Here is a 144,179-nt window from a genome sequence, read left to right on the forward strand (position 1 = left end):
CATGGGTCAAAATCCAAACACAAGAGGTGCAAGCGTTTACCAAACACATCGACTCAGTGGACAAGAACATTAAGTTCACAAGGGAAGACGTAAAGAACAACAGTTTGCCCTTCTTGGACTGTGACGTTCACATTGGGGAAGACAGGAGCCTCCACGTTGGGGTTTGTAGGAAACCTACACACACAGACCTCTACTAGTACTTTCGGCTGCTCCCGTTAGGGATCGCCACAGCGGATCATCCGTTTCCATTTCTTCCTGTCTTCTGCGTCTTCCTCTGTCACACCAGCCACCTGCATGTCTTCCCTTACCACATCCATAAACCTCCTCTTTGGCCTTCCTCTTCTCCTCTTCCCTGGCAGCTCCACATTCAGCATCCTTCTCCCAATATACTCAGCATCTCTCCTCCACATATGTCCAAGCCATCTCAATCTTGCTTCTCTTGCTTTGTCTCCAAACCGTCCAACCTGAGCGGTCCCTCTAATATAATCGTTCCTAATCCTGTCCTTCTTCGTTACTCCCAGTGAAAATCTTAGCATCTTCAACTCTGCCACCTCCAGCTCCGCCTCCTGTCTTTTCGTCAGTGCCACTGTCTCCAAACCATATAACATAGCTGGTCTCACAACCATCTTGTAAACTTTCCCTTTAACTCTTGCTGGTACCCTTCTGTCGCAAATCACTCCTGACACTCTTCTCCACCCACTCCAACCTGCCTGCACTCTCTTTTTCACCTCTCTACTGCACTCCCCGTTACTTTGGACAGTTGACCCCAAGTATTTAAACTCAAATGCCTTTGTCACCTCCACTCCTTGCATCCTGACCATTCCACTGTCCTCTCTCTCATTCACGCATAGGTATTCCGTCTTGCTCCTACTGACTTTCATTCCTCTTCTCTCCAGTGCATACCTCCACCTCTCCAGGCTCTCCTCAAGCTGCACCCTACTCTCGCTACAGATCACAATGTCATCCGCGAACATCATCGTCCATGGAGACTCCTGCCTGGTCTTGTCCGTCAACCTGTCCATCACCATTGCAAACAAGAAAGGGCTAAGAGCCGATCCTTGATGTAATCCCACCTCCACCTTGAACCCATCTGTCATTCCAACCGCACACCTCACCATTGTCACACTTCCCTCATACGTATCCTGCACCACTCCAACATACTTCTCTGCAACTCCTGACTTCCTCATACAATACCACACCTCCTCTCTCGGCACTCTGTCATAAGCTTTCTCTAAATCTACAAAGACACAATGCAACTCTTTCTGGCCTTCTCTATACTTCTCAATCAACATTCTCAAAGCAAACATCGCATCTGTGGTGCTCTTTTGTGGCATGAAACCATACTGCTGCTCGCTGATCGTCACCTCTCCTCTTAACCTAGCTTCTATTACTCTTTCCCAAATCGTCATGCTGTGGCTGATCAACTTTATACCTCTGTAGTTGTTACAGTTCTGCACATCGCCCTTGTTCTTGAAAATCGGTACCAGTATGCTTCTTCTCCAATCCTCAGGCATCCTCTCACTTTCCAGGATTGTGTTAAACAATCTAGTTAAAAACTCCACTGCCGTCTCTCCTAAACATCTCCATGCCTCCACAGGTATGTCATCAGGACCAACTGCCTTTCCACTCTTAATCCTCTTCATAGCTGCCCTCACTTCCTCCTTGCTAATCCGCTGAACTTCCTGATTCACTATCCCTACATCATCCAACCTTCTCTCTCTCTCATTTTCTTCATTCATCAGCCTCTCAAAGTATTCCTTCCACCTTCTTAGTACACTCTCCTCGCTTGTCAGCACATTTCCATCTCTATCCTTGATCGCCCTAACTTGCTGCACATCCTTTGCAGCTTGGTCCCTCTGTCTAGCCAATCGGTACAAGTCCTTTTCTCCTTCCTTAGTGTCTAATCTGTCATACAACTCACCATACGCCTTTTCCTTTGCCTTTGCCACCTCTCTCTTTGCTTTACGCTGCATCTCCTTGTACTCCTGTCTACTTTCTTCATCTCTCTTACTATCCCACTTCTTCTTTGCCAACCTTTTCCTCTGTATAATTTGCTGTACTTCCTCATTCCACCACCAAGTCTCCTTGTCTTCTCCTGAGTTTCTCGGAGACCCCAGAAACATAAGTGATGACTATGTTATTCCTTCTGTTCCTTTTCTCCTCATCGCTCACCCGGATGGTGTTTTTGGAACGTGTTGCAGTTTTCACAAAGGTCCAACTGGGGTAGCCGCATGTTTTTAAAGCTCCCTTCAGGTGTTTGTGTTCTTCCCGTTGGGCCTGAGTGCTGCTGGGCACATTGTCAGCTCTGTGTTGCAGAGTTCTGATGACACTCAGTTTGTGTTCCAGAGGGTGGTGTGAGTCGAAAAGTAGATATTGGTCTGTGTGTGTAGGTTTAACCCAGCCACTGAGGATGCACAAGCCAGTGCATCCTTAGTGCCGGTCCCAAGCCCGGACAAATGGGGAGGGTTGCGTCAGGAAGGGCATCCGGCGTAAAATCTTTGCCAAATCAAATATGCGGATCATAAATAAGACTTACATACCGGATCGGTCGAGACCCGGGTTACCAACGACCACCACCGGTACTGTTGTCCAGCAGGGTGTCGGTGGAAACTATGCTACTGTTGGGCGAAGGAGAAGGAGAGGGGGAAAGCATGTACAGAGGCAGCTAGAGAGGAGGAAGGGTAGGCATGTGGAGGTGAGAGTTGGAACTTTGAATGTTGGCACTATGACTGGTAAAGGGAGAGAGCTGGCTGACATGATGGAAAGAAGAAAGGTAGGCATACTGTGTGTGCAAGAGACCAGGTGAAAGGGGAGTAAGGCCAGGAGTATCGGAGGTGGGTTCAAACTCTTCTACCATGGTGTGAATGGGAGGAGTAATGGGGTAGGGGTCATTCTGAAGGAATAGTATGTCAAGAGCGTGCTGGAGGTGAAGAGAGTGTCAGACAGAGTGATGAGTATGAAGCTGGAAATTGAAGGTTTATTGCTGAATGTTATCAGCGCATATGCCCCACAAGTTGGGTGTGAGATGGATGAAAAAGAAGAATTCTGGAGTGAGTTGGATGACATGGTGGAGAGGGTACCCAAGGAGGAGAGAGTGGTGATTGGAGCGGACTTCAATGGACATGTTGGTGAAGGGAACAGAGGTGATGAGGAGGTGATGGGAAGGTATGGAGTCAAGAAGAGAAATGTGGAAGGACAGATGGTGGTCGATTTTGCGAAAAGGATGGAAATGGCTGTGGTGAATACATATTTCAAGAAGAGGGAGGAACACAGGGTGACGTACAAGAGTGGAGGAAAGTGCACACAGGTGGACTATATCTTATGTAGAAGGCGCCATCTAAAAGGGATTGGAGACTGCAAGATGGTGACAGGGGAGAACGTAGCTAGGCAGCATCGGATGGTGGTCTGTAGGATGACTTTGGAGACCAAGAAGAGGAAGCGAGTGAAGACACAGCCGAAGATCAAATGGTGGAAGTTGAAGAAGGAAGACTGTTGTGTGGAGTTCAGGCAGGAGTTAAGACAGGCACTGGGTGGTAGTGAAGAGTTGCCAGATGGCTGGAAAACCACTGCAGAAATAGTGAGGGAGACAGCTAGGAAGGTACTTGGTGTGTCATCAGGACAGAGGAGGGAAGACAAGGAGACTTGGTGGTGGAATGAGGAAGCAAATTATACAGAGGAAAAGGTTGACAAAGAAGAAGTGGGATAGCAAGAGAGATGAAGAAAGTAGACAGGAGTACAAGGAGATGCAGCGTAAAGCAAAGAGAGAGGTGGCAAAGGCAAAGGAAAAGGCGTATGGTGAGTTGTATGACAGGTTAGACACTAAGGAAGGAGAAAAGGACTTGTACCGATTGGCTAGACAGAGGGACCAAGCTGCAAAGGATGTGCAGCAAGTTAGGGCGATCAAGGATAGAGATGGAAATGTGCTGACAAGCGAGGAGAGTGTGCTAAGAAGGTGAAAGGAGTACTTTGAGGGGCTGATGAATGAAGAAAATGAGAGAGAGAGAAGGTTGGATGATGTAGGGATAGTGAATCAGGAAGTTCAGTGGATTAACAAAGAGGAAGTGAGGGCAGCTATGAAGAGGATGAAGAGTGGAAAGGCAGTTGGTCCTGATGACATACCTGTGGAGGCATGGAGATGTTTAGGAGAGATGGCAGTGGAGTTTTTAACTAGATTGTTTAACACAATCCTGGAAAGTGAGAGGATGCCTGAGGAGTGGAGAAGAAGCATACTGGTACCGATTTTCAAGAACAAGGGCGATGTGCAGAACTGTAACAACTTCAGAGGTATAAAGTTGATCAGCCACAGCATGAAGATTTGGGAAAGAGTAATAGAAGCTAGGTTAAGAGGAGAGGTGATGATCAGCGAGCAGCAGTATGGTTTCATGCCACGAAAGAGCACCACAGATGCGATGTTTGCTTTGAGAATGTTGTTTGAGAAGTATAGAGAAGGCCAGAAAGAGTTGCATTGTGTCTTTGTAGATTTAGAGAAAGCTTATGACAGAGTGCCGAGAGAGGAGGTGTGGTATTGTATGAGGAAGTCAGGAGTTGCAGAGAAGTATGTAGGAGTGGTGCAGGATACGTATGAGGGAAGTGTGACAATGGTGAGGTGTGCGGTTGGAATGACAGATGGGTTCAAGGTGGAGGTCAGATTACATCAAGGATCGGCTCTGAACCCTTTCTTGTTTGCAATGGTGATGGACAGGTTGACGGACAAGATCAAGCAGGAGTCTCCATGGATGATGATGTTCGCGGATGACATTGTGATCTGTAGCGAGAGTAGGGTGCAGGTTGAGGAGAGCCTGGAGAGGTGGAGGTATGCACTGGAGAGAAGAGGAATGAAAGTCAGTAGGAGCAAGACGGAATACCTATGCGTGAATGAGAGAGAGGACAGTGGAATGGTCAGGATGCAAGGAGTGGAGGTGACAAAGGCATTTGAGTTTAAATACTTGGGGTCAACTGTCCAAAGTAACGGGGAGTGCAGTAGAGAGGTGAAAAAGAGAGTGCAGGCAGGGTGGAGTGGGTGGAGAAGAGTGTCAGGAGTGATTTGCGACAGAAGGGTACCAGCAAGAGTTAAAGGGAAAGTTTACAAGATGGTTGTGAGACCAGCTATGTTATATGGTTTGGAGACAGTGGCACTGACGAAAAGACAGGAGGCGGAGCTGGAGGTGGCAGAGTTGAAGATGCTAAGATTTTCACTGGGAGTAACGAAGAAGGACAGGATTAGGAATGATTATATTCGAGGGACCGCTCAGGTTGGACGGTTTGGAGACAAAGCAAGAGAGGCAAGATTGAGATGGCTTAGACATGTGTGGAGGAGAGATGCTGAGTATATTGGGAGAAGGATGCTGAATATGGAGCTGCCAGGGAAGAGGAGAAGAGGAAGGCCAAAGAGGAGGTTTATGGATGTGGTGAGGGAAGACATGCAGGTGGCTGGTGTGACAGAGGAAGACGCAGAAGACAGGAAGAAATGGAAACGGATGATCCGCTGTGGCGACCCCTAACGGGAGCAGCCAAAAGTAGTAGTAGTAAATTATGTTGGAAACCACATATAAATTATACCAAGGCCAAAGTATCCAAATCAATTGCAATACTATTCAAAGTCAAATAACTTCTAAATCAAGTTTCACTTTACACCTTGTACTGTTCCCTCACACTTCCATACATCACCTACTGTGTGGAAGTGTGGGGGAACACATAAAATCAACACCGATTCAATCTTTATTATTCAAAAAAGAGCCATAAGGATAGTAAACAGGGCCAACTGCAGAGAACCAACTCTTTATCAAACTAAAAACACTAAAATTCAAAGATCTGGTGGACTTTAAAACTGCTCAAATCATGTGCAAAGTGTTAAATCATAAAGTACCCAACAGTATCCAGGGGTTGTTCCAGTTGAGGGAAAGTAATGATGACCTGAGAGGAATATGTATGTTTAAACAAAACCCAGTAAGGACAAATGCAAAATATCGTTGTGTCACAACCAAGGGTGTCAAGATATGGAATAATTGCAGTGATGAAATAAAAAAAAATGTGAATCAATAATCACATTTAAAAGACTCTTTAAAAATAATACTTTGAACAGATATGGTTGGAGCTGTGACATCTTGTGTGAGTTGTTCTTGAGTTGTTTTGATGTTGCTCTGCACTTGCTTTGTTCTTGTTGTGTTGAATGAATGATCTTTGTATGGTTTACTAGAGTTTACATTTAAATCACACAGTTCACTGTTGAAATACTAAAATAGAAAAAGGGGGTATGACTAGAAATGGTTTTTTTTACTTCTGCCTATTCCTTTTTGAACTGCCGAGATTTAAAACAAATGTTTGATGATGATATCGCTTGCTTGTTTTGATAATTTTTCTCTTTTGTTTTCTTTTATTATACATTAATTTTTTTAACGTTCGAAATAAACAAATAAACAAAACAAAATGGTAGTAATACTCATTAACTATAACAGCAAGGACATTGTAATGGCTACTGCAAGACATACAAATCAGTATCAGACCAATTTAGCATAAACACACAACAAAGGCATGTGAAAGACTATGGTCATTTTATAGTGTTCAAGTTAATAATAAGATGCAGCAGGAAAGACACCTGTGACACCCAAGTATCTGTATATCAACAGCTGTATAAACTACTGAATTTGAACTGAGCATTTTAGACAAGCCTTAGCATACCACCTAAACTCTGTCTGCAAATAAAATGCTGATTTTAGATTCCTATCTGACAGAAAAGAAGGTCAAATCATTTCGAAATCATCAAGATATTCTTTATGCATAGCATTAAGAGCAATGGATAGTGAATTCTAAATCACATGTAGGCTACAAGATGTAATGTTAACTGTCTAGATTAACAGTGAGAATCTCTATTAAGGGGTTAAAATAAGATAACACTGTATGGGAACTGCCCTCACTCAAAATGTTAATCAATGCTGCATTACTTAACTTAAGCTACATTAACAAGTTTAACTTTAGCAACAGTTAAACCTTAGCATGCTAGCTGACAATAACAAAAATTAGCATCAAATTTATTGTCAAAATGTTGTCCTCGTAATCAAGTTTTAAGTCATTGCTCGCAAGCTAAAATTGGTGGTATGCTTTATGAAATGTCAAATAAAATGTTACTCTTTTACCTTTTCTATTTGACAGATTTCAAACTGATCACGGCTTCTTCTTTCATCATCCCCATGTGTCTTCCAGTCTCCGGTGATGATGTCCCTGTTGAGAAATGTTTAGACAAATGTGTTAATTCGTGTTTAAGTAAAAGGGGCATGAAAATACATTGTTGCAGTTGGAATGCTTGCTTACAATAGTTGCAGTTGTGATGTTGACAGAGGGCAACATAAGAGCTGCAGTAACGCTAGTATTTCGGTATTGCCACAGATTTATTTTATTCTGAAAAGTCTCGGTTTAAGTTAGACATATGCTTTTATGTTGAAGAGAAAGAAACGGAAGTGACGTGTTTTTTGTTCGGCTAGCTTGACGTTTTTGTGTGTGTACGCACTGCTAGATTTGTAAGACAGGTCTGTCTGTTTGAACTTGCATTTAGCCTTGTTCAGCTTAAGTCCTGCTGCTTCGATGACTTTCAGTACCTTGGCTAGGCGCTGGTCGTGGATTTCCTGTTTCTCCATGTATGAGGATATTGTCCATATACACTTCTGTGCCCTCAAGTCCTGTCAAAGTCTCTACCATTTTCCTTTGGAAAATCTCGAGAGCGCTCAATATCCCAAATGCGAGCCGGGAAAAGGCATACCTCCCAAATGGGGTAATAAAAGTACTGAGCCTCTTACTGTCCTTGTGCAGGGGGATCTGGGAGCCTGCTTGCTGCATCCAATGATGTGAACCACTTTGACCTGGCGAGCTGTGGTATTATTTCCTCCATAGTAGGCAGTATGTACTTTTCACGTTTCACTGCCCGGTTCAGCCTCCTGAAGTCTGCACAGCAGCGGACCTCCCTCTTATTGGGTTTTAACACAGGCACCATAGCAGCGCACCATTCTGTTGGTTGGGTAACCTTTTCAATTATGCCTCAATTTTCCATGCGCTGCAGTTCTTTATTAACCAGTGGCACTAGAGGCAAAGGTATTCGCCAGGCTGTATGCACTGCATATGGATGCGCGTCTTTGTGTAGGGCTATTTTCACCGGCTCTGTCTTCAGCAGTCCACTTGTTCCGAAAACGCCGCTGACTTCCTCCACCCGTTTCACTAGGCCCATCTCTACAGCCTCAGGGCGGCCTAGTAGGGCATTGTGTTCTCCTCTTATGACGTACACAGGAAAGGAATACTGTTTCCCTTTGCAGCTGGTGGTTGCCTGAAACAGTCCTACGCAGCTGAGTATCCAAAGAAGTTGAATCAAGTGCAACTGGACTTGGTATATATCCATGAAGACGTTTCGCCTCTCATCCAAGAGGCTACCTCAGTTCGTGCCTTAGAAAGGCTGTATGACGAACTGAGGAAGCCTCTTGGATGAGAGGCGAAATGTCTTCACGGATATATACCAAGTCCAGTTGCACTTGATTCAACTCCTTTGGATAACCATGACCTGGATGAATGAGAACATACAGAGACATGCTACGCAGCTGAGGTTTCCTCCTGGGCTTATGAAGTGTGTGTCAGGAAGTTGCGATCTTATTTTATTTTTCAGCATTTTGAAAGTCTCTTGGCTGATAACTGTACCATCGGCTCCCGTGTCAATTTTGAAAGTTACTGGCATGTCACATATAGTCAAACTAACAGTCCAGTCATCTTGACTTTTCTTACTGCCCACTTCTCCTAGGAAGTATAGCTGTTTGACTTCTTCTGTAATCTCTCTTACAGCTTTTAAGTGGCATGCCCGCTCCCAATGTCCCTTTTTATGACATTTATTGCACTTACTTTTCGGTGGGTGTGGCGACCCCTAACAGGAGCAGCCGAAAGTAGTAGTAGTAGATTGCACGTACTTACTTTTCAATGCATGGAACTTTCTCTCATCATGGTGCTGTGGCTTGCCGCATCTCCTACATTCTTCCACTTTGTTGGTTGCAGGGCTGCTCCTTCCTTAACGCTGCCCGCCCTTTTTCTTTTGATGGCGTTCCCACCGTCGAACAACATTAACGTTAGCTAGTTGGTCCTCTGGTTGGTTGGATTGGAGACTAACCTGTTTAGTTATCTCCTCTGCCTGACGCACCTGTTCAATGACTTATTGTGTGGCGGACACTAGGGGCTATGCCTCTCACCCAGCAGGACTGTGAGCTGGGGGAGTGGTTTAGGTTCCCGGGCTCGCCGGTGCAGGGTTGTTCCTGCTGCAGTTGGTTTTTGGAGTTGAGGAATAAACATCAAACTCGCCTTCGTCTGCTGTGTTTTTCCTCATCCTGCCACATTGGTGACCCCGAATTGAACATGTTTGGAGCAGAAGAGGAGTGTGAATCCACTTCGGCCACGCCGCCCCAACTCTCACTGCCGGCCGTTCTCGCCGCGGCTGTGAAGCTCCCAGAGTTCTGGCAGAGCGACCCAGCCTCGTGGTTCCAGCATGTCGAGGCGCTGTTTCACCTGCGTGGAATCTCCACGGACGACTCTAGATACTATTTGGTCGTCGCTGCGCTGGACCAGCAGTCCACACGCCGGGCCATGCAGCTGTTGCGTGCCCCTCCGCAACACGATAAATACGTCGCCCTCAAACATCTTCTGCTCCGGAGGTACAGCCTATCTGCCGCAGAGAGGGCAGATAGAATCCTTTCCCTATCCAGTTTGGGCGACGGGACGGCTGTGGATCTCATGGACAATATGCTGTCGCTGCTAGGCTCAGACGAAGGTGGATTCCTTTTCCCGCACGTTTTCCTGCGCCAGCTTCCGTCTCCTGTGCACGCGGCTTTGGCTAACTCCCCGTGTCTGGCCACTGGTGACTGCCAAGGTTTGGCTGAGGAGGCCGATCGGGTCCTGCTGGCTACCAGACGGTTCTCTGTGCAGAGTGTGGCATCGGAGCCTCTGCAGCCGGCGTCGGAGGACGCGGACCCGGCAGTGGTGGCTGGAGTGACTGCCCGGAGACGGTGCGGGAGAGGCCTCTGTTTCTTCCACCAGCGGTTCGGCGGCAAGGCGAGGCGCTGCGTCCCTCCATGCACGTTTGAGGCGCCGGGAAACTCCAGGGCCAGTGCTCAGTAGCAGCTGTGGGCACTGGCGGACGTAGTGAGCTGCTCTTCATTAAGGACATGATGTAAGGAAGACGGTTTCTGGTGGACTCAGGCTCGCAAAAGAGCCTACTCCCTCCTGCTAAGACAGACAGGTCGGCCGAAGGCGGCGGCCCACATTTAAGTGCAGCTAACGGTTCGTCCATTGCGACGTTTGGCACAAGGTTGGTGACTGTTTGCTTCCACGGGCGCCATTTTGAGTGGGACTTGGTAGTCGCCACCATTACTGTTCCTATTATCGGCGCGGATTTTCTGTGTGCTAATGGTCTGCTTGTTGATGTTGCAAACCGCCGTTTAATTGATGCTGTGTCTTTCGCCACTTTTCCTTGCGAGACAGGGGGAGCCGGGCCGTTAACACACGCTAACTTTTTAACATCAGGTGATGTTTTTCAGCGTTTGCTGGCGGATTTTCCATCGGTGACTACACCTGCCTTTTCCACCACGGTTACTAAACTATGGGTAGAATATTTCATTCCCACTGTGGGACCGCCAGTTTTTGCACGCGCGCGGCGCTTCGACGCGGTAAAATTGGCTACAGCTAAGGAGGAGTTCGCCATCATGGAGCGTCTGGGTATAGTGAGGCCTTCCAACAGCCCGTGGGCCTCGCCGCTTCACATGGTGCCCAAGGCGGATGGGGCATGGCGGCCTTCCCACACATACAGGACTTTTCCATATGCCTGGCAGGTATCACTATTTTCTCTAAGGTGGACCTGGTGCGCGGCTAACATCAGGTTCCCGTGCGCGCAGAGGATGTGCCCAAGACCGCAGTGATCACCCCATTTGGGCTTTTTGAGTTCATGCGCATGCCTTTTGGCTTGAAGGGGGCAGCGCAAACCTTTCAGAGGCTGATGGACTCGGTGTTGCGTGACCTTGCTTTCATGTTCGTTTATCTCGACGACATATTAGTGGCCAGTCCGTCAGCTGAAGAGCACCTGGCGCACCTGAAACAGGTTTTCCGTCGTCTGGACGAACACAGCCTGATAGTCAACCCGGCCAAGTGTCAGTTTGGACTGCTGGTGATTGACTTCTTGGGTCACCGCAAGGCGCGGTCCCGTTGCCTTCTAAGGTCCAAGCGGTGGCGGAATTTCCCCGCCCAGTCTCTGTTAAGGCATTGCAGGAATTCTTAGGCATGGTGAATTTCTATAACCGTTTCCTCCCTCGCGCTGCCCACCTCCTTCAGCCACTTTACGAAGCCCTGCGGCTTAAGAAGGCTAACGACCCTGTCGACTGGACTCCCAAATGGGTCCAGGCCTTTGACAGAGCTAAGTGCGCCCTGGCTAACGCTGCCCTCCTAGCCCATCCCACACCGTTGGCGTCCATAGCTTTAACAACCGATGCATCTGACATAGCTGTGGGGGCTGTGGTTGAACAGCGTGTGGCGAATGCGTGGCAGCCACTCGCATTTTTTAGCCGCAAACTGCGAGATAGCGAGCGCAAGTACAGTGTTTTTGGACACTGTACTTGCTACGCCGGCTTCCCCACATTCCACCGTCCAGTCTGCGGAGGTAAGCTTACGGAAGCTGCCATGGGGCTTCTTATCCTTAGCTGACCTCCCCCTCCTCTTTTGTCCAGCTGTAAGGGCGAACAGGGGCTTAGCCACGGAGGAGCAGTTCGGGAGGAAATGCTGGTAGAACTGTTCAACGTCAGGACTAGACGGATGTTCCTGTCTGGACGCGATGTCCCAGTACTCAGTACCACTCTTGAGTACATGGGCCACATGTTTAATGACGTTTGTGCCGACTATCAGATCATCATGCTGACCGGGCACGACCAGAGTGGGTATGACAAAGGAAACACCATAAAGCTGCATGTTGAGGTCATAAAAACCATCAGGCCTAGTCTCCAGACCACCGCAGCCAATCAAGACAATGTTCTCTTCAGGCTGCTGCTTCTCAGGTAAAACACCCCCAGAGCGGAGCTTCTCTACTGCATTTTCACTGATACTGCATGACATAGAGCCAGTATCCAACATGCCATTAAGCTGCACACTCTGGTTGACAAGAACAGGAGCATAGAACAAGTCACTGAAAGCCTGAATTCTCTGTGTCACCTGAATGACCATACGCGAACCCTGAGGTGCTTTGGCACACTTGTCTTCATACAAGTGAGCCAGGTCGGAGACATCAGTGAGGGATACATCTACATTACCCACACCATCCCTCTCTAGGTGTGGGTTTAGTAGTTTAACGGACGAGACTGACGACCAGCTCTTCCACCAGGCTGAGAACGGAGCTGGTTGGGCGGCTGAGGGTGAGGACAGTCCCTCTTCCAATGACCAGGAGACAAACAGTTTATACATCGGTTCTCCCGGCTGCAGTGGGAAAATGTGGAGTGATCCGGAGACTTACAAACCCTGCACAACCTCTATGGTGCGTCTGGCACCCGCCCTGCGGCGTTAGCTGGCGGTTGAGTCAGCGTCGGTGTCCGGACTGCAGCGCTAACTGGAACCTGAGTCTGCATTGTGACCAAACGGTCTAGCAAGCTCACCAAACTCCTCATATAGTCATCACCGCCAGAGACAGGTGCGGGAGACGGTGCGGGAGACGGTGTAGGAGACCTTGCACAAAATGGTATAGGAGATGACGCATGAGCCGGGACGGGAGATGGCACCACCAGCACGGTCGTGTTCAAGTCGGGAGCCATGTCGACTACAGGGACATGAACCTGTGAATGGAACCTACGCTCTACCGCGCCTGCTTCACGTTGTCCACCTGCAGCAACACGGGACTTCCTCTCCAGCATGTGCTCATCAAGCCTCTCCTGGATCTCGCTAGCAGACCATTTCCCTGCGGACTTGAACTTAAAAACATTGGCAAGAGACTGATCTGGACAGTGTTTGATAAACATCATGCTTACCTCGTGGCTTGGCTCTTCAATACTACGGCCCTGCCACTTCAAGCATTCGTCAGCCACCTCCACTGTTTTATTAAGCCTAATCCAATACTCCATAGCGTCCTCACCTGGCTTGGGCAGCGTACTGTAAAAGTCCGCCAGGGGCATGCTCGAGTATGTGAGGTCACTAAAGTGTTGCTTCAGTACATCAAAAATAATGTGGGGGTTCGCTATGTGGTCGACAGATGTGTTGCGCAGCTTTATCCTCACCACGTCCCCTGCTTTCCCCATAAGCTTAGCTAGAATCTCATGTGACTGCTCACTAACTGGAATGGCTCGCTTCCTCAAATACAAAGTCATAAGGCTCTCCCACTCATGAACTGTAAACTTATCAGAGCTATTGCCCCTGAAAATAGGAGGCTCCCTAGCGTCTGTCTGCATTACTACTCTAACACTAGGAGCTGTCTCCAAACGCTGTTCAGCAGACCTAGCACTGTCTGTGTGTGTGTTTCTAAGCACTTGTGTTTCCTGCAGCTTAGCAGTGATTGACTCTCCTATCTTCTCTGCTAACCGAGTAATGAGCATGGCTAACTCACCCACTGGCTGCTCGCTGTTACCTAGCACAGCCCCTTCGCTGATACCTGGCCTGGCCCGTTCTACGTAGCGTGTGGAGGTGAACTGAGGAGTGCCAAATGTGGTCGGGTCTCTAGGTCCTGGTGCTCTGGTGTCTGGTTCCCCGCCCTCTAAGAGCTGCCCGAAAGTCCTACCTACACCTAGCCGTAAACCCCCACCCACATCTAACTGGTACCCCCTCTCCATAGCACACTGGCGATCCAAAAGATCCTGATCAGCAATGTTACCCCCACCTACGTACGAACCACCCTCTGCCATGTTCCTACCTCTAACACTCAGATAAAATAAAAAATAAAATAAAGTGAAAAGCTCAATTCATTTAAATAATTGAATCTAGAAATCACTAAGATTGAAACAATCACACACAATCAACAAATTCACCAATAGATTATTCACACGAGTCCTTCAATCACATCAACATTAACCTTTTTTTCCTTTTTTTTCGTGTGTTTTTCTTCCTTCAGTATATACAAATGTCCTGTTCACAAGCCCAGTCCATGGTAACCACAGCTATGACTGTCCAGTGTCCACACAGCTCAACTCCAGTCCACTGTAACATGAGTATACAGTCTGTAGAAATACCTGAGGACGTCTGGGGCTTGATGACGACAGCAGCCTCCCGCGGCGAGCAACTGATGTCACTCTCAGGATCCAGGAGGGTCACGGCACCAATGTAACGGGGGCAGTCCTATGCTGTTCTATGCTGGTCAGCCTGCTGCATGCCCGTCACTCTCATCATTAGCTCTGCGTTGTGTTCTAGTTGGGTGGGGTCCCAGGTGTTGTGGGGGCCCTCAGTCTCTCATCATCATCATCATCATGATCAAGGAAGGAGGGGGGGACACACAGGACTCTATTTGGCCCACCTTGCCATTTATTTTGGTTTCAAACCCTTCGATAAACGTCCAGTCCTCAGCGGGAGCGGTGTTTCTTACGGACGTGGGGGTCGAAGTTCAACCACTGCCCGAACTTCACTCGTGTGCGTTAGAAGGAGAAACCGTCCACGGGACTCCGATGTAAGAAAGGATAAACAAATGTTTTATCCCACAGCTTGCAGTATCTTCTTACAGGGATACTCAAGGTTACGTTCTCCTCAACCAGCAAAACTGTCCTACGGTAAGAAACACGTGTGGCTCGGCTCGATTGCTGCTTGAGACTCCTCCCACAAAACAAAAATGGCCTCTCCCGCGTTCCCTCTTCCGTGTACCCAAAAGACCTCTCTCTTAAAGCGACAGTACATGTATATGACGGTCGTTGGAAAACATACATAAAAGTAAATGACATAAAATAAAATGTAGTAAACACAAATAACAGCACACAGACAGGATTTGGTGATATTTCATACTCAAACAAAATAAAATAAAAACATTAATTTTAACCTGGTTACACATGCCAGCGCGCTAAGGTCCACCAGCACACTAAATTGCCCCTCGAACCGTTTCCGATCCCGGCCAGACGTTTCGACCACGTGCATGTGGACCTGGTGGGACCTCTACCTTCTTCACAGGGTTTTACGCATCTGCTCACAATGGTAGATCGGACCACCAGGTGGCCAGAGGCTGTCCCTCTGTCCTCCACAACATCCTCGGATGTCGCACGCGCTTTTCTGTCCTCCTGGGTCGCCCGTTTCGGCACTCCGTCAGATATCACCTCAGACGGGGGCCCCCAGTTCGTGTCAGAGCTCTGTTCGGCACTTGCACGATCCTTGGGGGTGCAGGTACACCGCACTACCGCGTATCACCCTCAGGCTAACGGCTTGTGTGAACGTTTTCACCGGTCGCTCAAGGCAGCGCTGTGCGCTGCTCTCTCGGATGGTAACTGAGTGAATCGTTTACCTTGGGTTATGCTCAGGTTGCGTTCGGCTCCTAAGGAGGACCTCGACGCTTCGCCCGCGGAACTGGTGCTCGGTCAGCCGCTCCGCGTCCCTGGGGAATTTTTGCCTGGGAGTTCCGCTCATCGACCCCGTCCGGCCGTTTATACTTTTTTGTCCGACAGCACTCGGGTTCCAGGCCCCGTTCACCACTGTTTTCCGCGGTCGTTCGTGCCTGCGGAGCTCATGTCGGCTCGTTTTGTTTTTGTACGGCATGAGGCTCACCGCTCGCCCCTCCAACCCCCATACGATGGCCCATTTCGGGTTCTTGAGACGGGTCCTAAGGGTTTTATGCTGGATATGGGTGGGCGTAGGGAGCGTGTCACGCTTGATAGGCTTAAACCGGCGCACAGGGTGGAAGGCGAAGTTGTGTTTCCGGCCCAGGTTCCCCGTCGGGGTCGTCCTCCTTCCAGGACCCCGACAGTGTCTTCACGGGTTCAGGCTCCATAGGCCGCGGAACGCATTTCGAATGGGTAGGGCCAAGAATGACGTGACGTCCCCCCCCCTCCAAGCCACACTCGTGACGCATAACTTTATTTATTATTGCCGTTTTTATTTGTCCTGATTATAGCCTACACTTGAGTCACAATCAAATAGTATAATCAGTATGATTAGAAAGCATAAATCATTTGACACGTCAAGTCCAGTTTCATAGGATTAAAAAAAGTCAACGCTCACCACCCCGTCTTAAACGTTCCCAGAAAAGTTCCTCCGTCTCTCGTTGTGCTGGATGAAGTCACTGGCAATGGCGAGACCATCCACATTGGCCAAAGCATCCCTGTGTGTGTGGCTGCACATCAAGTCATTGAGTCTCCTTTGAGTCATTGTTGACCTTAGATAAGTCTTCATACGACGAAGGGTTGAGAAAGACCTCTCGGCGCTGGCAGTTGACACGGGAATTGTATAAGACAATTTCAACAGCCTGTGTACATCGGGCAATAGGCTCATAACGTTGAGGGTAGCGGCAGAGGGGCTAGTTGGAGCAGCGACAGTTAGACATTCTACTTCTGGTTCTTCAGAGGGCTCATTGTGGGATGGAGTGACGGTGGTTGTCTCAGCTACCTTGGTTAACTTTGACCCGAAGAAATCAGTTATTTTTCGACGCTTCATCATTCATTTTAACGTCACCATTGCTTAGAGTTTAGCGAACACACTAGCAGTTAGTCTACTTACATAGAGCGCTGGTATTTTGTTCTGTGAAATTCACGTCCGTGTGACGCTTAGCTCACGTGACACAAATAACAAATCAATCATTAGGTTTGTTGCTTGTGATAGGCTACGTACTGTACGTAGGCTTACAGCTAGTGGAAATTAGCCCGGGAAGCGCGCAAAAGTGCAATACATTAAGAATGTAACGTATTTGCTATTTGAATTTTTACACATGTTTATGTTTGATGCACGCCAAAACCGTTTCCGAGGCCTATGGGTTCAGCATTCTGCTTCTCAGCCGGCTTTGGACTGTGTTTCACCTACTGTTTCGGCTGAGAGACGGCGCAGCCGTTATGGCAGGCTGCTTAAGCCTCCAGTGAGACACTAATTTTCTTTCCAGGAGTCCCTTCTGGGTGTTGGGGGGGGGGGGGGGGGCTGTGTGGCGGACACTAGGGGCTATGCCTCTCACCCAGCAGGACTGTGAGCTGGGGGCGTGGTTCAGGTTCCCGGGCTCGCCGGTGCAGGGTTGTTCCTGCTGCAGTTGGTTTTTGGAGTTGAGGAATAAACATCAAACTCGCCTTCGTCTGCTGTGTTTTTCCTCATCCTGCCACAATGTCAGCGTTAAGTCCGTGTAACCAGGTTAAAATTAATTTTTTTATTTTATTTTGTTTGAGTATGAAATATCACCAAATCCTGTCTGTGTGCTGTTATTTGTGTTTGCTACATTTTATTTTATGTCATTATTTACTTTTATGTATGTTTTATGTAACGGGGGCAGTCCTATGCTGTTCTTCGCTGGTCAGCCTGCTGCACGCCCGTCACTCTCATCATTAGCTCTGCGTTGTGTTCTATTTTGGGTGGGGTCCCAGGTGTTGTGGGGAGCCCTCAGTCTCTCATCATCATCATCATGATCAAGGAAGGAGCGGGGACACAGAGGACTCTATTGGCCCACCTTGCCATTTATTTTGGTTTCAAACCCTTCGACAACCGTCCAGTCCTCCAGCGGGAGCGGTGTTTCTTACGGACGTGAGGGTCGAAGTTCAACCACTGCCCGGACTCCACTCGTGTGCGTTAGAAGTAGAAACCGTCCACGGGACTCCGATGTAAGAAAGGATAAACAAGTATTTTATCCCACAGCTTGCAGTATCTTCTTACAGGGATACTCAAGGTTACGTTCTCCTCAACCAGCAAAACTGTCCCACGGTAAAAAAAAACACGTGTGGCTCGGCTCGATTGCTGCTTGAGACTCCTCCCACAAAACAAAAATGGCCTCTCCCGCGTTCCCTCTTCCGTGTACCCACAAGACCTCTCTCTTAAAGCGACAGTACACGTATATGACGGTCGTTGGAAAACATACATAAAAGTAAATAATGACATAAAATAAAATGTAGTAAACACAAATAACAGCACACAGACAGGATTTGGTGATATTTCATACTCAAACAAAATAAAATAAAAACAATTATAACCTGGTTACATTTACAACGACCGTCATATACATGTACTGTCGCTTTAAGAGAGAGGTCTTCTGGGTACACGGAAGAGGGAACGCGGGAGAGGCCATTTTTTGTTTTGTGGAGGGAGGCTCAAGCAGCGACCGAGCCGAGCCACGCGTGTTTCTTACCGTAGCACAGTTTTGCTGATTGAGGAGAACGTAACCTTGAGTATCCCTGTAAGAAGATACTGCAAGCTGTGGGATAAAATACTTGTTTATCCTTTCTTACATCGGAGTCCCGTGGACGGTTTCTCCTTCTAACGCACACGAGTGAAGTCCGGGCAGTGGTTGAGCTTCAACCCCCACGTCCGTAAGAAACACCGCTCCAGCTGGAGGACTGGACGTTTGTCGAAGGGTTTGAAACCGCAAGAAAATAAATGGCGAGGTGGGCCAAATAGAGTCCTGTGTGTCCCCCCCTCCTTCCTTGATCATGATGATGATGATGATGATGAGAGACTGAGGGCCTCCCCAACAACACCTGGGGCCCCACCCAACTAGAACACAAGGCAGAGCTACTGATGAGAGTGACGGGCGTGCAGCAGGCTGACCAGCATAGAACAGCATAGAACCAGCCCCGTTACATCCGCCATGACTTGGAACCGCCGAGAGAGCTCTTTGTCCTTTATGGACAAAGATGTGCTCGTCTCTCTTGTCCCTGAACTCGCAGCGTTCAGCCAGCTCGTACAATGTCCGGATGTACATCTCCGCCGTTTCCCCTGGCTGCTGGCTTTGTTGGTAAAAACATGCTCTTTCATGTATGATGTTGCGGCGAGGAACGAAGTAGTCGTCAAACTTTTTCATAACGACGTCGTAATCCTTCTGTTCCTCCGCTGTTAAGCCGAAGGCACTGAATATCTTTTCAGCCTCGCTTCCCATTGAATAAATCAGCGAACTCACTCGTATCTCCTCGTCATCCTTATCCAGCTTCGTAGCGAGCCGGAAGCGCGAATATTTGTCTCCACTTCGGCCATTCTGCGGGGCAATCAAACTTGAAATCGCTCGGCGGGTTAAACTTCGGCATGCCTTCATGTTGTACTAATATGCAGACCACTCTGACACCATGTAATGGCTGTAGAAGTGTCTTCTCGACATAAAGAACACTTTCCGAATAGTTCTGAGTTATTTTAACAAGTGTAACTTTTACTGCTGCTCTGACTGTTTTTATCCAGCACACTCCATTTCCGTCTACCGCAACAACCACCAGACATGCGCACTTCACGTCATGATAAAAGACAGTACAACAGTGACACCTACTGGTCCTATTACTTTCACCTGTCACAGGATGATCTTAATCTTGACAGTCGGAATGGTAGCATTCGTTAGCATAGAGATATAACTCACTGCTACTTCCGTAAACTCACTGACGTTAGCCAAGGTCGTGCGGAACATCTCCCAGTCAGCGTTCTCAAGAGCGTCCTGCAGCATGGCTTCCCAATGGTCAGCCCACTGCTTCACCTCTTTCGTCACCGGGGATTCCCTTAGGATTTTTGTTTGTATTTTGGTGTAGGAAGAGGATAGCAGCATGGTCTGACTTGCTGAACTATAGGGGAGATCAGAATGTTTGTAAACAAAGAGCGCCAAGCTACTTCCGGGTGGATTCTAGTAGCTGGGTAGTGCCCAGTAGCTAACGTACATAACGGTTAGATAGCACTTGTTGAACAGACAAATTAAATTTCAAAATGCCGAAATCGTGCTGTGTGTGGGGCTGTAATGCCAAATGTACCCCAGCAATCAAGTTTTTAGGCTTTTTCCGTTTTCCATCAGATAAATCTAAATCTACCCAGCGTAGCCTGTGGGTACAGAGGGTAAAACGGACGAAGAGCACTGCGGACGTTACAAAGTTAGTGAAATTGCCAGGAGGACTTGCTTGTGCTGAACTGGGAGGAGGATGGAAACCATCCATTCATGACCGGATTTGTGGGAGACATTTTATTACAGGTAAAAATTAACATTGTTGCCGTTGTGTAGTGGGAGATTGTGTTTTCGTTTCACCCGCTAGCTAACGTTAACTACATTTTACATCAGTCAAAGTAACGTAAATCCCCGATCGCGTCATTACTAATGAAAACAACATATAATATTGTTCATGAAACACTCAGCTTTCTATAGCTAGGCCTACTACTTTATTCTTGTTTCAACATAATTATTAATTAATTAGTCGCGAACACTTCCTTACCTTCTCATTCAGCTAGGCGATCCAAAAATGTCCCAAATGTCCGTTTGGAGCAAAACGTCCAGAGGTGGACAAATGTCTCGAGAGATATGTTTCGAGACGGGACATAGGCATATTATGCCTCGAGACCGGTTTGAGCTGAATGTCCCACTGTTGGGCTAGGCTCCGACACAAATAACGTTAGCTAGGCTAGAGAGCATAATCCAACAAACTTTTATATTGATGTTTACGCACGTTATTCACATCAAGTTGAAGATAAAATGAACACAAAAACAATAGTTTAATTTAATCTGCACTCAAAATTACTTCATTATGCTCTTTATTTCATACACACATGGGACAAACCTTACAGACCCCTTGCTACAGACCCGTTTCGACCCTGCCTTCTGTGTTGTGTAAACATTGCACTCCGCGAAGCTAGCCACCTGGAAGAAGGGTGTTGTTGTGACGTCACGCTGATCTCGTTCTTCCTCTCGTCGGGAAGTGAATATTTTGTTTAAATTCTGACGTGCCCCGGGTAAGATTTGCTTTGTTAAAGTCACCGACCACCATGGAAGAAGCCCCCGGATCCCGTTGTTGTTGTTTGTTTATCACCTCCTGCAGCTCGGATACGGCAATGTCAGTGTTGGCTTTGTGGTGTATTGGATCGAGCACTCGGTGCTCGATTGTGTTGGACTGTCACCACTACTGAGTTCTGTAATACACCGGTCGAGCCTAGTAGTGTGTGATGTCTCCGTCAGTAAAGATCAGACTTGTGCCGCATCCTCGTCTCCGTGTACTTATATATAATAGTGATTAAGTTAGTAACCCACGAATATTAACACTACAATAGTGTACATAAGAGAAGTCACAACATGGTGTCAGAAGACGGAATTACGGTATAATTCGAGGGCAGTACTTCAACGAGTTCGCTGGTAGCTGAGGCAGCTAGCTAACACGTGCTAGCCTGCGCACAAATATGGAACAGTTCAAGCCGCCACCACCGCTGATACTTACCGGGAATGTCGCAGAGAACTGGAGAAGATGGGAGCAGCGTTTCCAGCTGTACATGACCGCTTCAGGTGCGTTGGATAAGGAAGAGACTGTTAAAATAGCCATTCTGCTTCACACCATCGGCGAGGAGGCGCTGGAAGTGTATAACACACTCACCATCATCCCAGAAGGAGACGACGAATCGATGGAGGACGTTCTGAAAGCCTTCAAGGACTACTGCAGCCCTCGGAAGAACGTCGTATTCGAACGCCATCAATTCTGGTCGCACACGATGTCAGCAGGAATATCGGTGGACAGATTCATCACAGAGCTGCGCCAGAAGAGCAAAGACTGTGAGTTTGGCAGACATGAAGATGACATGATAAGGGATAAATTAGTGTTCAGCATAAATGATGCCCGTTTGAAAGAAAGACTGTTACGTGATAATGAGCTTACTTTGCGCAGGGCCGTAGAGATATGTAGATCAGCCGAGCTCGCTAAGTCACAAATACAAGCGATGCAGACGTCACATGTTGTCCAAGACGCCTCAGTGGAGGCATTGAAGAAAGCAACAGGGCAAACGCGCACGGGCAGCTGGAACAAGAACAAAACGAGCAGCAAGAGGCATGTAGCAACAACTCTCTGCCACAAGTGTGGAAATAAACATGAGCCCCGTCAATGCCCAGCTTATGGTGCAGTGTGCCACAAATGTGGTAAGAACAATCATTTTTCCAAGGTGTGTAAATCAAGCACTGAAAAAAAGCGGCAATTACAAGACAAAGACAGTGCATAATCTAGAAAGTGAAATTGATTCCTTATATATAGGCATGATTGGAAAATACAAAAACAAAGCAGCCCACCAAGCTAAAGGCACTGTATGGCGTGAAACAGCCACAGTCAGAGGCGTAGCAATTAACTTCAAGTTGGACACAGGCGCCGATGCAAATGTGCTTCCTATGCGCGTATTCCGGCAGCTACCAGGTCCCGTTCAGTTACGGCCCACAAAGACTGTGCTGATTGCTTTTGGTGGTGCACGACTACCCTCAGATGGTGTTGCATCTCTAGATTGCCGCACATCTAAGCATACGGCTATATTGGACTTCCATGTGTCTAGCCGAGCTGACAAGCCAATCCTGGGTGGAGATGCGTGTGAAGAGCTGCAGCTGGTGAGAAGAGTCGAGGCGCTTGCAGTGGAGTCCCCACAACCAGCAAAACCTCCGGCCACCAAAGAGGAGCTGCTGCAGAGGTATGCGGAGGTCTTCACAGGATTAGGCGAATTTCCTGGAGTTCATCACATACACATTGACCCCAGCGTCACGCCTGTGATTCACGTGTGCAGGAACATACCACTCTCCATCATGGACTCACTAAGAGAGACACTCACAGACTTGCAGAACAGGAAAGTCATAACTCCTGTCAATGAACCTACAGAATGGGTGAACAGTCTTGTTGCCACAAAGAAAAAAAATGGTGCGCTAAGGGTATGTTTGGATCCTTGCAACCTGAATGAGGCAGTCAAGCGTCAACACTACTCCATTCCTACACCGGAAGACGTGCGCAGCAGGCTAACAGGAAAATCCATCTTCTCCATCCTAGATGAAAAGGATGGATACTGGCAGATCAAGCTAGATGAGCCGTCGTCTAAGCTATGCACCTTCAACACGCCGTGGGGCCGGTTCCGCTTCCTCAGACTCCCATTCGGGATCAAATCGGCCAGCGAAGTGTTTCAACAAAAGAACTGTGAGACCTTCAGCGATATCCCAGGTGTGTACATTATAGCAGACGACATGATCATCGCAGCGTCAACGGGAACACGATGAAATCCTGCAGAAAGTAATGGAGAGAGCCAAGACCGCACATGTGAAATTTAACAGGGACAAGATCCAGTTTAAAGTTGATACTGTAAAGTACATGGGACACGTCATCACAGCAGCAGGACAGAGAGCTGACGACACAAAGATCAAAGCGATTGTCGACATGCCAACCCCGGAAGACAAACAAAGTCTCCAACGTCTGCTGGGAATGACAAAATTCCTAGCGCAATACATACCAAACGAAGCCTCACTCACGGCACCCCTCAGACAGCTGCTCAAGAAGGATGTAGCGTGGCAATGGTGCCCGCACCACAGCTCAGTGCTAAAGGCACTAAAGACCATCCTCACACAAGCCCCTGTGATGAGATACTACGATCACAAGCAGCCTCTCACTCTACAAGCAGACTCCTCAAAGGATGGACTGGGAGCCTGTCTGATGCAGGACGACCGCCCAGTGTACTATGCCTCACGAGCGCTCACCGACACAGAAAAGAGGTACGCACAGATAGAGAAAGAGTTGCTCGCTATAGTGTTTGCTGCTAAGAGATTCCACCAGTATGTCTATGGCAGACCAGTAACTGTCCAGTCCGATCATAAGCCTCTGGAGGTCATCATGCGCAAGCCGCTGAGCAAAGCACCTGCGCGGCTGCAAGGTATGCTTTTACAACTGCAGAGCTATGATCTGAGTGTAACATACACACCAGGCAAGCACATGTACATTGCCGACACACTCTCACGCGCTACAGCTAGCAGAGAAGGTGACCATATTGATGAAAACCCTTGTGATGAGAGAGTTGTGTATGCCTTGGATGCGAGGAAACACTCAGCCAATTAAAGAAAGCAACGGCAGCAGATAGCGTGCTGCAAGCTGTGTGTGAGAAACACAAGAAAGGCTGGCCCATGAAAAAGAAAAGTTTGGACAGAAAACTACACGCCTACTGGGCAGTAAAGGACATTATAAGCATGGAAGATGACATTGTCTTGGTCGGAGACAAAATCATCATACCCCAGAGCTTCAGGAGCATGATTTTGGAGAAGCTGCATCTTGTACACCAAGGAATGCAGCGCACAAAAGCCAGAGCAAGAAAGTCTCTCTACTGGCCTGGCATGGCACGAGATATAGAGGCAATGGTGGAAAAGTGCGTGCAATGCCAGCAGCTACAGCCCAAACAGCAGGCTGAGCCACTTATGCCGCATCAGGTCCTAGAACTGCCATGGATGAAAGTCGGAGCTGACATCTTCGAGCTACACGGTCAGTCATACCTGTTGTTAGTTGATTACCTAACCAAGTATCCTGAAGTGCTCAACATATCTGACAAAACAGCATACCCAGTAATCCAGAAGATGAAGTCTGTGTTTGCCAGACACGGGATTCCTAGGGAGATAGTGAGTGACCATGTCCCATTTGCCAGCTATGAGATGAAGTCATTTGCAGCTTCATGGGAGTTCAAGCTCACACACTCCAGCCCAGGTTTTCCCTCTTCAAATGGCATGGCTGAGAGAGCCATAAAGACAGTGAAACATGCGCTGAAGAAGGCAATGCAGACCGGCACTGACCCACATCTGGTGCTGCTGTCACTGAGGAACACACCGGTGACAGGACTGGACGTATCACCTGCACAAATGTTGATGGGGAGAATTCTATGAAGCACACTTCCGTGCTCCAGTGCTGTGCTGACACAATCAGTCCCACAGCACATTCACAGCAAGATCCAGAACCTGCAGTTCCGCCAAAAACAACGTTACGACCAGTGTGCAAAGCCCCTGCCAGTGTTGACCCTAGGAGACACCGTACACATGCAAACGCGGCGCGGCTGGGAGCCTGCCGTTGTCATCCGACAGCGAGATGAACCACGGTCCTACACTGTGCAGACACTGGCTGGGAGGATGCAAAGAAGGAACAGGCGACATCTGAGGAAGATACATCCGAGCCTATTCAGAGACACGGACAGTGAGGAACATTTTGACCCAGAGGTACAACCCTCACCCTCACAAGCGCCTGTGCCAGTCGACTCACCACCACATGACCTGCCACCACACGACCCTCCTCCGGTGACTACAGGCAGTACACCCACATGCTACACAAAGTGCGGCAGAGCAGTTAGGCGCCCTGCCAGATACAATGACTAACCTTAGGGTTCTTTTGTGTGATCATTCAAGTGTTTATTAAGAGAAAAAAAAGAAGATGAAACAAAGAGTACAAGGTGTGTTTAACCTGAAATGTTGCAAGATTGCTGAATGTTCAAAATGTCTACATGCTAACCACCAGAATGTGAAAAGGAAATGGTTTATGTTGTTTAATGAGAGTCATCTGTCATTTAAAAAAAATGCTGTATTAATCATTGAAGTATGCAAGTAGAAAAGACTTGTTCAGTGTTAATGCCATAGTGTTAATGGTTCGGTAAAGGGTCTACTGTTGAAGCAACTGATGAGTAGGCCACATCTCAGTTGGAAAAGAGGGATGGGGTGTATTGGATCGAGCACTCGGTGCTCGATTGTGTTGGACTGTCACCACTACTGAGTTCTGTAATACACTGGTCGAGCCTAGTAGGGTGTGATGTCTCCGTCAGTAAAGATCAGACTTGTGCCGCATCCTCGTCTCCGTGTACTTATATATATTACTGATTAAGTTAGTAACCCACGAATAGTAACACTACAATAGTGTACATAAGAGAAGTCACAACAGGCTTGTGGTGGAATACAGACCGCTGTGATGATTACTGATGTAAACTCGAGGGGCAGGTAGAATGAACGGCACATGATGGTTAGATGCTCCAGGTGGGGAGAGCAGGACCGAGAGAGAACCGTAACGTTCCTTGGGTCACACCACTTGTTGTTTGTCATGAAGCAGACTCCTCCACCTTTGGATTTGCCGGACTCCTCTGTTCTATCCATACGCACAGTGGAGAAGTGTTCAGCCGGTGTAACTGCGTGGTCCGGTACGGTGGAGGTCAACCAGGATTCGGTGAAACACAGGATGTTACAGTCTCTAATGTCCCGTTAGAATTGTATCCTTGCTCTGATGTCCTCCAGCTTATTCTCTAATGATTGAACATTTGCGAGTAGGGTGCTCGGCAAGGGTGGGCAGTTTGCGTGGCTCCTCAGCCTGTTTCTGGCCCCAGCTCGTTTCCCTTGATGTTTTTTGGGCCTTCTCCTGATCCCAGTGTAATCTTTCAAAAGTAAACAATCTTCATTACTCTGGCTGACGCTTCGGAGAATCTCCGCTGGTAACCCTGTTGCGGTCCCAGGAAACTGATTTCGAATCTTAAAAAGCGTATCGCGATCATATGCGATCATAGTAAAAATGAATTAAAAAGTTAAAAAGGAAGTCAGTAAAACATAAGATAATACATAAAATAAGACACAGTATAGACGGAGCAACCCCGGTTGCATCTGGTGTCACCCGCGCTAACAGCAGTGCAACACCTATCAAAGACTTCTCATATAGAATTTATTTGTAAGAAGATACAGCAGCACAATTACTTTCTTCATAGAGTCAGATCTTTTGGAGCCAGTATCCAAATTATTTTTCTGTTTTTTTTAATAAGTTATTTAGAGTGTTATGCTGTACTGCAGCATGGCCTAGCTCGTAAGCCTATCTGTGAAATTTAAAACTAAGCTATACAATCAAATCCAAATCTGTACAAAGTACTGGTCAACCTGTGGCACACTCCTTTCAGGCAACTCACGAGAGCATGCTCGGACTTGCTAACAGTATCTCTTCTGACTCCTTGCATGTTTTAAACAGAGAATATCAACTTCTGCCCTCTAACAGGTGATTTAGAGTCCCTCAATTTAAATGCAACAGGTTGAATAATTATTTTATACATCAGTCTATCCTGTTGCTAAACCAAGATCAGTGTGCTGCTAATTGAGATCTGAATCCAGAGGATATAATGGAATATGTATGTTTGTCATGACAGTTTGTGTGCTGTACCTCTATAAACAGTGTCACATGCGTAACTAACTGTACATTTAATTTGTGTTAATCTCTTGAATGAAACTGCCTAAGTAAGCAAAATGAGTTTAAGCGCAAACTCACCATAAAGTTGTATCGTATCGTATCATATCATATCAGCATGGTAGCCCAGTGGTTAGCACTGTTGCCTTACAGCAAGACGGTCCTGGGTTTGAACCCCAGTCTGTCCCACGTCCTTTCTGTGTGGAGTTCGCATGTTCTCCCCGTATCTGTGTGGTTTTCCTCTGGGCACTTCGGTTTCTTCCCACCATCAAAAAGACATCCATGTTAGCGTTGATACTCCTGTCTGTGCCCCTGACCAAGGCAATAGGAAGAAATATCTGGAGTTGATCCCCAGGCGTTTCACAGCGACTGCCCACTGCTCCTAGCTACAAAGCTAGGATGGGTTCAATGCAGAGAGTGAATTTTATTATATGTATGTACAAATGACAAATAAAGTGTATTCTATTCTACTCTATCATATCGTATTGTATCGTTTGCAGACAATACAATGATCAATCATCGACCTCATCCAGGACGATGACAAATCTGCATGCAGATGGGAAGTTGAACAGCTGGCCTTCTGGTGTGGTCATAACAACCTGGAGCTGAGCATGCTCAAAACTGTGGAGATGACAGTGGACTTCAGGAGGAGCCCCCCCCCCCCCAACACTGACCCCATCACCATACTCAACAGCACTGTGTCTGATGTGGAAACCTTCAGGTTTCTAGGATCCACAATCTCCCAGGACCAAAAGTGGGCATCCAACACAGACACAATCATCAAAAAGGCCCAGCAAAGGCTTGACTTTGTCAGCTCAGGAAGTTCAACCTGCCTCAGGAACTGCTGATTCAGTCCTATTCTGCAATAATCCAGGCTGTTCTCTGCACATCCACCACTGTCTGGTTTGGATCAGCCACCAAATAGGACAGGAACATAAACAAATGTTCAGACTACATTTAGGACTTATACATCTCCAGAGTCAGGAAATAGGCAGGCAACATCACTGCAGACCCATCACACCCTGGTCACAACCTGTTCCAACTCCTCCCCTCTGGCAGGTGCTACAGAGCACCATAAACAGAAACAACCAGACACAAGAGCAGTTTCTTTCTGCAGGCTGTCACTCTGATGAACACTTAACATTGTCATAATAAATCTAAGCACACTGTACATATTGCATATTGTACATATACATGCATATTCTGTCACATCCACTCACCTCATGTACAGTGCATCCGGAAAGTATTCACACCCCTTCACTTTCCCCACATTTTGTTATGTTACGGCCTTATTCCAAAATGGATTAAATTCCTTTTTTTTCTCATCAATCTACATACAATACCCTATAATGAGAGCGAAAAAGGTTTTGTAGAAATTTTTGCAAATTTATTAAAAATAAAACACTGAAATATTGCATGTACATAAGTATTCACACCCTTTACTCAGTACTTGGTTGAGGCACCCTTGGCAGCGATTACGGCCTTAAGTCTTCTTGAGTATGAAGCTACAAGCTTGGCACACCTATATTTGGGGTATTTCTCCCATTCTCTGCAGATCCTCTCGAGCTCTGTAAGGTTAGATGGGGAGCGTCGCTGCACAGCTATTTTCAGGTCTTTCCAGAGATGTTCAATGGGGTTCAAGTCTGGGCTCTGGCTGGGCCACTCAAGGACATTCACAGACTTGTCCCGAAGCCACTCCTTCATTGTCTTGGCTGTGTGCTTAGGGTCGTTGTCGTGTTGAAAGGTAAACCTTCGCCCCAGTCCGAGGTCCTGAGAGCTCTGGAGCAGGTTTACATCAAGGATCTCTCTGTACTTTGCTCCATTCATCTTTCCCTCGATCCTGACTAGTCTCCCAGTTGCTGCCGCAGAAGAACATCCCCACAGCATGATGCTGCCACCACCATGCTTCACTGTAGGGATGGTATTAGCAAGGTGATGAGAGGTGCCTGGTTTCCTCCAGATGTGACGTTTGGCATTCAGGCCAAAGAGTTCAATCTTGGTTTCATCCGACCAGAGAATCTTGTTTCTCATGGTCTGAGAGTCCTTTAGGTGCTTTCTGGCAAACTCCAACCGGGCTGTCATGTGCCTTTTACTGAGCAGAGGCTTCCGTCTGGCCACTCTACCATAAAGGCCTGATTGGTGGAGTGCTGCAGAGATGGTTGTCCTTCTGGAAGGTTCTCCCATCTCCACAGAGGAATGCTGGAGCTCTGTCAGAGTGACCATCAGGTTCTTGGTCACCTCCCTGACCAAGGCCCTTCTCCCCCGATTGCTCAGTTTGGCTGGGCGGCCAGCTCAAGGAAGAGTCCTGGTGGATCCAGACATCTTCCATTTACTAATGATGGAGACCACTGTGCTCTTCGGGACCTTCAAAACTGTAGAAATGTTTTGTACCCTTCCCCAGATCTGTGCCTAGATACAATCCTGTCTCGGAGGTCCACAGACAATTCCTTTGACTTCATGGCTTGGTTTCTGCTCTGGCATGCACTGTCAACAGTGGGACCTTATATAGACAGGTGTGTGCCTTTCCAAATCATGTCCACTCAATTGAATTTACTAGAGGTGGATTCCAATCAAGATGTAGAAACATCTCAAGGATGATCAGTGGAAACAGGATGAACCTGAGCTCAATTTTGAGTGTCATAGCAAAGGGTGTGAATACTTATGTACATGCAATATTTCAGTGTTTTATTATTGTTAATAAATTTGCACAAATTTCTACAAAACCTCTTTCGCTTTGTCATTATGGGGTATTGTGTCTAGATTGATGAGAAAAAAAAGGAATTTAATCCATTTTGGAATAAGGCTGTAACATAACAAAATGTGGGGAAAGTGAAGGGATGTGAATACTTTCCGGATGCACTGTATATAAATAACCCGCTAACATATTTATTCCAGCATCTTTGCACTCTGCACTATTGCCATCCTGTTTCACCTGTATATAGCCATTCCTTGTATATATTTCTGAAGACTGTTATGCTGTTATTCTATGTAAGTACATTGACAGTCACTAAACTGGAGTCAAAATCCATGTATGAGCAAACATACATGGCCAAATAAAGATGATTCTGATTTACTGACTACCAATAAAACCAAAGCCAAGCCTTAGAACTAAGCCTATCACTTCAGTATCACACTTTTTGGGAAAACATTATCAATCTAGCTTTATTGTTCTAAAGAAATGACTGCTGTCATTACTGTCAAAAAAGTTTTTTTTTTTTTACTTCTTCTGGTTCAGACCACACTCACATCAAATCTGGATACAAATACAGGTATTTTGTGGACTAAAAAAATGTGCAATTACTGATAGTGGTGTTTTGTTACACCTATCACAGTTAGCACAACCAAATATTCAATTCTTCTGCATGTCTGCCTGATTTACCAAGACTCTGCCTCAGTCATGCATGACTACCAAGAAATAATTGACCACCACTGAAGCGACAAGAGAGGAAACATATTTTAAATTGAGGTCCCTTTAAAATGACATGACAGAGAAATGTTTCCTAATTAAGACTTTCACGCAAATTGAATTACTGTCCACTCTCCCTGATTGCTAGTTTTCGCTCATATTTTCTTTTGCTTTCAGTTTCTCTTATTTGTCTTTCTGTCTCGTGGACTTGCTCTTTCTGCTCTTTCACGCTGCCTTTCTCACTCCTTTATGCAGACCTATGCTCCTGCCTCAGAAACCTCCTGTTTCCTGTGCCTGTGCTTGGTGATTGCTTCAGCTCTGAAATCAGTGGAACTGGCACTGATTATGAAAAATGACTCCTACTTGCCCACCTCAGTGAGCACTACAATCCACATCAGTGGAGTTTGTATTCCCTCCGGTGGCTTTGTGTTGAGATGTCTTTTTGCCCTGCACCATAATCACATATGCTGGGGGCAGCAAAGCACAGCACCATAGCAATTGAAAAGAGTGCTAACAAGAGTTCATAGTTGAGGCTGGAGACAACAGTTGTCCAACAGGAAACTTATAAACAAAGAAGTTGTAATAGTGCAGAAAGTTGCACTCAGAAAACAATTAAAGAGCATCTAGTGTCTTACCTTGACTTGGTGCTTCTCAAATCCCATTCATTACGCTGAGGTTTCTGATAATCCAACATGTGATGGCCTGGAAGAACACTCACATGATAAGATTGATAAGCTGATGCATGATAAGCTGTATTTCCTCAGTTCATGTTTTTATTTTGATATTTAAAATAGATTGATAAGGGTCCCATTCACGATGCAACCCCATTTGTAATCATTCACACATAAAAAACACCTAAATATTCAATTAAAATAATTTCAACGGGAGTTAATTCCATCTTTTTCTCTGATTCAAAACAAATGAATAATGTCAGTAGACTTCCCAACTTCACAGAATGGCATGTAATGAACAGTCTTATATACAATTATGTGATAATTTGAATTTTTCATTGTATTATCATTCTTGTGGTTTATTTGTTCGCAATTTTTTCTCTTCTTGAACACTTCAAGAGTTCAGGTCATCATTTTAATTTGAGTAACTTTCAAGAATCATACTTTCAGTTGAGTACAAGTTAATTTTACACTTGTTTGCCTCCCATTAGAATATATTAATTGATGAAAAAACCCAGTGGGAATCTTGTTGGTGCGTGTCAGTGCACACAGAGGAGGAATTTAACCTTTGTTTTAGCTCCAAAGGAAAAACTTGATGAGAAAATTAACCAACTAACCTTTTACTTCTGAAGATAGTTTGCCTGTCCACAAAGAGGCAAAATACCCAGAGTATTTCATAACACCATTAACATTCATATTCACAATTAACCATTTTCCTCTGCCCTGTCTGATAGGAGGAACATTATGAACAGACTTTGAGATAATAAATATCTGAAGACATATGTTATTTTAATGTAGAAAAATGACACTGACATTTAATGCAAAGCCTTTGTTACCTTCAGTCTATCCTGACCTACTCAGCTTCTATACTTTGGCCCACTTTAACTTTTACATGCACACACACACACACACACACACACACACACACACACACACACACACACACACACACACACACACACACACACAAGCAACCACTGACATATAGCTACACTCAACAGCATTTGATTCTTGTGAACACAGAACGGGAAGCCCATCAAGCACAATTTTTTTCCCCTCTATTTCACTGTCAAGGTTTCCTGTATATCAGGCCAATGTCACACGCACACACACACACACACACACACACACACACACACACACACACACACACACACACACACACACAAAAAACAAAAAGAAAAAAAAAGACTATTAATTGGGAGAATTTGACTGATAGTATTCAAACCAGAGCTAAAGAAAAGACCAGAATTGGTAGAAGATTAAAAAAAGAAGCTTAAAATAAGTTTAAACACAACACATATAAACAAGTTGTGGTAAAAGAGAACATATATATAATCACACAATCCATGTTGAAAATGCTCATTAGTATAAATTAAGCTAGTACCAAGGAGTGTCAATGTTAAGCAATACTGTAGGGCTGGTTGAGACAAGAGGCGCAGCACAGTAGTGCCTGGAAGTGTCCTCTCTGTGTCAGCTTTAAACAGATGGTGGAGGGATTCAGTGTTACATTAATGAAAGGTCCCTGCTTCACTCAAGGTATCCATCTTTCTGACAGATTATGTCCCTGTTGAGGCCTTATCAAAGTGTCCCTATCATTTTTAAAGAAGTTTTATGTCAGCCCTATTGCCAGCAGTACTCATTTTCAACATCCTCAAGGCCAGGGGAAGGGGCAAGGGGTTGATTATGACACTTTAACCCCTCAAGGGGGATGGAAGTGTGTCACAGAAGTAAGCCACCCTACTGACAAACAAATATACACACATGCGCGTGCACGCACGCACGCACACACACACACACACACACACACACACACACACGCGCGTGTGCGCACGCTGGAGAATGTGCTTGGGAACGTTGAGAGAGCTGAACAGTTCAACATAGCCTAAGGAGAGCCTCTGCATTTTAAGGATCCATTTTTCTTCTTTTCATGCAGTACGACCCTGGAGGCGACAGTTGTGAAAGTGCAGCTATGTCATGCCAATATCTGATGTGGCCATCACATCAGTGTTTAAAATTATATGTTCTAACGGCTAAATGATGAGCATGAGAAACCTCTTCACCTATATCTGATATGTTGAACTATAAATGGCCACTTTACTTCTTTCTTTGAAAATCATGGAAAAAAAAAAGATTTGGTTGAGTTCAGCCAGAACTTCATCCTCCAACCCACTGGGGTGGATGCCAGTGAATAAGTAGGCCTAACTGTTAAAGCTGTTTCCAGTTTAAGATATGCAATAACAGCATTAATCTGGCTGGTTCTGAATATTTGCTCCCAAAAGATGCTATGCGAGGTTGCAGAATGATGTTTGCCTGTTGAGCGTTAACAACATTGTCTTGCAAGTCTTTGCGAAAAAAAATGTTTATGCAGTTGTCAATGTAGCAGTGTAGGAAAAAAAAATCCCCAAATTAGGCAACCCCATTGGCCAATTTCCAAGCGTGTCAAATAATGGTTTTGATTTTATAAACATTTTTCTTTTTCTTTTATGTGCTTACAGTATCATATAGAATTTGATTAGGCTATAATAAACAAAACCCATTGACAAAAATCCAATTTTTCATATTATTTAGTTCATTCATTCATTCATTCATTATCCAAACTGCTTATCCTGCTGTCAGGGTCACGGGGATGCTGGAGTCTATTCCAGCTGTTATTGGGCGGCAGGCGAAGAGACGCCCTGGACAGGCTGCCAGGCCATCACAGGGCCCACACACACACACACACACACACACACACCTAGGGACAACTTAGTACGGCCAATTCACCTGACCTACATGTCTTTGGGCTGTAAGAGGAAACCGGAGCCTTCCCACGCACACATGGGGAGAACATGCAAACGCCACACAGAGGACAACCCGAGACGACTCCCCAAGTATGGACAACCCCGGGGCTCAAACCCAGGATGTTTCTGCTGTGAGGCGACTGCGCTAACCACTGTGCCATATTTAGTTATTATTATTATTTCTTTCATGTTTCTGTTTTACATCCTGTAGAGCTGGGTCCAAACTATGGACCTATTATTATTATTATTATTTAGTTTATAACAGTTATCCAAAAAAATTGAATAATTCATACACATTTCACTGCAGAGGCTGATATACACTGCTCAAAAAAATAAAGGGAACACATAAGTAATGCAATTTAGCTCCAAGTCAATCACACTTTTGAGATATCAACCTGTCCAGTTAGGAAGCAACACTGATTTGTGAATCAATTTCACCTGTTGGTAAATTGTCTAATTTCCACCAGGTGGAAATTAGACAATTTGCAAGACAACCCCTATAAAAGGAATGGATTTGCAGGTGGTGGCCACAGACCATTTGCCTGTCCTCATCTTTTCTGGCCGGTCTTTGGTTAGTTTTTCATTTTGCTAGTGCCCTCACCACTAGAGGTGGCATGAGGCGGTATCTGCAACCGACAGAAGTTGCTCAGGTAGTGCAGCTCATCCAGGATGGCACATCAATGCGTGGTGTGGCAAGAAGCTTTGATGTGTCTCCCAGCACAGTGTCCAGAGCATGGAGGAGGTACCAGGAGACAGGCCAGTACACCAGGACACGTGGAGGGGGCCACAGGAGGACAACAACCCCGCAGCAGGACCGCTATCTGGTCCTTTGTGCAAGGAGGAACAGGAGGAGCACTGCCGGAGCCCTACAAAACGACCTTCAACAGGCCACTAATGTGCAGGTTTCTGCTCAAACAGTGAGAAACAGAATGCATGAGGATGTTATGAGGGCCCGACGTCCACAATTGGGGCCTGTGCTCACAGCCCAACACCATGCAGCCCGATTGACCTTTGCCAGAGAACATCTTGGTTGGCAGATTCGCCATTGGCGCCCTATGCTCTTCACAGATGAGAGCAGGTTCACACTGAACACATGTGACAGACGTGAGAGAGTCTGGAGACGCTGTGGAGAACGTTCTGCTGCCTGCAACATCCTCCAGCATGACCGGTTTGGCGGTGGGTCAGTGATGGTCTGGGGAGGCATATCCTTGGAGGGCCGCACAGACCTCTACGTGCTAGCCAGAGGTACCATGACTGCCATTAGGTACCAGGATGAGATCCTCAGACCCATTGTCAGACCATATGCTGGTGCAGTGGGCCCTGGGTTCCTGCTCATGCATGACAATGCTCGTCCTCATGTGGCCAGAGTGTGTCAGCAGTTCCTGTATGTCGAGGGCATTGATGCTATGGATTGGCCTGCACGTTCCCCAGACCTGAAACCAATCGAGCACCTCTGGGACATCATGTCTCGTACCATCCGCCAACGCGATGTCGCACCACAGACTGTCCAGGAGTTGACCAATGCCCTGATCCAGGTCTGGGAGGAGATCCCTCAGGAGACCATCCGTCGTCTCATCAGGAGCATGCCCAGACGTTGTAGGGAGTGCATACAGGCACGTGGAGGCCACACACACTACTGAGCCTCATTTTGAACGTCTTGAAGAATTTCCACAGAAGTTGGATCAGCCTATGTTCTCATTTTCCACTTTGATTTTGAGTATGATTCTGAATCCAGACCTTAATGGGCTAATGATTTTGATTTCCATTGATCATTCTTAGGTTATTTTGCTCTAAACACATTCCTCTGTCTAATAAATAAAGATTTTCAGCTGAAATATTTCATTCATCGAGGTCTATATTGTGTTTTTAGGTGTTCCCTTTATTTTTTTGAGCAGTGTATATAACTTCATTAAATGAAACACTCAACGGTAGGGAAAGTGCTTAACAAACAAGGAGCAAATATATATATATAAACTTAACACGAAAAGTAAGGAAATGTGTGTTTGGTAGATTATTTATTTGTTGTAACAATGCTTCTTGGCAATAAATCTTATATCAGGCACCTGATTGACAGCACCTGGGGTACCAGAAGCTCAAAACAACAGTCAATAGCAACAGCAAAATAAGCTGTTTGGCATTGGCAGAGAAGATTTGGTAAATTTTTCATGGGCAGAACCCACATACTTAGCTCTGCTGCTCATCCCACAAATGCATGTTCCTTGTAAATGTGGCACCATTTAAAAGGGAAATAAACAGGCTTTCCAACGGTATAATATTTATTGCCAAGAAGCATTATTACAACAAAGAAATCATCTACCAAGCACAAATTTCTTTACTTTTTGTGCTAAGTGTGTGTGTGTGTGTGTGTGTGTGTGTATGTATGTATATATATATATATATATATATATATATATATATATATATATATATATATATATATATATACAGTGCATCCGGAAAGTATTCACACTCTTTCACTTTCCTCACATTTTGTTATGTTACAGCCTTATTCCAAAATTGATTAAATTCCTTTTTTTTCCTCATCAATCTACACACAATACCCCATAATGACAAAGTGAAAAAGGTTTTGTAGAAATTTTTGCAAATGTATTAAAAATAAAAAACTTAAATATTGCATGTACATAAGTATTCACACCCTTTGCTATGACACTCAAAATTGAGCTCAGGTTCATCCTGTTTCCACTGATCACCCTTGAGATGTTTCTACATCTTGATTGGAGTCCACCTGTAGTAAATTCAATTGATTGGACATGATTTGGAAAGGCACACACCTCTCTATATAAGGTCCCACTGTTGACAGTGCATGTCAGAGCAGAAACCAAGCCATGAAGTCAAAGGAATTGTCTGTGGACCTCCGAGACAGGATTGTATCGAGGCACAGATCTGGGGAAAGGTACAAAAAAATTCTACAGCTTTGAAGGTCCCGAAGAGCACAGTGGTCTCCATCATTCATAAATGGAAGAAGTTTGGATTCACCAGGACTCTTCCTAGAGCTGGCCGCCCAGCCAAACTGAGCAATCGGGGTAGAAGGGCCTTGGTCAGGGAGGTGACCAAGAACCCAATGGTCACTCTGATAGAGCTCCAGCGTTCCTCTGTGGAGATGGGAGAACCTTCCAGAAGGACAACCATCTCTGCAGCACTCCACCAATCAGGCCTTTATGGTAGAGTGGCCAGACGGAAGCCTCTGTTCAGTAAAAGGCACATGACAGCCCACTTGGAGTTTGCCAGAAAGCACCTAAAGGACTCTCAGACCATGAGAAACAAGATTCTCTGGTCTGATGAAACCAAGATTGAACTATTTGGCCTGAATGCCAAACGTCATGTCTGGAGGAAACCAGGCACCTCTCATCACCTTGCTAATACCATCCCTAAAGTGAAGCATGGTGTTGGCAGCATCATGCTGTGGGGGTGTTTTTCAGCGGCAGGAACTGGGAGACTAGTCAGGATCGAGGGAAAGATGAATGGAGCAAAGTACAGAGAGATCCTTGATGAAAACCTGCTCCAGAGTGAGCAGGACCTCAGACTGGGGCGAAGGTTTACCTTTCAACACGACAACGACCCTAAGCACACAGCCAAGACAACGAAGGAGTGGCTTCAGGACAAGTCTGTGAATGTCCTTGAGTGGCCCAGCCAGAGCCCAGACTTGAACCCCATTGAACATCTCTGGAAAGACCTGAAAATAGCTATGCAGCGACGCTCCCCATCTAACCTCGAGAGGATCTGCAGAGAAGAATGGGAGAGATACTCCAAATATAGGTGCGCCAAGCTTGTAGCTTCATACCCAAGAAGACTTGAGGCTGAAATCGCTGCCAAGGGTGCCTCAACCAAGTACTGAGTAAAGAGTGTGAATACTTATGTACATGCGATATTTCGGTTTTTTATTTTTAATAAATTTGCAAAAATTTCTACAAAATCTTTTTCACTTTGTCATTATAGGGTATTGTGTGTAGATTGATGTGGAAAAAAAGGAATTTAATCCATTCTGGAATAAGGCTGTAACATAACAAAATGTGGGGAAAGTGAAGGGGTGTGAATACTTTCCGTATGCACTGTATATATATATATATATATATATATATATATATATATATATATATATACATACACACTACCGTTCAAAAGTTTGGGATCACCCAAACAATTTTGTGTTTTCCATGAAAAGTCACACTTATTCACCACCATATGTTGTGAAATGAATAGAAAATAGAGTCAAGACATTGACAAGGTTAGAAATAATGATTTGTATTTGAAATAAGATTTTTTTTACATCAAACTTTGCTTTCGTCAAAGAATCCTCCATTTGCAGCAATTACAGCATTGCAGACCTTTGGCATTCTAGCTGTTAATTTGTTGAGGTAATCTGGAGAAATTGCACCCCACGCTTCCAGAAGCAGCTCCCACAAGTTGGATTGGTTGGATGGGTGCTTCTTGCGTACCATACGGTCAAGCTGCTCCCACAACAGCTCAATGGGGTTCAGATCTGGTGACTGCGCTGGCCACTCCATTACCGATAGAATACCAGCTGCCTGCTTCTGCTCTAAATAGTTCTTGCACAATTTGGAGGTGTGTTTAGGGTCATTGTCCTGTTGTAGGATGAAATTGGCTCCAATCAAGCGCTGTCCACTGGGTATGGCATGGCGTTGCAAAATGGAGTGATAGCCTTCCTTATTCAGAATCCCTTTTACCCTGTACAAATCTCCCACCTTACCAGCACCAAAGCAACCCCACACCATCACATTACCTCCACCATGCTTAACAGATGGCGTCAGGCATTCTTCCAGCATCTTTTCATTTGTTCTGCGTCTCACAAACGTTCTTCTTTGTGATCCAAACACCTCAAACTTGGATTCATCCGTCCACAACACTTTTTTCCAGTCTTCCTCTGTCCAATGTCTGTGTTCTTTTGCCCATCTTAATCTTTTTCTTTTATTGGTCAGTCTCAGATATGGCTTTTTCTTTGCCACTCTGCCCTGAAGCCCAGAATCCCGCAGCCGCCTCTTCACTGTAGATGTTGACACTGGTGTTTTGCGGGTACTATTTAATGAAGATGCCAGTTGGGGACCTGTGAGGCGTCTGTTTCTCAAACTAGAGACTCTAATGTACTTATCTTCTTGCTCAGTTGTGCAACGCGGCCTCCCACTTCTTTTTCTACTCTGGTTAGAGCCTGTTTGTGCTGTCCTCTGAAGGGAGTAGTACACACCGGTGTAGGAAATCTTCAATTTCTTAGCAATTTCTCGCATGGAATAGCCTTCATTTCTAAGAACAAGAATAGACTGTCGAGTTTCAGATGAAAGTTCTCTTTTTCTGGCCATTTTGAGCGTTTAATTGACCCCACAAATGTGATGCTCCAGAAACTCAATCTGCTCAAAGGAAGGTCAGTTTTGTATCTTCTGTAACGAGCTAAACTGTTTTCAGATGTGTGAACATGATTGCACAAGGGTTTTCTAATCATCAATTAGCCTTCTGAGCCAATGAGCAAACACATTGTACCATTAGAACACTGGAGTGATAGTTGCTTGAAATGGGCCTCTATACACCTATGTAGATATTGCACCAAAAACCAGACATTTGCAGCTAGAATAGTCATTTACCACATTAGCAATGTATAGAGTGTATTTCTTTAAAGTTAAGACTAGTTTAAAGTTATCTTCATTGAAAAGTACAGTGCTTTTCCTTCAAAAATATGGACATTTCAATGTGATCCCAAACTTTTGAACGGTAGTGTATATATATATATAATTTCATTAAACATTCAATGGTAGGGAAAGTTCTCAACAAACAAGGAGCAAAATAACCCAGTGATTCAAATTATACTTTAATGGACAGTACAAGCCTGTTTCATGCCATAAGCAATCATCAGCTGTCTATATATATATATGTGTTTGTGTGTGTGTGTGTGAGTGTGTGTGTGTGTGTGTGTGTGTGTGTGTGTGTGTGTGTGTGTGTGTGTGTGTATAGACATATATTATATATATATATATATATATATATATATGTGTGTGTGTGTGTGTGTGTGTGTGTGTGTGTATATGTATATATATATACACTGCTCAAAAAAATAAAGGGAACACCTAAAAACACAATATAGACCTCGATGAATGAAATATTTCAGCTGAAAATCTTTATTTATTAGACAGAGGAATGTGTTTAGAGCAAAATAACCTAAGAATGATCAATGGAAATCAAAATCATTAGCCCATTAAGGTCTGGATTCAGAATCATACTCAAAATCAAAGTGGAAAATGAGAACATAGGCTGATCCAACTTCTGTGGAAATTCTTCAAGACGATTCAAAATGAGGCTCAGTAGTGTGTGTGGCCTCCACGTGCCTGTATGCACTCCCTACAACGTCTGGGCATGCTCCTGATGAGACGACGGATGGTCTCCTGAGGGATCTCCTCCCAGACCTGGATCAGGGCATCGGTCAACTCCTGGACAGTCTGTGGTGCGACATCGCGTTGGCGGATGGTACGAGACATGATGTCCCAGAGGTGCTCGATTGGATTCAGGTCTGGGGAACGTGCAGGCCAATCCATAGCATCAATGCCCTCGACATACAGGAACTGCTGACACACTCTGGCCACATGAGGACGAGCATTGTCATGCATGAGCAGGAACCCAGGGCCCACTGCACCAGCATATGGTCTGACAATGGGTCTGGGGATCTCATCCCGGTACCTAATGGCAGTCATGGTACCTCTGGCTAGCACGTAGAGGTCTGTGCGGCCCTCCAAGGATATGCTTCCCCAGACCATCACTGACCCACTGCCAAACCGGTCATGCTGGAGGATGTTGCAGGCAGCGGAACATTCTCCACAGCGTCTCCAGACTCTCTCAAGTCTGTCACATGTGTTCAGTGTGAACCTGCTCTCATCTGTGAAGAGCATAGGGCGCCAATGGCGAATCTGCCAACCAAGATGTTCTCTGGCAAAGGTCAACCGGGCTGCACGGTGTTGGGCTGTGAGCACAGGCCCCAATTGTGGACGTCGGGCCCTCATACCATCCTCATGCATTCTGTTTCTCACTGTTTGAGCAGAAACCTGCACATTAGTGGCCTGTTGAAGGTCGTTTTGTAGGGCTCCGGCAGTGCATCTCCTGTTCCTCCTTGCACAAAGGACCAGATAGCGGTCCTGCTGCGGGGTTGTTGTCCTCCTGCGGCCCCCTCCACGTCTCCTGGTGTACTGGCCTGTCTCCTGGTACCTCCTCCATGCTCTGGACACTGCGCTGGGAGACACATCAAATCTTCTTGCCACAGCACGCATTGATGTGCCATCCTGGATGAGCTGCACTACCTGAGCAACTTCTGTAGGTTGCAGATACCGCCTCATGCCACCTCTAGTGGTGAGGGCACTAGCAAAATGAAAAACTAACCAAAGATCGGCCAGAAAAGATGAGGACAGGCAAATGGTCTGTGGCCACCACCTGCAAATCCATTCCTGTTATAGGGGTTGTCTTGCAAATTGTCTAATTTCCACCTGGTGGAAATTAGACAATTTACCAACAGGTGAAATTGATTCACAAATCAGTGTTGCTTCCTAAATGGACAGGTTGATATCTCAAAAGTGTGATTGACTTGGAGCTACATTGCATTGCTTATGTGTTCCCTTTATTTTTTTGAGCAGTGTATATGTATATGTGTGTGTGTATATATATACATATATATGTGTGTGTATACATACATACATACATACATACATACATACATACATACATACATACATACATACATACATGCATACATACATACATACATACATACATACATACATACATACATGCATACATGCATACATGCATATACACACACACACACACACACACACACACATATATATATATATATATATATATATATATATACACACACATACACATACATACATACATACATACATACATACATACATACATACATACATACATACATACATACATACATACATACATACATACATACATACATACATACCAACAAAATGTCATTTTTACTTTTGTTGGTCACATTTTTTTATACTTGACATTTGCTGGTAATTTAACACATTTGTGATTTTTAACGAGATTTTTTTTTCTTCAATTTTCTACTGCAGCAGTCCTTGTGATAAATTGGCACATGTATGTCTTTATAGTGCACTGAAAGGCACAGATATATAAATCAGAGCAGCAAGCCTAATCTGATTTACATATTTGCAAATGTGTTCCCCATAGGCATTGGCGGTTAGAGTAGCTAAGCCTTGGACTATTTTACTGAGTTTGCTGATATGACGTTGTGCCAAAGAACCAGCAGTGACAGTATCATTGACAATTGTTAGCAATTACTCTGTCTGTCTGTCTGTCTGTCTATCTGTCAATGCTGATGTGCTGGCACACCTAAATTAAACAGCCTCATTATTAATGTTTTTAGTTGCAGCTGTGTTTCTCCTTCTATACTAGCATCACAGCATACCAAGACCAGCTTGCCATGTTTTTAACCTGTAGATGTAAGGAAACTCATTAAAATGGTCTCGGGTTTATACTCTTTAAGGATTATAAACCCTAGGCCCAGGTCTTCACAGTAACTTGTGGACTCATTTTAAATCTACACAGATCCTTCAAAAGATCCAGCCAATTGGATAGCAGTGCTGGGCATGTTTATTCCACAGTGGATTTACCAATTAAGACAAACAGTCTCATTTTGAACTGCTCCACTTTGGTGGATAGAAGCAGTAAGGCCAAGGAAAAAGGCAATATGCTCTGATTGGCAGTAATCCTTGTGTTTTCCAAAGTACAGAAATCTCAAAATCAGGCTTCATGTGCAATACAGTTGTTCCTACTGTTCACCTGGTAGTTTTGAATAAACTAGTGGTAAGTGAAGCAAGCCAGTAACCAGGGGGTCACTGGTTTAAATCCCAGAACTGGCAAGGTAATTGTGGTTTGGACCTGGCTGCTTTTGTCAGGACCTCAGATGTGACCGTTTTGCCATTGGGCAAAACTGTCTGGGCAACAAATCTCCATTGTAAAAAATAAAAGATAACCTAACGACTATGTTTTTCTATTAACTCTGTCATTAACACAGCCCCTTTACTTCCCAGTATTTGTCACAGGCATTTTCCATTATCTCCTTTAACAATAGTGTCACTCCCACACCCTTGTTCCATCGCTCATTATCACTGGCCAACTAACCATCATTTTCTAATTATTAACATTGTTTGTCTCTCTGTGTTTTCCCCTCAGTTCCAGTCATTATTTGGTTAGGATTGTTTTCACCAATCATTACCCAGGCCTTGCCTTTTAACTCCAGCCCTGTTCATGAGATACAATACCCATCATTTTTGTAACTTTAATTATTGTTAGTCCCTGTTTTGTTCTTTGTTTTTTTTTTGTTTTTTCCTCTGGGGTTGTTATACCTTTGCCTTGATATTCCCTGCATTTGCATCCATGTTTATGTGCATACTGTGTTGCGTATACATACACAAATACTGCCAGTATTCGATTTATTATTCCATTTATTTCTTTTGTTTTTTGTTTTGTTTTTTGCCTTTTTTTTGGTGATATATGTACGTTCTAGAAGCTGCTTTAAACCGGAGTCGAATTCCTCGTATGCATAAGCATACTTGGCCAATAAAGTTGATTCTGATTCTGATTCTATTTCTAGTTAATTTTTGAATGCTTTAAACTAAAATAATTACATATAGCCCCTTTATCACTTCAACTGTGTCTGAATGACATGTGTGTAAAGTTAATGACAACTCACTTTTTGCTCCATTGAAGGCAGTCATACGGTATTCCATGCAATTTTTATTATTGGCCTTGTAAAATACATGACTCATGACTGGCATTGTACAGCTCTTTGCACTTTCCTACCCCCAGGATGAAGCATTTACCTGTCATGTTCTCAAAGGAAATAATTACAAATTAAATTTAAGAGGGCAGTGCTGATGTGACCTGTGATGTTTAGATGACATCAACAAGTCACAGTATAAAAAAGAGGATATTTAATAGCTAGCCATGAAATCACAACATGTAGGGTACAACAAGGCAGATCAGGTAGTGGTCCCAGAGGTTTTTGTGTTTAATAAATTGTGCCATATATATTTTTTAATTATATGGATTGGCAAAGCTGACAAAGCAGAACACAAACTTGGCTACAGAGAAATCAACCTAAAGGGAAAATAAAATTATATTGCAGCCATTTATTCCTTGAAATTTGAATTTTGAAATTTGAAACTTAGACCCATAGAGGTTAAAAAAAAAATTTGAAGAAGAGTTCACCAGCAAAAGTGTCATGCCATTGAATGACAAGAAAAATGAGTCTTAGCTGATTTCAGCCCCATCACAGTACTGAGCCTACTATTGTTGAATTTCTAAATGACATTTGTTTGCACACTGAATTGACCAAAAATTTCAGCCGTAGTTCTGCTGGTGTTTTGTGCCACTTTTGACACTGTCAACAATACCACCTGATAAACTGGAGAACTGGGTTGGACTTTTTGGCACAGTCCTAACTTGATTTAACTCTTATCTACAAAACAGAAACTATTCTGTTTCATTTTTCAACTGTGTATCCAAGCCAAATAACACAACATGTGGAATTCCCAAACGCTTAAATCTTGGGCCACTTTTATTTAACCTTTATTTAACCTTTACATACTCCTATTAGGCCAAATCATACAAAATAATAAAATAACTTAAATAAATATGCGGACAACACTCAAATTTTCCTAGGTCTCTAACGGAATGACTATGTTCCCATAAATACAAAGGTCAGTGCATTGAGCAACTCAATGACTGGATGTGCCCATGTTTCTTTCAACTAAATAAAGACAAAACTCACATAATTGTCGATGGTGTCAAAGAAGAAAGCCTAAAAGTCAGCTGCTCCTCTTGACTCTCTGGTTTTGAAGTCTAAAAACAAGATAGAAATCTTGGTGTAATTATGGACTCATCCAAAATTTTAACAGCCATATGAAGTCAATAACAATATCAGCCTATTGTCATTTCAAAAAAAGTTACAAAAATTAGACGATTCATGTGGATATGAGACTTAGAACATGTATTTATGCATTTATCTCCAGTAGGCTAGACTATTGTAATGGTCTTGTCTCAGGTCTTTCTGGGGAAAAAATAAAATAAAAAATAAAAGCTTTCAGGCAACTTCAGCTCATTCAGAATGCTACTGCTAGGGTCCTAACAAAGACGAAGACAGTTGAACACTTGAACACATTACATCAATTTTCAGGTATCTGCACTGGCTTCCAGTGTGTAATTGGATAGACTGCAACTCAAATACAAATCTCTCAATAGTTTAGGACTGAAATACATCTCTGAATTGTTTTTCCCATATCAGGAATCAGAAACAATTTGTCATTTCATTTCATGTACTTGCGTACACAAAAGAATTGAAATTTCGTTTCCTACGGCAGTGCAACACAAAAGACAAAAAACACATCTAAAACTTCCCAAAAACAACACCACCAAAAACATATTAAAACAGAGAGAATAAGGCAAAACAAACCAAACAAAAAATAAAACAAACAAAAAAAAAGTTAACACAGTCCACCCAGTGCAACACAGTCCACAAAATTCCACTGTCCAGAGAAGGAACGCGAGCCAGGATGACTGTCGAAACTGCCAGTCTGCATGGGCTAGCAGTTAGCTTAGCCTGCCCTGCTTCCATGTCCTGTCAGATCACTCTCAGTGTTTCCTCTTTGGGCACAGCTCTGGGCAGGGCCATGGTCCCTGGGCCCACTGGACGCAGCAGACCAGGGCCCACTGGACGCAGCAGACCAGGGCCCACAGCTGATCCAATGCCAGCTTTCCCAGCCAGACACCTCCGACACATCTCCCCCGCATTCCATACAATGACACAAATGCAGACGCTGACAAAAACACTGCACAGTCGACGCTAGGCGAGGCCGCCACCAGACCGCCGTTGGTGCTATCTCGGTACCATCGATACTGCCGGTCTGCATGGGCCAGTAGCCAGCCCATCCTGCCCTGACAGACCACCCCCAGCAACCCCCCCCCCCGGCACAGCTCCAGGCAGGGCCATGGTCCCTAGGCCCACAGGACGCTTCAGACCATATGAGCCCTCTTGACATCTCAAGTAATCTGGGAATAGTCTGTTAACTATTAAAACAAAATATGGTGATGCAGCATTTAGTTATTATATTACACATAGCTTTTTTCATTCTATTTCTGCTTTTACCTTTCTTTCTTTTTTTTCAAAAGTCCTTTTTCTGTTTTTGGAATTTCTGCTCACCTAATTCTTCATTTCTGCATTGCATTGCATTTAATTTGTTTAATGCCTTATGTAAGGCACTTTGAATTGCCATCGTGTATGAAATGTGCTATAAAAATAAACTTGCCTTGCCTTGCCTGATGGTATATAGCAGATCAGAATGATTTAACCTGTGTCATAAAGGATAGACTGGAAATGACTTGGTCTTACCTTGCCATATAGCCAACCATGACATTATGTATAGAACTGTGAGATGTAGAGAAAATATGGGGGATTCAACTAAAGCAACCAGACAGAAGTGAGGTTACTGTTAGTTAATAGGTTAATAGGTATGCTAGCTATTGTGCAATTCCAAGGTAAAAAAAAAATGATAAGTGTGAAGTGGATAAGTGGAAACTGTGAAAAATCCTGTTTTAGATTTAAACAATACATACTGTGTGGTGCGCCATCTATTCTTGGATATACGGTGTACTGTTTAAAAACATTACTCACCATGGATAATTGTCAAGTAGAAAACAAAGTCTTGGATTTCCTCCAGAGCACCGTTCTTGTGCAGCTGTAGACTATGGGCTACATAAAGCTGAGCTGAAAGTAAAGACTGACATTTCACCAATAAAGGGCAGCAACATGTTACTGCTGTGTTCATTCAGCCGTAAATTTAAAAAAAAAGGAGATGGAAGCTCTTAACAGATCTGCGCCAGCATAAAATGGAAAACGTCAAAAATGCTAGAAAATGACTTGCAAATATTCAGCATCTTAAATGTAATCCCAAACTTTGAAATCGTTTAGTTTTATGCTATGGAGTTTATTCTACAAATACATTTCATATCGTCCAAAATTGCAAAGAACTTCATTTCCAAAATGTCCACAAAGCACTTCCTATTTATTTGAATGTCAGTTGTGTTGCAATTATCAAAGTTCAAATTGTATACTCAGTGGATGGCTTAATTACCAAGAAAGTGAAAAAAATCTTACTAAATCAGATGTGCAGAGTGAAGAATGGGAAACATTAGTGCAGGTGATGTGCAGAGGAAAGTAGAAAGCTACAAAGAAACAATACCTTTTTTGCTAACTGTCCTCTGTTCACAGTTCCAACCATCGGCGTCTCCAGGTCATTTTGCCAGGGCTTAAGCCCCGAACGTTTTGAGTGTAGCGCCAAACATAATTTTAAATTTAAGCCTATGTGAAGCCCGACAAAAAACATAAAATGTGAATATCTGATAGGCTTTGTAACATGACAGCCTGTCAAGATAAATGCAGGTTTATAACCTGTGTGTGTGTGTGTGTGTGTGTGTGTGTGTGTGTGTGTAAGAAAATTTAATATTCCAATAAACTAATTTTAACATAAATATATTTAACTTTTTTTCTCTAGTCTAGTACTGTAGCATTTCAATAAATGTTTAATGATAGCAGTTGTTAAGTATTCTGCTTCTACTCATACTAACACTAATTACTACTACTACTTTCGGCTGCTCCCGTTAGGGGTCGCCACAGCGGATCATCCGTTTCCATTTCTTCCTGTCTTCTGCGTCTTCCTCTGTCACACCAGCCACCTGCATGTCTTCCCTCACCACATCCATAAACCTCCTCTTTGGTCTTCCTCTTCTCCTCTTCCCTGGCAGCTCCATATTCAGCATCCTTCTCCCAATATACTCAGCATCTCTCCTCCACACATGTCCAAGCCATCTCAACTTTGCCCCCCTGCCTTTGTCTCCAAACCGTCCAACCTGAGCGGTCCCTCTAATATAATCGCTCCTAATCCTGTCCTTCTTCGTTACTCCCAGTGAAAATCTTAGCATCTTCAACTCTGCCACCTCCAGCTCCGCCTCCTGTCTTTTCGTCAGTGTCACTGTCTCCAAACCATATAACATAGCTGGTCTCACAACTATCTTGTAAACTTTCCCTTTAACTCTTGCTGATACCCTTCTGTCGCAAATCACTCCTGACACACTTCTCCACCCACTCCAACCTGCCTGCACTCTCTTTTTCACCTCTCTACTGCACTCCCCGTTACTTTGGACAGTTGACCCCAAGTATTTAAACTCAAATGCCTTTGTCACCTCCACTCCTTGCATCCTGACCATTCCACTGTCCTCTCTCTCATTCACGCATAGGTATTCCGTCTTGCTCCTACTGACTTTCATTCCTCTTCTCTCCAGTGCATTCCTACACCTCTCCAGGCTCTCCTCAACCTGCACCCTACTCTCGCTACAGATCACAATGTCATCCGCGAACATCATCGTCCATGGAGACTCCTGCCTGATCTTGTCCGTCAACCTGTCCATCACCATTGCAAACAAGAAAGGGCTAAGAGCCGATCCTTGATGTAATCCCACCTCCACCTTGAACCCATCTGTCATTCCAACCGCACACCTCACCATTGTCACACTTCCCTCATACGTATCCTGCACCACTCCAACATACTTCTCTGCAACTCCTGACTTCCTCATACAACACCACACCTCCTCTCTCGGCACTCTGTCATAAGCTTTCTCTAAATCTACAAAGACACAATGCAACTCTTTCTGGCCTTCTCTATACTTCTCAATCAACATTCTCAAAGCAAACATCGCATCTGTGGTGCTCTTTTGTGGCATGAAACCATACTGCTGCTCGCTGATCATCACCTCTCCTCTTAACCTAGCTTCTATTACTCTTTCCCAAATCGTCATGCTGTGGCTGATCAAATTTATACCTCTGTAGTTGTTACAGTTCTGCACATCGCCCTTGTTCTTGAAAATCGGTACCAGTATGCTTCTTCTCCACTCCTCAGGCATCCTCTCACTTTCCATGATTGTGTTAAACAATCTAGTTAAAAACTCCACTGCCGTCTCTCCTAAACATCTCCATGCCTCCACAGGTATGTCATCAGGACCAACTGCCTTTCCACTCTTAATCCTCTTCATAGCTGCCCTCACTTCCTCCTTGCTAATCCGCTGAAGTGATTAGCAAGGAGGAAGTAACACTAATTACTAATAACTACTAATATTTTCAACATCACAATTCATATTTAATCTGGAGAGTAAACAACAGTTTTTGGAGGTACACATTTCAATGATTAAGACATGTACTTTTAATGTAAATAAGGTGCCAGAGTGCATAAACAAAGCATCAAAATAGAGCTTGTTTATCAAAACAAATTTCCAGGGGAGGATCCTCCCGGAAGCCCCCTGAAAAAGTCTGGGCTAAGCCCCAAATGTCCTCAAATTCTGGAAACGCCCCTGTTTCCAACTGCTCCTCACCCCAGCAGATCATTGACTTCTGCTGCTAGAGATGGTAACCCTCACTCTAATGCCATTCCAACTCTCCACACTAGCTCGTAGCACAGAGACATGTCATACGTTGGTCACCTGGGAAAGTAGAGAAGAGCAGAACACACAAATTCACACTCAGGGTGATGAGCCTCTCCTGGTTTACATGGCATACACTTGTTTTACACAGTGGTCGTCACCACACAGAGCCCCTAGAGAACCTCGGTGAGAACATGCTGACAAGCTGGGAGGCGAGGGGCATAGAGAGAAGTGGGGCTAAATCCTGCCTGGCAACCAGGAAAACGGTCAGATGCAGGCCCTTATATACTGTTCTCTTGCCTATTCAGGCTTGAATGCAGCACTTTTGTGTTTTGTTACTTTCAACTCAATTTATGTGAGGAACTCAAGGAGTCAGACTGCTTGTAAACCGATGTGATAATTTACATAGCAGAAAAAAAATTCTAATTCTGACACAGACAGACATTAAGAGTAAAACTGGGGAGATGGAGGGACACTTAAAGTCAGACTAAACTTTAATGTTGGTCACTAGTCCAGCAAGGGGACTGCTTCTCTATCAACTAAAGATTATATGACAATGGATAAGATTAGGAACATTTGTACTTATCAGAATACAAGACAATTAAACTTGTCAGTGGAATTGTCAATGGAATATACTTGGAATGGAATGGTTGTCCTTGGCAGTGATTTTATGGGTTTTTTTGTTTGTTTTTTTGCAGTTTAAGTAGCCCATCATTGTGTATCTCAGTTCAATTTTAATTAACTAAATCAGGAATTCTAGCACACTCCCTTAATTGAAATGACCATGAGTGAAACGCTGTATACTGGGATGAAAATCAGGGATGTGCAAAACATTTTTCAGCTTTTCAATATTGGCTCTAATAAGCAGTGTTTTATTTTTTGATTGGACAACAGAGTAATCGTGCTGAAAATGTTGTCCAATGACCACTTAAACATCTTTATTATTATGCCTGATTGTTCTGTGATTGTGTTTTCATTGTTTTCTTCAACTTTTTTACTCATCGTAGTTACACTATAGCACATAATGTGCCTTGCATCTCAATGTTAGCAGCATGAATAAACTAAATGAAAGAAGGAAAAAAAGAAAGTACAACCCCAATTCCAATGAAGTTGGGACATTGTGTAAAACGTGTATAAAAACAGAATACAATGATTTGCGAATCCTTTTCGACCTATATTCAATTGAATACACTACAGGGACAAGATATTTAATGTTCAAATTGATCAACTTTATTGATTTTTGCAAATATTCACTCATTTTGAATTTGATGCCTGCAACACGTTCCAAAGAAGCTGGGACAGGGGCAACAAAACACTGGGAAAGTTGAGGAATGCTCAAAAAACACCTGTTTGGAACATTCCACAGGTGAACAGGTTAATTGGAAACAGTTGAGTGTCATGATTGGGTATAAAAGGAGCATCCCCGAAAGGCTCAGCCGTTCACAAGCAAGGATGGGGCAAGGTTCACCACTTTGTGAACAACTGCAAGAGCAAATAGTCCAACAGTTTAAGAACAATGTTTCTCAATGTACAATTGCAAGGAATTTAGGGATTTCATCATCTACAGTCCATAATATCATCACAAGATTCAGAGAATCTGGAGAAATCTCTGCACGTAAGCGGCAAGGCCAAAAACCAACATTGAATGCTCGTGACCTCCGACCCCTCAGGCGGCACTGCATTAAAAACCAACATCATTCTGTAAAGGATATTACCACATGGGCTCAGGAACTCTTCAGAAAACCATTTTCAGTTAACACAGTTCGCCGCTACATCTACAAGTGCAAGTTAAAACTCTACCGTGCAAAGTGAAAGCCATATACGTGTGTGTGGCGCATTACGAAGCACAAAATATGACAACGGAGACCCGGGACTGTTGAGCAAGTGAAGTCGTACATCAAGCAAGAATGGGAAAGAATTCCACTTACAAAGCTTCAACAAGTAGTGCCCTCAGTTCCCAAATGCTTATTGAGTGTTGTTAAAAGGAAAGTAATGTAACACAGTGGTGAACATAACCCTGTCCCAGCTTCTTTGGAACGTGTTGCGGGCATCAAATTCAAAATGAGTGAATATTTACAAAAAAATAGTTTATCAGTTTGAACATTAAATATCTTGTCTTTGTAGTGTATTCAATTGAATATAGATTGAAAAGGATTTGCAAATCACTGTATTCTGTTTTTATTTACGTTTTACACAACGTCCCAACTTCATTGGAATTGGGGTTGTAGTTTATTTTGTCATTGTACAGGTTACAATGAAATGTGTTCTCTGCATTAAACCCATCCTATTGTCTAGGAGCAGTGGGCAGCTGCAGCACCCGGGGACCAACTCCAGTTCTTCTTTCCATTGCCTTGGTCAGGGGCACAGGCAGGGGTATTAACCCTAACATGCATGTCTTTTTGATGGTGGGAGGAAACCGGAGCACCCGGAGAAAGCCCACGCAGACACGGAGAGAACATGCAAATTCCACACAGGAAGGACCTGGGACAGCCTGGGGTTCGAACCCAGGACCTTCTTGCTGTGAGGCAACAGTGCATACCATTGGGCCACTGTGCTGCCCATGACCACCTGATGGACTAATGTTAGTGAGTATTAGCCTTGTGTCAAAACCATCCAAGGCGAGACCAAGTCTTCAGGGAGGCGAGGCCAATTCAAGTCCAAGATTGTGTGGTGTTTGGGTCTGTGGGACTTGGTCTGAATGTTTAGTGAAAGAAAAGCGATACAATGAATTCCTTTTTCCACTTGAGAGTCAATGGCCTTGGCTAATTTTCTGTGAAGAAAATGTAAAAGAAAACATTTTCATGAGTGCACCCCCCCCGCCACACACACACACACACACACACACACACACACACACACACACACACACACACACACACACACACATCTACGTATATACATATGTGATGTTCAGATCCACTGGACCCAAAGGTGATAAAAGTGGAAAAATTCTGTAGTCTTACTCCTACCTGGGCTTTCTGTGTGTGTGTGTGTGTGTGTGAGAGCGAGAGAGAGAAGCACCAAGAAGCTTTCTGCCCCCACATCTCCCACACTCTTTACCCTCTGTACTGTGTGAAACCACACACACACACACACACACACACACACACACACACACACACACACACACACACACACACACACACACACACACACACATACACATACACAAGGTTTCAACATTTCACACGCAAGAACCTGTCTGCTCCCACAATTTTATTACAAAACATTCCATATTTTATTACATGTTCCCCAGCTGCAAATTGGGAGAGGGAGACAACAAATAAATAGCTTTGCATGTGTGGCTCCTAACCACAATCAATCTGCATCGCAATAAGTGTCTCTGCTCAGAGGGCCTTAGAAATCATTTTTGAAGAGAGGCTAGTGTGGAGGGAGTGTCTTTCACATTGGAAGATGAAGAATTTTCCAAAAATGAGGAGCATGTCTTTGTCAATTTGGATTCTGCCAGTGGGTTTGAAGAAGGGGATGAGATTGGCCCTCAGTCAGCCCCAGGAGCAGCCCGTCAGCAGCCAGCCCCAGGACCAGCGCGTCAGCAACCTGTCCCAGAACCAGCCTATCAGCAGCCTGTAGGAGGAGAAATATGGATGTCAAAATATAGTGAAATTGAATGGTCTTGATGAGGAATGAGCCACCTCGCATGGCTGCCAATGTGATAAGGATGCAACCAGGGTCGACGCAGATGGCAATTATTCATGTGCATGACAGTCTTCTCTTGAACTTTTCATCCCAGACATCATCCAGAAAATTATTCTAGACTGCACGAATTTGGAAGGAACACATGTTTTTGGAGAGAGATGGAAGGAGATGGACCAAACCCATTTAAATGCATACTTTGGGGTTACTTATTCTTGCTGTTGTTTTCAGATTTAATGGGTAATCCACAGAATCCCTGTGGGATGCAGAAACTGACAGAGAAATTTCACGTGCAACAATGTCACTGGAAAACTTCCATATTATTTCTAGTATTATCTGCTTCAATAACTGAGACACCAGACCAGCTCGGAGGCAGGGAGACAAGCTACTGTTGCAATCAGGTCAGTGTGGGACAAGTGGGTTGCCTGCCTTCCCTTGATTTACAACCCTGGGCCCTATGTTACTGTTGATGAGCAGCTTATACCATTTAGGGTCAGTGGCCCCTAAATGGCTGTACATACCATCTAAACTTGCAAAATATGAAATCAAGATCTGGGCTGTTTCATCATAAACATTGAACTTGCAAGTGTATAGCGGAAGCCAGATGGAGGAGCCACTGAGAAGAACCAAGGGATGCAGGTTGTCCTGGACATGACACAGGGACTCTGTGGCCACAAAATCACATGTAACTTGCTTTTACTTTTTTACTTCACGCAAGCTGGGACAGGAGCTACTCAAGAGGAAGCTGACAATGGGAGGAACACTGAAAAAACAAGCCAGAGCTCCCACCTCAGCTGTTGACTACTCATAACAGGCCCATCAATTCATCTAAGTTTGTGTTTACAGCTGACAGGTCGATGATGTCCTATGTGTCGAAGAAAGGCAAAAAATGTGGTACTCATGAGCATGCCGCATAGAGATGGGAGAATCTGTGACCAGGAGTATCAAAAACCAGAAATCATAATGGATTACAATGCCACAAAAGCAGGGTTGGACAGTTTAGACAAGCTGGTGACTGGCTACAGCTGCAAAAGAAGAGCCCTACGCTGGCCACTTGTGATATTCTTCAACATGTTGGACATCTCGGCGTACAATGTTTTTGTCATCTGGATGGCACTGAACCCAGCTTGGAACAGAGGGAAGCTCCAGAAGAGATGGCACTTTCTCAAGGAGCTGGGCAAAGCATTGTTAAGACCTCAAATCAAGAGGAGACAAAATATCCCAAGTACCCCAGCTTCTGCAGCCAACGTGAAAAGGATTCAGGAGAAGGATGCTGATTCCCCATCCGCCCCACCACCCAATCAACAGTACCACCAGCTCTGGTACCTGAAATAAGGGGGCCAAGAACTGAACCTTGATGGACACCACAACTCAACTGAGCCATCAAGGAAGTAGAATTACCCAAAACAACAGAAAAAGTTTGTTGGAGGGGTAAGAGCATAATAAACTGAGAGCCAAACCCTTGATGCCTACCCAAATCTCTTAGCAATGTTAGAGGATACTGTGATCGACTGTGTCAAAGGCAGCACTTAAGTCTAAAAGAACTAAAATTGAGCAGTCACCTCTGTTTTCAGTAAGCCATATGTTATTAAAGCTGTCTCAGTACTATGAAGTGCTCTAAAACCAGACTGGAAACTGTTAAAAACACTATTAGTGTTCATAAAAGATATCAGTTGAGAAGAAATTACTGTCTAAATTGGTTGTAATAGGGATAAAGTCTTCATCTCTTAAGTCTTACATAATTTATTATGGCTGTTTTAATACCCCAAAGTGTCATGGGTCCATCAGACCCGCAAACACTGGGTGAACAACAAAAACATGAATGCCATAAAAGGGTTAAGGTAGTGAGTGAGAATCAAGAATGGGGCCCAAAAAAAACAAAAAACAAAACTGACACCAGAAAAATTCAAGTCAAATTAACCACCAGGGGCCCTATGTTTGTGTTCTGAAGCATGTGGCGCAAAATGCAATCAGCTTCATTATGCACAATGTGCTCAGGGTGTGGGGAGTACACTGCGCATGATGAAGTTATCCCTCCCAAAATTAAGGTTCTCTGTGGCTGTAGTTTTTGAAAATGCAGATTTTTGGGGATAATGTTCTTAAAGGAATACATGTTCTATAGCGTCAGTGAAGATTTCTTGACATTTAAGGGAATTTTCGTTAAAAAATATGAATTTGAAAAATGTTTGTAAAAGGTATAAATTATGAACTTAAGAAAATTCTGTTGTGGTTTCGTGTTTTATTTTAAATCAATATTAGTGCCAGCAAATAGTGTCTTTCTTGGTGCATCCTAGGATGTTTGCTAAAAGGTCTGCAGAGTGTGACTAATTTAGAAAAAAACCAGGTGTCCGGGTAGCATAGCAGTCTGTTCTGTTGCCTACCAAAATAGGGATCACTAGTTCGAATCCCCATGTTTCCTCTGGCTTGGTCAGGCGTCCATACAGACACAATTGGCCGTATCTGCGGGTGGGAAGCCAGATGTGGGTATGTGTCCTGGTCACTACACTAGCGCCTCCTCTGGTCAGTCGGGCACCTGTTCGGAAGGGAGGGGGAACTGGAGGGAATAGCGTGATCCTCCCATGTGCTACATCCCCCTGGCAAAACTCCTCACTGTCCAGTGAAAAGAAGTGGCTGGCAATTCCACATGTATCAGAGGAGGCAAGTGGTAGTCTGTAGCCCTCCCTAGATCGGCAGAGGGGGTGGAGCAGCAACCAGGACAGCTCGGAACAGTGGGGTAATTGGCCAGATACAAGTGGGGAGAAAAAAAGGGGGGGGGGAATCTAAACAAAAAACAAAAAATAAATGAGCTTGTATACCCCCAGACCCTCCTGGTAGAAGTTTAGCCCCCCTAATCATATACTATCTTTGGTGGCACCCCTGTTGGAGCTTACCATGGCAAAATTGAAGTTAAATAAATGTCTGAAAGCATGTGAATACAGAGCACAAAGATGTGAATATCAATGTGTTTGTGTGTGAGTGTATGCATCTGTGAGTGAATGTATGTGCATTGAACTGTTTAAGAAAAAGGTACAACTGATGCGTGAGCCGTCTTATCTGAAGAGTTCACATGGCGGGGGCTGAGATATGCCTTGGAGGCATTGATTAAACCAAAGACCTAATTAATTAAAAAGATTCCACCCAACCAAGTGGATTAATTCCTCTAATATTCATCATTTTGTGAAAAAAAAAAATTCTGAAAGAGAATTTGATTTCACCCCTTTAATTACTGTTTTACAGACATCATAAGTGTGTGTGTGTGTGTGTGTGTGTGTGTGTGTGTGGAATGATTTCTGGTGTGTGTGTTGGCTTGTATGTACGGTGTAGAAATACAATATATAAGTATTTTTCTCTCCCGTTCCTAACAAGTTTGTTCTGTCTTGCAGTGAATTCAAAACTAGTTCCAACTCTTTCACAGATAAGAATGCTCTGACCTCAGTATTTCTGTTTGCTACTTAAAACTGTTTTAAATAATTATTTTTAACAATCATTTAGCGGAAATGACATAAAGCTAGAGAAGAATATTCCCATTGCAGATATGACTCGGTGTAAAAAACAAAAACTACATCTGTGAACCATTTCCCAAATCTATGACCACCACGAGATGTTCTTCTTATGGAGCTGTATCTTTTGAGTGTAAAGAAGGAGAAAGTTAGACATCGACCACATGCTGCAAGAATAAATATCATTTAATCACAGTGGAACCTGAGTGAAGACTGAATTTTCCTCTGTATGTGCGTGTGTATGCGCACGCGTGCGTGTGTGTGTGTGTGTGTGTGTGTGTGTGTGCATCTTCTCCTGGATCGCCACTTTATCGTGGCTGAAAAGCTTGCATGTACTAATGATCCCAAGAGCTATGCTGTCAGGAGCTTGGCTCCTGGTAGGGTCACCCAAGGTGGATAGGTCAAGGGGGAGGTTCCAGACAAAGCGTGATCCAACAAAGACCTCAACGGCAGAACTGGCAGAGGACAATGCCAGTGAAGGCAGATGAAGGCTGCAACAGAGGGTGGTCCCCAATAGTCTTTGTTCTCCATGCAATTGGACTCTGGCCACCCCCTGCCAAGGACCGTGTGATGGTTGCAGGTGCATCAGCCACTCCACGTAAAAAGCTGTCACGCGCATGCGTCCTCCTGCAAGGATACCCACAAGGACGTAGAAGAAGGACAGTCACACTCAACCCCAAGTGACCGCTGATGATGATGATGATTGTGTGTATGTGTGTGTTAGATGGGCTCATGCCTTCACCTCACCTACTCTCAAGCAGCAAATTAAGAAACATAGCACATAGTCTCTACAATGAGAAACTGATACTGATCTTAAGAGTTGTGCTCCAGACTGATTGGTTGCAAGCCTGATGAATGAACACACGTGGTACAGAGAGCGGGGAGCAAGAAACAGAGAGAAAAATCTTTTCTATAGCCCCTCTGTTTTTGATGCAGAGATTTGGGAACTGTTAATGACTTGGTGGTGTTGATCTGTGAAGGAAAGAGAAAATGGGCTATTTAGGAAAAGAAACAGCCAACCTGCTATTGCTTGTCTGTTGTCTGGGATTTAATTGAGAAAATCAATTCATCACAACACTTTGCCGATAAAAGTAATTCCCTCATTCTCTCTCCACGACCTTCATCTGATATGTACACTAGGCTTAGCACCAAGATGAGGGTTATTTCAAATGGCTGGGTGCACACTGATATAAAAATGCAGGCAAACACACACCCATGTTTGCATGTTCAGTTGCAGAGAGAGATGAATGCACACAACTACACACACACAAACATTTTTCATGCTCCTGTTCTTATCACACAATAATTTGTTGACATTTATCCTGCTCTCTCTCTCTCTCTCTCTCTCTCTCTCTCTCTCTCTCTCTCTCTCTCTCTCTCTCTCTCTCTCTCTCTCTCTCTCTCTCTCTCTCTCTCTCTCTCTCTCTCTCTCTCTCTCTCCCACACACACACACACACATACATACATACATACATAGACATGTCTGTCGTTTCAACACAGCTGTTGTTGAGGGATGGACAGAAGGGTCGGGGTGACCCAGAGAGGAAAAGAGAGGAAAAGCAAAAACTAGGAATGCACATTACCTCTAATGGTCCAAGGCATCATGCTTCATGAAAATGTGCTGCATGACACTCATGTCTTCCCTATTTGACTCAAGGGAGGAGGGATTTTATTATCAGGGAAGAGATCCAGTCATGATGGCCAGCCTGACAAAGTTTTCCCCAGGTCCAATCAATCAGACGTGTCCTCCATGAGAGGGCAGCAGCAAGAGGGGCCCTCAGAGGCCCAGCCAGCAGATTAGTCACAGCCAAGTCTCATTTCAGCAGTTGTGCCAGCATAGAGATGGAGGGATAAAGTACGGGGTGTGGGGTTTGACAAGTGGACAGAGACAGAGGGAAAACATAGAAGGATAGAAAAGAGAGGATGAGAGAACAAAGGAATACACTGAGAGGAAGACTCAAGGATGAGTCTAAGGAAAGGAGAGCAGGTTTAGGAGATTGAGGAGGATGAGAGCTAGAGGGAGAAAGTGTAAACACAGATAATTAAAATAATAGAAGGACGAGCGATGGAAAACTAAAGGATAGAGCAAATGAAAGCAACATTCATGAAAGAAAACAAAATCAACTGGCAACATGCTAAAATAAGTGTGTCTGTGATGATATTACTTGCATGAATTGGTATGTCTCCGGCCAATCAGATATCTATTTTTGTATTCAGTTGGAAGTCACTTTATAAAGCATGTTCCGATGACAGTACGCTTCCTGTACATAAATGTGTGCAATCATACAGGTGTATTCAAGTAGTAGAGCAACCTTTACTCTCATACATGTTTGGCTACAATTTGTCACAATTACTTATTTAGGAAGAAAGAAAGAAAGAAAGAAAGAAAGAAAGAAAGAAAGAAAGAAAGAAAGAAAGAAAGAAAGAAAGAAAGAAAGAAAGAAAGAAAGAAAGAAAGAAAGAAAGAAAGAAGGAAAGAAAGAAGGAAAGACAGATTAGATAGATAGATAGCTAGATAGATAGCTAGATAGATAGATAGATAGATAGATAGATAGATAGATAGATAGATAGATAGATAGATAGATAGATAGATAGATAGATAGAGATATTTTATTAGCCACATGATCAAGGTCGGTGGAAGTTGTTTTCAGTAGAATATGTAAAAACTGCAGCACAACTTCTCAAAGCAAACAAAAGAGTTTCAAGCACCTATATGTGTTCTTTGGAATTGCATTTTTTTATTTAAATACAGAGTCATAAATGACTAAGTTCTGCAGAAGGGTGGTGGGGCAAGTTGCTGTATCAGTGGCTAAACTGTCACACTGAATTCCTCTTCAAACAGCAACCAAACCAATTAATTTGAACACTTGCTTTAACACTTTATTTCAAATTCAAAAGTAAAAGCACATGCAACCGATGTATGAATAATAATTGGGAATTACCTGGAAAAAAGGCTGTGTGTTAAACTGACTAAGAAGTGAATTTAACTAACCTGAGTGACCAGCATTCAAAATCCAACGTCTGAAAAGTAAAACAGGTATGCCTGAAGAAAAAGTTGAAAGAATTTAATCTTAATGTATTATGTATTTGTTGCAAAAAGTGAGGTCTTTTGCGGCTGTCACTGAAAACTAACAATACAAGTAAGTGACCTACACTAATACAATCTCTTTGACTCCTCTTCAGAGTTACATGTGAACTGTGAGAACTGGAGGGAAATCATGCCTATTTGCTGCAGTGTACACGCTTCACTCAAGTATCTTTTGGGTGGCTATCTGTGAAAGACTCCACGCAGGCAAGGTTGAAGCACTCTACTGAATTTGAATCCTAGAGTTTTATTTTTACATTTTTAGCATCTTAGCATGCTACAGACTTTGATGAGAGAGTCTCTCTCTTTCTATTTTCTTATTTTTTTCCAGTTTGTGCTGTCCTTTTCCTTTGCAGAGCTGCTTTATACTGGCAAATATTAGGATATCTAATTGGGGTACACGGTGGCCCAGTGGTTAGCGCTGCCGCCTCACAGCAAGAAGGTCCTGGGTTCGAACCCCAGGGTTGTCCAACCTTGGGGGTCATACCAGGCCGTGCTCTGTGTGGAGTTTGCATGTTCTCCCCGTGTCTGTGGTGGGGTTTCTCCGGATGCTCTGGTTTCACCCACCATCAAAAGAAACATGCATGTTAGCATTTATTCTCCTGTCTGTGCCCCTGACCAAGGAAATGGGAAAAGAACTGGAGTTGGTCCCTGGGCGCAGCCAGAAGACAGAAGTCCACTACTCCTAGCTACACAGATCACAGCTAGGATGGGTTAATTTGCAGTAACTAAATTTCCCCAAGGGGATTAATAAAAGAAGCTTAAGCTTAATCTAATAGTATCTACTGGGATTTGTTGTCCTCATTCAGAATTGGCATTATTAGGCAAGCGTGAACTGGTGATGCTGGGATAGGAACTTTGCTGGGCTCAGTTGTTGCTGGTACATGGAAGGGCTGGGTCTCATCTTCAGCCTGGTTTGCTATAAGCTTGGGCCTGAAAGCCTGGTTAGGGCTGGGTAGACATCACGAGAGGTGACTTGCCCCAAAATATTGAGACAAGTTGGCCCAAACCAACACGTATGCTAATCTTAGCTATATTCCAAGATGGTGTACAACTAGTACAGCTGAGGTTTCCAAAAACCTTTAGACTCTCCTCTGTACAAAATTATAATTGTGAACATCCATAGCCAACAAAGTCTTAGTACACACTATGTGCAGTATCGAGTTTTGCTTTTAATGGTAAAAAAAAATGCAAATATGTTTCTCACTGTAGACAAAAGTGACCTGGACACATGTAAATCGATGTTGATTTAAAGGATAATTCTTTTGTTTTATAAACTGGGTCTTATGTTCCTAGTTTTTGCCATCATGAATGTCAGTAATCAGGATTTTCCCTGCCCAACTAAGAAAATGATGGCTTGCCTTTGCATTTTTGTCTGCCACATTCATGAAAAAATAAACAATATCCAATGTGTTTTTGTAATCAAATATGCACCTATTGGTAACTGCTATGGATTAATTCAATTAACTCGGCTCAAGAGATCAGACACAAGATTTCAATGTGGTGGAGCAGCAGGAGCGAAGCTATAAATGAATCTGGATACCGATTTATTGTTCCACCAATTCACCGATTCATTGTTTCAAGTTGTAAGGAATCGCTATGACTAAACGTGAACGCATTGATCATTGAATTGTCGGTTAGTGCATGATCAGATATTGCACACATGTAATATTTATTAAACCCGTGTTCAGCTACCCCATAAGATGCCTTTGTACACCTTTGTCCAGCACGGGTCCTGTGTCAAAAATCTCCACAATGAAGCTGGCGAGTAAAATTATTTCACAACCAATATGCATGATGGCAAACACAATGGAAATAAGAGCCATGTAGTACAAAGAACAGAATTATCCTTTAAGAGAAGGAGGTCACACTTATTATGGTCAAGCGTTTTAGATGGAGGTTCCCTGCCTTCAGCACAGGGATAATCAGGAGTGTGACGACTTATCTGTGTGACAAAGTACCTCACTCTTCCCTTCTTATTATGAGTCAACCTCATGAATAATGTACTAAAAGGGCAAAATAACACAGGGTAAGTAGAAGGTACACAATTGTGATGATAAGAATATCTACCAATTGATGCCTATAGATTAGTACAGAGGAAAGAAAGAAAATAGATACTGATGAGTGCTGCTTAGTGGCATACTATCTGCCATTTGTGTCACTGAAATTACATCATGTTGCATATTTTAATAGGAGTATTGTGGTAATATAATAAAATATGTATTTACACACTGTGGCCAAATCTTTTACAGCTGAGGTAAATGGTCTGTGTTTGTATACTACTTTGTCCAAGAAATCATCCCGTGTTCTTGTTATGTCAAACTAGTTTCTTTTAACTGACCTAAAGCTACAGTTCTCTTTTGTGACCAATCGCATATATTTCAGAGCCATTTGTATTTTCAGTGTACATTTGTACACTATGCTTTTAAAAACGCTGTGAGTATATTATGAACTAAAACAATGTTCTTCAGTACTTACAGAATATTATGTCATTACGCCCCCTCCTTTTTTTCTCCCCAATTGTATCTGGCCAATTACCCCACTCTTCTGAGCCATCCCGGTTGCTGCTCCACCCCCTCTGCCGATCCGGGGAGGGCTGCAGACTACCACATGCCTCCCCCGACACATGATACATGTGGAGTCGCCAGCCACTTCTTGTCACCTGATAGTGAGGGGTTTCACCAGGGGGACGCACCACGTGGAAGAATCATGCTATTCCCCCCAGTTCCCCCTCTCCCTCGAACAGGTGCCCCAACCGACAACAGGAGGCACTAGTGCAGCGACCAGGACAGACCCACATCCGGCTTCCCACCCACAGACACAGCCAATTGTGTCTGTAGGGATGCCTGACCAAGTTGGAGGTAAGGAACCGGCGATCACCATGTTGGTAGACAACGGAATAGACCGCTACGCCACCCAGATAAAATGTAGATAGGCCAATGCACCAGTGCTCATACTAGAATAAATCCAATGCAATTCCAAGTGCTACTTTGAGTTGTGTTTTGTTGTTTTTTTCTTCCCTTTCATATGTCCATGTGATGTGTCAGGCTTTGGTTTTACTGAATTTTTTTTTTTTTTTTACTGTGGAAATGGCTTAAAACGGGATTTCAGGCTGCTAGAGCATTCCGTTGTTTTTTTTGTTTTTTTCTTTTCTTACAGCAGCTAAAAGCCAACATGTCATAGCCTTTTAAATATGAACGTCTTACAGGATATCATGATGTCTTATTAGATTGGACTTTATGGCCCAGGCTTTTGCCTCTCATTTCCAAGAAATGTGTTTTCTTAATGATGCCCTGTATTGATGTAGTGTGCCTGTCCTGCTTTTATCACTGTTATGATAACAGGTCCATCTGTTCATTAGCTAAGTCTTGGGGGAGAGTGCTGACCCAGCCCAAACTTCTACAGATCCAAGCCACAATATCCTACCACGATCAATCTCTCCAACCTCAGCCAACACTGATACACCCTTGCTGCTCACAATGCATGCTACATGTGCTGTATAAACACAGCCATGGAGCAGCAAGGAGACACAAATTCAGACACGATGACACACAGATGCTCACATTTAAAGAAATGCACCTATTGAGACAAGCACGCAGCTTTCTGACCACACAGTTTAGGAGACAACAATGAAATGATTACCAATAATGGCTTTTATGTCCCTTTAGGGCAGCAAAATTACCCCCTTTTCTCCAATGAACCACATGTTTATGATATAAACTGCTGAATCCTAGCAACATGAGAAAACCTTTTCCGGCTAGCTATTTAACCTTGCCAATAAGAAGTGCAAGGGTCACACTTAGGACACTTAAGTTTAAGCCCAACCTTAATTTGCTCTTACACCTTGCTAACGCAGCTGTCATGACTTGGCTGCTATCCAGCCCAGGATCTCATTGACTCATCTCTATGCATGTGTGAAATTGAACAGTTCAGAGAGAACGAGAGAGAGAGAGAGAGAGAGAGAGAGAATGGTGAGACAACAGGGTGAAGTAAGATGCAAAGGAACCAAGGAGCAGTATTCTATATACTGAAACTAAATTAACTAATTACCCCAAAATGCGTGTTCATCTTTGCCTCATGGGCACGCCTGAATTCTTTTCCTCTCAAAATGAACTCCTTTGTATCGTAACTCTTTCATCAAGCTTGTTCTCCACCTGCAGCTCTGTTTGCCGCCATTATATCATTTTCTGTTCAGTTCCGGTGACTGAAAGAAGAATAATAGAGCACAATACACACAGCAACCACTCAGCAAGAATTCCTCCCAAAAAAATCATGAATAATGCAATTGCATCCGTACTTCTTTTTTCCCCCCCTCTCACTCAAACATACACACATACTGCACCGCACATCACAAATGACAACAATGATTCACTTCCACACCATTAGATGAGGATGTGTGCATCACACCAAGTAAGACACTGACTCAGAGCTATGGAGCATTCTGATAATCGAAAGGGCAGAAATGCTATTGAGAGTACCGCATGGCAATTATACTGCACAACAAAGTGAAAACAGTAATGTGTATCTGAGCTAATGCACTTAAACCTTTGTGTTGCACTGTGTGCCAAATACCTTTGTTTGCGATTAAATTTATGATTTTGTACAACGGTTGGCAAGATAATACACAGGAATTGGCAGACCGAGATGGGAGACACATTGCTTGTGCTTTATATATAGCTATTTTGCAAGGCTGAATCACTTCGGGTAAATCTAAATATGTATAGTTTAGGTCTGTAAATGGAAATATCTGAAAATTCCCATTTAATTTCAAGGAACACTTTCAAACACCATCTCCACCTCCCAAGAGAATGGCAGAGCACCCAGGAGAGTTGGGAAATGGGACCCCGGGGACTGCTGGTTTCTGTCGATCAGGAAGTGCTTAAAGAGTGGGATGTGAGTGATGTCCTCAGGGAGAAGTGAGGATGACTGAAACAAAGTAACATTGTTTTGCTTGTGGGGTGTGTGATTCATTGCAATGTGTTTTGATACTTGCTATGTCTGAAATAACAAATCCCAAGTGATGACACATTGCTTGGTGGATGTTTTCTAAAGGAAAAATAGGAAAAAGAAAACACCACCTGAATCAATTCTGCAGAGCAATGCTTAGGGTGAGATATGTTTTCATCGTGTCCCATTTTATCTTAGATTGTTTAAAGAGAGAAAAAAAAATCTCCAAGTAAAACCAAAGAAAAAAAATTAAGTATGGGAATTATGAAATATGATTTTTCTAGTTTGTTTTATTCTACTCTTGTATTGCTTATGCAATTGTCTGCTTTATTGTAGCCTAATTGGTTGTGAAGGGTGGGCAACTTGGAGACAGTTGATAATTATCTTTAAATGTGTTGCTGTGTTTATAAAACTGCAGCCTCTTGTATCAGAAAGAGGTAGTATAAATTTCAATGCTTTTCTATTCACAAACTATTCACTGCTTCCATTAAAAGTAACTAGAAACAGGTGTGCACTGTTACAGGAATATAGGCATAAATAAATGGCTAAATGCTTTGTTGGTAGATGATTGCTTCACTTGAAATGGATGCTTCTAAACATCTTGCCAGGAAGTAAAGTTGGGGGAATCTTGTCATCTTGAAATGAACAAAGATGAAAAAGAATTCATTAATTAGAATGTGCATAAATTGCCAGACTCCACAGATTAAAATTAATGTATGTTAAAAATGCCATTACTAATTCAAAGTGTTCAAATCCGTTCTTGATTTGCAGTTATCCTTTATTTCTCTGATGTAACCCATTCAACAGGGTATACATTAAATATTGATGACTTTGCCCTATTTAAGACAAGCACAGGGGATGTTAAAACAAATAAAGAGCACTTTTGTGTTTACTCTTCTCTGCTGCTGTGCCAGGTTCCCCGCATGTCACTGCCTTCATAATGGCTTTATACAGACGCAACTACCCCTGGTTCCAAGAATATTCAGAGCTACTTGTTGTAAAAAGGTCTTTGTCCCTTAATTTTTGTCCCTTAAATGGCCATTTAGTGGGCAATTGTAGCTTTTCAATTTTTCCTGATCTGCACTGGGCAGACATATAAAAAGGCAATTATAAAGAATTGCTCATGGGGTCAACTGAAGGCGCATGATATGAGAAAGTCCTCTAACAGTGCATTGATCATCTCTCAGGACAGATAGCCAAGAAACCAAGGGTGGCAGTAATACATATTTAATTCTTTGACAGCCTTACTCTTACTTTACCTGATCTATTTCCAAATGCTACAATGTGTATTTGCTGAGTCAATATCAAATGGTTCTTTTCTGTAAACAACCATCTAAAACATGATAAGTAGGAACTGGGAGAACATTTGTTTTGGTCCCACATTTCCACTGTAATACTTCACCACTGGAGTCTGAGATGAAGCAAAAATAACTTCGGTGGAAAATTTTCATTTATTGCATTAAACTTGCCTACTTGTTCTACTTTCCCTCATACGTATGTTGAGCAATATATTGGATTTCTATGGCGTTATATTTTTGCCTCATTCCTGAGCGATGGGAGATTTGAAGCATAGAAAGATATAATTTGCAAGCACACAAATTGTATTTTGAAGCGAAATTATACACAAGTGTAACCTGCACGACAGGGGAATGGGCCTATGCTTGCGCAGGGACAGTTTACAGTCTAATGTCTAAGTTCAGTGGAGATTGGTGTAGGTTTTTTTCTAGACCAGATTCTAGTACTCACCCCAAAGACAACACACACACTCGTGGGTATAGTTTACAATAAAAAAAAACCAATTTATTTCAACAGTTCAAAGTAAAGTTATTTCAATATCAATACTAAATTAGATGTGTTATATATATATATATATATATATATATATATATTTTTTATTCTATTATACTTTTTAAAAGTTCTTCCTAATATTCTATTTATTGTCTATATCTATCTATATTCTATTTTATACACTTCTAATATATTACTTATGCAGCCATATTCTACACTAACAAATTAAAGAAAATAATCCAAAATAAAGTATGAGTGCACTCAAAGAAAATAATAAAGAAAAGAAAAGGGGGAATGATTCAGTCTTCCAATCTGTGCAAGGTGCAATGTCCAGATCCTACCACAATCACAGGGGCAAGTTAATGTAGAGGCGATGATGATGAATCCAAATCCAGGGCGATGATGGGGGCAATCCAAAGGGGGTATCCAAGGGTTCCAAACGGTGTAGCAAGGGGGGTTGTTCGGGGTACTAAAAAAACCAGTCAGGATTCCAGCAGCGTACAAAACACAAGAGAAAAGAGTCTTCCTTCTTCCTTCAACAGGAGATCATCTGTCAAGAAAGCTTCGTGGGAGGGATCTTTTTTGTCGTAGTTCAAATGTCCTGTTGCTCAAATATCCGTAGTTCAAATATCAATAATTCACGTATCCATAGTCAAAGTTGTCCGTATTTCTAAATATCCGTATTTCTCTTCTCTATTGTCGACGGTTGTTTGCATGGTTTAAACTCTGTAGCTCGTGTGTCTCCTAGAGGCAACTCGTGGAACTTACATACGTCACAGGGTACATGTAATCATGTGGGTTACATTCTCCCCCTCTAAACCGCATCAGTCTCTGCATGCGTCGAAACACTGTATGGTCTTGCAGAGGGCACTCTAGAAGAATCAGGGACATTTCTGCCCAAACTTTCGAAGAATGAGGCCATGGCTAGGACTAAAGGTCTTCCTAGTTCACCATAACAGAGTCTCTCAGGGGGATGTCTTTCTCTGATAGATCTTCTGATCGGTTCGCTCTCAGACGGGTTTCCGTCAGACAGGTCAGCCTGGCCTGTCACACCAGTGGGCGGTGCACTCTCGGGTTCAAGTGGGTTGTTTTCAGGTGAACGTCCTTCAATAGGTCCAAATTGAGGTACAACAGTAGTAGATGATGCGGGGTCTCCCTCAGGTAAGTGTCTTCGAACAGGTTGAGAGAATTCATCTGTGACTACTTCTGTCTCACGCCCAATTGGTTTCTTTTCAAGTAACTGATTGTGAACAGACTCAGGGGTATGGGGTACTTCACTAAGGAGTGGACTATCAGCTTGGGAGAACTCCGACGGACTTGGATTCAACCCGACTGGGTTCAACAGTTCCGTGGCACGTGCTAGAGGGGTGGCCTGTGTGGTTGTCCTAATGCTTTGGGGAAACCTTGTGGAGATCTGTGGATAGCAATCCTCATCCTCGTCACTGCTGGGCATATCTGGGTCAACAATATTGTCGTGCCTGGTCTGCTGCGAGACTGCTTCCCTGCGTCTCAGCCTCCTTGTTGGTAAGTTTGTTTCAGGTTCTGAGACTTTATCTGTAACAGGTAGAAAGCCACAGGGCAGAAGAAGGTCTCTGTGAAGGGTACGGTGTGGACCTTCACCCTGTTCTTGCTTGACGACATACACCGGGCCATCTCCCATCCTCTTCACCACAGTATGGACTTCCTTTTCCCATCTGTCCACAAGTTTATGTTTTCCTCTTAAATATACATTCTTCACCAGGACTCTATCTCCGGGAACAAGTTCTGCGGCTCTGATCTTTTTATCAAACCTGGCTTTATTCTTCTCTCCCATCTTCTTAGAGCTTTCAGAAGCAAGTGCATAGCTGTCTTGGAGGCGCTGTCGAAGATGTTTAACATACTCCGAATGCGACTTGAATCCAATTTGGTCTGGTGTAAGGCCTAGAACCAGATCAATGGGTAGTCTTGGCTGCCTACCAAACAACAATTCATATGGAGAGTAGCCTGTGGTGTCATTTTTCGTGCAATTGTATGCATGGACTAGCGGTTTGACAAAGTCCCTCCAATGATATTTATCCTTGTCTTCTAGTGTCCCAAGCATGCTGAGAAGGGTCCTGTTAAATCTCTCGACAGGGTTTCCACGTGGATGGTATAGCGTGGTTCTGATCTTTTCGGTTCCAATCAGACAGCACAACTCCTTGATGATGTGGGATTCAAATTCTCTCCCCTGGTCACTGAGAAGGCGACTTGGAAAACCATACTGTACAATGAAGTTTTCCCACAGTGTTTTGGCAACCGTATTCGCCTTTTGGTCTTTCGTGGGGATGGCAACGGCAAACTTGGTGAAGTGATCCGTGAGGATGTTTCTAGTGTCCTTACTATCAGGCTCAATACAGAGGTAATCCATACACACCAGTTCAAGGGGATAACTGGTCTGTATATTCTCCATATGAGCAGCATGCTGGGAATTGGCTTTCCGCCTCACGCATCTTTCACAAGTCCTACACTTCTGTTCAACAGACTGAAACATCTTTGGCCAGAAAAATCTGGAACGAACAAGATGAAGGACACGCTGAGCGCCAAGTTGACCGACTTCATCATGAAGGCCTTGCAATGCTCTTTCTCTGTGGCTACTAGGCAGCACCAGCTGATAGATCTGATCCCCACGATCAAGACATTTCCTGAACAGTACTCCATCTATAAGCTCTAGTCTATTCCATTCTCTAAGGAGCAGCTTGACTTCTGACAGTTCAGAGGACATCTCTTGAAAAGTGGGTTTTTGGTTTCCTTGAATAAAACTGATCACACGTCTGATAGATGGATCCTGTCTTTGAGACTGATACCAGTCATTGTGAGTCATTCCAGGGAGGGTGCCTTGTCCAGAGAACACAAAGTCATCAGGGATGGCAGAAGCATCTAAAGCTAAGGATTCAGCAAGAATGGGGAGTTCTGGCTGCAAATAGTCAGCCAAAGTGGTCACAGAGTGGCGTTGACATAAAGCAGACAGCATGTCACCAGAAACAGTTTTGCTTTCTCCATCCAAAACCCTTTGCTTCAGCTATTCTATCCTCGCTTTCTCCTGCTTGAACTCCTCATCTTCTTCTGACGGACTCTGAGGTCTTCTGGACAACCCATTGGCGTCTTGATTGCTGATCCCAGCCCTATACTTTATGGTGAATCTGTAGGTTGATAGAGCGGCTAACCAGCGATGTCCTGCTGCATCAAGCTTTGCTGTGGTCAACACATAAGTTAGGGGGTTATTGTCTGTTAAAACCTGAAATTCTGTTCCATAGAGGTAATCATGGAATTTCTCACAGATGGCCCATTTCAAGGCGAGGTACTCTTGCTTGTGGGCAGGATAGTTTTGTTCACTTCTGGATAGTCCTCTGCTGGCATAAGCTACAACCCTCAGCTTCCCATCGTGTTCCTGATAGAGCGCAGCACCGAGACCACCGCGGCTGGCATCAGTATGCAGGACGTAAGGAAGATTGGGATTGGCGAAGGCAAGAACAGGGGCCGAAGTCAGTTTATCTATGAGAGTTCTAAAAGCAACGTCACACTCTTCAGTCCACTCATTTCCAAAAGGTAAGGTGGGATTGATGGAAGTCTTGACCCTGTCCTTCTTGTAAATCTTCCCTCTTTTCCTTGGAGCAACATAGCCAGCAGTTAGAGCATTCAATGGCTTTGCTATTTTAGAGTACCCTTCCACAAAACGTCGGTAATATCCAGCAAATCCTAGGAAGCATTTGAGCTCTTTTCTGTTGGTGGGTTGAGGCCATTCTCTCAAAGCAAAGACTTTGCTTGGATCTGTGTGGATTCCATTGGCATCTACAACATGGCCAAGGTATTTAACAGAAGTCTGGAAAAAATGGCATTTTTCAGGGGACAACTTTAGGCCATAGTCTTTGAGCCGGTTCAACATTTTCATCAATCTGGCCTCGTGCTCTTCTAGTGTGTCAGAGAAGACAATCAGGTCATCCAGAAATACTAGTACTTCATTGAGATGCAGGTCTCCAACACATTTCTCCATCAGTCTCTGAAAGGTGCTTGGTGCATTTGTCACACCTTGGGGCATACGATTAAACTCATAGAAGCCTAGAGGGCAGACAAAAGCGGTCTTGTGCTTATCTTCCTCTGCAACTTCTACTTGATAGTACCCTGACTTCAGATCCATGACAGAAAACCATTTGGCTCCACTAAGAGCAGAGAAGGTGTCTTCGATGTTGGGGAGAGCATAGGCATCTTTGATCGTTCTCATGTTCAGCTTCCTGAAATCTATGCAGAGTCTTATTGCACCATTCTTCTTCTTGACAACGACAATGGGGGAAGCAAATGGAGACTCTGACTCGCGAATAATTCCAGCGTCGAGCAGCTCTCTTAGATGTTGTTTGACAGCTTCTCTGTCAGAGGGATGAATGGGTCTGGGTCGCTCTCTAAAAGGGGCCTCATCCTGGAGTCGGATGCGATGTTTTACTGCAGTCGTATGACCATGAGACAAGTCATCAACAGCAAACACCTCTGGCATGCTGTTCAGCTGGTGTGTGATCCGTTTTTTCCACTCTTCTGGAATGGGGGAATCTTCCAAATCAAAGTTGGTGGTGTTACTCTGAGACTGAGGGATGTCAGGCACAGTCATATTTTGGGATTCAGACGGCATCACATACTGTGCTACCATCATTTCAGCTATCACCTGCCTTGGATGCAGTGTGACACTACGATCAGTCACATTTCTGAGAATGACAGGAATCTTGTTTAAAGATCGAAGTGGAGTTTCTATCAAGGAATTTTCAACGAACACTCCACCAGGTAAGGAAACGGTCTCAGGGGATTCGACCACGAAAAGGGAACGTGGGAAATGTTTCTTCACTCTGACATCTCCAAAGAGAGACACTTTTCTTCCTGGTGGAATGGTGACAGGATGGCGGCCATGCAACTTAACATGATTGGCGGAAATCTCTTCCTGATGACTTAGGGCAACATGCTGGAACAGCAAGATACAGTCACTATTGATATTGGGCCTTTGTAAGAAGTCTCTTCCATGCTTTTCTATGCCACCTTCATATAATCTTTCAAGGACATTGGTTCCAATCAATAGGGGAATCTGAGTGTTAAAATGGCAATTTGGCACAATGAGAACTAATGAAGAGACCTGTTCAGCTACGCCAGTGATGCTGCTGGGGAAGGAGATGAGGGCTTGGATATAACCCTGGTAAGGAACATGTTGGCCACCTGCACCTTCTATCTGGAAAAGAGTCTGAATGGGCTGGATGGGGAGGAACGATAAGTGGTTCAAGTAGAATGTCTCTGAAATGGTTGTTACTTGGGAACCGGTGTCAAGGATTGATTCACATTCTATTCCTTCAATGGAGACAGATGCAGTGCAGCGTGGCCCTACAAGTTCACAGGGAAGGGGTTGGCTATTTTGGTATCTTTGTCTGTATCTATTTTTTCTTGTCTGGGTTCTATTCATAATATCATTAATGGGTTTGGGACTCTTATGCTGGTACTTAGCTCCTGAACGTCCCGAAACAGGAGCTGCTACTAGTTTAAAGGCATGGAGGTGAAGGTATGCGTATTCCTGTGAGCTTCACGTTTTTGTCTCAGCTCAGTGTTCTTTTGATGGACAAGAACGGGGTTGGGGGCACTCACACAGTGGGCAGCAATGTGACCATCTCCACAACATTTAAAGCAGAACCATGGCTTGGGAAAACGAGGCGTGTAAATTCGAGGTGTGGAGGCATTCGTGACCATGCAGCTGGTTTCAATCTGAGTTCTGTTTGGCCGTGGTTCTTCCTTGATGGACAGGGTTGCAATTTTTTTCTTTAACTCAGCTACCTCATCGCGGAGTTTCTGTGTGTCTTCATTTTTGTTTTCGGCTGGGGCTTCGATTCCATAAACAGTGTGGGCATGCACTGAAGCTTTTGAGCTCCCTAGATGTTTCTTCATCCTATCTAGTTTAGCTGAATGACGGCCTTCTTCTGTCCTAAGCTGATGAAGCAATTCAGGAAATGAGGGTGGGCTATTTTTTTTCTGTTCAAGCTGAAGACCTAAAATCAACGAGTGGTCCCAGCATCCTCTGCAGAACTGTCTTATTAAGTGTTTTTCTGAATCTACAAGTGAAGCTCCCCCTCTAGAGATGACTTTAGTGAGGAGGGTCTGAAGTCTGAATAAATAATCAGATGGCTTCTCTCCAGAATTCTGGTTTGCACTCAAGAATGCAGCAAAAAGCTCTTCTCCATCTTCTACGACTCCAAAGGCTGATTCGATGTGGTTTTCGTACGCAACAGGGTTTGCATTGACACCAAGTGGTTTCACCATGTCAGAAGCTGGACCAACCAAACTCTCTAGCACCTTTCTGATTTTTTGTGAATCGGTGACATAGGTGTCACTTAGAAGCAGCTCAACTTGAGTTCTCCAAGCTTCATAATCTACTTCCCCATTTGGCTTTGGAAGCCTACCTGAGAAGGTTCGAATTTTACTTGGGCTACTGTATGGTTGTGTTGACTCATTCTTAATAACATGTTCTACTACTATGTTCTGGATACTCGGGGGACTAATGATGTCTCCTTCAAGGCTCATTGAATTACGCACGGATGAGTGTGTGGTTGGAGTACGGTAAATGTCAGATATAGATGGCCGTCTGTTACATTCTTGGGTCATGCTAGGCATGTGCTCAACATAGATGTTAGGCTGAGTGTCCTGCATAGGGCTGTGATCCGGTAAAGACGTGTTGTCAGTTTTCTGTGATGCTGTAGACCGAATGCATCTCAGTTCATTTTCTAAGATGGAGGCATAGCCTGACATGGCACTACCACCAATAGCGCTGAGTTCTTCGAGATATTGCTGGGCTAAGTCTTTGCCTATTTCCTCTTGACATATTTGTCTAATTGTTCTGACATTCCATAGAGTAGTTGGATCAACAGGGCTAGGTATAAGGCCAAGGGTATCTGGGGTTATCCTGGTGATTGACTTTTCACACTCAAATTCTATCAATACCCTACCATTAGGTTGGTTGGGCTCATCCGCAACTCTGATGTAGGATGAGATCTTCCCATGTTGTTCGAAGAAGCTTATTATCGTTTCGGCAGAGCTCATTTCATTGACACCTTCAACTAATAAGCAGTTTTGTCCATGGACTTTATACTGATTGCAAAGATCCATATTGACTGTGTTATTTTCAAAATAAAAAAATATATAATCAAGTATTTTATAGAGAGGTGTGGTCAGTGGGGTAGTATATGGCCTGAAACGCTAATTAACCAATCTCCTGGCTGGCTCGCCAACTTTCTGTAACCTGCACGACAGGGGAATGGGCCTATGCTTGCGCAGGGACAGTTTACAGTCTAATGTCTAAGTTCAGTGGAGATTGGTGTAGGTTTTTTTCTAGACCAGATTCTAGTACTCACCCCAAAGACAACACACACACTCGTGGGTATAGTTTACAATAAAAAAAAACAATTTATTTCAACAGTTCAAAGTAAAGTTATTTCAATATCAATACTAAATTAGATGTGTTATATATATATATATATACACTACCGTTCAAAAGTTTGGGATCACCCAAACAATTTTGTGTTTTCCATGAAAAGTCACACTTATTCACCACCATATGTTGTGAAATGAATAGAAAATAGAGTCAAGACATTGATCCATTTTTGTTAAACACCAATGGATCTGGTTTACGGAATCCCTCTACCATGATTGTCTCTTTGAGTTTCAGTAATTATTTTTCTTCTCAGCGTCTATACGCTAGCTTCCGTGCTAGCCAGCATTAGCCATTAGCCTTCAATTTGAGGAATGTACTACGCTGATTGGAGAGTGTTACCTTTCAAAATTTTGTTTTCCTTGACACGTCGTTCGATGAGACTACTTCCACGTCTTCTGACACCATGTAGAATGATGAGTGGTCAGACACTGAAAAACGTTTAACAAGTTTTATTGATTGGAACAACAGAACTCTTTGTATGTAACCGACTGCTGACATACTTCCTGTAGCAGTAGTAGGCGGTTACTTTAGTACAGTGGCTGTTACATGTCAAACATGTGTTGGAACAAATACAATGTTCTACACAGACAATAACACTGATAAAGGGGTCTGTTTAATTTAGGTGTGCCAAACCATATAAACTGAATAAGGCTAGAACAGACATTCCCATTCAAATCAACATAGCAGGATGTTCAGAGCGGCGGCCATTTTTATTTGAACTGCTGTCATTGTAAAGAACTGGAAATTGTAGTGGGCTAACTTCTGTATATATACTGCCTTGCAGCAAGTCGTGGACTCTTATTTTTGTAGGTTTTGCAGTAACAACCAAACGCATAGCATCTAACAACAATCGCCATTTTCGAGCTACTCAAATAACCATGGCAAAGAGTTAAATGTCCTCCCTACTCTAGTTCAATTTCTATGGCGTTAACATATCTAGCAACACTGACTGACTGACAGACAGAGACAGAATCAGCACGAACAACTGTCAATAGTACGGCCACTGCTGGTTCTTTGGCACAACTACATCCAACAGACCCATCATTTTATAATATTAGCTACAGCTGTGTGTTTATCCTGCTTGCATCACAGAGTACCAAGACCAGCCTGTCATGTTTTTAACCTTTACACGGTTTTTAACCTGTAGATGTCAGCAAACTAGAACGGTCTAGCCTTTTGTTACCCTTTTAAAAAATCAATAAGACAGATGCAAAAGGCAGTTGGCAACAGACAACCACTGAAGATGACAAGATAACTGAAAACAACATCAGACATCAGAAATAACTAAAAAAAAAATCCTATTCAACTACAACAAGGTAAGTATTGCATAATTCATGTTTAGTTTCTAATACAATTACAATCTAAATCAACATTTACACAGTGCATGTGATGTCTCCTACCTACCAGGGGAATGTTATACAGCAGACCGAGGAAGCTGGAACATGACTGTCTCCCCAAGTCTCCAGCGCACAGTGGGCGTCAAATGACGTAACACTGGACATCCATTGGAGTAAGAGTGGGGCAGCTTAGCATAAAAATTGTGCATTTTGTGACAAAAGCGTCAAACTTGGTACATATGTAGCTTAATATATTTAGAAGAAATCTGGATATGGGCCCACTGAAAATTAACCCCGTGGTGGCCATGGCAGGCATGGACGTTATTAGATCGTTTTTAGCGGGGCTGTGGCCTCCCTAAATTTCATATCAGCCATTATGCCAAGATAGAGGATAATGTTATCTTTCCAGAGATACCAATATTATTGTTCTAGTCCAAATAGAAACAGATATATGCCATTTTACATATCGGATGTCACCATTGCATGTTGAAAAACCTTAAGTTCCCAGTCAATTTTGAGACATTATTCATCTATACACTATATGTATAGATATCCATACCTAAACATTCTTCTTCTGTTGGTCAAGGTTTAGAACCAGCGATTGCAGGAAACAATACACAATCCAGTATTTCAGCAGTGTTTTGTTTTTTTTTATTGTTTTTTTATTTACAAAAGTAACTGCTTATCAACTGGCTCTCGATCTAAAACGTCTCAATCTCACTTGAAAAGTTAACTGTGTTAACACTCCCCTTCACAGGCACACAGGGCAGTGTATTCAAGCGCTGCTTTTTTGCACTTGCAGCGCTTCACACAGCCATTCCTGCACCTGCATGATACCAGTTCATGGCAGGTGTGGGAGGCCTCGGGTAGTTCTGTCCAATATGGCACCAACATTCCTTCCTGGTTCCTGGTCCAGCCCCAGTTGTCTGGTGAAGGCTACTCTGGTGCAGGTAACAGCATCTGGCCCCACACATATCCTCCCTGGTAGACTGCCCTCTTCACATGTTGCTCCAGGACTGCCTTTGTTGGTGTTATCAGCTGAACGTTGTTCTTCTTTGCAAACATCTTCTTTCATGCTTAATTGATGTCCATGCACTTGCTCGTCCTGTCATACAGGAGTATGACAAATCTTTCTGTGCTCCTCATTACCTCTTCTGGTATGTCACCTGGTGCAGCGGACAGCGTCAGGAGAGCATCTGTCAGGTCTGGCAAAACGATCCATACTGTCCAAGCAGTTTTCTTACCATGTCTGGCAAAACTGGATACAGTGTAATACCCAGTGAGAGCATGAAACATTGGTAACATTTATCATGTGAATAATGTTTTGAAATGTGAATAATGTCTCAAAAGTGACTGGGAATTTAGTTTTTTTAACATGCAATGGTGACATCCAATATGTAAAATGGCATATCTCTGGTTCTATTTGGACTAGAACAATAATATTGGTATCTCTGGAAAGGTAACATTCTCCTTTGTCTTGTCATAATGGCTGATATGAAATTTAGGGAGGCCACAGCCCCACTAAAAGCGATCTAATAACGTCCATGCCTGCCATCGCCACTACAGGGTTAATTTTCAGTGGCTCCATATCCAAAGTTCTTCTAAATATACTAAGCTACATATGTACCAAGTTTGGTGCGTTTATCACAGAATGCACAATTGTGAATATTGGAGCTAAGCTGCCCCACTATAAAGGCAAAATATGCAGGGTTAATGACAAGTAGAATCATATTACCGTATGTGCTGTTACATCAAGTTGAATTCATTTTCCATGTATTATTATTCATATGAATGAATGACTGAATAAAGAATGAATCACTGCATTTCCATAGCACGTTCTACTCCTAAGACAAAAATTGCTTTACAATGAAATCATGCATCACATCACAGTATACTGTAAACCAATAGCGTAGCCAGAAATTAGTTGTTGGGTGTGCCTACTTGAAACTAGGTAACCAGTGAGAAAACCATGCATGTGCCCACTAAATCGTGCACATACGTGTGCGAAACACGCGTGTCCATTGATTAAAAAGGGACGAATCCCAGACGAAAACGTAACACTTCAACTGCAGTTTTAATGAGGTAAATATAGGCGTGGTAAATAATGTGGTTTCGGCAGTCCAAAAGATATTCTTTACAAAAGATACAACAGCGGCTCAGACATGTTTCGTTACAAATTAAATATACTACTAGCAGCAGTGGCTCAGACATGTCTATCAAGGTAATCGCCAAAGGTGGGGCTAGTTCCCATAAACACAGAGCCTGGTAACCCTACGTCACCACAAGCGCTAAAACTAACCCCAGGATTCAACATAAGATTTTTTTCCCCCACTAGCCCCCCGGGCAAGTAGATCAGTTTTACTCGCCCCATGTGTAATGATATGTGCCCACCGGGCCAGTAGGTGGCAGTATTGGTCTTGTTTATAGGGTCTCCAACCCGACTCCTGGAGAGCTACCGTGTATTAAATTAGGGTTGGAGTGAAAACCGGCAGGACCGTAGCCCTCCCAATCCGATATCACAAGATTTTGTTCTTATATTGATGAAAATTAATCTATTGAATCGTCCACCAGTGGACGATTGTTTAACTTTGTTCATCCTGCACTGGACTAATTTAAGTCAATGGAGATTTCAATGGACTGTCATCCATCCATCCATCCAGTCTTAACCGCTTATCCTGCTCTCAGGGTCGCGGGGATGCTGGAGCCTATTCCAGCAGTCATTGGGAGGCAGGCGGGGAGACACCTTGGACAGGCCATCGTATCATTTCAAAACTGACAGGGTATATCAAATATGTTGTAACTAGCCAAGATATCGCTGTTCAGTGACCCTAACTGCAATAAAAGTCTTTGCACTATCAACACTACTACGTATATCAAATTAAAATTAGGTGAATGACAGCAAATATCTCTACAAATCAGGATATTTCAAGCAAAACATGCAACTGTGTTTGACACGTTACTCACATAGGGTCACTGAATAGTGGTATTTTTGCTAGTTACAACATGATTAATTTACCCTGTCAGTTTTGAAATGATACGACAGTCCACTGAAATCTCCATTGACTTAAATTTGTCCAGTGCAGGATGAAAAAAAAAACAACAAAAAAAATCGTCCACTGGTGGACGATTCAATTAATTTTTGTCAACATAAGAACGAAATCTCATGATATCATGAGCAGGGTTGGTGACCACTGACTGGGTTAAGGTTCATGCGCAGAACGTTCTAGGATCAGAACATGTGACACCATGGAGCAGAAAAGAAGTGATTAAATACACAGAGACAAGATTTACTTTTCAGCTTGATTTGTTACATAACAGAACATTACATACCAGGAGTGAACTAGACAGAAAATGGATGTGATAAAACCACCGGGGACTTTAAACTTAACCGGAAATGTAAACGTGAACTGGATAAATTTCAAGCAGCAGTTCAAGCTGTACGTCGCGGCTATAGGGGTGACAGGGGCGTCAAACGAGCAAAAGACCACCATGCTGCTCACCATCGCTGGAGCTGATGCACTTGAGGTGTACAACACATTCACATTTGCAAACAAGGAAGACAAAAACAAGTTGGACAAAGTCATCAAGAAATTCGACGAACACTGCCTGTCAAAAAAGGATGAGACTTACGAGAGGTATGTGTTTAGATTGCGGATGCAACGTGAAGCAGAGGCTTTTGACAGTTTTCTGACAGACCTTAAGCTAAAGGCTAGTACCTGTAACTTCAATGCACTGAGAGAGTCAATGATTCTTGATCAAATTGTGTTCGGCACATGTGACAAGAAAGTCAGAGAAAGATTGTTAAGAGAAGCGGAACTCAGTTTGGACAATGCTGTAAAAATATGCCAGGCCAGCGAGTTAGCTAAACAGCATGTGGAAACATTTGAAGGTGCTGCTAAGAGCTCTGCCAAGTGTGAATATAGACGCCATTTCATTCAAGGAAAATAGGCACAGAAAATACCGAGGCGTTTGAAGCAAGCAAAGTGACACATTTAGCTGCAAACGTTGTGCAGATAATCACAAACCTAGGTAATGCCCAGCATTTGGTAAAACGTGCTCCAGGTGTAAGGGACAAAACCACTATGCAAAAATGTGTTTTTTCAAGAGAAAGGAAAGAATGCAAGGTGCATGTAGTGGATGAAAATGATGAGGACAGTGATTCACTGAGTGATTCATTTTTAGTGAACATGGTTTCCTGTGACTCTGAAAAAAGTGTGCACCCAACTGAGAGTATAGACACTGGACATCAAGTCAGTGCACTGGGAACAGACAAATGGATGGCACCTCTGTTAGTTAATGCGACAAGGGTGTTCTTCAAATTAGACTCAGGGGCAAAAGCCAACCTGAGTAGTGTAAAAGTCATTAAAGCACTCCAAGAGAAGTCACAAATACATAAACGGAGAGTCCCACTGAAGGCGTATAACAGACAGCGAATAGAAACCAAAGGGGGGTCCGCAGTGGTGTAGCGGTCTAAGCATCGGCTTTGTGTCGATGCAGTTGCCCACTGGGGACTGGGGTTCGCGCCCCGGTCTCGTCAGATTCGACTATGGCCGGACTCAATGAAGCAGCAATCATTGGCAATGCTGTCTTCAGGAGGGGGGCGGAGTCAGCTTGTGTTCGTCACATGAATGCGTCTGTGTGTGTCGGAAAAAACAGTGGTTTGGCCTGGAGTCGCCTTGTCATGAAAGTGGGGAGGCGGTCTCCTTCGAGACTGCCGGCCGGAGATGCAGTTGGCGAACGCATGCAGTACAAGGGTGGGTGTTTGAATTAAAATAGGGATCGATTGGCCACTAAATTGGGAGAAAAAAGTGAGAAATCAGAAATAAATGTATTTTAAAAAAAAGAAACCAAATGGGTATGCAGGCTGAAAGTGAATGTGAAAGGGAAGCAACAAAACATGATGTTTGTGGTTGTTTCTAATGATCATGAGTCACTGCTAGGGGCAAAACATGCGAGGACCTTGAGCTTGTGAAGAGGGTCTACCAAATCAACAGTGAAAAGGTGGTTCTTAAGACTCACAGCAACACAGTAACTGACATTGTGCAAAAGTTTCCTGATATCTTCACAGGCCAAGGGGCGTTGCCATTATCCTACAGAACAGAGCTGAAAAGTGATGCCAAGCCAGTCGTGCACAACCATGGATAGTGCCAGCACCACTTCGAGCCAGCTTAAAGAAAGATCTCAACCGGATGGGGAAACTGGGAGTCATACAATGTGTCGAAGAACCGACAGACTGGGTGAAATCCTAACATGTGTAATTAAACCCAATGGTGAGTAAAGGGTGTGCCTAGACCCCAAAAATCTTAATGAGAACATTAAAAGAGAGCACTACCAGATACGGAAATGGGAAGAAATCACTAGTGAAATGTCAGTGGCCAAATTCTTCAGTAAACTAGATGCATCGCATGGTTTCTGGCAACTGAAGTTGGATGATAAGAGCAGCAAGTACTGCACGTTCAATACACCGTTTGGCAGATACTGTTTTCTTAGACTTCCATTTAGAATGAAATCAGTTACTGAAATCTATCTCAGGGCAATGGAAACAATCATTGAGGGTCTAGAAGGCACCCGGATTTACATTGATGACTTAGTTGTCTGGGGCTCTATACTACAACAACACAACAAGAGACTGTTGAACCTCCTACAGAGAATCCAGTTGAGTGGTCTGAAACTGAACAAAAACAAATGTAAGTTTGGAGCAAAAGAGATCACTTTCTTAGGTAACAAGCTGTCCGGAGGAGTGGAACCAGACCGCTCCAAAGCACAGGCCATTCTGGACATGCCCCCACCTACAGACAAGAAGGGAGTTCTGCAAAACATGGGTGTGGTAAATTTCCTAGGCAAGTTCATCCCGAATCTCTCTACAAAAACGGTCTGTATCAGAGATCTGTTGCACAAAGGGAAAGTGTTCAAGTGTACTGCCAGACGTGACAGAGAATGGAAAAAGCTTTAAGAGACTCTTACCACAGAGTCGGTGCTTACCTTTTTCGATCCCTCATACAGAAAAATAATCTCGACAGACGCATCCAAAGACGGATTTGGCACTGTGCTTCTCCAGGCTGACGACGACGACAGTTGGAGACCAGTGGCATATGCGTCCAGAGCAATGACAGAGACTGAATACAATATGCCCAAATAGAAAAAAATACCCTAGGGTTAGTGTTTGGATGTGAGAACTTTCATGGCTATGTCTATGGACTACCTACCTTTACAGCAGAAACAAATCATCAACTGCTCATTTCAGTCTTCAGAAAAATCCTAAACGACATGTCTCTCCGGATCCAGCGGATGATGAGGCTGCAAAGATATGATATGGGCCTAGTCTATACGTCAGGTAATACATCATTCTGGCTGATGCATTGTCCTGAGCACCCGCAACAGTCACAAAGACACAGGTCAGCACCATCTCGGTGGATGTGGGAATGCATGTTCACTTGATTGCTTCCTCTCTCCCAGTGTCAGACACAATACACAAGAAGATTGCACTAGAAACAGAAAAAAAGACGTGACATTGCAGACGGTGACGGCCAACCTCCAACATGTGTGGACAAAAGGTAAACTTTCACAATTCTATTCTATCAGGACAGAGCTGAGTGTGGTCAACGGCCTACTGTTGAGGCAAAATAGGATTATCATTCCAGATTTTATGCGCCAAGAGATGCTCAGCTGGATCCACGAGGGTCACCTTGGCATTGAAAAGTGTAAAGGAATGGCTAGGAAAGCTGTTTATTGGCCAAGTATCAATAGAGATATTGAGACACTAATTAGTAAATGTGACACATGTCAAAGACACCGTTACAAGCAAACCAAAGAGCCAATGCTGATTCAAGACATGCCAGCCAAGCCATGGCAAAAAGTAGGAACATATCTCTTCCATCTGAACGGCAAGGGCTTTATCTTAATAATAGACTATTGTGGTGGACACTAGGGGCTATGCCTCTCACCCAGCAGGACTGTTAGCTGGGGGCGTGGTTTACATTCCCGGGCTCGCCGGTGCAGGGTTGTTCCTGCTGCAGTTGGTTTTTGGAATTGAGGAATAAACATCAAACTCGCCTTGGTCTCCTGTGTTTTTCCTCATTCCTGCCACATTGGTGACCCCGAATTGAACATGTTTGGAGCAGAAGAGGAGTGTGAATCCACTTCGGCCACACCGCCCCAACTCTCACAGCCGGCCGTTCTCGCCGCGGCTGTGAAACTCCCAGAGTTCTGGCAGAGCGACCCGGCCTCGTGGTTCCAGCATGTCGAGGCGCTGTTCCACCTGCATGGAATCTCCGCGGACGACTCCAGATACTATCTGGTCGTCGCTGCGCTGGACCAGCAGTCCACACGCCGGGCCATGCAGCTGTTGCGCGCCCCTCCGCAACACGATAAATACGTCGCCCTCAAACATCTTCTGCTCCGGAGGTACAGCCTATCTACTGCAGAGAGGGCAGATAGAATCCTTTCCCTATCTGGTTTGGGCAACGGGACGGCTGTGGATCTCATGGACAATATGCTGTCGCTGCTAGGCTCAGACGAAGGTGGGTTCCTTTTCCCGCACGTTTTCCTGCGCCAGCTCCCGTCTCCTGTGCACGCGGCTTTGGCTAACTCCCCGTGTCTGGCCGCTGGTGACTGCCGAGGTTTGGCTGAGGAGGCCGATCGGGTCCTGCTGGCTACCAGACGGTTCACTGTGCAGAGTGTGGCATCGGAGCCTCTGCAGCCGACGTCGGAGGTTGCGGACCCGGCAGTGGTGGCTGAAGTGACTGCCCAGAGACGGCGTGGGAGAGGCCTCTGTTTCTTCCACCAGCAGTTCGGCAGCAAGGCGAGGCGCTGCGTCCCTCCGTGCACGTTTGAGGCGGCGGGAAACTCCAGGGCCAGCGCTCAGTAGCAGCTGTGGGCGCTGGCGGACGTAGTGAGCTGCTCTTCATTAAGGACACGATGTCAGGAAGACGGTTTCTGGTGGACTCAGGCTCGCAAAAGAGCCTACTATATAAAGTCTTAACTCCACTGACAGACAGACTCAGATTTTGAACTCCATCTATTATCTGTGGAACGCACAAGCTCAAGGAGGCACTATCGGGGTGAAACTCTTTTTGGATTTGTAGAAATTGTGCGTCTGTTGGCTCCAGCCATGAAATGGTGCAGTGAATTTAAAACATCAAAAAAAGTGGCCATGGCAGGACACACTTTCGAGGCTTCAGGCGGTGCGAGTGGCAATGTACATACTGCATGGGGGAAATATTTTTTGAGCAGCATTTGCACCCAGTTTTCCGACCTGACATGACTGACACCCCGTCAAAACTGAAATCCACACACAATCCAGGGTCCAGCTGCAGCAGTTCCAGAAATTACAAGATTTTGTTAGCGATGCCAGAGGATGTCATATCCTCTGTTGCCACAAATCTTACAGCTCTCTCTCTCTCAGATTGCCATTGTGCATGTACCTCACACAGACAGGAATTAGTTCCTTCTTGGAGAGGTCTTTGTATTCGTCATTTAAGATGGCATAGTTGGTATCGTTCTGTTCATGCAACTCCGCTTTGATCTTCTGGAGTAGAAGTGATGCTGCAGTTTCAAGGCAGTCGTTTTGAATGCCAGGGCTCATCATTTTTGCATTACTCAGAAGCTCATCAAGGCTTTTTTTTTTATCTCTGGGTCATCTGCACAAATCAGTTAAAACAGTTCAGGGATGTTTCCTCTGTTCAGGCTTTCTGTGTCTTCCCTGTAACCGTGTAGTGCAATGCCTTGTTTTGCAGAGAAAAGCAAAATGTCAATGACAACTTTCACGTGTGCCCGGTTTCTTTCGATAAAGTCAGCAAATTGACCTTTCGCAAAGTCCCGCCCCCCTTAGTTACTGTTGCTATGTCTGTCAAGCATTTCAGAACTATCCAGGAAGTAGCCGGAAAACACCAAAAAATGAAGGAAGAAATCAGCGCATTGTGTGGGTAAAAGTAACAGTAATAATACATTAGCTGTATTAGCTATCAATAATAGTTAGTAGCAAGCTTAGCTTGGAGCAGACAGGTATTTTTGTTGATTTTGGATGGATTAAGCTGGCCATGGGGTCTGCTATACTGCGAAATCTATTGCTGACATTGCACTTCTAGCGTTCTGGGTTTCGGGAAGGGAAAGAAAATTACACCCCCTCCAAACTTCTCAGATATCTAGTATCCGATTTGCAGATCCCATAGGCACACCGTTTCAGCATTTTGCTGTGTGTTTGAAAGCTTGACGGATCTCCCTTAAATAGAAACCGTTGCTAAGGTAGGATTGCACAAGCACCGTTCTGGGGTGGCACTTTGCGAAAGGTCAATTGCTAATGTTTGTCTTTCGTGACCTGATGCATGATGTCACCTTTTCCAGCCCTTTGAATGTCCATTAAACCTTTGTGTCTGGCCACAGCAGCAGCATGGGCTTTACTAGCTTCATGTTTCATACAAAACTGACCAAGATGGCCCCAGTCTCTCAGTCTTCCTTTGCTAAATCTGTCCTCCTTGACATCGATGGAAAAGTGACGGCAATGTTGGCAAAATACAGCCTCCGGTTTACTGATATACACTACCCAACTGTACTGGTTATACCATTTAGCTGAAAAATTCCTGCTTTTTCCACTGACTGTTTGGGTGACAGGGAAAGCACGCAATTTGGGCTGGCATGCAGGTTCATCTACTGCTGAGAGATCATTAGCGGTAGCCATTTCTGCGTCCTCTGTCGCAAGTGGTGCAGCTGCAGGTAGGCCTACCAAAGCAGTCACCGTCACAGCACTTGTTGAGGGGGTGGGGGGGTGATACATCATCCTCCTCAGCTATTATAGGCTTTGTGTCCAGCTGGTCATTATCTATGTGAGGTTTTTTGAAGGAATTCAATAGCGAGCTTTGTTTTTTTTCATTTTGATAAAGTAGCTAGTATCTAGCATTAGCAAACAAGTATGACGTTAGCTGCCGTGTCATTTCACTGTGACTGCTAGTCCCCCGTGATGCTCGCTGGGACAAATGGTTACTTGCGCGTGTATATCTAAGTTTAAAATTTTGATTGGTAGGGTTGTGCATGATGGTGGATGTTGTTTTTTTATTACAATATTGTATTGTAGTGACCTACTTGCAGGTTACATATTCACCATTCGGGCCAGAGACGGGCCCTTTAAGACAGTTGGCAGGGGTTAGCAAAGGGTATTGTGGGTAGACACGAGGCTGAGGTTTAGAGAATGAACTACTGACTTAGTTTGAGTTGGAGGAAATAAACGACCCCATGGTTGTGTAGTCAAAAGGAGAAGTGGTCTCGTCTCCTTTCTTTCATCCTCCACATTGGTGACCCCGACGTGAGCCATCGCGAACGAAGCTACCAGTGCAGCGGCAGTGGCTAATGCCGTCATGCTCAAACTGCCGACTTCTGGGAAACGGCTGCAACAGCATGGTTCTCTCACATCGAAGTCCAGTTCGCTATTAGGAACATCACTGTAGATGAGACCAAGTACCACTATGTGGTGGCGGCACTCGGAAAATTTACGGCATCATGGATATTGGGCCTGCTGCAAGCTCCGCCGCCCTTGGATAAGTACGGTATGATTAAAAGACAGTTGTTGCAGGCTTTTGAGCTAGCAGAGGTGGAGCGGGCGGACTGGTTGTTTTCGCTGCAAGGCTTGGGAAACGGCAAGCCATCGGAGCTAATGGACACGATGCTGAGTATGCTGGGTTCGTGCGACCCCGCCTTCCTTTTCGGCCAGCTGTTCCTCCGTCAGCTCCCCTTGCACGTCCGTGCTGCCTCGACCAGCTCCAAGTTGTCCACCACCAGCAACTTTCAGGAGTTGGCTGCAGAGGCTGACAGGACATTTCTCAACAGCTGACAGCAGTGTGCGGCCGTTCTGCGGCCTGACCATGCTCTTCTACCACCGCCGGTTGAGGCTGCGGGCGTCACTGCGGCAGCATTTTCTCGTCAGCAGCAGAACTCGGGGGGACTGTGCTTCTACCTGCTAGGTTTGAAACCAAAGCCAAGCAATGCCGTGCACCATGCACTTTCAGCAGGGCGGGAAAAGCCAGGGCCAGTGTTCAGTAGTAGCGCTGACTGTTGGCCAGGAAGGCAGGCTGCTCTTTATTCAGGACACAATCTCCGGCCGGCAGTTGCTAGTTGATTCGGGTGCACAGCAGAGAATCCTGCCTGTGACACCAGTGGACGCGATGGCCGGCGGATTCGGCCCCCCTATGGATGCTGCTAACGGCATCCCCATACGCACCTATGGCACGAGGTATGTGAAGGTGGTTTTTGGAGGTCGGCGGTTCAGCTGGGACTTTGTAATGGTGAAGGTGTCCATTGCCATTCTAGGTGCGGATTTCCTGCGCGCTTATGGGCTGTTGGTAGATGTTAAAAACTGCCGCTTGATTGATGCCATCTCCTTCTGCTCCTGCCCATGTACACCGGGGGAAGCGGGTCCCATTGGCTTGTCCAACATGATTGCCACCGGGGATGAATTTCAGCATCTGCTCGCTGAGTTTACGGACCTCATAACGACCATCTTCTCATCGGCAGTCGCCACGCATGGAGTGGAACACTACATCACCACCACGGGCCCTCCAGTCTATGCTCATGCATGGCGCCTCGACCCAGCCAAGCTTGCCATCACCAAGGAGGAGTTTGCCAACATGGAGCGCCTCGGCATCGTGCGCCGCTTCGACAGTCCATGGGCCTCCCCCCTGCATAGGGTCACAAAGGCTAATGGTGGCTGGTGCCCATGTGATGATTACTGCCGCCTCAACAACACCACAACGCCAGATCGCTACCCCGTCCCATACATCCAGGACTTCTCTGTGCACTTGGCTGGGGCGGTCATTTTCTCCAAGGTGGACCTCATGCGCGGATACCACCAGGTGCCGGTCAGCCCACAAGATGTGCCAAAGACGGCAGTAATCACGCCGTTCGGCCTGTTCGAGTACCTGAGGTTGCCGTTTGGACTCAAGGGGACTGCACAGACCTTTCAGCAGCTCATGGACTCTGTGCTGGAAGATATGCCGTTCCTGTTTGTTTACCTGGACAACATTCTCGTGGCCAGTACGTCCGCAGCGGAGCACCTGGTCCACCTCCGGCAGCTGTTCGAACGACTCAGCCAGCATGGGCTCATCGTCAACCCGGCAAAGTGTCAGTTGGGCCTGCCAACCATTGATTTCCTCAGGCACAGGGTTACAAAGGAAGGAGCAACCCCCCTCCCCGACAAGGTGGACGCTGTCGCCAGGATCCCATGCCCGAACATGGTGAAGTCCCTGCAAGAGTTCCTGGGCATGGTGAACTTCTACAACCGGTTCATTCCCTGGGCGGCTCATCTCATGTGCCCCCTGTATGAGGCTCTGAAAGGTAAGGACCCCAAGGGCCCAGTGGACTGGTCGGATGAGAGAAACCGGGCGTTTGAGGATGCTAAGGCTGCTCTGGCTGATGCCACCTTGTTGGTAGACCCATCACCAACTGCCCCAGTAGCACTCACCACGGATGCCTCAGATTACGCTGTGGGGGCTGCTTGCTTTTTTCAGCCGCCAGCTGTGCAGCAGTGAGAGGAAATACAGTACTTTCGACCGGGAGCTTCTTGGCCTGTTTCTCGCCATCCGCTGCTTCTGATTCCTGCTGGAAGGCCGCCGGTTCTCTGTGTTTGTGGACCACAAGCTACTGACTTTCGCCATGGCCAAAGACACCGAGCCGTGGTCTGGGCGCCAACAGCGCCAGCTCTCTTACATCACCGAGTTCCCCACTGACATCTGGCACATCACCGGCAAGGACAACTTCGTCGCTGACTGCCTCTCCCGGGCGATGTTGGGGGCTTTCCACTTGGACTTGACTACGCAGCCATGGCTGCAGACAAGGCTGCTGACATAGAAGTGCATGCCTACTGGACTGCTGACACCGGGCTGCAGTTGAAGGATGTGGTGTTTGACGACACTGGGGCCACGCTTCTCTGTGACATCTCCACGGGTCAGCCCTGGCCCATGGTGCCCACGGGCTGGCGGCGATGGGTTTTCGACGCCATCCATGGCCTTTCACACCCAGGCGTGAAAACGTCAATGAAGTTGGTGGGGGCCAAGTTCGTGTGGCATGGCCTCAGGAAGGACATCAAGGACTGGTCGGGCACCTGCGTGGCATGTGGTTCCAAGGTTCACCACCACACCAAGGCACCCCTGGCGCTGTTCCTAGTGCCTGGGAGGCATTTTGACCATGTCAATGTGGACCTAGTAGGACCCCTTCCCTCCTCCCGTGGTTTCACTCATCTCCTTACCATGGTGGACAGGATCACTAGGTGGCCAGAGGCTATTCCGTTGTCAACCACCACGTCTGCTGAGGTGGCCCGGGCATTCATTGGGTCCTGGGTAGCCGGTTTGGCATGCCATCTGACCTCACTTCTGACCGGGGCCCACAGTTCACATCCGAGCTCTGGACTGCAGTTGCTGAAAGCCTAGGGGTGAGGCTGCACCGCACCACGGCGTACAACCCGCAGGGCAACGGTTTATGTGAGCGGTTTCATCGTTCTAAGAAAGGCCGCTCTTCGGGCCAGCCTCACAGACAGTAGCTGGGTCGACCGGCTCCCATGGGTCATGCTTGGCCTGCGGACCACCCCTAAGGAAGACCTCCAGTCCTCGTCGGCCAACTGGTTTACGGCCAGCCACTGCTGGTCCGGGGTGAATTTCTCCCAGACGGCACGGCACCCTGGTCAGTTGCCCACCAACGGTCTGTGTTCCAGGACACTGCTGGCGTTTTCACTCCAGTCCCAAATTCGCGGCACGGCCTCCCTCAGTCATACAACCCCAAGGACCTGCAGTCAGCTGGGTAGGTCATCATCTGGCATGACACCCACCGTACCCCCCCCCCGCCCCCGCGGCCCCCCTACGATGGCCCCTTCCGTGTCCTGGCAGCGGGGGCTAAGAACTTTGTTGTGGATATCGGTGGTAAGCAGGAGTGGGTTTCGGTGGACCACCTCAAGCTGGCTCACCTGGACTTGGACAGGCCGGTTCAACTGGCCCAGCCCCCTCGGTGTGGACGTCCCCCTGCCCCTTCTCCCGTCAAGAGGAGCCGTTTTGGCCGCATTATTCGTCCCCGCCACGTTGATTTTTTTTTTCTTTTTGTATGGTGAATTCTGGGGGGGGGGGGTGTAGTGACCTACTTGCAGGTTACATATTCACCATGCGGGCCAGAGACGGGCCCTTTAAGACAGTGGGCAGGAGTTAGCAAAGGGTATTGTGGGTAGACACGAGGCTGAGGTTTAGAGAATGAACTACTGACTTAGTTTGAGTTGGAGGAAATAAACGACCCCACAGCTGTGTGGTCAAAAGGAGAAGTGGTCTCATCTCCTTTCTTTCATCCTCCACAGTATTATAATTTATTTTTAAATTAAAAGTTATGATAATTAGAACACAATAGCCTACGTTTCAGACAAAATGTTTTAGTAACGCTATGACTAAAAATTCATTCTGCATCTGATTTTTTGGGGTGTGCCAGCGCCCTCTATGGTTGGCACAGGCACACCCAGGCACAGCCATGGCTATGCAGCTGCTGTAAACAAATCCTTAATGTTACCAGTGACATTCTCAAGGTATATGCTGCCATAACACCAAGTATTCTACCAAATCGTAAGAGCGGCACAGTGGCCCAGTGGTTAGCACTGTTGCCTCACAGCAAGAAGGTCCTGGGTTCGAACCCCAGGCCGCCCCAGGTCCTTTCTGTGTGGTGTTTGCATGTTCTCCCCATGTCTGCGTGGGTTTCCTCCGGGTGCTCTGGTTTCCTCCCACCATCAAAAAGACATGCTTGCTAGAGTTACTACTCCTGTCTGTGCCCCTGACCAAGGCCATGGAAAGAAGAACTGGAGTTGGTCCCTGGGTGCTGCAGCTGCCCACTGCTCCTATATCATAGGATGGGTTAAATGCAGAGAACACATTTCATTGTAACTGTACAATGACAAATAAAGTGGCTTTTTAAATGGGTTACATAGGACCACAATATCCTACTGTAAAAGGGAGACAAGACAGCCTACCTGCGAAGTGTGATTGTATATGTTCAGCTAACAACTTCTGACTGGCTTGCGGGGCTACTGCATAGCACAAGTCTGATTATTTTTCATCTTTTGTACAATCTGAAAAAATTATACATAATTTAAGTGAGAGTCACATGAGGAAAATTTCGCTAATGGTTTTGTGAAAGTGCAATCAGTACTGATGAGCAATGTAGTCAGCTAAAGCAATATAGTCCTAATTGTGTATTATATTGACGGAGAAATCAGTGTTCAGCTGCTCACGGAGTCTTTCCCACAGCGCCTACACATACCAGAATGCATTGTGTGTACGCTTCTCAATCATCATTCATAAACTCTTCTACTCTCTTATTGTGGGGTGTCATATTCACCATCAGAAATGTAGCTTAGCGAAGAGAATGAAGATGTGATTGGGCGGCACGGTGGTGCAGTGGTTAGCGCTGTCGCCTCACAGCATGAAGGTCCTGGGTTCAAACCCCGGGGTTGTCCAACCTTGGGGGTCATCCCAGGTCATCCTTTGTGTGGAGTTTGCACATTCTCCTCATGTCTGTGGTGGGTTTTCTCCGGGTGCTCCGGTTTCCCCCACCATGAAAAGAAACATGCACGTTAGGGTTAATAATAATAAAATCAATCTTACATAGCACTTTTCAAGTACTCAAAGTCGCTTTACAATAAATGTAGTGAAACAAGACGACAGATGAACATAACACAGACATACAGGGGTGGATGGGAAGGGGGGCTACGAGAGGGAGAAGCGGCAGCCACAGATGATGCCAGCAGTACTCTCCGACTTGGACAGATATAAAGGGAAATAAAAGCAAACATCATAAATCACAGATGCAGGTCAAGCGCTCAGTCCCCAGCCTGCCCCAGACCAGGGGTGTATGAGCGGACGGGGGGTTACGAGAAGGCAATGGAGAAAAGGTGTGTCTTGAGATGGGATTGGAAGAGTGAGAGGGATTCTGAGTCTCTAATGATTAGGGGAAGTGAGTTCCAGAGCCTGGGCGCTGCTCTGGAGAAGGCTTGGTCACCAAAGCTGCGGAGGTTGGACCTGGGGGTAGAGAGAAGGGAGGCTGAGGTGGATCTGAGAGCCCGAGAGGGTTGGTAGGGGGAGAGGAGATCGGTGAGGTATGGGGGGGCCAATTTGTGAAGGGCTTTATAAGTAAGAACCAGGAGTTTGTAATTGATCCGGTGGGAGATGGGTAGGCAGTGGAGGTCTTTTAGGACCGGGGTGATGTGGTGCCAGGATTTGGTGAAAGTTAAAAGTCGGGCGGATGCGTTCTGGACCAATTGGAGTCTCTTGATAGAGCTAGCACGGATGCCATAGAGGAGTGAGTTGCAGTAATCAAGGCGGGAGGAGATGAAGGCATGGATCAGTATTTCAGCAGCAGGGCGTGTGAGAGAGGATCTTATTTTTGCAATGTTGCGAAAGTGGTAGAAGGAGGATTTGACCATTTGGCAGATATGTGGCTCAAGGGAGAGGGTGGGATCAAGGATCATACTAATAATACTCCTGTCTGTGCCCTTGACCAAGGCATGGCAAGTCGAACTGGGGTTGGTCCCCGGGTGCTGCACGACAGCTGCCCACTGCCCCTAGCTACACAGCTAGGATGGGTTAAATGCAGATAATAATTTCCCTACGGGGATCAATAAAGTATCTCAAAATCCAAATAAAAAAATCAAAAATGTGTCTTCTATCCTTGCCAGGTGGTAGGTAGCCTGGAGGGGATTTTGTGTGTGTGTGTGTGTGTGTGTGTGTGTGTGTGTGTGTGTGTGTGTGTGTGTAATCTTGCAAACTACCGGGTTTATCAGCCTAAAATTTTTGTGCACAATTATGAGTGTATGATGGAGAACCTCGCGTAGTTGCGGTGATTAAAAACCTTTGAAAAATGCGTGTTCCCGCTATTGCCACTCCCTCTCTCCATTCACTCTAGCTCGCTTTGCACAGTGGCAGTATCGTAGCCTATGGGGTTTATACGAGGCGTAATGATTGCTACTTGAAAACTTTAGCTCGCTCGACCATTGCTGCTTTCTGTCACTGCCTGATCTGAGTCAACGCTCCATCCACTATAAAAATACAACCTCAAGAGTAATCACAGTCACAGCTGGAAATCATCTCGGTAGCACCAATAAAAAATTTCCTTATGGCTTATGTTGTTTTACCGTTGGCGTGCGCATGAGTGACTCAGATCGACATTTGAGTCCAAACTTTATGTATTCATGTTTGAGACTTGAAAGTAAAGGAGAAGTCTGTTGTATTTCGCAAGCCAGCAAATTATTCACTTCTGATCTCAGCACAGGACAACAGGAGGACCACTGGATGAACCAAAAATAATTCGTCTTATTCACCTCACCGCCACGCGGAAGTGCCATATGCTCCAATGTTAAAACTCTACTATAAAAATAGAATTTCAAAAGTGTTTTTTTAACAAACTTTATTTGTATATATGTGACAATACAAAGCAAATGTGAATGACATCATTTCATACAAAGGTAAGATAAACACCACTACACTGAAAAGTGTGTAAGCAGAAAACAGAAATACAATAGTACATGAATAAGATACGTATATAAGAAGAAGAAGAAAAAAAGGAGATGAAGAAAAAAATTAAATAATGAGGGTCAAGGGTTACAATGCCAAAATATTGTCGTAATGTTTCAGGAATAAATCTTCTTTTTTTTGTCATTCACTATTCTAAGTGAATTAATAAGATAACTTAATTCAATCAAAAATACATCAAATTTTGGAATAGATTTTCGTATTGTTTTTTTATGTATAAAAAACTTGCCACATAGAATAAAGAAATTAACAACATATTCAATCGAATGGTTCTCATGGGTAAAATAGCAGATCACATTTTTCATTGTCAATACATTAATTTCCTTCAGGAAAAAAAATGCTGATTAAGGCCATGCCAAAAAGCTTGAATAAATTCGCATTCATGAAATACATGTGAAATAGTTTCCTAATCTTTCCCACAAAAATTACATTTATCTTCCAAATCTAAGAATTTACCTAGTAATTTGTTACATGGGTATATTTTATGTAGAATTTTGAAGTGAATCTCTTTCGATTTATTAGTAATACAGAATATGTATGGTAATAACCAGGCTTTTTTCCAGTCTACACTACCGTTCAAAAGTTTGGGATCACCCAAACAATTTCGTGTTTTCCATGAAAAGTCACACTTATTCACCACCATATGTTGTGAAATGAATAGAAAATAGAGTCAAGACATTGACAAGGTTAGAAATAATGATTTTTATTTGAAATAATATTTTTTTTACATCAAACTTTGCTTTCGTTAAAGAATCCTCCATTTGCAGCAATTACAGCATTGCAGACCTTTGGCATTCTAGCTGTTAATTTGTTGAGGTAATCTGGAGAAATTGCACCCCACACTTCCAGAAGCAGCTCCCACAAGTTGGATTGGTTGGATGGGCACTTCTTTGAGCAGATTGAGTTTCTGGAGCATCACATTTGTGGGGTCAATTAAACGCTCAAAATGGCCAGAAAAAGAGAACTTTCATCTGAAACTCGACAGTCTATTCTTGTTCTTAGAAATGAAGGCTATTCCATGCGAGAAATTGCTAAGAAATTGAAGATTTCCTACACCGGTGTGTACTACTCCCTTCAGAGGACAGCACAAACAGGCTCTAACAGGTACTATTTAATGAAGATGCCAGTTGGGGACCTGTGAGGCGTCTGTTTCTCAAACTAGAGACTCTAATGTACTTATCTTCTTGCTCAGTTGTGCAACGCGGCCTCCCACTTCTTTTTCTACTCTGGTTAGAGCCTGTTTGTGCTGTCCTCTGAAGGGAGTAGTACACACCAGTGTAGGAAATCTTCAATTTCTTAGCAATTTCTCGCATGGAATAGCCTTCATTTCTAAGAACAAGAATAGACTGTCGAGTTTCAGATGAAAGTTCTCTTTTTCTGGCCATTTTGAGCGTTTAATTGACCCCACAAATGTGATGCTCCAGAAACTCAATCTGCTCAAAGAAGTGCCCATCCAACCAATCCAACTTGTGGGAGCTGCTTCTGGAAGCGTGGGGTGCAATTTCTCCAGATTACCTCAACAAATTAACAGCTAGAATGCCAAAGGTCTGCAATGCTGTAATTGCTGCAAATGGAGGATTCTTTGACGAAAGCAAAGTTTGATGTAAAAAAAATCTTATTTCAAATACAAATCATTATTTCTAACCTTGTCAATGTCTTGACTCTATTTTCTATTCATTTCACAACATATGGTGGTGAATAAGTGTGACTTTTCATGGAAAACACAAAATTGTTTGGGTGATCCCAAACTTTTGAACGGTAGTGTATGTCCGGAATTAAAGCATTCCAAAATAACTTCCCTCTGGGAAATATCTTGTTTTTTGAGTGAAATGCATTTCTAATAAATCTATTGTTGCATTTTTTTTTATCAAGTAAGGCACATCCTTCTAAAACTAAATTTGATTCCAACCTATTGTCATTTCCAAAACATAGGTGAGATCTTACTAGATAAATAATTCCTGGAGGAACAGCCTTATATACAGAATTAAACTATCTAGGATGTACAGGGAACTGATGTTTCTAAAAATGTATAATATAAACAAGTATATTCCCATTTTGTCAAATAAGTCAATTATATAAGAGATTGACTTTTCATGCCATGAAGAGAAATACGTATATAGATTTGTTCTTAATAGTAATGTCTTCATTGTTCCACAACAGGGATTTATGGGGGGTGGGGGGGGTTGTGGACATAGCACAATTTCCACACTAAGAGAGCCTGTTCAAGAAATTTAGACAATTAGATGGGTAACTTAGTTGGTGAGTAGTTAAACATTAAAAGGAATTTCAGGCCACCTAATTTCCTGAAAATGTGACATGGAATGAAATACCATATGGAGTCTTCGCCAAGCAAGCACATCTTTAACAAATTAATCTTGAAAGTATTATTGATGACTATGAAATCAAGCACTTGCAGACCACCTTCTGCTCTCATATTTGACAGAAGATATTCCTTCAGCTTATGCTGTTTGTTTTGCCATATAAAGTCAATAAATGTTTTGTTGATGTCTTTGCATGCTGAATTAGCTACATAAAGAGATAAAGAAGGGTAAACGATAAAAGAACTCGTCCGATGACAGAAAGATATCTTTGAAGCCAACTGTTAAAAATGCTCCTAGTTTTTTTTTTATGTCTTCGGAGAACATTAAGATGTTGTCGTGCTGTAAGATTTTTATTAATGTGAACTCCTACATATTTAACATCCTCTTTAACTGGAATTCCTTCAACTGTTTGATCTGTGGAATGGTGTAGACCAATAATTTCACATTTGTTCAAGTTAAGATTTAGTCCTGACACAAGAGAAAAATATTTTATAATGTCAAGAGCCGTTGATACTTGGTGCTTGTTTTCTAGGAATAGAGTTGTATCATCAGCTAGCTGGGATATCTTTATATTTGTTTCCAAATATAGAAATGTCTTTTAAATTTAAGTTATTTAAAATACATACTGATAATAATTATATAACTAAAATAAACAGAAATGCAGAGATAGGACAACCTTGACATACACTGCGATGAATATTGAATCTTTTGGAAGTATCTTGATAAAGTTGAGTCCAAAACCAAAGGATTCTAGAGAGTGAAACAAGAATTTATGTTCTATTGTGTCAAATGCTTTACAAAAGTCTAAGAATAGAATAACTCTCTGATTCAATTCAGTCTTCATAGTCTATTAGATCTAAAACTAATCTTATATTGCGGCTTATATGGCAACCTTTTACAAAACCTGTTTGTGTTTCATCAATGAGATTATGCAAATCTTTTTTTTAATCTATTGGCATATGCTAATGCTATCAATTTGTAATCAGTGTTAAGGAGAGTTATAGATCGCCAATTGTCAGTCGAAACTGGATCCTTGTCAGGTTTGGGAATTAATGGTATAACTCCATTTCATGGTAGTGGTCATCTCTTCTTGTGTTAATAATTCCTGAAACAATATAAATATTGGTTTTTCTAAGAGGTCCCAAAAGTATAAATAAAATTCTACTGGAAGACGATCAGTACCAGGGGCTTTCCTTTTTTCATGCTTAGTAAAGCAGCTTTAATTTCTAAATATTTAACTCTGCATCACACAATGATTTAAAATAATTATTAATTATTGCCCTGTGATGGCCTGCTGGCCTGTCCAGGGTTTCTCCCAGCCTGCCACCCAATGACACCTGGGCTGGGCTCCAGCATCCCCACAACCCTGAGAGCAGGATAAGCGGTTTGGATAACGGATGGAATGGCTGGACTAATTATTGGCATATGGTGATGGACTTGTTGTAAAACTGTGTTGCAAGCATTCCCATTAAAGATAGATTTATAAAGATTTTCACAGAAAGAAGAAATAAAATCAGAAATTTGGATTGGGTCCTTGCATAAAATATTGTTGATATTAACATCTGATAAATATTTTCTTTTGTAGTTTCTCTTTTCAAGACCAAAGAAGTTACCAGTATTGTTTTCCCTCTCCCCCAGCCACTTGGCTCTTGATCTGATGAAGGCACCTTTAGCTAGATTACTATACATATCATCTAATTCTAATTGTAATGTATTCAGTTCTATCTCTTCTTCTATCGAGAGCGATTATTTTTTAAGCAGAGTATCTAGTTTAGTCATGAGTTCGGTTTCTTTTAAATTTCTATTTTTCTTTAATTATTTACTACATTTAATGGCTATGCATCTAACATTGAATTTGAAGAATTCCCATTTATTTCTATGGTTTTGTTCTGTGTCATTTGAAGAGAAATATTCTATAATTAGGTATTTAATGCTGATGTTAAAGGGTGTGTCATTTAATAGGGAGATGTTTAATTTCTAATAACCACAGATACCACTAGTTTTTTGTTTTGTTTTTGTTTTTTTAATGTTTGTTTTTTACATTTCTAATTTGAGAACAATCATTTTATGATCAGTAAGTGGAGTGTACTGATGATAAGAATCTTTTACATATTGCAGAAATCTTTTACATATTGCAGGAGGAGAGGACAAATTAAGAACAGATCAATTCTGGATCAGATTGTCACTGATCTACTACACCATGTGTAGTCAACAAGATTGGGATTAAAAAAGCACCAGGCATCAGTCAAATTTAATTGACTGCATAGAGATGTATAATGTCACTATCTTGAGAGCTTCTGTTTGATCTTTGAGGGAATCTGTCAATATTGTTGTTGGGTGCTTCATTAAAATCACCTGATACTATAAGCCGTGCATTATTATGTTTGTTTTGTTAGTCACTTAATTTTTGGGCAAGATCAGAGAAAAATGCCTTATTTGTGCTGCTAGTTATATCCATATACATTACAGATGATAAGATGTGCATTATCTACCTTGGTGATTAATATAATCCATCTTCCATCAGTAAATGATTCAAGGACATCACCTCTAAACTTGTGAAGCAGTATCATAGTACCAGCAGAATGGTTTGAACTGTGGCTAAAATAAATTGAATTTCCCCATTGAAATTTCCAGAAATTCCAATCTGTATCACGCGTGAGTCTCTTGAAATAGAATGAAATCTGCATCTACATTTTTGCAAGCTAAAAAAAGAGCTTACCTTTTCATTATATATCTAATGCCCCTGACATTTAGAGACACAACATTAAGTGTATTAAATTCAAAGTTTTGCATACCGAGAGAAAAACAATAAACAAACAAACAGAAAGGAATAGTGTAATGATGTAACAAAGGTTGGTTAGATGAACTAGTTAGTTAGGTAAGGAAAGGGAACCTAAGCTTAGAGAATGAGTTGTTACCTTAAACCGAAGTAGAAGTGGTCAAAAAGATTAACTCATTTGAACTCATTTGTGAACCTCTTTTTAAAGGGTCTAAAATATAGATCTCTCTAGAAATGAAATGTGTCTCTTCATAAATTATTAATACTTTTTGTTTTAATTTTTAGGTTGGCTAGTACATCAAGTCAACATACATAAAGAATGACTGAATCATCTTTTAACAAGTCAAAATTTTCAAATTCTCGGCCGCTGTGGTGGCTGAGCGGAATAAACCGCCATTCTTGCCACCTGCTCGTCATGTGGCTGGGAGGTTCGTATCCCAGACTCGCCGTAACCAGTCAGGGCCAGAGCGTCCACGGGGTAAGGCATTCATTAGGCCACCCTTACCCGAGGGATAGTGGGTGTAGATCGGTGTAGTGTTCGGGGACTCGTCGTTCTCCAGCGACCCCTCTGGCCCACCCGGGCGCCTGCAGCCAAGCAACTGAAAGCATTCTCCCTACGCCTCCTTCGCGGCCTGAAGGTAATGCAATCCATGCGAGGCTTCAGCGTGTAAAATAGCGAGAGCAGCCCACACGAGTTTGAAGGAAGCTGGTGTTACGACTATCTCCTTCCTGTGGAAACGTGAGCCAGGGGAGTTATTCGACAAGAGTTCCGGCTATATGCCACTGGGTTAATTGGGTGGGATAAGGGGAAAAACTAGAAATAAATTTATAAAAAATAAAAAAAAATTCAAATTTTCATCATTGAGAGCCCAGTCAGCATTGATGAGCATAAATCAAAAGATGTGATGTAATACTCGTCATTGTAGGTTGAGTCACAATTCATATTGAGATCAAATAACAATAAAATAAAAAAATAATCTGTCATGTTCCATGGGCACATAGTTGAACTTGAACGTTAGTCTTCTTCTTTCATTAGCTCAGTCCACTGTTGACAAAAACTGTGACTTGCGGCTTCCAGTTAAATGATGCAACAGCACATTATTACAGAGAAATAGCAGACATGATGACCAGGAGAATACAAGTGATGTGTGTTGACTATTTGACTATTTTATTGTATTTTATTTATTTGTTTATTTATTTTGTACTACGGGGGAGTTGCACTTCATTTCATTGTACAGCTGTACAATGACAAATAAAGGTATTCATTCATTCAAAGTGGAAAGGATGCAAGGTAAGAGAGATTGGAGGAGATTATAAAATATACTACTGTGGGACAGACAGTAAAAGGAATGGTGTGGGAATAATCCTAGACAGAGTGCTACAACAGAAAGCCATAGAAGTTAAGAGAGAATCGGATAGGCTGAGTAGGATGAGGTTGGATTTATGGACATCTGGCAAATATAATAAGTTTGTATGCACCACAGGTGGGTTACGATGAAGAACAGATGCATTTCTGGAGACAACTGTACAATGTAATGGCAGGCATACCAGGGGATGAAAGAGTTTATATTGGAGCAGACTTGAAAGGACACATGGGAGAAGGAAATGGTGGTGATAAGCATGTCATGGGAAAATTCAGGTTTGGAATGAAAAATGCAGGTGGGGAGTCAGTAATTTATTTTGCTACAAGAAATGATATGGTTATTGTTAATACATATTTCAAAAAGAGGGAAAATCAGACAGTAACCTTATAAGAGTAGAGGCAGAACTACACAGATAGACTACATTTTATGCAAAAAGTGGAACTTGATGGAAGCTGTACACTGCAAATACCAAGTGAGTGTGTAGCAAAACAGCATAGACCACTGATATGCCAAATAAAGACAAGAAGCAAACTAGAGTAAAAAGACTAGCAGCATGGAAGATTCAGTGATCGAAGCTGAAAGAGGAACCTTATAGAGAAAGCTTTAGGATGAAGGTGAGAGATCTGTTGAGAGACAGATTGCACTAGATTGGCATAGAACAGCAGGACTAAGGGAAGCAGGCAGGCGAATTTCACGGGGGTAAAAAGAAGGGGCAGGAAAGGTGGTGATGGGAGGAAGAAGTGCAGCATTGCATTAAGAAGAAAAAGTCAAATGAAGCTGGACAAAAATGAGAATGAGCAAAAAAAAAGAACAAATACAAGAAAGCTAAGCAAGAAACTAAGAGAACGGTAGTTATAGCAAGGGCAAGAGCATACGAGGACTTGTACAAAGGACTAGATACAAAGGAAGGAGGGAAGGGGATATATATATATGTATAATAGCAAAACGGACAGACAGCACAAGCAAGGATGTTGAACAAGTAAAACTGATCAAGGACGCAGACGGAAGAGTAATGTCAAAAGATGAGGATATTTTACAGAGATGGAGGGATTATTTCAGTCACCAAATCAAGGAAGAAATAAGGACAGATTATCCACCAAGGAACAAAGAGGATATGTTAGCGATTACAAAGGATGAGGTGATAAAAGCATTGCAACAAACGAAAAATGGAAACACTGTGGGGCCGGAAAATATACCAGGAGAAGTCTGGAAATACTTAGGCGATACTGACAGAGTTCCTGACTAGACTCTTCAACAACATAACACAGATTGGGAAAATGCCAGATGAATGGAAAAAGAGCATATTGGTACCAATTTACAAGGAAAAGGGTGATGCTCAAAGTTGCAACAACTGCAGAGAGATAAAATTGATGGGACATACAATGAAGTTATGGGAGTGATTGACATCAGACTTAGGCAGGAAGTAACTATAGGAAAGAACAATTTGGATTCATGCCTGAAAGAAGTACCACAGATGTGATATTTATACTCAGGACCTTAGCTGAAAAATACACTGAAGGACAGAAAAAATTGCACTGTGGATGTATTGATTTGGAGAAGGCATATGCCAGAGTACCGAGAGAGGAGTTGTGATATTGCCTGAGAGTGAAGGGAGTGGCAGAAAATTACATCAGCACAATTCAGGACATATACAGGGACTGTAAGACCATAGTCCGATGTGCAGTGGGAACAACAAGCAAGTTTGCAATAAAGGTAGGACTGTATCAAGGATCAGCATTAAGTCCTTCCCTGTTTGTGGTACTGATGGACAGCCTCAGAGAACATCTTAAGAGCCACCATGGAGCATGATGTTTGCTGATGACATTGTGCTAGCAAACAAGGACAAGGAAAGGTTGGAGAGAGATCTTGAAGATTGTAGAGAAGCACTGGAGATTAGAGGACTAAAGATCAGCAGAAAAAAGACTGAGTACCTGTGTGTGTGTGTGTGTGTATATATATATATATATATATACACATACACTCACTGGCCACTTTATTAGGTACACCTTGCTAGTACCGGGTTGGACCCCCTTTTTCCTTGAGAACTGCCTTAATCCTTTGTGGCATAGATTCAACAAGGTACTGGAAACATTCCTCAGAGAGTTTGGTCCATATTGACATGATAGCATCACGCAGTTGCTGCAGATTTGTCGGCTGCACATCCATGATGCGAATCTCCCGGTCCACCACATCCCAAAGGTGCTCTATTGGATTGAGATCTGGTGACTGTGGAGGCCATTTGAGTACAGTGAACTCATTGTCATGTTCAAGAAACCAGTCTGAGATGATTCGAGCTTTATGACATGGCGCGTTATCCTGCTGGAAGTAGCCATCAGAAGATGGGAACACTGTGGTCATAAAGGGATGGACATGGTCAGCAACAATACTCAGGTAGGCTGTGGCGTTGACACGATGCTCAATTGGTACTAAGGGGCCCAAAGTGTGCCAAGAAAATATCCCCCACACCATTACACCAACACCACCAGCCTGAACCGTTGATACAAGGCAGGATGGATCCATGCTTTCATGTTGTTGACACCAAATTCTGACCCTACCATCCGAATGTCGCAGCAGAAATCGAGACTCATCAGACCAGGCAATGTTTTTCCAATCTTCTATTGTCCAATTTTGGTGAGCCTGTGCGAATTGTAGCCTCAGTTTCCTGTTCTTAGCTGACAGGAGTTGCACCCGGTGTGGTCTTCTGCTGCTGTAGCCCATCTGCCTCAAGGTTCGACGTGTTGTGCATTCAGAGATGCTCTTCTGCATACCTCGGTTGTAATGAGTGGTTATTTGAGTTACTGTTGCCTTTCTATCAGCTCGAACCAGTCTGGCCATTCTCCTCTGACCTCTGGCATCAACAAGGCATTTTCGCCCACAGAACTGCCACTCACTGGATATTTTCTCTTTTTCGGACCATTCTCTGTAAACCCTAGAGATGGTTGTGCGTGAAAATCCCAGTAGATCAGCAGTTTCTGAAATACTCAGACCAGCCCGTCTGGCACCAACAACCATGCCACGTTCAAAGTCACTTAAATCACCTTTCTTCCCCATTCTGATGCTCGGTTTGAACTGCAGCAGATCGTCTTGACCATGTCTACATGCCTAAATGCATTGAGTTGCTGCCATGTGATTGGCTGATTAGAAATTTGCGTTAACGAGCAGTTGGACAGGTGTGCCTAATAAAGTGGCCGGTGAGTGTATATATATTCATTCATCATCAGCCGCGCTTCTCTGGGGTCAGGTTGCGGTGGCAACACGCTAAGTAGGGCACTCTAGGCATCCCTCTCCCCAGCAATACCCTCCAGCTCCTTCTGGGGGATCCCAAGGTGTTCCCAGGCCAGATTGGACATGTAGTCCCTCCAGCGAGTTCTGGGTCTACCCCGGGGTCCCCTCTCAGTTGGCCGTGCCTGGTAAACCTCCAAAGGAAGGCGCCCAGGAGCTATCCTAATCAGATGCCCGAACCACCTCAACTGGCTCCTTTCGACATGAAGGAGCAGCGGCTCTACGCCAAGCTCCCTCCGGATGTCTGAGCTCCTCACCCTATCTCTAAGGCTGAGCCCAGACACCCTACAGAGGAAACTCATTTCAGCCACTTGTATCCGCAATCTCACCCTTTTGGTCACTACCCAAAGCTCATGACCATAGGTGAGAGTTGGAACAAAGATTGACTGGTAAATTGAGAGCTTTGCCTTCCAGCTCACCTCCTTCTTCACCGCAATGGTCCAGTACAATGTCCACATTACTACAGATGCTGCACCAAGCCGCCTGTCACTCTCCCGCTCAATCCTACCCTCACTCATGAACAAGACCCCAAGATACTTGAACTCCTTCACTTGAGTCAACAACTCATCCCCAAACCGGAGGGAGCAATCCACCATTTTCCGATAGAGAACCATGGCCTCAGACTTGGAGGTGCTGACTCTCATCGTCTTTATTTATATATATATCAACACGGATACAGGAAAAAAGGTTTTAATACATAGCAGTACAGGCCTGTTTCGTGTGTCTCGCACTCATCAGCTGCTATATTATATATATATATATATATATATATATATATATATACATATATATATATATATATATATATATATACATACACACACACACACACACACACACACACACACACACACACACACAAACAGTTGCAATCAAAATTATTCAACCCCCACTGCAAATTAGGTTTATTGGCAAAATTTACAAACTGTCAGCTGTTTGCAATAAAATCAAACAAGAACAATTTAAATAGCTCAACAAAACTAATATTACAAGTGGTTTCTCCAAATTCAACACAAAATGCCATTTTTAATAACTACTGCAATCTCAAAATTATTCAACCCCTTCATGACAAGCATCTTTAGTACTTAGTAGAGCACCCTTTTGCTGTTATGACCGCTGCAAACCTGATGCATAGCCAGACACCAGCTTCTGGCAGCATTCATGAGGAATCTTAGCCCATTCCTCATGGGCAATGGCATCCAGTTCACTAATATTATTGGGTTTGCGTGCTGCAACTGCCTTCTTCAAATACCACCAGAGATTTTTATGGGGTTCAAGTCAAGCGACTGTGGTGGCCACTCTAGAATCTTCCAGGACTTCTTCTGAAACCAAGCCTTGGTGGACTTTGAGGTATGCTTGGGATCATTGTCCTGTTGGAAGGTCCAATGATGCCCAAGCTTCAGCTTCCTCACAGACGGCATGATGTTTTCTCCTGGGATTTCCTGATACTTGATTGAATCCATCTTGCCCTCCACACGCTGCAGGTTTCCAGTGCCAGAGGAAGCAAAGCAGCCCCAGAGCATCACCAAGCCACTGCCATGCTTCACTGTAGGCAGGGTGTTCTTTTCAGTGTATGACTTGTTCTTCCTCCTCCAGACATACCACTGATCCATAGGCCTGAAAAGTTCCAGTTTTGCTTCATCGCTCCACAGAACAGAGTCCCAAAACCTCTTTGACTTATTTATATGGTTTTGAACATATTGGAGCTGACTTTTCTTGTGCTTTTGGGTCAGTAGTGGTGTATGTTTTGGAGTTCAGGCATGGAGCACTTCAGCGTTTAGTATGTGCCTTACTGTGCAAACTGCAACCTGAGTGCCTGCTGCCACCAAGTCTTGCTGCAGGTCTTTTGCAGTCACTTGAGGGTTTTTGACCACCTGCCTACTCAGGGATCTGGTGGCAGCCATTGATAGCTTCCTCTTTCTGCCACGTCCAGGTAGTGTAGCCACTGTTCCTTTAACGTTGAACTTATGAACTATGCTTCCAACTGTATCTCTGGGAACAGTCAGTGCCTTTGCTATCTTTTTGTATCCTTTTCCTTGTTTGTGTAAGGCAATTATCTTTTCTCTTAACTTCTTGGACAATTCTCTTGACTTAGCCATATTTCTAACATGCAATCAAACGTCACCGTCAACAATCCCCTAACCAGTCCAGGTATTTGTTGTGTTCTATCTCAAGCACACCTGATTCAACTAATGAAGCCCTTGATTAGTTGCATCAGGTGTGCTTGAGACAACACCTGATTTGCAAATGTGTGCTCTTATGAGGGATTCTATTCAGGGGGTTGAATAATTTTGAGACTGCAGTAGTCATTAAAAGTAACATTTTGTGTTGAATTTGGATAAAACCTTGTAATTTTAGTGTTATTGAACTATTTAAACTGTTATTGTGTAATTTGCTTATTGCAAACAGCTGAAATATTGTACATTTTTCCAATAAACCTAATATGCAATGGGGGTGAATAATTTTGATTGCAACTGTATATATATTAAGTAGAAAGTGTATAAAGTAGAAAGTCCAGGATTGACCATAGGAGGAGAAGATGTCCCAGAAGTTAACGAATTCAAATACTTAGGATTGCAATTCAGTTAATAATGATGTTATAATGATGCTGAATATGGAGCTGCCAGGGAAGAGGAAAAGAGGACAGCCAAAGAGGAGGTTTATGAATGTGGTGAGGGAAGACATGCAGGTGGCTGGTGTGATGGAGGAAGATGCAGAAGAGAGGAAGAAATGGAAACGGATGATCCGCTGTGGCGACCCCTAAAGGGAGCAGCCGAAAGTAGTAGTAGTAGTAGTAGTAGTAGTAGGATTGCAATACCGACAGAAGGTGGTGGTAAGAAGGAAGTCAAGAAAAGGACAGAATCTTGGTGGAATTCATAGAGAATGGTAACTGGAGTATTTTGTGACAAAATAATACTGTTGAGGGTAAAAGGCAAGGTATACAAATAAATGGTTAGGCCTGCCATGCTCTATGGTATGGAAGCAGTGACAACAACAGAGAGGTTAGAATCTACATTACAGGTAGCAGAGATTAACATGCTGCATTGGTCTTTGGGCATGATTAGAATAGACCAGAAGATAAATGAAAAAGTGAGAGCTACGTTCAAGTTCAGAGGAATGGATGAGAAGTTGAGAGACAAGACTGAGACGGTTTGGACATGTACAGAGAGAAGGCATAGACTATATAGGAAAGAGGATATTGGACCCGGAAATACCTAACAAAAGAAAAAGAGGAAGACCAAGGAAAAGACTGAGAAATAGAGATAGAGGAAGACATGAGGAGGGTTGGACTGCAGGAGTGGGATGGATCAGACAGAAAGCTATGGAAAATAAAAATCTGCTGTGGCAACCTCTGAGAAACACTGAACAAGTTGAAAGAAGTAGTCCAAAATTGTAAATTAGCTTACTTTTGATGATTACAGCAGGAGATGACGGGGCTTCATGTGTGTGGTGAGTTGAGAATGACTTCTGAACTTGAGCTGAATCCTCTTCTTCCTGCTCCTCAAATCTTTTTGTGACAAACTTAAGCAAACTGCTTCGTTTAGCCATGATTATTATCTTAACCTACATTACAAGCAGCTAGCTAGCGGAAAGTATGATTATGTTCATCTGTGCAATGTGTGGGCTGTACACTGAGTGAAAGGGGGGGGGGTGCTCACAATCTGGGATTTGCAAAATGCACTGCCACTCAAAAAAATCTGACCTATCGTCATCATATGGTAAACAAGAAGCAATGAACAAGAATTGTTTTGTTTTTATTGGTTGCATAGTCAGATAATTGAAATAGTATTCATTGACTGCTATTCACTGGTTGATCCACCAAAGAAAGAAGCCTTCTGATTGGGTAGTCCTGAGTGCCAAGTGGGCCACAGCTACACGGCAGCTGCCACCTACTAATGTTTTATTTATTTTTGAAACAGTCAGGAGACCGACATTTTGTGATCATATAGCCCTAGCAAGTAAATGATGAGTGATTAGATGTGATAACGTAGGATAGTGCAAGTCTGCGTAATATTTTAAAAGTAGAATCTTTAAGTCACATCTAGCATGTACAGAGAGCCAATGTAATGAGATATGAACAACGGTAATATGATCAAATTTTCTAGTCTTGGATAATATCCTAGCAGCAGTATTTTGGATAAGTTGTAACTTTCTAATAGTTGATTTAGGTAAACCAGAGAAAAGAGTCTTACAATAATCAAGCCTAGATGAGACAAATAAATGAACATACAGTATTTCATGAATGAAAATATGCAGTCATTGTAATATCATTGATATGTGTTTCAAAAGAGAGATTAGGATACAATAGGGCAACAAGATTTCTGATACTAGGGCTTGGTGAAATTGTGGAACCAGCTAAATTCAGAGTGAGATTGCTAAATTTGTTTCTAATCTGCTTTGGACCAAGAACTAATATTTCAGTCTTCTCAGCATTTAAAAGGAGGAAGTTAGATGACAGCCATCATTTGATTTCTAATAGGCATTCCTCCAGCTTCACTGGCTGATGACAGGCATCAGGCTTAATGGAAATGTAACGCTGGGTATCAACCGCATAGGAATGGAAACCTAGTTTGTAATCATTGATTAATGTACCAAAGGGGCAACATGTAAATAGAAGGAGGAAAAAATAATAGGACCAAGCACAGATCCCTGTGGCACATCCTAACTGACCTTAAAGTGATCTGATGAACAGTTGATTAAACAAAGTGAGATCTGTGAGGTAACTATGATCTAAACCAGGAGAGAGCAGTGTCAGTGAGACCAATATAACTTTCCAGGCAATCTAATACAATGTGGTGATCAATCTTGTTGAATGCTGCACTTGGGTGTAGGAGCACCAACATCAAACTGAACCAGAGTCCAAATCAAGTAGCAAATTATTTACCACTTTTGTTAGAGCAATTTTTTCGCTGTAGAATTTTCTGAAGCCAAATCGATAAGGTTCATACAGATTATTGGATGAAAAGTAATCTATGAGTTGCTGAGCCACTGCTTTTTCAAGGAGTATTGAAAAGAACTGCAGATTTATGTAGATTCACAATTGGTCTGTAGTTACTGATCAAATCAGGGTCAAGGTTATGCTTCTTTAGGGGTGGCCTGATAACCCCTGTTTTAAAAGATGAAGCCACTAATGAGAGAGCTGTTTATTATCTGTAATAACAGTGGACTGAGAATTGGAAATGGTTCTTAATAAACTTAGAATGCATAGGATCAAGTAAGCAAATAGTAGGGCTTGAAATAAAATACCAGTCTAGAGAGTGGTTCAAGGGAGATTATGTCAAAGTGGGTGAGCTTGCAAGAAGACGAATGTTCAGGTGTAATCACTCCATCCTTGGTGGAAATTGAGAGGAAGGAGGATGTTGTTTTTTTCTGATTTCATCAACTTTAGTGGTGAAGAATTCTATGAAGTCAGCTGCAGTAAGGGGGTAGTTTAGTTTAGTGACAGTGTCAAAAATGTTGGGTTATTTTTATGAGCCAGTCTAGCAGCAAGAACATCAGTGAGGAGTTCATTCCACCACTGTGGGGCCAGGACAGAAAAGAGCCGTGACCGGGTCGATCGGCAGCAAGGGCCTCTGAGCGATGGGGCAACCAGGCGTCCCGGGGCAGCAGAGTGAAGTGGTCAGGCGGGGATGTAGGGCTTGACCGTGGCCTGGAGCTAGGAAGGAGCTGTTCTTTTCACTGCCCTGTAGGCTAGCCCCAGAGTCTTAAACTGGATGCGCGCAGCTACTCAGAGCCAGTGTAGGGACATGAGAAGGGGAGTTGTGTGGGAGAACTTAGGGTGGTTGAACACCAGCCTAGCTGCAGCTTTTTGAACAAGCTCCAGAGGTCCGATGGCCGACACCAGGGCGCCAGCAAGGAGGGAGTTGCCGTAGTCCAGCCGGGAGCTGACCAGAGCCTGATGAGCACCTGTGCTGTCTCGTCGGTGAGGAATGGCCGAATCCTCCTGATGTTATAGAGGAGAAAGCTACAGAAGCGAACAACCGATGCAACGTTTTCAGCAAACGACAGTTGGTCGTCCAGGATCACACCCAGATTCCTCATAGTCCCAGTTGGCGTCACCACGGTGTTGTCAATGGTGATGGCCAGGTCTCGGTGCAGCCAACCTTTCCCCGAGAGGAACATCAGCTCTGTCTTGATCAGATTGAGCTTCAGGTGGTGTGTCGCCATCCACTCTGAGATGTCAGTCAAGCACGCAGCAATGCGTGTCTCTACTTGTGTGTCAGAGGGAGGAAAGGACAAGATAAGCTGGGTGTCATCGGCATAACAATGGTAAGAGAGGTCATGCAAGCAAATAACAGAACCCAGGGATGTTGTGTACAGGGAGAAAAGGAGAGGACCCAGAAGCGAACCCTGTGGAATGCCTGTAGTCAGTCTGCAAGGCTCCGAAACAGATCCCCTCCATGTCAACTGGTAGAAGCGACTCGTCAGGTAGGTTGCAAACATTGAGAGTGCAGAGCCTGTGACACCCAGCCCCTCGAGGGAAGAGAGGAGGATCTGGTGGTTCACTGTGTCGAACGCAGCTGACAAGTCCAGCAGTATCAGGACAGAGGAGAGAGAGTTTGCTCACACAGAGTGCAGCAATTCTGTCACTGCAAGGAGGGCCGTCTCTGTCGAGTGACCCACCCTGAACCCAGACTGGTTGGGGTCCAGGAGGTTGTTCTGGTGGAAGTACAAAGAAAGTTGGTTAAAGACAGCACGTTCAAAGTTTGGGATAGAAAGGGTAGAAGGAAAACCGTTCTGTAGTTTTTGACGTCAGAGGGGATAAGTGATGGTTTCTTGAGAAGGGGGGGGGGTGACTCTAGCAGTCTTGAAGGCAGATGGAAAGCATCCTGCCTGGAGAGGTGTTGATGAGGTGGGTTAGATAGGGAAGGAGTTCAGGTGCTATTGACTGAAGAAGAGGGGAGGGGACCGGGTCAAGGGAGCATGTGGTGGGGCGACTGGATGTGATGAAGTTTAGAACATCGTCGGGGGAGAGGGGAGCAAGGTGGGATAGGGTGGGATGTGGAGAGGTGAGGGAGGGTGCAGAGGGTGGGATACTGCAAGCAGCACTAACCAGGTGGTGAGAAAAGGAGGATCTGACGTTGTTTACCTTCTTGTCAAAGAAATTAGCGAAGTCATCAGGGGGAAGGGAGGAAGTAGGAGAAAGAGGTGGGGGTTGAAGAAGTGTAGAGAAGGTTTCAAAGAGTTTCTTAGGATTAGAGGCAGAGGATAGGATTTTAGAGCAATAGAAGGCAGCCTTACATCATTGTTTCCAGTGCCACTGTACACAGATAGTTTGGGAGGAAGCTGGTGATTAGCAATCACCGCATTGGCACTGCTGTAGGAGGTGGCTCCGTGGTCTGACAGTGGTGTGGAAAGGAAGGTGTTGGTTATACCAGCAGCATTACCGAATGCCCGAATGGAGTTATCTCTGGGATTAATGCTACAAATGGGCACTGAGTTTGAGGTTGAGGTTAGGAATGAGTATATTAGAGGGACAGCTCAGGTTGGATGGTTTGGAGACAAAGCAAGAGAGGCAAGATTGAGATGGGTTGGACATGTGGAGGAGAGATGCTGGGTATATTGGCAGAAGAATGCTGAATATGGAGCTGCCAGGGGAGAGGAAAAGTGGAGGTTTATTGATGTGGTGAGAGAGGTCATGTAAGTGGCTGGTGTGACAGAGGAAGATGCAGAGGACAGGAAGAAATGGAAAAGGATGATCTGCTGTGGCGACCCCTAACGGGAGCAGCTGATAGTAGTAGTAGTAGTAGTAGTAGATACGGAGGTTGATAGTCAGGGACATTTGCCAATGGGAGAGCTAATCCAGTAGCTAGAAGTGCTCGGCGGGTAGCACTTGTCAGATGTTGCTGTAATTTGATCAGCTACAAGAGAGTGAGAAAATGTGGAAACTGTGTCTTTGTGACCTCGGCTAGAGGAGCAAAGTGATTGGAGATCTGAGGAGAATCATCTTTGCCATCAGGATTGTAGAGAGGAAGGGAAAGCTTACTCCTACCTTTCACCACCGTTGCCCAGGAGGAGCAGCCAAGAGCAAGGCTAGTGGCACCCCCATGTGGAGTAGTTGCTGAGATCAACAAGGACTGACAGCCTAGATGTTCTAGACTGGCTAACAGAGAAGAGAGCTCCATTTGTCAGTGGAGAAGATCAATGACAGGAAGCTCACTGGGTCGCATTTCAGTTTTTATGTCTGTGATTGTTGATGTCATATCCATTGATCCAGCTCGATGTTGGTGCGGCTTGGTTCCCAGCTAACCAACAACAGGCAATAACTTTGTAATCGGTCCAATTAAGGTTGAGGTCAGGAAGAAATGTAGCCACTAGTGTAGTGCAATCAATATAACATTTATCATAGCTGAGCTATGTTTTCATATTGTTGTTATATGAATGAAAGCCAATCCACAGAGCAGTCATTCACCTTGATCATTTTGTATCATGAAAATCGCGATGGTTAAACACATTTGAAGTCTTTTCACAACACTGTTGTATGGCTTTAGAATGAACAAAGGTCAATCAGCAGAGCATCCATTCAGCCTCACTCATTTTATATCATAAAACCCGTGATGGTTAAACATATTTAAGTCTTTCTTTTTTTCTTTTTTTCCCCCCCCTTTTTCTCCCCAATTGTATCCGGCCAATTACCCCATTCTCCCGAGCCATCCTAGTCGCTGCTCCACCCCCCTGCCAATCCAGGGAGGGCTGCACACGTCTCCTCCAATACATGTGGAGTCGCCAGCCACTTCTTTTCACATGACAGTGAGGAGTTCCACCAGGGGGATGTAGCATGTGGGAGGATCACGCTATTCCCTCCAGTTCCCCCTCCTGAACAGCTGCCCCGATCGACCAGAGCAGGCGCTAGTGCAACGACCAGGGCACATACCCACATCTGGCTTCCCTCCCGCAGACACGGACAATTGTGTCTGTAGAGACACCTAACCAAGTCAGAGGTAACACGGAGATTCGAACCAAAGATCCCTGTTTTGGTAGGCAACAGAATAGACCACTAGCTACCCGGATGCCCCACATTTAAGCCTTCAGTAAGAACTTTGAAATGTTGATAGTCTGATCTCTGTCATTTCATGTCAGACTTGGTCACTTTCATGCGAGTGTCAGCCAAGGAGGCTATGCATCCACAGACTGACAGGCAAAACATTTTTATTAGGTAGATTTTTTAGCTTGAGAGCTGCATATTAAAACCTTTTTTTTCATATTTCCCATCTAATCAAATCGGGCACCGCACAAAAGTCTTATAATGGCAGGAAAAACACTGGTTTTTCTGTCTGTGTGTGCATGTATTCCCCTTCTCCTGGTAGGCGAAAAAAGGGGTGGTTTGTCACCAAGTTCAAACACCAGAGAAGGGAGAAACGTACGCCTGGTGGAGAGCTACACTCTGCTGATATAATCCTCTAGTTTAACACTGTGTTTAGTGTAGATTAACATATCAGAAACCATGCTTGGCTTAAGTTTTTCCGGCCACCAACTGACGTCATGACACGTCACTCGGCGGGTGGCCAAAAACTGTTTCACTGCCGCCCAAGAGATGCAGAAACGATCAAGAACAGTTGCAGGTGTTTTTCATGTGCTACCCTGTAGCAGATAGATAAAGATAAGGTTAGAATGTTCCCTTTAATTTGCTTTTGGTTTGACTCTTCCATCAAATTGAATTTTGAATAAAACCAGTCTTACTATTTCACTCTCTATGAAACTGTGCCAAATTGGTCATTTGTCATAGTCATGAGCATGTTTAGTCACTCTGGCACCAGTTGAGAATGGCAATGTGTGAACTGTCAATGAAAATCTTTTTACATTGTAGAGACTGTATACCTCTAATCAAGAAGGTATGGTCACCGTTGTGTGACTTATGGTTTAAACTATATTACGAATATCTTGCCAACACCTGCACACAATTAATCACTCATATGTCCCTGAGCATTAGAATATTTTGAGAATTGAAGCTGATGTAGCATTAGATTACTGGGTCCTGGAATTAGACTATGTAATTGCAATTTCCCTGGTCACCAGTGAGTTTCTAGGCCCCTTCACCTGGAAACGAATAATTACATTGGGCCAGGTCTCTGGAGGAGACAGTAAGGAAAGGTTCTTGGCTTTATTCATTTTAATGAATGAGACGATACGGCTCTCTCACCTTACACCAGCACCTCATCACCCAAAGCCACTGATCTCCACAGCAGTTTCTCAACCTCAGCTTTTTGAATATGAATAACACTATTAATTTTAATAGCGCACACTGGCAATTTCTAAATTACATTAACCTTTTTAAAATGACCTCTGAATTTAAAATTTGATAACCATTTCCTATTGGTGTCTGTAGGACAAATATATTCCGTTTTCTGAATTTTCATTCTCACCTTTTTCTCATAATCGTTATGTAGGGGGGAAAAAATTAACAGACTGTGTCAGAGGCCCAACATTTCACTTCATGTGCCATTTTTAAGTATATTGAAAGTGAGACAAATTTCCCCAAAGGAAATCATCCTGTCACCACAGAACAGTGTCGCAAAGCGACACACCGACCATTTTCTCTCCTCTAAATGAAAATGTCAACATATATAGATATCACAGCAGCTGGTTTTACCGGCTGGCTCTCCCAGAAAGACTGTGTCCAATTTACATAATATATACTCCCTCCATCTGACTGACAACACTTAGCTTAATAGATAAAGATTTAATTATGAATCATGTTTCATGTGCACTGCTGCATGTTAATAATGCTGGTGGCATAATGCAGAGAGATATGGAGTCCATAAAAATCTACTTGTAAATATCCAAGCTGTAAAGTGGAAACTAATGTACGACCAAGAAAATCTCTGTAAATGAGTCAAGGCCACAATAAACACCTTCTCATATCTTCTTATATGAAGACTGCACCTTTTAAGCTTATTTCCATTGTAATTTCAAAGTACGTTTGGTGATCTTTGGGTATTATTTGGGTTTGAAAGCACACAAGGCTATTTCTTTTCCTAATGTATATGTTTGTTGTTAGATTGTAGACATGTACTGTAGGAAATATAATACAGGGATAAAATAAGACAATTTACTAAACTGTTTAGATTTAAATTTGTTGTTAGATTGTAGACATGCTCTGTAGGAAATATAATACAGGGATAAAATAAGAAAATTTACTAAACTGTTTAGATTTAAATACTTTTCAGTGTCTTTAATGCCAAAAGTCAAGAGCCAAAGAGCGTAGCATTCAATGCCTGTGTGGACCCTCTGATCCTTACTCTTTTCTTCTGCACCACTGGGAGCTTCAAAGAAACTGTTCCACAGACCATGACCACATCAGAACATATAGCTGGGTCTAAGCTCCTGCTACATTCATGTTGCTTCTCTTTAAGCATTTTAGAAAAAAACAGCTCTCTCAATTTCAGCTTCTTCGAGGCCTCTATGGATGACCCAGATATAAATCTTTACTTGACCGCCTGGTGAAGATTATGCAATCCTCTGCAATATTTACCAAACTGTAATATATTACAAGAGGTTTTCAGCACTACCCATTTGCTCCACTCCGAAAGGGGGAACAAAAAACAAAACCAAGCTAAACAAATATTCCGTTGGACTGTGTATACAAACATTTAACCAAACACCTAATGCTTATTGTGTTAAAACAGAAAGCTTCTTGTTTTATGCATGTTAAATAATGCTTTTTACTTGTAATTGCTGTTTGACTCATGCATAGAAGTTGGTCTTTAAAATTAAAGAATCATTTAGACACATAATCTGATGTAATGTCAAATGCAGCATGCTGCTACATAGTTGCTGTACGTCATGAGATATGTCATAGAGAAAGATCTAAAATCCATATGTTATGGAACTAGACATTGCCCTCTCAATGGACATCTGTCAGAGTTGGGTAGTCTGTTTTACTATAGATGGTGATCGAGAGTAAATGTTGGCCCTGTGCTCCTTCAGCCACCATCCCCTCCACCCCCTCCCACACACACACACTTTCTCTGTCACCTACCTGCAACATCTATCTCACTCACAAACTCCTCCTCTTATTATATCTCTCAGCTATGACAAATATTGGATCCATTACTAGATAATTACTCAGACATTCATGTATTTCACTGTTGTTTTTTATTTTTATCCTTAATGGACTTTTAACTGAGTGGTCATTTGTCTTATCTTTTTTGGAGTGAGCTGCTGGTATATACTTTCTGAAACAATTAGTCCATTATTCAGTCAATCAATTGATTAGGATTTTGCAAGTCAATTAATAATTGTGGTAAACACAAATACCAAACATTTGCTGGTGAGACTAAGTAAACAGTTTTAAGACATATTTTGGCTTTGAGAACTTGTAATGGCCACTTGTCATTATTTTTGACATCTTATAGACCAAATGATTAATCAATAGTAGAAATAATTGTTAAGTTGCAGACCTACAGTATTTGAACTATTAATCAGTTTCCTATAACCACCGTAGGGTCTAAACTTTGAGCCACTGTTCCTTATTGCTTATCAGTATAGCAGCATTTTAACTCAATTCTATGTATAACACTCAAAAGCCTTCCATTTCTCCTTTGTTGAAGGGAAACTAAACCTGATACCACTTTTGTGAGTTTTCTACCATCAAAAGGTGAAAAACCATCTATAAGTGCTGGGCTGACCTTGAAACCAAGTGATGTAAGCATAGCAAGTAATAACATTCATGAATGAGCTGTTTGATTTTGGTGTGACAACAGCAAACATTGATAACATTCAAGAGTTTGTTAATGCTTGCTCATAAGAATATCTAGATCAATCGGGTCCATTACTAATTTTATTAGCTGCTGATGCTTATCATGCTACAATTAAATCATTTGGTCCCAAGATTTATTTTTAAAGGCAAACTGGTTAGGATTTCCACCTCTGAAATAGCATACAGCCATCCAGAAATGTACCTACTCAGTCATTACTTATGGCCGAATGGTAGCTACCATCAGACACGGACATAGACTATATAGTCCATGTCAGTGTCTGCAGAGACCCTGCTTTCTTTCTGTTTTTTTTTCTTTTTTCGTGGGGTGGTCTGAATGTTCGGGACTTTCCTGGGCATCATCCTGTGGCAGTGGGTCTGTCTTTCAATGACTGTAACCAGTACTACTGCTTCTGAAAGTATGATCCTTTACAGTGAGTGTGCCAGATAATTACAACTGAAATAATAATAATAACTTTTATTTATATAGCACTTTTCTAAATCAATGTTACAAAGTGCTGTACAAAGAAGTAAAACCAGACAAGGCAAAAATAAGAGTAAGACAAAATAAGTAAGAGTAAAATGTATCTGCCCTGTGATGGCCTGGCGGCCTGTCCAGGGTGTCTCCTCGCCTGCTGCCCAATGACTGCTGGCATTGGTTCCAGCATCCCTGTGACCCTGAGAGCAGGATAAGCAGTTTGGGTAATGGATGGATGGATAAATAAAAAACAAATAATGGTGGGCACAACACCTAAAACATGAAAATACAGTGAGGTGAAACTGAGGATTAACCTACTAACTGTTTAAATATTCAAAATGTTCCATAAAGTTCAATAATTTTCATTGAGACCCTAGGTAAAGTTCTGCCTCCACCAGCATTGAATACTGTATGCTGAAACCGGCCGCAATTCCCAATGGAAACCTTTCATCAAAAGATCAGTTTTCTCAACTTTGGTCGTCACGCTGTGGCAGTGGGACAAAACAGATCTTGTTAATTTTTGGGTCACAAAAATTGATATGGAACGACTTGTGCTCTTGGTGCAACTACACCCAGTTCTTTGTTAAAAAAAAAAACATTGAATGAATCTCGTGACCTAGTAAAAATGCATTGATAATTAACAGAAAAGCTCCAGGTGAGTGATTTTTTTTCTTTTTCAAATTAATATTACTTTCAGTAGCATCAACAGTATACAAATAATCTTAGACTGAAAGGACTGACTAATGGATGGATTACTTAATATGAAAATCACTGGGGAAAATTATTTAATGAAGAACCAGACCTTTTTTTCTTTTAACATTGTGAAATGTTGTCCAAAGTTAGTGCACCAAATTATCATGGCACATTTTTTTGGTATGTAACACCTGTTCCATGTAGAATGTATAAAAATGTGCTATGTGTAGTAGTACTGTGGGTGGAGCCTGGGTACGGTTTCAAACTAAATGGTGCTATTACCTGTATCCTTTTAAACTATTTTAATGCTACTCTATTTTAAACTAAAATAACTGGCGGTGCCTCCAAATAAATCTAGGATATATAATAAAGGTATATCACTCAGATTTTGGTTTTGTCTCTTGTCCTACTTTTTATCTACCCTTTTAACAGTTATTAAACATGAATTACCTATGAGCTATGACACAACAAGGTTTCTTTAATGTAATACCAAATTATGGTAGGCTATCTACTCATATATTTTCGTAATGTGTGTGTGTGTGGTGTTAGTTAGTGTAGATAGCGGGACCGAAAACTAAAGCATTTATGATCCTAATTCTTTTTGGAGGTGGTAGGTATTGTCTCAGAGAGTAAGGGAAAAATCCCAGAAAATTAAAATTATGCATAATTATGCATAATTATGCAAAAATATGCATTTTTCTAAAAATGGCTAAAAACCACTTTTCTTGGCATTTCAGATGATTCTGGGCATTTGGGGGGGAGGGAGATGGAGTGGGGGGGTAAACCACTTTTCTCGGCATTTCAGATGATTCTGAGCATTTGGGGGAGGGAGTTGGAGTGGGGGGGTTAGGGGCAGGGGGAAGGCGGTTAGCTGGCAGGATGAAGAGGAGGGAGATTTAGACGGGTGGATAACCAAACCGCTACATTGTAGAGGGGTTCTTCTAGGGTATTTATATAAAACAAAATTTCGCAAAATCAAATCACAAATAAAGACAAATAGGACTAAATCCCAAATATGAATAAACACAAAATAATATCAAATAACATCGATCATAGCCCCCCCCACCACACACACACACACACACACACACACACACACACACACACACACGGCAACCTATGGCAGAGCTCTTCAACAGGGGGTCCTCAAGAGTTACTGCAGGGGGTCCGCCAAATTATTTGATCCCAAACATTTTTTCTTCCAAAAATATGATCAAAAATACACAATATAAATACAACCTATAATAAGCAAAGATAAATCTTCCATTCGTTAAAAAATTACAACACTGAAGATACCCATGAATCCTCGTGCAATAATGTGATCACCCTGAAAGCCGAGCACCAGCTAACTATCCTATGCTCAACCACTATGTGCGGTGCCAGTGAAACACTGGAAATAATTGCATGCCGTATTGGCCAAATAGGTACGTATTATTAGCCTAAGTATACAGCCATTCCTACGTTAATGTGATCTACAATGGATCGCTTTGTAACTTCTCGACCAAGAAACTCTGACAGACCCTGCACTTCATCATGAACCAATGGCCAAAGTTCAGAGGATGAGGCTAACGCACCCGCTAACAGCCACGCTGCAACTGCTGCTAAGCGCAAACGAGAGAAAACACGAAAATATTCAGAGAATTATCTCAAGTTTGGATTTACCTTTAAAGAGACTGAGACCGCTCGGATGGCCGAGCGGAATAAACCGCCATTCTTGTAGTCCGCTCGTCATGTGGCGGGGAGGTTCGTATCCCAGACTCACCGTAACCGGTAACGGCCAGAGCGTCCATGCAGTAAGGCTTTCATTAGGGTAGAGGCTAGTTCCCATCGATGCAGAGAACGGTCAACTGAGCATGCGCAAGTACTCGTTGCCTCCGTTGTTTGGGTAGGTTAAGGTTAGGGTTAGGACGGGGTTAGGGTTAAAGTTATCTAATCAGACGCAGAGTAGGGGTGGGTCTTCCTAGAATCCTAGCGCCTGGATGCTACGCGGGGCGTGTGGAGGCATGGTAGAGGCATTTCACACATACTCAGTTGACCGTTTTCTACTCCATTTCCATTCTCTGCATCGATGGGAACTAGCCTCTACCCATTCATTAGGCCACCCTTACCCGATGGATAGTGGGTGTAGATCGGTGTAGTGTTCAGGGACTCGTCGTTCTCCAGCGACCCCTCTGGCCCATCCGGACACCTGCAGCCAAGCAACCGAAAGCATTCTCCTTACGTCTCCTTTGCGGCCTGACGGTAATGCAATTCATGCGAGGCTTCCGCGTGTAAAATAGCGAGAGCAGCCGACACGAGTTTGAAGGAAGCTGGTGTTATGACTATCTCCTTCCTGTGGAAACGTGAGCCAGGGGAGTTATTCGACAAGAGTTCCGGCCATATGCCATGGGGTTAATCGGATGGGATAAGGGGAAAAACTAGAAATACATTTATTAAAAAAAATAAAAAAAACGAGACTGAGGGCGTTGAATTGCCAGTGTGTGTCATCTGCTCTGCCATGCTGTCAAACGAAAGTATGAAGCCATCAAAGCTGCAGCGCCACGTGCAGACAACCGATACTCGCTTGACAGAAAAACCAGGCCCGTTCAGGCCCGTCTCAAATCTCTCAAAGGCCAACAGACATTGATGAGACAATCAGCTAAAGTTGGTGAGCTAGCTTTGAAAGCCTCTTATCAAGTTGCTCTTCGGATCCCTTAGAACAAAAAGCCGTACACAACTGCAGAGGATTTAATATTACCTGCAGCCTGTGATATGTGCAAAACAATATTTGGGAATGATGACTATGTGGTGGACACGTATTGGGGACAGAATTCAACCCAGGAACTAAGGGTTAAGTCATGGTTGCCCTGGCAGGTTAACGCAGGGTTAAGTTATGGTTGTCCAGCCAGTTTTCTGGTTTTTCTTGCCACCTCCGCTCAGTCGAGCTGTGGGTTTTGTTTGTCTCGCTGATTTACCGTGGATTAAAGAAAGTTGCCTACACGGCTAAAGTGTGAACCTACGGTCTTCTCCGTTACTTCGGCTCTACACTGGTGACCCCGACGTCGGTTTTCGGATAAGTTTTCTGAAACCACACACATTATGGCTACGAACGCCGTTGCAATTAAACTGCCGGAGTTTTGGGAGTCTTCCGCGGCTACATGGTTCGCGCAGGCTGAGGCACAGTTCGCGCTCAGAGACATAACAGCAGACGAGACCAGGTACTACTACGTAGTGGCAGCGCTGGGGTGCGATACGGCTTCCAGGATAAGCGGTTTCATAACCAACCCACCGGCCGATGGTAAATACGCCGCACTTAAACATCTCCTCCTTGAAACTTTTGAACTGTCAGCAACGGAGAGAGCACGTCGCCTCTTCGCAATTCAGGGCTTGGGAGATGGCAAACCATCGGAGCTAATGAGCAGGATGTTAAACCTACTGGGTCAAGAAAAGCCATGTTTCCTGTTTATGGAGCTGTTTCTGCGCAACATGCCGCCCCACGTCCAGACTGCGCTCGCTAACTCCACCATCACTGATCCCCGTGAGCTGGCAAAGGAGGCTGACCGATTCTTCGTCGCTACACAACGTTCCTCCCATGCCGGGGTGCTGGCTCCTACCTTCACTGGCCCCCCGCCGACATCGCGGGCGTGGCCCGACGGTGGCGCCACAGCATCAGACCGCTACAAGCCCTCTGGACTCTGTATGTACCACGCTCGATTTGGTGCGAAAGCTAAACGGTGCCGTTCCCCCTGCAACTACAGGCCGACGGGAAACGAGAGGGCCAACACTCAGTAGTGGCCATGAGTGTTGGCGATACGAGCAGGCTACTCTTCATCCTCGACACCATCTCCGGTCGGCGATTTCTTTGTGACACGGGCGCACAGAGAAGCGTGCTCCCTGCTACTGACGTCGACATCATGGGCGGGGAGCGGGGCCCCCAGTTGGCGACGGCTGACGGCAGCCCTATCCACACCTACGGCGTGCGGTCTGTAGAACTGTGTTTTCGTGGACAACGTTTCACGTGGGAGTTCGTCATGGCCAATGTAACGCTTCCCCTCCTCGGAGCTGATTTTTTGTGCGCTTACGGTTTGCTAGTGGACATTCAGAACAGCCGTCTGGTCGATGCCTTAACCTTCTCCTCCTTCGCATGTACGCGGAGGGAAGCGGCCTATGCAGGTCTAGCCAACTCTCTCTCAGAGGCAGACAAGTTCACCCGCCTCCTCGCTGAGTTCCCTGACCTCACCCAGCCTACCTTCTCTGCACCCACCGCTAAGCATGGGGTGGAGCATCACATTGCTACGAAGGGGCCCCCAGTCTACGCCAGAGCCAGGCGTCTCGACCCCACCAAACTCGCCATTGCCAAGTCTGAGTTCGAGCACCTGGAACGCATGGGGATCATCCGCCGCTCTGACAGCCCGTGGGCGTCCCCACTCCACATCGTCGCTAAGCCTGATGGAGGTTGGCGCCCATGCGGGGACTACCGCCGACTAAATGACGCCACCACGCCTGACCGCTATCCTGTCCCGCATATCCAGGACTTTTCTGCAAACCTGTCTGGCAAATGCGTCTTCTCAAAAGTCGACCTGGTCCGTGGTTATCATCAAGTTCCCGTGCACCCCTCAGACATCCCCAAGACAGCGGTGACAACCCCATTCGGCCTATTTGAATTCCTACGAATGCCATTTGGACTCAAAAACGCGGCCCAGTCCTTTCAGCGGCTGATGGATTCAGTGCTCCGTGGCCTTGATTTCATCTTCGTCTATTTGGACGACATACTCATCGCCAGCGCCTCCGAGGAAGAACACCTGTCCCATCTTCATGCCCTCTTCACACGCCTCAGCCAGCATGGGCTGATCGTCAACCCGGCGAAGTGCCGGTTCAGGCTGACAGCCATTGATTTCCTCGGGCACCGCATCACTGGGGACGGGGCAGTCCCCCTGCCCTCAAAGGTGGAAGCGGTGGCGGCCTTTCCGCGCCCCCAAACAGCTCGTGCGCTCAGGGAGTTCATCGGGATGGTGACATTCTACCACCGCTTCATTCCTCGAGCCGCCTTTATCATCCGGCCACTGTACGAGGCGCTGAAAGGCATGTCCCCCAACCAGGCGGTCGACTGGACAGCAGAGCGGGACCGTGCGTTCACCGAGACTAAAGCTGCGCTCTCCCAGGCTACCCTGCTAGCGCATCCTTCACCTACAGCGCCTATTTCCATAACCACGGATGCATCGGACTATGCTGTTGGTGCGGTTCACGAACAGTGGGTGGGGGGGGCTTGGCAGCCTTTGGCCTTTTTCAGTCGCCAGCTTACACCCCGAGAGCGCAAGTATAGTACTTTTGACAGGGAACTCCTCGGTCTCTGGCTCGCCGTCCGGCATTTCCGTTTCCTGCTAGAGGGCCGCGAGTTTACTGCGTACGTGGACCACAAGCCCCTCACGTTTGCCATGTCCAAGACGGCCGAGCCATGGTCCGCTCGCCAGCAGCGACAACTCTCCTACATTTCGGAATTCACTACCGACATCCAGCACGTCGCTGGTAAGTCTAACCAGGTAGCTGACTGCCTGTCTAGGGCAGTGATTGGAGCGGTCCACCTAGGCCTTGACTATGCACAGATGGCTGCGGACCAGGCCACGGACCCGAGCATCCTCCGTCTCCGGGCCTCCGACACGGGGCTCCGCCTGCAGGACGTTCCTTTCAGCGACACAGGTGTCACCCTCCTGTGTGACGTCTCCACAGGACAGCCCAGGCCCATCGTCCCGCACAGCTGGAGACGCCCCGTATTTGAAGCTGTGCACGGCCTCTCTCATCCAGGCGGTAAGCCATCCGTGCGCCTGACCTCTGCTAAGTTTGTGTGGGAGGGACTTAAGAGAGACGTGAAAGCGTGGGCCGACTCGTGTGTTGCCTGTCAGCGGGCTAAGATACACCGCCACATTAAGGCGCCCCTGGAACGCTTCGCAGTGCCGGAGAGACGATTTGACCATGTCCACGTCGACCTGGTTGGTCCCCTACCCCCCTCCCATGGGTTCACCTACCTCTTCACTGTGGTGGACAGGACTACGCGCTGGCCTGAAGCTGTTCCCCTGGCATCCACGACGTCTGCTGATGTGGCCCGGGCTTTTATTGGGTCGTGGGTCTCACGTTTCGGTACGCCTTCCGACCTTTCATCTGACCGTGGGCCACAGTTTACCTCAGAGCTATGGAATGCTGTGGGTGAGGCTCTGGGCGTCAAGCTTCATCGCACTACCGCCTACCACCCTCAGGCGAACGGCCTATGTGAGCGCTTCCACCGGTCCATGAAGGCTGCGCTTCGGGCTACTCTCAAGGACTGCAACTGGGTTGACAAGCTCCCATGGGTCATGCTGGGCCTGCGGACCGCCCCGAAGGAAGACCTACAAGCCTCCTCTGCGGAGCTGGTGTACGGCACGCCGCTGCGAGTCCCAGGCGATTTCATGCCCAATGCAACGCGTCCCTGGTCAGCTGTGGACCAACGAGCCTCCTTGCTGGACGGGGTCAGAGCTTCACACCCGTCCCTACCGCCCAACACGGCGCTCCGGTGTCCCAGGTGCCCCCAGGTCTGCAGTCAGCGGACTACGTGTTCATCCGTCACGACGCACACCGCCCCCCTCTGCAACCCCCTTATGACGGCCCCTTCCGCGTCCTGGAACGGGGAACTAAGCACCTGGTGGTGGATTTTGGGGGCACGGCCGAGCATGTTTCAGTGGACCGAGTTAAACCCGCACACCTGGACTTGACGCAGCCGTTGGAGTTAGCCCAACCTCCTCGTCGCGGTCGTCCCCCGGCTCCGCCTCCTCCCCCCGTGGAGGCCCGAGCTGCCTCTTCTGCTCCTCAGGCCGACCTCCACAGGCCCGCGTCAATGCCTCCCACAGACACTCCGGCCCCTGTTATCCGGAGCCGCCGCGGACGGCCTATCGTCCACCCGCGCCTGCCTGACTTCGATTACTAGGGCGAATTCTGGGGGGGCTCATGTGGTGGACACGTATTGGGGACAGAATTCAACCCAGGAACTAAGGGTTAAGTCATGGTTGCCCTGGCAGGTTAACGCAGGGTTAAGTTATGGTTGTCCAGCCAGTTTTCTGGTTTTTCTTGCCACCTCCGCTCAGTCGAGCTGTGGGTTTTGTTTGTCTCGCTGATTTACCGTGGATTAAAGAAAGTTGCCTACACGGCTAAAGTGTGAACCTACGGTCTTCTCCGTTACTTCGGCTCTACAACTACGTTAATAAACTGAAAAGCATTCCATTGTCGGACACAACCATTGCTCGCCGTATTGATGACATGGCATCTGATGTGAGGGTGCAACTAGTAGAGAAACTGAGGTTGGCAGAGGCTTTTGCATTACAATTGGATAAATCCACAGATGTGTCAAAAAGAATTGCAAAAACATGTTCTATAAATATATGAATCTATCAATTATTATTTTAATGGCTTAGCATTGTATACACCATTACAAAGTACTTTTATACATGACACTATAGGCCACCCTACACATTATTATTGGCAGGGTTTAATAAGCGACACAATTTTATACGATATGTAATAAAGGTCCCTCCGCCGTGCAGTAGCTGACCGTGCATTTCAGATATAGGCCTTCGGTGAGATGTCACCGAAGTGGCGACACGGTGTGATGTACAGCCTTACTGGAAATAATCCCGCTGGGCATATAAATATGCTATCAAGAAACTCAACAAACACATCCCAGCCGGGCCGCTGGGCATAAAAACAATCGAACACTGAGCTAATCAAATCGTTGTGCAAAAAAAATAAAAATAAAAAAATACATTTGACTCACCAGTGTTGTCGATTTGAAGACAAAATCCATTCTCCTTTCTTTCTGGGTGAAACGGCCGATCACACGGTCATAGAGCACTCCTTTGGCTTTTAAATGAGACAAGCCAGGTTTTGGAAGCCTGTGTAGTTCCATGACCCCCTCTCTGACGAGAAAAGCAAGCACGCCCTGCAATAGTTTTCCGCTTTGCTCGGATCCAGTGAGCCACGGGTACCTTCTTCAAATTTATTTCTGATTTTTTTCCTTTCTCTCCCAATTTAGTGGCCAATCGCCCCGTATTCTAATTCAAACACCCACCCTCTAACTGCATGCGTTCGCCAACTGCATCTCTCCGACCGGCAGTCTCGAAGGAGTCACCTCTCCAGGCCGAACCACTGCTTTTTCCGACACACAGAGACGCATTCATGTGACGAACACAAGCCGACTCCGCCATCGAATCCGGCCATAGTCGGATGTGACGAGACGTCCCCAGTGGGCAACTGCATCGACACAAAGCCGATGCTCAGACCGCTACACCACCGCGGACCCTTCACTGGTACCTTTTGTAGGTTCTTGCCTGGAAATGCCGCACATATGTCTTCCCCGGTTGGGTCAGAGCCGCTAACTCTGGGGTTGGTCTGCCCATCTCCACAATCCTTTACGTTTCCCCAAACGATCGTCTTGAAAATGGTGCGACTAATAAATCTGCCACCGCACCATTCACGAGTTCTCCTTGAGACATTATTCTCATTCACGGCTAGCTAGCTTAGCTAACTAAATCAAAAACACAAACACTAGCTAACATTAGCCACCACCTACCGCGACCTGGGCGCTGCTGCTGATTGGCTGAACAATCGGTCACGTGGCTGCATGCAGCCAAGGTCCTATGACGCTGTGTAAGTATTGTAACGTGCATGGATAAGAAGACACGCTGGCCGCTGGCTGGCGGGTCTGACCCTTTAGTCTAGCGGTTAGCGATGTCTCCTGTGGTGCGGGCGATACGGGTTCGCTTCCCGGCCGCGGCAGTTCCTGTGGTTGCGTTGTCCCCCGAATTCGCTACATTGGTGTCAGAAGTGGGATGGAGCGACCGTAAGGCCATCGGAAGCGTAGGCGCCCTGAGGCGTGAAGGAGCTAATATGCTTAAGCGCGGGGACGCGCTTCCCGAAGGAGGGGGGGTAGTGTAACGTGCATGAATAAGAAGACACGCTGGCCGCTGGCTCGCGGGTCTGACCCTTTAATGTAGCGCATTCGGGGGACAACGCAACCACAGGAACTGCCGCGGCCGGGAAGCGAACCCGTATCGCCCGCACCGCAGGAGACATCGCTAACCGCTCGACTAAAGGGTCAGACCCAGCGGCCAGCGTGTCTTCTTATCCATGCACGTTACAGTATAAAAGAATACGCCCATCCGCTACACATCAAAATCTGATTGGTTGAGTAATCTATCATTCCCGTATTAACGCCTAATTTATTTAGATAGCGAAGACCTCACTCACCCGAGGTGCCGAAGGCGCTGGAAGGAGGAGTCTTCTCACATGGTTACAACAGAGGGGAAAAGCTGATTGGATGATTTTTTTTTTTTGGCTGAGAGACTGCAAGCAGATAGTATATGAATTTTAGGTGTCTAACTGAATTTTAACCAGATGTCTAAATGCATTTTAGCCAAGGCTACAGGTACACTGTCATTGCCTGCTGCTGCAGTTAACAGATTTTCCAAAATAGTGACCTGAATGGCTGTTGTTTTTCACTGATTCTTGAGATAAGGGACAAAACGTGTTTTAGGACTTCTATTTTATTTTTTTAATGCTACATTAATTTGAAATGGATATATTTCTAGACAAAGGTCTAAGCTAAAAAATCATATAAGGGAACAGGTTTTTTATTAAAACACTTTTTATGAAAATTAACATTAATTTACATCATAACTTGATTTGTGTCAACTCTGTCAGACACACCAAAAAGCACGATATTTTAATTTGATCAATTCAACAAGACTGTTAAGTCCTCAAGTATCTAATAATGGTGTTCTGTAACAGAGTTAAGGAATAACATACATTATATAACATTTTGTTCTGATTTAACACTATTTTGAAAAATACAATTTCAAAATTCCTTAATTTTGTATATTCATTTCTAATATCAAACATATATAATCAATGTTCTTAGGCAAAGTATAAATCGCTGCATGTAGTTCAGCTGTTGTTTTAATATATAAACACAATAAATTGAACAAAGAGTAACATATTTCCTTGAAAAGGGACAAAAACCTTCATCTGTTGGTGTTTGACAATTACTGATGGTGTTTGTCAACACCATCAGTAATTGATGGTGTTTGTCTACACCATCAGATGGAGATGAAAACTGATTGAAGTATTTACAAGTACATTTTACTAACAACTGATTGAGATCAGATCGGTCTTATGTGGGCATATGTGGTTGTTATCCACAAAATAGCTCCATTGTATAAAGAGTTTTTGGGAGCACATGTCAACCCCATCAACTTAAACATCAACTCTGTCAGACATCAACTCAGAGTTGACAAAATGAACTGTCTTTCCATCTTAACCACATCTTGTACAATGGAGCCATTTTGTTTTTTCCTCTGTTGCTAGCTGCCTCGATACCCTAAACTAAAATGCCAACATTTATCCCATAATTCTTAACTAAGATTATAATAATGGGAAGACAGTGTTGATGTGTCAAAGTTGTGACTGCATGATATTACGTTGCATGTACTTTCAGAGTACGGAGCCTGCATTTTGAAAAATTTCTAATGAAATTGTTTAAAAATATATGAAATTCATTTCATGAGAATAAATAAAAATACTTTAATTTTAAATCTGAAGGGCCTAATTCAGATTTAAAATTACAGTATTTTGATTATTATTAATTTCTTTATAATTAATGCAAAGAAGAGTTCTCGATGTAGGACGTTTTGTTCTTTATCTCAAGAATCAGTGTTTTACCACCACATGTGAATAGAGCTTAATTATAATATGACCTCAGAATCAGAATCAACTTTATTGAACATGTAGGCTTGCACATATGGAATTTGACTGTGGTTTTATGGCTCTCTCAGTGTACTTAACATAGAATAACATGACAAGTCACAGCAATCTTCAGCTATATACACAAGTATTGACTATCTACAGGCCTAATAATAGGCACTGCACCATATGGCCAACTGGTTATTTCAAAAAAAAATTTTTAGAAACCTTCTGTTTTACCTATGCTATAGATGTTTAAGTCAAGTCAATTTTATTTGTATAGCCCATCACAAATTATAAATTTGCCTCAAGGGGCTTTAAGGGATTACAACATCCTGTCCTTAGACCCTCACATGGGATTAGGAACTGCTACTACTACTACTACTTTCGGCTGCTCCCGTTAGGGGTCGCCACAGCAGATCATCCGTTTCAATTTCTTCCTGTCTTCTGCATTTTCCTCTGTCACACCAGCCGCCTGCATGTCTTCCCTCACCACATCCATAAACCTCCTCTTTGGCCTTCCTCTTTTCCTCTTCCCTGGCAGCTCCATATTCAGCATCCTTCCCCCAATATACCCAGCATCTCTCCTTCACACATGTCCAAGCCATCTCAATCTTGCCTCTCTTGCTTTGTCTCCAAACTGTCCAACTTGAGCGGTCCCTCTAATATGATCATTCCTAATCCTGTCCTTCTTTGTCACTCCCAGTGAAAATATTAGCATCTTCAAATCTGCCACCTCCAGCTCCACCTCCCGTCTTTTTGTCAGTGCCACTGTCTCCAAACTATATAACATACGTAGATGGTCTCACAACCATCTTGTAAACCTTCCCTTTAACTCTTGCTGGTATTCTTCTGTCAAAAATCACTCCTGATACTCTTCTCCACCCACTCCACCCTGCCTGCGCTCTCTTCTTCACCTCTCTCCTGCACTCCCCGTTACTTTGGACAGTTGATCCCAAGTATTTAAACTCATTTGCCTTCGTCACCTTCACTCCTTGCATCCTCATCATTCCACTGTCCTTCCTCCTACTGACTTTCATTCCTCTTCTTTCCAGTGCATACCTCCACCTCTCCAGGCTCTCCTCTACCTGCACCCTACTCTCACTACAGATCACAATGTCATCGCGAACATCATCGTCCATGGAGACTCCTGCCTGATTTTTTCCTTCAACCTGTCCATTACCATTGCAAACAAGAAAGGGCTCAGAGCCGATCCTCGATGTAATCCCACCTCCACCTTGAACCCATCTGTCATGCCAACCACACACCTCACCATTGTCACATTTCCCTCATACATATCCTGCACCACTCCTAGAAACTTCTCTGCAACTCCCGACTTCCTCACAAAATACCACACCTCCTCTGTCGGCACCCTGTCGTATGCGTTCTCTAAATCTACAAAGACACAATGTAACTCCTTCTGGCCTTCTCTATACTTCTCGATCAACATTCTCAAAGCAAACATCGCATCTGTGGTGCTCTTTCGTGGCATGAAACCATACTGCTGCTTGCTAATCATCACCTCTCCTGTTAACCTAGCTTCTATTACTCTTTCCCAAATCTTCATCCTGTGGCTGATCAACTTTATACCTCTGTAGTTGCTACAGTTCTGCACATCACCCTTGTTCTTGAAAATTGGTACCAGTATGCTTCTTCTCTACTCCTCAGGCATCCTCTCACTTTCCAAGATTGTGTTAAACAATCTAGGTAAAAACACCACTGCCGTCTCTCCTAAACATCTCCATGCCTCCACAGGTATGTCATCAGGACAAACTGCCTTTCCACTCTTCATCCTCTTCATAGCTGCCCTCACTTCCTCCTTGCTAATCCGCTGAACTTCCTGATTCACTATCCCTACATCATCCAACCTTCTCTCTCTCTCATTTTCTTCATTCATCAGCCCCTCAAAGTACTCCTTCCACCTTCTCAGCACACTCTCCTCGCTTGTCAGCACATTTCCATCTCTATCCTTGACCGCCCTAACTTGCTGCACATCCTTTGCAGCTCGGTTCCTCTGTCTAGCCAATCGGTACAAGTCCTTTTCTCCTTCCTTAGTGTCTAACCTCTCATATAACTCACCATACACCTTTTCCTTTACCTTTGCCACCTCTCTTTGCTTTACGCTGTGTCTCCTTGTACTCCTGTCTACTTTCTTCATCTCTCTGACTATCCCACTTCTTCTTTGCCAACCTCTTCCTCTGTATATTTTGCTGTACTTCCTCATTCCACCACCAAGTCTCCTTGTCTTCCTTCCTCTGTCCTGATGACACACCAAGTACCTTCCAAGCTGTCTCCCTCACTATTTCTGCAGTGGTTGCTCAGCCATCCGGCAAGTCTTCACTACCACCCAGTGCCTGTCTTAACTCCTCCCTGAACCCCACACAACAATCTTCCATCTTCAGCTTCCACCGTTTGATCTTCGGCTCTGCCTTCACTCGCTTCCTCTTCTTGGTCTCCAAAGTCATCCTACAGACCACCATCCGATGCTGCCTAGCTACGTTCTCCCCTGTCACCACCTTGCAGTTTCCAATCCCTTTTAGATCGCGCCTTCTACATAAGATATAGTCCACCTGTGTGCACTTTCCTCCACTCTTGTACATCACCCTGTGTTCCTCCCTCTTCTTGAAATATGTATTCACCACAACCATTTCCATCCTTTTCGCAAAATCCAACACCATCTGTCCTTCCACATTTCTCTGCTTGACACCATACCTACCCATCACCTCCTCATCACCTCTGTTCCCTTCACCAACATGTCCACTGAAGTCTGCTCCAATCACCACTCTCTCCTCCTTGGGTACCCTCTCCACCACATCATCTAACTCACTCCAGAATTCTTCTTTCTCGTCCATCTCACACCCAACCTGTGGGGCATATGCGCTGATAATATTCAGCAATACACCTTTGATTTCCAGCTTCATACTCATTACTCTGTCTGACACCCTTTTCACCTCCAACACACTCTTGACATACTCTTCCTTCAGAATTAGCCCTACCACATTTCTCCTCCCATCCACACAATGATCAAAAGTTTTCACCAACCTCCGATGTACCTGGCCTTACTCCCCTTCCACCTAGTCTCTTGCACACACAGTATACCTGCCTTTCCTCTTTCCATCATATCAGCCAGCTCTCTCCCTTTACCAGTCAATGCCAACATTCCAAGTTCTGACTCTCACTTCTACACTCCTACCCTTCCTCCTCTCCCGCTGTCTCTGGACATGCCTTCCCCCTCTCCTTCTCCTTCACCCAACAGTAGCATAGTTTCCACTGGCACCTTGCTGGTTAACAGTACCGGTGTTGGTCATTGGTAACCTGGGCCTTGACCGATCTGGTATGGAAATCTTATTTATGATCTGCATATTTGATTTGGCAAAGATTTTACGCCAGATGCCCTTCCTGACACAACCCTCCCCATTTATCCGGGCTTGGGACCGGCACTAAGAATGCACTGGCTTGTGCATCCTCAGTGGCTGGGTTGCATGGGATAAGGAACAACTCTGTAAAAAAAAAAACTTTAACAGAGAGAAGAAACAGTAAAACCTCAGGGAGAGAAACAGAGGAGGGCTATCTCTCCCAAGACGGACAGTGGATGTTGTGTGTACAGAATTTACAGAATACAACATTGAAAGAGGATAATGGAATTATAAGATAAATGAATATGATGAGGAGGATGCCAATTAGTATTAAGATGCCACCAGAACCGCCTAGGACCTGAGCCACGTGACCACCATCACCATGTAGACCTGGCAGGAGGACAGACTACACATGCACATGGGGGAGACTCACATCACACCATTCACATACACAGAAGAGACAGGAAAAGACAGCATTCAGAGAGAGAGAGAGAGAGAGAGAAGAGACATGTGAGAGAAAAGAGAACAGTTGCAATGTTGCAATAGTCAATAATCTATACTCTAATCTCATTGACACAAGAGTGCTTGGTAAAACCATTGAGACAGAAACCAACCCGCCATGAAGTACACGTCAATAAGTATTCAATTTAAGGGCCACTAATTGTAGGTTAAGGCAAAAGATTAGTTTTAAGTTTGGATTTAAAGGACTCAACAGACGGTGATTGTCTGACGGCAGCAGGGAGGTTATTCCACAAGAATGGGTTCCGATAGGAAAAGGCCCTGCCACCAGCTGACTTATTTTTTACTTTGGGTACACACAGGAACCCTGTATGTTGAAAGCAGAGAGCTCAAGATGGAATATATGGTTTAACGGGATCAGACAGGTATGTTGAGGCAAGCCCATTTAGGATTTTATAAGTCAGCAGAAGCACACTGAAGTCTGATCTAACATGGATATGAAGCCAATGGAGGGAGGCATGAATTGGTGTAATATGATCCAATTTTTTTTAGTTTTCATTGGGATTGTAGCTGCAGCATTTTGAACCATCTGTAGACTTTTAGTAATAGCATGTGGCAGACCTGAAAACAGAACATTACAGTAATCAAGGTTGGATGAAACAAATGCATGTATTAGTCTCTGCATCAGAAATGGAGAGGAAAGGGTCCGCAGTGATGTAGTGGTCTAAGCATCGGTTTTGTGTCGATGCAGTTGCCCACTGGGGACCGGGGTTCGCGCCTTGGTCTCATCAGATCCAACTATGGCCGCACTCAATGAAGCAGCAATAATTGGCAATGCTGTCTTCGGGAGGGTGGCGGAGTCGGCTTGTGTTCGTCACATGAATGCGTCTCTGTGTGTGTCAGAAAAAGCAGTTGTTCGGCCTGGATTCGCCTTGTCACGAAAGTGGCGAGGCGTCTCCTTCGAGACTGCCGGCCGGAGAGATGCGGTTGGCGAACGCATGCAGTACAAGGGTGGGTGTTTGAACTAAAATAGGGATCAATTGGCCATTAAATTGGGAGAAAAAAGGAAAAATCAGAAATACATTTAAGAAAAAGAAATGGAGAGGAAAAAACAAATTTTAGCTATGTTATGTCAGTGAAAAAATACAGTCTTTAGTTTTCTTATCAAAGGAAAGACTGGGACCAACGATAACACCAAGATTTTTGGCTGCCACATTTGTGAAATCACAGAGTTTTTCAGTGTTACTGTTACTTGATCAAATTGATGTCTGTCTAGCAGAGCCAGTGACCAGCATATGTTTTATCTGAATTTGTAAGCAGGAAATTTAGAGACATCTAATTTTTCACAGCAGCCAAGCAGGTCTCTAAATCAGACATTTGAGTATGATCATAAGCCCTTATAGGCACATACAGCTGAGTATCATCCACATAGCAATGGACATTTATTCCATGACTGCATATAATTTGGCCAAGAGGTGAAATGTAAAGAGTGGAAAGTTGAAGGCCAAGAGCTGAGCCCTGACATACACCATATTTAATGTCAGAGAATTTCGATGTAATATTATAGCAGACACACTGTGTTCTTCCAGATAGGTAAGACTTAACTCAAGAGAGGGCTAAGCCATAGACATCAAAATTACAATTTATTCTGTCTAATAGTATACAGTGATCAATGCTGTCAAAGCCTGCACTGAAATTAAGTAGTAAAAGTACAGAGGTGGAATCAGAGTCCATAGCAAGTTGGAGATCTTTACCTCTCTGGTCAGAGCAGTTTCAATGGAGTGACAGGTCTGAAAGCCGATTGAAAAGGTTAATATAGATAGTTTTATTCTATATGGGTCGACAGTTGTTGATGCACAACTCTCTCTAGTACTTTAGAAAAGAATGGAATGGCATTGTTCCCAGCAATTTTAAAACAGCTGTGGTCAAACAGCTACTTAAGAAACTGCACCTCAATCCAGGGTCTCTTTATAACTACCCACCAGTCTCTAATCTTCCGTTTTGTTTTTTTGTTTTTTTCTAAAGTACTAGAGAGGAATAGCTTAGGATCTCAGCTTTTTGAATATGTAAACGATTGGACTGTTAATTAAATAATTTACAAGATAGAAGGCATTGTTTAATTGTAGAGACATGTCATACCGGCAGTGTTTTTTTCCCTTAATGAATGTAAGGGCTGGATGAATAGTTTGTATATGCTTTCACTCTAAACATGTTCCTGTCACCCCAATGATCAATACAAGGTCTGGGAAGCTCAGTGCATGGACCCAGATCCAGGAAGAGGGCACCCAACAGACTTTTCATTCTTGAGGCCATACAGTTAAGGGTGCTGGAGTAGGGGTACTCTTCCCAACTGGTGGGACACTTCGGAACAGATTGAACCCTCAAGTTCATGCACAGGCAGTTCTAGTGGCCAACAATGAAGAAAGATGTGAAGAACTCCATAGTTTCTTGCTCCACGAACACCAGGCAAAAAACACCATGGCAGTGTCCATCAAGCCCACTGTGCCTCGTCAGTCCCTGATCCCGTTTCTTCATAGACTTTGTCAAAAGTCTACCTCCATCTGAAGGTAAAAGAGTAATCTTAGTCATTGTAGGTAGATTTTGTAAGGCTGTTCACTTTATTTCCCTGTCCAAGCTCCTCATTACTGTAGAGACTGCTCAGCTGGTAATATATCTTCTGTATTCAATGGCTGCCTAGAGACATTGATACCAACAGGGTGATGCAATTTGTGTCTTGTTTCTGGAGGGCCTTCTGCATGTTTCCCAGGGTGTCAGTGAGTGCCTTCTCAGGATCCCCCCCCCCCCCGACCAACTACCAGATAGAGAAAATCAACCAGGAGCAGAAGGGGACCCTGCACAGCCTTGCCCCAGCTGGCCAGGGTGAATTTTATCCACAACAGCCTCCCCTCCTTATCATTGCACATCTGTCCATTCAAGTACTAGCTGGTGTACCAACAACCATTATTCTCAAAACAGGAGTCCAGGGAGGAGATTCCAGCTGCCAAGGACTTTGTCCGCTGGTGTCGTTGCACCTCGAGGTGAGTTTGAGCAGCCCTGCTGTGTTCCAGGTCCCAACAGGCCAGTTGGGCAAGTTTATTTATACAACCCAACATTTTTTACATAAAGTCATAATAATACATTAAATGAGAGATGCAAAATAAGATAAAATACATTTTAAAAGAGCTAAAAAATAAATAGAAAAAAATAGGAAATAATCTAAAAAGATAAAGTTTTTTCCAAAAAAAAGAAATTAAAAGATAAAAATGTAAAAAGAATGAAAAAGGTTAGAGCGTTGGATTTATGTGCAAAGTGAACAATAGTCAAAGTACAACTGTCATCTGGCTGAAGATTCAACTAAAACAATGGGAAATATACCTTTTTTAACCTAGTTTCAAAAGTGGTGAGAATGAGAAATTTTTATATCTTCTGTAAATTTGTTGCAGCTATGTGTAGCATGAAAACTAAATGCTGCTTCACCATGTTTCATTTTACACACACATGCACAGCTAGGCCATTTGACAAACTAAAATGCAGAGTTGGAGTGTTACTTTATAAACATGTTCCGTTACAATTACAAATTACCTGTTGAAAAATGTATTCAGTAACTCACTCTAAGTATCACAATATTAAAGTAATATAATCTGGTTACTTTCGGATACTTTTGGATTATCTCAATGCCATATATGAAAAAAAGACAAAATACATCAATAACATTCATTGTACTTGAGTGCATTTTGTAAGACAACAAAACAATGTAACCTTAGAAAGGACAATGGGGATACCAAGCTTTTAAGCATCAAAACATGTAGCAAAAAGGCAGACAGACAATGCTGTTTTAGTTTAATACAGAGACTAAAGGCACTCACACCAACACTCTCTTTTAGGCCTGCTACATGAATTAAGAGTATCCACAGTGCTTTTTTTTAAACAACAAATCAGGTGTCCACCTACAGAACTGTCAAAAAGATCATCACAAAATAAATTCAGGCAGTAGGCTGATGGATTCCACATTAAAGTAGAGGCTATGCCTATACCAGTCCCACATTGTCCCACACAAGCACACCATTTGTCTCACATATGTTTTGTTGACATTTGGTCACCCTACATGCAAGCCAGAGTAAAAGAAGATGTCACAGAGACAAGTTTGGGCAGCCCGTCAGTAGAGTTGCCACATTTAGTTCAGAAAAACAAGGGACACTCAAATCTATCCCATCTCAGCTCCCACCACCACCTGCCCAGGCCCTATGACCCCCACCTTAATGGAAAAGGTTACTTTTTCTTTTTTTTTTTTTATAAATATCAATTTCCCTGATTCTATGGATGCACACATGTTGTGGTATAAGTTCAGAATGTGCCAGGCTTGAAAGGTTCATGTAAAGAGAAATAGACATTAGGCTAGACAAATGCATACAGTAAGTAGACCTGTCAGAATAACATGTCTCTAGAAAACAGACACATATCCAAAATAATGTTTCCATTTCAGTGTTTTATTGACAAACAAAAGCAACACACAAAATAAATTCAATGGACATAACAATGAAACTATTGTGCAAATATACAATATGCGCTTTTTTATTTCTTAACAAAAGTGTTATTTGATCTAATAATAAATGTACAATATTAGGACTAAGGCCATGTGGCCCTGTTACCCCAGGGAAACTGCTCTGGTAAACCACTGCAATTTTCAGGTGATGGAGAAGGGAGAAATACTGAGGCACTGCCCGAGTATTTCTCCCTTCTCCAGTTGTGAGAATATGGAACAAATCACACTCCGTATTGGTTAAGCAAGGAACACATCATTTCCTTTTAAAATACAGGGAGATTTAAGGGATGGGTGGCAATATAAACAAGCACGAAACAGTCCAGACCTACAGAGCACCCACAAAGTGTGAAGTCGATCGGATGAACGGCTGCTGAGAAAATTGAAGGACAGACAGACAGAAAGAGACTCCTTCCATTGTAGTTACATTATTATCATTCTGATGAATTTTAAAATGTAGTTAATATAACAAAGACTAACGAACACATCCTACTAAACATCCCTCTCAGGTCATCCATGAGTGAGTGAGTGACCACAATTTGTGACGCATAGCCCACAGCAGCAGTTGGTCAGCACCGTGGGAAAAACATTTATTTTATATTATTCTTAAAATGTAATCCTGAAATATATTCCCCGTTTTTAAAAATTGCATTGGTAACCTGATTACATCTTTTTTTTCTGCAGCTGTATTGGAATACAGTTACATTTACAGTTTGTTTTTTTTGTATGCTGATTACGTACTGCCTATTACTATATTCTGTTACTCCCCAAGCCTGCTAAAATGCCACTCATGGTTTTTATGTATTGCTATGGGATGAAAACCATTTTTACAGATGAAATTTATTATACCAATAATAGACAGATGTACAAATGTAGCATATTTTTATCTCCTGATGGAACACAAAATTTAAGTCCTTGAGTCATCGTCACAAAAAAACCAAGAAATTCAGAAATGTTGCCTTGGCACCATCAAGGAGAAAAAAAGGCTGTTTTTTTATTATCAGGGACACAGGAAAAGAATGTGTCTGGATTGATAATGAAATTGAACCTTGATCCATAGCAACAATGAAGTAAAAGTTGAAAAGACAGAAATGAAAGAAAAAACTGGGGTGATGCTCTTCGCACACACACGCACGCACACACACACACACACACACACACACACACACACACACACACACACACACACACACACACACACACACACACACACACACACACACACACACACAAAGTGTTTATGCTGATGGAGAAGAACTAATTACTATTTGCCCTCAGTGTTAACATGGCTTGTTAACATAAATACCTGCCTCTTGTAGTGGCTAAGCTATTCTAAATGGTGGACGTGACTCTGGCTCATATAATCGAATAAAGCTTTAGAGGTGCAGTTTGTAGGCCAATAAGTCTCAACATGCCCTGCAGCCATCCTTGATGGTGGTTAACAACTATGCTAATGGTATTCATTTTCCCCTCTGTCTAGATTTGTCAATACAGTTCCCAAGCACGTGCCCACCCCTCAGTTCACTATTTGCGTTTGGAAATATAAATTTAAAAGCAGCCCTGTGGGGTAGTTTAAATATTATGCAAATATATATAGGAACATCCGATATGATCTCTCTAGCTGTTTATAAGTGCAGGGGCAGAGGTGGAATGTGTTCAGGCAAATTTCCGCATGTGGTAAATTGGAAGAGATAACCAAACAAACAGTTGCAATGTACTCTACAAAATGCTCTACATGGTACAGAAATTACAGAATTTGCAATGGCCATAGAATTTTATTTATTACATTTTACCTGGTTATGTTTCATTTGCTACATATGCTCCACTTTAGATACATCTCGTGTAAAATGTTTAGAGATATATTTCCTACATTTTAAGAAATGTTCTAAATGTTGCCAACTCAAGTCTGTAACATTATATGTTTCCTTGAAATTCTGGTAGACATGATGGGAGAGGACATGTTCCCTCACTGTAGCCTTTCTGATGTCCACTGGAGAGAGAAGAAGAAAGCATCGCTTCATTGCATTCAATACTGTGCTAACCGACCAAGGTTTTCTCCATACGACAAACATCCCACCTTACCAGGGCAATCAATTTGCATTGGCCTGCTCACAAAATCAATAGCTAGTTTAGATGCAAAGTGGCACCTCGCAGATATGCCGGCTATGTATCTATTTTGACAGATAATGAAGCTGACAGCTCAGCCAATTTGAGAAGAAAAGCGTCATCGTGAAATTACATTAACTGTAAATCTGCATGCTCATTTCAAATAACTCCTCCTCTTGTTTCTGTTTGGTGTCTGTTACTGTAGCATGCACTGCTGCTTCTTCTCTGAGATGCATATAAATGACAATTTTAGTTTCATGTACCCAACTTCTCCATTGTAGTTTGTGTCTTTTGTATGTACAAAAAGTTGTGTTTACTTCTCAATTCCTGTTCCTTAAATTCTAATAAAATTAACATTTCAATAAATCTAATAATAATAATAAAATAATTTTGATAATTTCAATTAAACATTAATAAAATTAAAAAATGTTTTAATATATTTTAGTCTTGAGTACAACTAACATAAATTCTATGGTTTTACAGATGCAGTGCCTCTCTAGTTCAGCAAAGGTCACCTGTGCAGGTATTTTATCTCATTTACATTGCAGTAAAATCTTTGTGACACTAATTTGTTAACAAATGGTGATTTTAATACACTGGAATTTATTTATATGATATACAATTGGTTATTCATATGCACGTCTTCAAATTATTTTGCCCTATTTCCAAGAATATAGCATTTTACAGCTTTACAACGCAAATATCATATACTGCATTGAAATGTTGTGAAACTCTACTTGGTACATAATCTAATCGGTAAATAGAAAAATAGCATAGTTGCAGGAAGCTTCTATGGATTATTAGTAAACAAGGGGTCTAAGTAGTTTTCAAGGAGTACAGCAAAGTGAACATGGATATGGACACCTCTAGAGTACCTGACATGAAAGTTAGATATCCAATTGAAACAGTTATTCAAATTGGGAATCTGTGGGCTCATTTGCCCCAAAAAACTCTTGCCTATTCTGTACAGATGGATTGTAAGCCTCTTTGCAATGCCTGCAGAATATGTATGAATTATGAGTTAAGCTGTAGAAATACTGCTTTCCTCAAAAAAGTGCCCAGACATTCTCATTGCCTTTTGAATTTCAACTTGCATCTGTTGTTAAAAGATTAATAAAATAGAAATTAAAAAAAAACAAACACCGCAGGTCCCAGTAAAAAGCTGAAGAGAAGCACATCTGCACTGGTTTAAAGATGTTAATGTGAAGCCCCTCGACTTCTTTTCTAAGACAGAGGGAAGCAAATACGGAACAGCAGTGAACAGTCCCTTCATATATACCCTGCAGTCTGAAGCCCACAGGATCAAACCTGAAAGGAAAACTGGTAAATAAGTTTCTGAAACCCTCTTTCTACCATTCAGTTCTTAGGTCTCTTCCTACTAATTGATTTAATCACCCGACGAACTGGCCTAAGCCAGATAAATCTGCTACACCTTAGAGAGCATTTTACAAGCTTTAACCCACAAAAACAATGGGAACGAATACAGTAAAACAACCCCCTCCCCCTTTTCTCCCCAATTCTATCCGGCCAATTACCCCACATTTCCGAGTCATCCTAGTCACTGCCAATCTGGGGAGGGCTGCAGACTACCACCTGCCCCCTCCAATACATGTGGAGTCGTCAGCCGCTTCTTTTCACCTGACAGTGAGGAGTTTCGCCAGGGGGACGTAGCACGTGGGAGGATCACGCTATTCCCCCCGGTTCCCCCTCCCCTCCGAACAGGCCAGAGGAAGTGCTGGTGCAGTGACTGGGACACATACCCACATCCGGCTTCCCACCCGCAGACATGGCTAATTGTGTCTGTAGGGACCCCCAATGGAGGTAACAGGGGGATTTGAACCACCAATCCCCATGTTAGTAGGCAATAGAATAGACTGCCACGCCATCTGGACGCCCCAGTAAAACAATAACAATTTTGATACCTATAATAACAATAATAATCACAGCAATAAAAAAATATTAGTATTAGTTGTAGTAGTAACTGTCAACAGAACACCTTTATTGTGGCATTGCTTCTTGCTAAAGTCAAATGGGAATCACGAAGACACTGAGAGTTTTTCATTCCTATCCACTGTATTCAACGTGCCAACAAGTCCATTTTGAAGTTCAGAGAAATACATAGAGCTATCAGATTCCCTTGTTTCAGCCTGAGTGTTCCACTTTCCAGCCTGACTCCCTTTACAACAGTTGTTCCACTATTGTAGCCCATTCCTGTGAACCAGCATTCCTGTCTCACACCGAAAATAACCAGCACATGCAGCGGCCCCCAAGGGAATTCAATTCAATCCTAGCCATCGCAAAAGAAACAGATTAGAGAAGCTTGGCTTTCCATAGCATACAGGTATATGTGTACGCACGCGCGCGCACACGCACGCACGCACGCACGCACGCACGCACGCACGCACACACACACACACACACACACACAGAGGTTCTACCGAGAGTGCCGTTTTGCCTTACTTCATGATAGTTTTCAGTCGGAGTGTGACCATTGGCTGGGCAGGAGAGCAGGAGGAGAGAGTGAGTCCAGCGGGAGAGAGGAGAAAGAAAATAGTGAAGAGTGTCTGCGAGATAGAGATGGGCAGGCAGAAAAACAGATGTAAAAGAGTGGCAGAGGTAACACAGGTGGAAAGAGAAAAGGACAAAGAGAAATGGAGAGAGAAAATAAATGTAGGTCAGGCATTTTTCTTCTTGTTTGAATTGTTTTTTTTTTAGTTATATTTAGCCTCCCCAGCTGAATTAAACTAAATACCTGTTAGGGGTTCAAAAGAGAATTAGAAGAAACTATGAAATCAAAAACCAAAACCAAAGTGAAATGGTTTAGTTGCTATATTTACCTTTTTTCCTTGATGCTGGCTTTCTGGTCAGTTCAAGGAACTACACCGTCTTACCTGTAAACCCCTAATAACATGTAAACCCCTGCTCACCCTCTACATTCTGTATCTGCTTGGCTAATATCTATGTACTCTTCAAAAAGACTGAGCCGTAGGTCCAAACATTTATCTCATTTGGCTCCGAAATGGTTAAAAATACTCTAATCTTCCTTCAGTGCTGAAGGCATGCTTACTTATTTAAAGAGAAGCCTGAAAACCTTCCTTTTCAAGGCCTGTCTTAATCCATGGATGGCCCCTAAACATGACTTTAATACTGATTTGTGGTGTTGTCCAGCTAATTTGGTTTCCCCCCATTACTCACGTCACCATTGGTGATCTACCGGTTGCCTACTTACACTAATTGTACTTGACATGACATGCACTCTTGGCTATACTATGATTGCTATTTAGTGCTCTGTGATGCCTGTAGGTTAACATATATCTGCTAATTGCAGATTCTCATGTAATTCGCTTTGGATAAAAGCATCTCCTAAATGAGAAACTGTAATGTAAAATGTAATCCTCAGTCAAAGAGTTTAATAATGTGCTATTAAATACACCTTTAATCAAAGACAAATGCAGTGAAATAAAGTAGCTGCTCTCAAGTACAGTGGTACACATGCTGAACAGTAATATAATTGATATTTCTATACCTAGACTGTATTAATCATAAAATTCCCTGGAGATGGGAGCGGGGCAAAGCCCAAGGCGGGCTCCCCTTTGGGACTTCCACTGCCTCCAAAGAATCTACAGTAATGTCCCTGGGCCTTCCTCTACTCCCTCATTTATCATGCTATCATGTGACCCATCTACATTGTATTATAAAAGCTCAGAGGATACTCCATGCAAATGTACCGGAGAGCTTTGTTGAAATTGGTGCGAAATATCAAGCATTTTAGTTCATAATTGAACAATTCTGTCACTGTTAGAGACTCAGATAGTTATTTATTTCCTGTTTTACATCCAAATCATGAGTTTGGTACGATTTCCTTTGGATCACATATCTAAGATGAGGTATGTGGAGGATAAACATAATAATAAAAAAAGATGATTTATTATTGTGCTGACAGTAACTTGTGAATGTGACTCCATTAATGCCTCAGTTGTCATCCAAGTTACTTATTGCCAGATAGCTTTATATAGGCTGGAAATTGCTTATGAACCCTTATTTGTATTATCTAAGTCTGAGTCACTGGACTCGTACATTTCCAGTATATGAAATGCATAAGTATTGCAGATAGTTTGGAAAGCTCTGAACCCATCTCTAGCAGCTGTAGTTGGAAGGTTGGATATTCTGCTATTCAATTCAAAATGGGGGTGCATTAGGTTATCTGTTCCAGTTTGCATTTGAAAATCTTTTGGTGCAAACTAGGGTTAAAATTGCTTTAATATATTGCCAAGAATATTACATTTATGGATGATCTAGCAGTGTTAGTCTAGCATGTGTCTGTTTTTCTGATTATCATTTGTTTTAAGTTTGCGGAATATGTGAGGTTTTCAGACTACAGTGCCTTTGGCACAAGAGTGACAACTTTCAATGGCTATTGTCAAGTTTTAATGTACTTGCCAAGGTGCACGTAAGAAGACAGATGAGACAGAAGAACATGGACTGTATTTTCTTTCAAAGTTTAACTAGCAGCACATTTTTGGTGCTTCACCAGACATGTCACAAATAAAAACCTATAAATGAAGGTAGATTGTGGGGTAGATTTGTCTCATGATAATTTGCTTTCAATGAAGTGTAATACACAGTATTGTAAGATGACGACAAATGTACTCTTGGGGGGGGGGGGCTAAGAGTACATCTTTCGCCATCTTACAATGCTGTGATTGCAACTATTCCCCAACCCTCTGTGAATAGTATACATGGCCATCAAAACTCTAGTTAATGGGCACACCCATATTTGATCATGAAACTGGTCGTTGGTTTCTGTCATTAGGCAGCCGTATTGTTTATAAGGGGGTGGGGTTACCTGCAGTCAGTTTAGACTGAAGATGTCACTTAGTTGAGTGATGAAACGTATCTGTCAATAAACATTGTATCCAGATGAACTGATTCAACCTTCTTTGTATCTCAAGGACATTTCCCCTTACGTTGTCAGATTTTTCATCCATAAAAGTAACGTTCCTTTGCAAAAATTCCATCACCAGATCACCATAGCATTGTTCACCATCAGTCTGAAGCCAGCCTCATCCCTAATTAGGAAAATAAAAGATAAAAGACACTGATGAAGAGATGAGAAGATGTGAAGCCCAGCAATGAACAACCAAACGATAGCAGCTCCATAAAAAATGTGTAATGTGCCCCAAGGCCAAAAAAAACAAAACAACAGTGCTGTGCCTTCTTGGTGAAGTTATCCACATAAAGGATTAAACAGTCCATTCTTAAAGAATAAAATAAGTGTGAAAATGGACCAGTACTGAGTCTCTCGCTCAGCCAGCAGCTACATTCTTCCTAAGCCCCCATAATGTTCTTAATAAGCGTCATCCAACATTTGTCCCCATGTAATCAATGTGAATGCGTAGCACACTCTGTACTGGATATCAAATAATAAATGATATAAAAAGAGGGCTCAGTAACAAGTTAGAGGAATAAACACACATTTAAACTGAATTTGGTTTTTCATTACTCAAAATGGAAGCTATGCAAATCAATCTTTCACCCTCTTAAATTGTTAAAAACAGTAAGCTCATGATTTTGAATTAAAATATATAGAAGTGGATCCAGCTGCTTATTGAAAAGAATGGGTTAGTTGTCTGCAGATTTGCAGATTAAAAGAAAATTCTTTATGGGGTGTTGCAGTGGACTTTTACGCTAATGTCCCAACACTCAGATTCTTAGTTTGAATCCCGGTGTCGCCTCCGGCTTGGCTGGCTGTCAAAGAGAGTGCAATTGGCAGCACTTCTGCAGGGAGATCTGGAAGGGGTATGTTCTCTTTTTATTGCCCTCTCCAACTACAAAAGGAGTCATGCAATGGTTGGGACCCAGGAGAACAAGGAATTGGAAATATCAAAAAGGGGAGAAAAAAATAAATGATTTTTTTATTAGTATGGGAGGAAAAGGAAAACCTTGAACACTATTTACTTGGTTGCAGTGTATGACTATAGCATTACTACAACTATAACTTAAAACTCATCTTTTTGCCTCAGCCTACAATTAGTTGCCTTTAAGTTGAGTGCTTCACAACCTGTACTGCATGGCGGGTCAGTTTCTGTCTCAATGAATTTACCAAGCACTGTTCTGCCGATGAGATTATAGCGTATCAATTACTGGCTATTGCAAACTGTTCTCTTCTCTCACATCTTTTCTCTCGCTTTCTGAATGATGCTTTCTCCTTTCTCTTTTTCTGTATGTGAATGGTGTGATGTGAGTCTCCCCTGTGTGCACATGCAGTCTGTCCTCCTCCCAGGTCTCCATGGTGATGGTGGTCCCCACGAGGACACTGCTTGGCTTCTCCCTCATCACATTCTCTTTTTATACTATATCTTATAAATACATATAATTTTGTTATCCTGTTTTAATGTTATATCCTTTATCCTTCTCTCACTAAGATGTGTGACTAATTTTTTGTTTTTTTTGGCAACATGGTGATGCTGGTCGCGTGGCTCGCGTCCTGAGCTGTTCCGGTGGTGTCTTGGACACTGCTTGGCATCCTTCTCATCATATTCTTCATATATAATTCCATTATAATTCTGTTATCCTCTTTCAGCGTTGTATTCTGTAAATTGT

The sequence above is a fragment of the Lampris incognitus genome, chromosome 5 (genome assembly GCF_029633865.1).
Source record: "Lampris incognitus isolate fLamInc1 chromosome 5, fLamInc1.hap2, whole genome shotgun sequence".
Taxonomy (NCBI): Eukaryota; Metazoa; Chordata; class Actinopteri; order Lampriformes; family Lampridae; genus Lampris; species Lampris incognitus.